The sequence below is a fragment of the Callionymus lyra genome, chromosome 18 (assembly GCF_982586985.1).
Source record: "Callionymus lyra chromosome 18, fCalLyr1.hap1.1, whole genome shotgun sequence".
In the NCBI taxonomy this organism is placed as follows: Eukaryota; Metazoa; Chordata; class Actinopteri; order Syngnathiformes; family Callionymidae; genus Callionymus; species Callionymus lyra.
In genome coordinates, this window is record NC_141835.1 from 21,968,015 (window position 1) to 22,112,193 (window position 144,179).

Consider the following 144,179-nt stretch of genomic DNA (forward strand, 5'->3'; position numbering starts at 1 on the left):
CGTTTTGTTGATGGAGAAGCCATTATAGAAAACGTCCTATTTTGCAAAGCACTGCCAGAAAAATCAACAGGAGAGGAAGTAGTTCGGGTCACGTCGGAATATTTTGACAAAAGTAAACTTACTTGGGAAAACTGCACAAGTGTCTGCACTGATGGAGCAGCAGCCATGTTCGGGCGCATCAAAGGCTTCGTATGTAGGGTCAAAGAAAAAACCCCAGATGTTACTGTTACGGCTGTTTTTTTGCACCGTGAGGCTCTTATGGCAAAGACCTTACCAGCACATCTAGCTCCTGTGTTGGATGATGTTGTGCGCATAGTGAACTTTGAAGACTGAAATGTCGCTTATTTGCGTCTTTGTGTGAGAAAATGGGAGCGGAACATAAAGTCTTATTGCTCCACACGGCGGCCAGGTGGCTGTCGCGCGGCAAAGTGCTGGCCCGAGCGTATGAGCTGTGATCCTGCTTCAATGGAGCGTATATTAAACACTGAGCAGGAGCGCAGATCAGAGGTGACTCAAGAAGGAAGCAATTGAACACAAGTAAAGTAAATGAATCCATGAGATAATTCGGAATCAATCTAACAACTGCGAGAGGAACTTAAGTTTTTTCTTACAAACGGGAGGTCCGATTACTCAAAGAAGCTTGCAAGTGATGAGTGGTGTGCAAAGCTGGCACACCTGGCTGATATTCCATCATCTGAATGATCTTAACACACGGATGCAAGGCCGAAATGAAAACCTGCTTACAAGCACTGATAAAATGAACGGATTCCATTTAAAGTTACAGCTCTGGCAACAACATGTGCAGCGTGGCAGCCTTGAGATGTTCCCACTCACCGTGAAGCTGCATGATGGCAACACTGCTGCAATGTGCGAGGTAATTGGCACACATTTGAAAACTATTGAGGAGAAGTTGTCATTTTATTTCCATTCAGCCTTCACTGGGTTAGGGACCCATACAGCTCAGCATCCGTTGCTGGAAAGGGCATGACTTTAAAGGAGCAAGAGGAACTCATTGAACTGAAACAGTAGTTTCAAGCTAAAATTTGCTGATCTTCCTTTGGAAAGTTTTTGTTTATCTGTTGCCAAGGAGTTCCCCATTCTGGTCAACAAAGCTATTTTGACATTGCTCCCATTTTCAACCAAATATCTGTGTGAGCTGGGCTTCTCAAGCTTGACTGCGATAAAAAAATAAAAACAGAGAGAGACTGACAGCTGTTGAGCAAGAGCTTTGTGTGTGTCTTTTTACCATTCCTGCCAGGATATCCATTTTGTGTTCATCGAAACAGGCCCAGGTTTCAGACTAAGGCTCGATTCTAACTCTAAGAGGTAGTGATGTCGGAGGCACACTTCGCAACCGAGTGTTGAAGCAGACGGAAGAATGGCGAGCAACACAGTACATAAATGTGAGTATTCTTGCTTTAAAACTAGTGTTTCTTCATAAAATTGATGTGAAAGCATTGTTTTTGCTGATATTCCATGTTGATTAAATATAAATACACGATGAAGATGCTACCGTTAGCAATTGTTTGTACGTAAACTTGAGTATGCATTATTTCGACGATATTCCATGCTAATAAACTTTTTTTTTTTTTTTTATTATTTCGTAACTCGAATGATTTTTATTTCATTGTACAGTTGCTGTATTATTAGTAAAACAGCTTCAGCCAATCAGCGGCTTCGTCACATGTAGGCCGCAAAGGAGGAAAGAAGGCACGAAAAGCAAGAGGCCCACAATATCAGATTTGGGGACCTTCTTGAGAAGACAGTGGACAAGATGTAATCCTGAGTGTTGTGCGCTGTGTGGTATTGTTTTTTTTAATATATATTTAATTTAAGCATTGGGGTTCCTTGCACTTTTTGATTTTGCGTGTGTTTTAATGAAGATTTTGTTTAACAATTTCTAGTTGTGTCATTCTTAAATACATATTTACATTCTATTAAATATTTATATTTATATATTAGTACAATTAATGCAAATACAGATGTTAAAATATGAACATTTTAATGAGAAACACTTGAAAACTCACAAAATTTTACACTCAAAGGAAATTTTGCACAAAAAGGGACAATTTTACTCAGGAAGATTGTCAAACATTTGGGCAGCCAGTCTGTCTCTGGTAGCTGACCCAGATGTTTCTTTGAGTGCAATGTCTTCAGGTTGAGGTTCGGGGAGGACATCTACAATGTCAACCTCTGGCTCAAGTGTGTCCCCATTGTCCAGGCAGATGTTGTGCAAAAAGGCACATGATGCAATTACCTTGCAAGCAAATGTAGTTTCTACCTCCAGTGCCCTAAACAGAGTTGATCGCCACCTTGTCTTTATCATACCAAATGCCCTCTCTATAATGATGAAAGTTGAACCGCCGCTGGACTGGCCCATTCACCGGCTCCTTGTAGGGTGGAAGCAGACGGATGGGGCTCTCCAAACAAGGATACCCACCATCACCCAAAATGACGAGCCATGTGGGGGATAGCATCTTGTCCTATAAAATGGGCTGTTTTTCAAGATTCTAGCATCATGAACAGACACAGGGTAACCAACAAAAATGTCCAGAAACCTGCCACGTGAATCACAAATTGCCTGCATGTTCAGGGAATAAAACCCTTTATAGTTCAAGTAGTCCAATCGGTGCTTCTCTGGTGGTTTGATCCATATGTGGCTACAATCAATTGCTCCAACCACATTGTTGAATGCAGGACATCTGGACAATTCAGCAAAACCCTGACCAACTGATTGCAGTTCTTCCTGTAGTGGAAAGGAAATTATTCTGGTTAAGTTTTCCAAGATGTCCTGTGCCACTCTGTGGATGATCCGATGGACGGTCGTTTTCGGAATACCAAAGATCCTGCACACCACTTTATAGGACAGTCCATGAGCCAGCCAGTAGACGTATACGAGAACCTCTAGATCAGGGGTCTCAGACACGCGGCCCGCGGGCCAATTGCGGCCTGCGAGACATTATTTTGCGGCCCCCACCTTAATATAAAAGTTTAATGTTAGTGCGGCCCGCGAGTTGTATATGAATGGCGCTTGACAGCGTTGTGTGCGGAGCTGAAGAAATCTACCAATCACGGTGTGGTATATGGCTCTCGGGGGCCGGACATTGACGTCACTTGTGTGATGCAAGCAGAGAAACTTTTGAAAAATGTACAATTTGAAACGCCATTACACACCTAGACATGCTGAGGAGTATGAAAAATACCAGGGAGATGAGAGAGTGAACCGAGTTGCAAATTTTAAAAAGAGTCTGCTGAGGCAACAAGATTTCTTCAAGAAAGCGACCAAAAAGAGCGATGCAGCAGTCAAAGCTAGCTACATGCTGAGTGAGATGGTTGCTAGGGTGGGAAAGCCACTCAAAGAAGGTGAATTCGTTAAAAAGTGCATGTTATAGGCTGTAGTTTGTCCGGAAAAGATGGATCAGTTTAGCAACATCAGCCTTTCTGCCAATACCGTGGCAGAGCGCATTTCTGGCTTGTCAACTAACATTTATGATCAACTGTGCGAGAAAGCCAAATATTTTAGTTCATACTCAGTCGCTCTTGATGAGACCACAGACATCACAGACACTGCCCAGCTCGCAATACATGTCCGTGGTATTGATGACAATTTTGAAGTGATAGAGGAGTTGCTTACAGTAGCTCCAATGCATGGCCAGACCACCTCTCAGGAGATATTTCACCAGCTGTGTGATGCCATTGAGAATGCCGGTTTGCCATGGAAGAGGTTAGTTGGAATAACAACCGATGGAGCGCGATCAATGACTGGGAGGAAAAATGGAATAGTGACACTTGTTCAAAAAAAACTGAAAGAGGAGGGTGCAGAGGAGGCCATTGCTTTGCACTTCATTATCCATCAGCAGGCCCTTTGCAGCAAATGCCTGAAGTTTTACCATGTGATGTCTGTTGTTGTCAAATGCATAAACCAAATCAGATCCAGGGGCTTAAAGCACCGAAGTTTCCGTGCTTTTTTAGAGGAAATGGAGTCTGAATATGGGGATGTGATCTACTTCACTGAGGTACGTTGGCTCAGCAGGGGAAACTCGTTGAAGAGATTTTTGGAGTTGAGAGCAGAGGTGAAAGCCTTCATGGAGAAGGTTGGGGTGGATGTTCCTTTGCTAAGTGATCCCAAATGGCTCATGGACTTAGCTTTTCTTGTTGACATCACACATGAGCTTAATGTACTGAACAAGAAATTACAAGGCCAGGGGCAACTCATCAGTGCTGCCTATGACAACGTGAGAGCATTCTCCACAAAATGTCTGTTATGGAAAGCCAAGCTCTCTCAGACAAACCTTTGCCATTTCCCAGCAAGCAAGGCACTCGTGGATGCAGGCACACCATTCAGAGGCAAGATGTATGTTGATGCCATTTTGAAGCTAGGGGAGGAATTGATCACAGATTTGCAGACTTCAAGACACACAGAGCCACATTTCAAATTTTTGCAGACCCCTTCTCCATTGATGTGCGAGATGCCAAATGTAGCTAAACTATGCGAGAGGAAGCGCTGCCAGGTGTCTAGCAGCAAGAAGTAGGCAAGAGAAGCCATGTTCAAGCCATGTTCAGGTTCATGGATTTATTTATCATTAATTCTCACATAGTAATTATGTGTATACATTGTTGCTGACTGGAGAAATCTAATTATTATTTTTATTAATTATGACTGATTTATTTACTTAATTCCCATTTTGTTCATTTATATTTTGATTTTATTTTGTGTTGAAAATAAAAATAAAGACATTTAAAAATATTTTTTTTAAGAAATATTTTCTTGCGGCCCAGCCTCACCCAGAATCTGCATCCAGTGGCCCCCAGGTAAATTGAGTTTAAGACCCCTGCTCTAGATCTTTTCCCCAGCCATGTGACTGTTCTATTTGTAGAAGCCTCTGCAGACTGGTCATTGCCCTTCTGGTTAGGCGGAAATCATACCATAGCTCAGCTTCCATGTTGAACCATAACCGTAGTATGGGCAAGTTGAAGTTGGTTCTGCAGTACACTGAGAGAGAACTAGTCTGAGGAGGAAAATTACACACCATTAGAAATGTGCATCCAAATAAAATAGTTTGAGTAAAAGCTACTCAAAATATGTTCAAATAACTTCAGGTTTATGTAAGAGGGATGGTAAACCTATTAACGATTGATAAATACAGCTACAATACGCTCTAAACATAGTTTAGTACTGTTTTCATTCTTTTAGAAAAACCAACGGGTAAATGGAGGGCTTATATTGACCATTGTTAGCTTGTAAATGAGGTCTTAAAAAATGCATACACATTAATTTACATAAAACGCTCCAAACTTTATTTCTCTACCGTTTGCATTTTTTTTTTACAAAACAACAACAAAGAAACACATAAATAGATCGCTTGTATTGTCCATTGATAGCATGTATAGCATTCTGCTTACAATTGTTGTCGTAAAAAGTCCAAAAACCCCGGCATGCATCGATCAACACAATCACAGCAAGCTCCAAACTTTAGTTCACTACCGTTTGCGTAATTCTATAAAACAACAACAAAGAAACACGTAAATAGATCGCTTGTATTTACCATTGCTAGCACGTTTAGCATTCCGCTTACAATTTTGGTCGTAAAAAAAGGGCATTAACCGCAACATACATTGACCAACACAGCTACAATGAAAACCTCAACTCAAAACTTTTTGGTTCACAACCGTTCGCATAATTTAAGAAAACAACAACGAAGAAACATATACATCGCTTGTATTGTTAGCGTGTGGTGATCTGTTAAACAAAACTTATTTTCAAGCAAATACATACCGTGAAAATTGCCAAAAGCGCTTGGATGTCTTGATGATATCTACTTCTTTGAAAAGGTCGGCATCGTCGTCTTGTTTAAGAAAAACGTAGATATACAGTCAGGAGCAAAGCTAGTGTTTGCGAAGGGCCTACTGGGTGGCGAAGTGGTAGTGGTATTGTTAGGGCTCAAACTGAGAATCTAAGTGTAAAAATACATTAAAAACATATTAACTATATGTATAACTGTGTTCGAGTGTCATTTTGTGTCGTTTTGGTTGGTGGTGTGCCCCAGGATTTTGTAAATGTACAAAATGATCGGATTTTATAATATTTGAATGAGTTAATTAGGTTTTGGTTCTTAATTTAGATTCTTCCTCTTTTATATTTTCCTTTAATTGTTTATTTTGGTAATTGCTTCATTACCTATTATTATTACTATTATTATTTTTTAGCATTATTATTAATATTATAAATATTATTAATTTGTTCTATTCGTTTATTGACCTCCTCTTTTTAAGACAAAAGTAACTATTACTACAGGTGACAAGTTAATGCTCCTGACAGGGAAGAAAAATAAGAAACGTTACTCTGTTTTTTTTAAATTTAATGGTAAATCTTATGAGTAGGTTACTCACATCAATGATTTCTGAGAATTCATAATAAATAGAATAATTAAACAAAATGCTCTTATTGAGCTCCAGATACAGCTTATTAGGATTCAACTTAAAGACTTGAAAGAGCTTCTCTAAAAAGAGAAAGATGATAGTTGGTGATAGTTCTAGGGTCGTATCATAGCTCCCTATTGGCCACTGGCTGGAGTGCATGGGTGTGGCAGGAGAAGAGGACGAGGGTATGGAAACAAACAAAGAATTTTGGTCAACAATGGCGCATTTTTGGCTTTTAGTCCAGGAACTTTGGTCCAGTTCCCTATTGGTGACACCTACAATTGAAGCAATTTTTCTGAGTTGAACAAACAAGAACTCAACCTCGCCCAACTCTCCATCAAGAATGAACTTCTGCTCCAGAGAGGGAGGCAGCTGTACTGGTTCAACGTGATTGAACATCTGATTTCCCTGATCTTGAAAAGACTTTTGAGACCTCATTCCTATGATCCATCTTTGGACCCCCCACACTGCACTATGAACCATGTCTGGGATGATGATGAACGTGATGATGACGACAAATGGCACTATCTGGTCGCAAACATGAACTTGACTCTTGTCTGCGGTGACATTTTTGTGGGTCCTGATGTTGTGGCTGCTGAACTAACAACTGAACAAGGTTCTCTATGCTCTCTCTGACACTTCTGTCCCTCGTGTTGCTCCTGCTGTGGTTGCTGGTGGAGAAGCTAGGGCCCTGAGACACATGATTAAGAAATGCAAAGTTGTTTGCGATTTGACGGAAAAAAAAAAAAGAATACAAATATAGCCTGTTAGAAACATGATATCTTCCTGAGTCTAAAATGTAACAGTAAACAGTTAATCCCAGAATAACATACTCTGATTGTTCCACTCAGAGCTATGATGAAAGCAGCCTTAAGAACACTAAACAAAAACTTGTGTGGTCAACTGATGCAGAATTGTATATTTTAACTAATTATAAGTGACTCTGTCTAGAGCTGCTGACTTGTCACCTCCAGAAACTAGACTATAGAGACTAGACAATAAAGAATATACTATAGAGACTAGACTATACTATACTAAACCATTCCATCTTGATGCGAGTGAAATTTATGATATTTTTCTTTGCGAATTAGACTAAAATAGTGAAAATGGTAAAAAAGGAGACTAAAATACTGTAAGAGGGAAGGTCAAAGAAAAAATAATAGATTAAGAGATAAATTAAAAGAAACACTGAGAAATATAAATATGACATTCTTCTCTCTTGTTGAATAAACCAAACACATACTGTATAGACCAAGAGGAAATCTCTTGATGTGAATATTAATTAAAGAGAACTAGTTAAGAATAAGCAAAATAGTAATCTAGACTAGATACTGTATTTCTGTTGTGGGTAAATAATTAAAGAGCTCTGACTGACACCTGATCTAATTAACTATAACATTCATAAAACACATTTGAACTCACACAACACTCTCAGACATTCACATAGATATTACAAATAACACAGTGATCTCAGAGATAAACAAACAAACACATGATGTTTTCAATTTAAATTGAATAAGATAAAAAAGTGTCTCTGCTACAACCTGCTCCCTGTGTGTGTGTGAGAGAATGAAAGAATTCCCTCGAACCCGCCTCTCTCTTCGCCATGTATCAAAACATACTGATAATTTGAACTCACTGCTAACTTCAAGGCTTATTCAAATAAAACACATGACAATCTTTAACTGACATCCACCGATCAAAGTTTGGAATACACAACTCATGACACACACACAATATCCTCATCATCACCTGAATAGATGCATAACTGACCTTCTCATAACTTCTGATCATTCTTATCCTGTTAGAGGTGGTGTTGAGAAGCTCCAGTGAGGGAGAAATAAGAAGCCACTGTCCACTGCAGACTTTTAAATATATCAAAAGATCTCCCTGTTAGAAGGTGAACAAGAAACATGAGCCAACATGAGTAAAGATAAAAACTTGACTAGCAGACATTTAAATATATGTATGAACAAATGTAGTTTTAGGAAACTACTCTTTGGACATGTGGTGAAATAGTTAAGATGTGTAAATTACCAAACACAAGAAATCATGATTTGAGATAAATACAACTTCCCTCAAACTAATAAGACTTTACTTATTGCTAAAAGAAGGAACATATTGGTATTATATATTTATATATATATATTTAAAAGGACAATCAAATGGGCTGGAAATTGTCCAAACATTAGAGAATTTCAAAAAACAAGGGAAAGAAAATATCTTGTTATGATTAAAACATATTTTCAGAATTAATCATTTTAAGAACATGTATTTTTTAATAAATTAAAATAGAATACTTTTATATACATCAATGGCAGCCAATAATACAATACACAAATATGAAAAGTGAAACTTGGAATTAAAAACTGAATAGAAAAATATGTTTCTAAAGCTGCTTCTAACATATATAAGGCAACTATAAACATTAACAAAAAATATAAAGCAGGGAAAAGAAATTGACTCTGGAAAATGTAAGAATAAATTAATAAATTAATAAATTAATAAATGATGCCTTCAGGTAAGAAAATAGTAAATAATATATTTAGAAACTACGGAATAATATCAACCTTTAAATTACCTTTGTTAAAGATAGAGAATACCTTAAATCTAAGTTGATCAAAAAATAAGAACTAGAGCAAGAGATTGATGGAAAATAAACAAGTTGAGTTCTAAATGACATATTGACTTGCAAGTGTAATTTATTGAAACCTAAAATAAATACCAAATTAATACTGAGTTTAACAGTTCTTTGGGGAACTTTAATATAAAGATAATACATTGGTTAATAATGGAAAATAAGGTTCTCAAAATTTTAGTGGAGTTCTTTATCTAACAAAGGACAAGAAAATAAAATAAAAGAATGTATCATTATAATTATAATTGAAAAAATATTTTATAGAGTATATTTTTACTTTTTAAGTTTTTTTCTTACTATTCATAAATGAAGTCTTAGTTAGACTTTTATTAATTGGCTAAACTAAGGTCCAGAAATCCAACAATAGAAATGCTAATATAGAAAAAACAAAATTGAATAAATAAACGACTGCAGAATAGTTTGCACATAGTCACTTTTTTCTATTTGATATTATCCATTTACTTTAGCAATAGACTTTCAAACCAAATCTAAGAGGAATAATAATGATTAAACAAAGCTTTTTAGCTAATAATGTCATATAATTGAATACATTTATTCATTAATAAATTTAGGAGAGTTAATACAAAGAGTATTATGATTAATTAAATGATTTGACAATAGATTTGGATATAAAGTTATTCAAGAAAACATTTTTTAAATACAAATAAATTAGGTTGTTTATTTGTCCCTCAGGGGGAGGACTTAGATAGATACTTAGCTGGATAATAGGTTTGTTACGTGATGGTGATTCTTGTTGCACGGTTCTGCCGATCAACACTGCTGAAGGGAGCTCTGTCCAGAATGCATTCAATTAGTTTAAATTTTTGGTGTAGAAAACAGCTCGAGAATAAGGTACGACTGTGTTTTACTATCTCTCTGACTTAGGTAGTAAATAGGAAGGGGTTAATTTTGTCTGCATGAAGTAGTATGAGTAAATTATAAAAAAAAAAGCATGATTTAAAGATGTATTGTTTCTCATTTGTCCAAAGAATGCGATGCTGTTCATTTCTTTCCTATGTTGCAGGACGAGCTCAATGATGCACTGTTGACGGGGGAGTACGTCAACAACACCTCACACGAGCCCACATCCAAGTCGCCGACAACGGGGCTGCTGCTTTCTTTTTACCTCGTTAAAGAGGTTTTTCAAGGCAGTGGATAATGGCTCCATATCAATATATATTTTATCAAAATCTCTACTTCAAAATAGACTTATTAGATTTGAGTTACTTAGTGTGAATATGTTTTTTTTGATGATTTGGCATTCAATTACTTCAGTTTTAATTCATAGCATAATTTGGAATTATTATTATTATTAAATTTTTTTTGGATTTTTTCTTTTTTTTTGTGATTTGAGAGAAATGCTCATAATGTATAATTGTTCTCATGAATCTGTGTTTCTTCTGTTGCTTTCTCACCATATGTAATCTTTGTGTGGCACGTCATAGCTCAGATGGTAGAGTGGTTGCCTGCAGTCCAAAAGGTTGCAGGTTCAATCCCAGCTCCAGACAAGCTTGTGTCGTTGTGTCCCTGAGCAAGACACTTTACCCTGATTGCTCCTGATGGTAGGCTTGGCGCAGGTGTGCAGTCTACTCCCATCAGTATTTGTGAATGGCTGTCAAAAGCACTACCGAATTTCCCCTCGCGGGACTAATAAGGGATTCTAAAAAAAAAAAAAATACGCATGATAGTTTAGCATGTTTAGTTTATAATCAGATTCGCAATTATTTTGAAATCAGACTTGTCTTTGTTTTATTGCATCATTAGTTCATGATGCAATCAGGGGGAATGTAAGGAAATGACAACTTTACTGTAATCAATCATCTAGATTTAATACACATTTCAAATAGTCACTTGATTAACTGATAATCTTTCATATTTAATTCATATTAAATAATCCTATTCTTGCATTGGATTCACTGACTGCAACACAAGGCCGAGGTCAGAAAGCCTCACACACACAGAAAGACTAAACAATCCCAGATTCCAAGAAGTCAGTGTGAACCTGTTTGAGAACTCACACTGAAGGACACAAGTCGCTGGGAAGAGACAGATTCTAGAAAACAACAACCTTCAGTAAGTTTCCACTACGATCACGTGCGACGGCCATCTTAGAATAAAGTGTTTACAGTTACTGACCAATCCTACATTCACATTTGACTAGAGGCGTTAACCTGAATATTCTACTATAAAGATCCACCATTTTGTCTGATCTTTGCGTTCTGGCATGCGAAGACGTCTGCGATAGATCTCTCTGCTTGCTAGCAGCTAGCCCGTGTTCACGTAAGTTTGTCTCTGACTTTTGCATAATTCACTAAACGAGCATTTTTCTTAAACTCATCCATGTGTCTGTCCTTCATTCCAGCACCACGTACAAGGCTGGGGAGGGGTCGGTTCATCGGAACAGAGAAACCCCTAACATTTGTTTATTGAACATTTTGTGGAAGTGTATACCTGCCCTTCTGCTCCAGGTATATTTTTGTTTATAATTGTTTAGAATAGGAGACAGTAAATAGTTATTTTCACTACTATGTGTGAGGTGGATGAATGTTCTTCTGTCCATAATTATTTTGTTTACTGGACAGATAGTACACTGCTATCAACCCTAAATGTTCCATATTGGTTAAAGAATCACTAGCTGCGAACGATTGGGCAATCAAGGAGCGAAGCTGAAAGTTCTGACGTTCCGTGAATGCATCGCCAGAAGATCGCTTCTCGACACACAGTAAACGTTTGTTCCAGATCGTTACTCGTCGCTACCTTGATCATGATAGTTATTCTTGGACTCTCCGCTTGCTACAAGCCGAGGGCCGGACTGGTTCAATGTTTATTAAAACATATCGAAATGATTGCACATAGCCTATTGAACCAAGACCTAACACAGTGTACATTATTTAATGATTAAATGAATATGGCAATATTTTGTTATGGCTCTGTCAGTAACTTCAAGGGAAAACATTTTCAACAGCCAAACAGCAAAAAATTAAATTGTTTTTAAAAACAAAATGTGTTTCTTAATATCAAGATAAATGCATAAATAAAAGTGCATGCATTATAAACTGAAAATGTATTATTGTGCTGCTCTATGATCTACCGATCACTGCTTTCAAATAGTAAAATAAAAAAAAAAAATCAAATCAGTTGTATTCTTTCTCATGGCTCTTATCTGCAATTTTCCCTGAGTCCATTCAACTGAAAAATAAATATAAATAAAATACAAAAATTTATGGCACACAGAAAAAACAATACTTCCTTCAAAGAAAAATCACGTCTTGTAGAAACAAATGTAAACATGTAACTGAATTAAAAAACTGAAAATACGTTACTGCTCTGTGATGCTCACTTGTCTGAGGCTGAGCCTGATACTTGGAGGTGTCTCATCTTTTGTACAAGTTCATCAATGTTCGGGGTTAGGCTCTGAGCTGAGGAAATCCTCAGGATTGAGTGAAGGTGATTATCAGTAAGACGACTCCTCTGTGATGTTTTGTTTAGCTTCATCAAAGAGAACAGTTGTTCACACAGGTATGTGCTGCCGAACATGGAGAGCGTCTGAGCGGCTTGGATGCACAACTGGGGCATTGTGTCGGGGATAGAACGTGAAAACTCGGCAGCACCCACTCTCTCATATTTTTCCTTCAGTGTGTCATTGCACTGGAGCTCAATCAACTCCATTTGTAGATTTGGTGGTGCGCTTTCTACATCAACTGCAAAAGGATTGCTGAGCAGTTCAAACCTGTTTTTTTGGGCTTCAAAGTCAGCAAATCGGCGTCGGAAGTCGGCGGCAAGTATGCTGAGTTTATCGGCAAACTGTGCACACGGGAACATAGCGGTAGAGAGCTTCTCTTTCATGGTCTGGCAGCTGGAAAAGTGGCTTAAGTTTTCTTTCCGCATCTGCGTCTCCCACAGACTCAGCTTGGTTTTAAAGGCCTTCACTGTACTGTACATATCAGAGATGACACGTCCCCGTCCCTGCAGCTGCAGATTCATCACATTCAGATGGCTCGTGATGTCGCAGAGAAATTCCATTTCACACAGGAAAGTTTCATCTCGGAGCTCTGTTGTGTCTTTCCCCTTGCTTTCCATGAACAGATAGATCTCCTCACGCAGCTCAAAACATCTTTGAAGCACCTTTCCCCGGCTTAGCCATCGCACCTCTGTGTGATACGGCAAATCACCATACTCTGTATCTAACTCCTCCAGAAATGCCTTGAACTGGCGGTGATTTAAACCTTTGGCTCTGATGAAGTTAACTGCTCGCGTTATGGTGCTCATTACATGCTCCATTTTCAAGGCTTTGCCACACAACGACTCCTGGTGTATGATGCAGTGATACGCTGTTAGCTCATCTGTGACGTTTTCCTCCCGCATCCTCTCCCGCATCCTTGCCACCAAACCACTCCTGTGCCCACACATTGCGGGTGCTCCGTCTGTGGTTAATCCCACGAGTTTTTCCCAAGGCAGCCCCATCTCATTTACACATCTGGATACCTCTTCATACAGATCTTGTCCTGTAGTTGTGCCATGCATAGGACGTAATGCCAAAAACTCTTCTGTTATGCTCAGACTGACGGACAAAAATTGACAACTGGGCAATGTCTGATGTGTCCGTGCTCTCATCCACAGCAAGAGAATATGCGATGAAATCTTTTCCCTTTCTCACAAGCTGTTCTTTTATGTTGGTGGAAAGCTGGTCTACGCGCTCAGCAACGGTATTTCTGCTCAGGCTCACGTTTGCGAATAGTTGTCTTTTGTCTGGGCACACTGCGTCACAAACTTCAAGCATACAGTTTTTGATAAACTCTCCTTCTGCAAAGGGCCGGGCTGATGTTGCGACCTCTTTTGCCACAATAAAGCTAGCCTTGACAGCAGCCTCACTTTGTGATTTAGCATATGTGAACATAGCCTGTCTGGACTTAAGGCCTCGTTTTAATTCTTCCACCTTCTGTAGCTTTTGTTCATATTCCATATTCTTGTCTTTGTCTGTGTGTTTCTTAGACGTTTGATAGTGCCTTCTTAAATTGAATTATTTCATTACAGCCACACTTTCTCCACACAGAAGACACACAGGTTTGCCTTTTACCTCCGTAAACATGTACTCTGCCTCCCACCTGTCCTGAAACCCCCTGTTCTCAGCGTCCACCTTCCGTTTAGCCATTTTTGAGGAGGGGGGTATCAGAAAGTTGACCTCTGCTCTGACTACTGATGAATAATGAAGCCGCTTGTGCGCGCTGCAGTGACTTCGCGGGCTACCGTTGCATTGTGGGAAATGTAGTGTTGGTGCGTGCAAAACACCAGCGGACGGCTGTGGCCTGCGGGCCGGTTCTAATAGTAATTAAATATCATCCAGGGGGCCATAGATAATCAATTAGTGGGCCAGATCTGGCCCGTGGGCCTTCACTTTGACATATGTGCTCTAACCGCTTCGCTATTGGTTTACCCCTGAGGCACCGACTCGTCTCTGTGAAAGCTTAATGAACTCGCCACCAGGCTGGGTGCAGTCCAATTCCTATAAAGGCGGAAATTACCCCCGCACTTCCTCCTTTACAACTCAGCGAGTTGAAGGATCATGGAATTGGCAGACGTAAGAGTTATGAGCATTGACGTGGACAAAGCTGTGTGCCTGACGTGCGACACCCCCCTGGGGAGGGGACACAAACCTGTTTTTTGTTTTCTCTGCCTAGTCCCCAATCACGCCGCGTCCTTCAGCAAAGTCATGGACCGACTACGATGACCGACCGTGTTACAAGGCGGATCCAAGCACCCAAGGTGGCTCGGCTCTGGCCAGGTCAACCTGCCGAAGACAGGTTAACGGCTATGTTGTTCAACAGAACTTATATGGGGTGCAGGTGGTCTCCCTCGTGAACAACATTGCTCTCCTGTGTGGTGTGCTCGACAGGCTCACCGTTGATCGAGATCTAGACTTGGAGAAGGATCGGAAGGCACTCCTGGAATGGACCCATAATGGAGGAGTCTCTGTTTGGTCCGGAGCTCCGAAACATCATGGCCCACCAGGAGGCGGTGCAACAGGAGTCGGTCACCTGCATGGGCTTGATGAGGAGGCGCGAAGGGGATATGCGATCGAAGACCGAGGTACCGTTCGTCGGCCTCATCATCTGGTGCGGGAAGGAAACGCCACCAGAGCCCGCCAACACAGCGGCGGGCGATGAGTGAGTGTCGGCAAAATCCGCAGCAGAATCGGCGGCCAATGGGTCAGCAGCGGCGACCACGCAGCAGATGCGGCGAGGAATTTTCTCGGGGGGGCCCTCCTTCTCCAAGGGCGTTTATGGAAATAAAAATAAAAAGTAATGATGTTTCTGTGGTTCGTTCTGGAAGAAATGTTAGTAATGTGCATGCGTTTCCGCCTGTGACGTATTGACAGGCGTCATGAGAAACTTTCGCCGCTAATGCTAAGCTTGAGAATGTACTGGACGCAATGAGATGGCAAGCCGGACTACTTTTCGCCTTCCCTCCTCTGCGGCGAGGCGGGAGCGGCTTGGGTTAATACTGGTAGCGCCAGATTCCCCGGGGGCGCTCTGGTTCCCAGAGCTGGTGCCCATGGCAGTCGGGGGCCTGTGGACCATCCCTTGGGCCCCCACTGCTCTGTGTCAGGGAAAGGGGACTCTGAAACCCCCCCCCCCCCCCCTTGGGCTGGGCCTTTCTCTTAAAGTGTTGCTCCTGCACGGGACGAGCTGAGTGGGACTTTGGCCCCGGGCGTTCTCCACACGCTCCTGTTTGGTCTCTGCTGTCCTGTCTTTCCTGTAACGTTTGCTGAATAGCGGATGGACAGGATGTGGTGACAGAGTGTTCGCATCAGCCATAGCGACGGGACATGTTGGTTTCAAGGTGCTTCGGCTCGTGCCCACCTTCTGGTGGCGCGTTTCTTACGGGGTGCCCGTAGGCTTCGACTTCCTGCAAGGCCTTCCAGCCCTCAGTGGGATCTTCAGCTGGTACTGGACTCTCTAACAGGCCCGACCTTCGAGCCTCTTGTGCTCTCTCCACTAGCCCTGAGTGTCTTTCCTTCGGGTTCAAGGAGTCTTTGTTGTCATTGCGTCCTAACCTAGCATTCCGCCCGAAAGTTCTGAGTTGCTCCTTCCGGGCGACAACCCTCATGCTGCGGGCCTTTCATCCAGCGCCCCACTTTGACCCAGGTAAGTAACGTCTGCACCTGTGTTCAGTGAGGGCTATGGCCTGTTACTTGCAGCATTTGGCTGTGTTTAGACTCTGATGCCCCATTCATCTGCCACGGTAGATCTCCTCCCAGAGGTTTTCTCATGAAACACATTTCTTGTGGTAGGGCTTGGATGTTTCGATGATATCTACTTCGGATAGGTCGGCGGCATCGTCTTGTTGAAAGTAAACACAGCTATACCACCAGGAGCAAAGCCAGCGTTGCTGTTATAGGCATGTTCTCAGTCTATTCAGCTGACTTTATATTCAGTCACTGGCAACGATTGATGATGTAGGGTAGGCCGTGCCCAAATCTCACACTTAATTGTAGGTGGTAGGGCTCAAACTAAGAATGTGAACCTGACCTTACTTCTTCACGAGCGAAATCAGATCCAACCGTCCAACATTAACTGAAGGAAGACTGTAAAACCTTTTTCACTGTTGTAACACAAGTAACAGTCTGACCGGAAACATGCAAATAGGTTCCTACCGAAAGCAATAATGTATAATAATAATAAAATATAAAAATAGACTATATAACTTTAATGTGCAAAACGAGAGCTAATATTAATAATAAAACAACTAAGATGCTCATCTTCTAAGCGTTGAATTCACTCTTCAGGCTCCGCTGCTTTATAAAAAGTCCGGTGCTTAGACGGATATGATGTACATCAGCAGAAATGTTTAACTACTTTATTAATGCTAATTAATATTATCATTAAATAACGTGGTCATATCAAAAATAAAAATCCAAACATTTGTATTAAACTGCCGAAGATTACGCAATGATTTAACTTTATTTTGAAGTTCCTTGTAATTTAGGATGGCTTCCTGTGTAATCAAGTTCTCTCACACTCACTATCAAGTGCTCATGCACTTATATACAAGATGTCTTACACTAACTAGTAAATACTCATATACGTACAAGTACTTATACACGTACTATTAAGTGTAAATAAAGAGTTTGATAGTAGATGTGAGCAATTTGATAAAAGGTGTGTGAGAGTTTGATAGTAAGTTTGAGAGGGTTTGATAAGTGTGAGAGAAAAACTGAATTTTGTCTCAAACGGCTTCTCATAGATCTAACACATCTTGCGCCTTAGTGATGTAATAACCACACCTTCACTCTGGAAATATTGGTGTCTCGGGAGGCCTTAATATTTTGTGGGATTCCTGAAATTACCGAAGTTCAGCCACACATTTAGAACCGTTTTTAAAATATCCATAAATGTCTTTGCACTGGCGAAGAAGCTGCTTGCACGCCTCACCAGCACACAGGTGAAGGGAGTGATGGATGGAGCGATGTATGGTGATACCTGGCAAATTGTTTCTTAGACGACTGGAGACAGAGTTGTGTCGTCTCATCATGGTATTGCACCCATCTGATCCAAACCCCACAATGTGTTCTGCTGTCTTTACTGCAGTTTCCAGCTTTTCCTTTTCTGGTGTTCTTCTTTTTTTGCAGGCATTGTGTTATAGATTTTTCTGTTGGCAAAAGATTTCTCTTTCTCTGTGTGTTTTTTTTTTTAATCTGCTTTGGTTTTTAATTACCGTTGATTTGGCCACCAGATCACATGTTCTATGCTGTGGTTTGTTGGGGTGGAAATGTGTCCAAGAGGAGTGTCAACAGGTTGGACAGGTTGATCAGGAGGGCTGGCTCTGTGGTTGGAATGAAGCTGGACTCACTGGTGACAGTTGCTGAGAGGAGATCATTGAAGAAACTACTCTCCATCATGGATGATGACAGTCATCCTCTGAGCACTGTCATCAGTGAGCAGAGAAGCAGAATGAGTGCACGAATGCTCCTACCCAGGTGCAAAACAAATAGACTCAGGGACTCATTCATCCCTCGGGCTATTAAATTGTACAATTCTGAGTTCGGGGGCAGGAGTGGAGTGAGAGTATCTGGATGTTCTGTTCCATGTTAGTCTTTGTATCCTTTGTCTTTGTTGTTTTTCTTTGACCTATGTTCTTTGTCTTTATCTTTAGACTTAGATTGTGTCATCTTGTTCTTCCTCTTTATGTTCTTCTTCTTATTTTATTTTTTATGTATTCTTTTTTATTGTTTATGAAAAATTGCTGGCAATTGGTAAAAAACAATTTCCCGAATGAGACCTCCTGAGGGATCAATAAAGTTTTACCTTACCTTACCTTAGATCCGTGTTGCAGCACCGGCAGAAAGCTTTGCTCTCCGAGCCTGCAACAGGTCTCAAGCACGGGAATTGACTTTCCCACTCTTTGATAATTTTGTAGACTGTGCTGCTTCTTCTTAACCTTCTCACCTCCTCCTTCTTCCCCTTCCATTAATTTTCAGTGCTTTTTAATTTTTTTCTCACTCAAGGGGCAGGTGTAGCAGACTATGCAGCCAATAATGGCAGTTGTTCTTAGGCAATAACGTCACTTGTAGCTCACATTTGGAAAAGGCTTTATGGTGCCTTCAGGGTAGCTCCTTTTGTTCACTCTCTTCAGCCTCTTGGTCCCCTAGCAGTGGAGTTGGTTGGCTCGATCTTGCTGTTGCTGCAGTTATTCTCTTCTCTTAGACTGTGACATGGCTGAAAAAGAATAAAGAACAAGTTTCAAAATAGCTTTTTTTTTAAAATTCAGCATTATATTATTTGTGGTGATTTTGTGTGCCAAACATATGTGGTGGGTCCATTTCAGGATTTTAATTGCTTTTGTTGTTAGCTGCATTGTCGGTAACACAGCAAACCACTTTGTTTTCTACACTTCTGCAGCTCTCAGAAGTGTGTCTGTTGCTGAACTCTAAACAATCCAGCAGAAAGGACACCATTATATAATTTTCAAGAAAGTGACATGTAATTGTGACACAGGAATTCACTTATTTTGAGTCCCAGATGATCTTGGTTGGTTCTACAAGACCTTTCTATTGTCTTTCAGTCTACCGGCCGCCAGGACCTGCACCAGTGTTCTTGAAGGACTTTAATAACTTTTTGGGATCCGTTTTTATTCTTGGAGACTTCAATCTTCATGTTGACAATATCACATCTTGTTCTGCTAAAGAACTTTTAACTTTAACTGAAGCCTTTAATTTTTAAGTCTCTGAACCTACTCACTAAAAAGGTCACATTTTAGACTTAGTTTTTACTCTTGGCCTTTACTTTCTAATTCATCTGTACATGATGTCCAATTGAGTGATCGTTTTGTTTAACCTATGCTGTGTCTCAAATCGCATACTAGCGTACTCAAAGTTAGTATTTTTAATGCGCAAGTGCGTCTCAATTCTTAGTATGCGAAATTTGGTGTGCCATGCACACTAAATTGGCGTACTAAAACGCCCACAAAACTAAATATGGTTCGATGGACACTAACCACCCTAAACGGCCGCCATCTTAATGAAGGTGACATTGTGAACGGAAGTTACGTCACTATTAGTCAAATGGAGGCGGCAAGATAAAACGTTGAGAGTGACACCCCCTTGGTTAATTTTTCGACTTTATACCGATGTAAGTTTTTCATTTCATATTTTTGCACTAGTGTTGTTGTACAACGTCCGTTACTTTTGTTTGTGTATTTTGGACGAAAATGAAGACACAAGGGACCTTATTGAGTGGCGAACTGCTAACGCCTCCCTTTTTACAGAGAGGCGTAATGCAGCCATCACTGGCTATGAGCAAGTGAATGAACAATGTATTTTATCATGCAACATGAATGACACCTTTCATAACTTACATGTTTGTAGAAATTAATGTTACTGTAAGGAGTATCATTGCATAGTTATGTCAACTTCTATTTCAATCAGGGTGTTCATTAATGCCCAGGAGCTGGGGGGGAAGGTAACCCCAGCTTACGTCAAAAAGAAGTGGGAAAACCTTAAGCATTAGCATGGAATATCGTCGAAAGAATGCATACTCAAGTTTACGAACAAACAATTGCTAACGTAGCATCTTCACCGTGTGTTTATATTTATCAACCTGGAATATCAGCAAAAACAATGCTTTCACATTAATTTTTATGAAGAAACACTAGTTTTAAAGCAAGAATACTCACATGTATGCACAATGTTGCTCGCCATTCTTCCTTCTGCTTCAACACTCGGTTGCGAAGTGTGCCTCCAACATCACTACCTCTTGTAGGGAGACCTGGCACTACCTTGAACACTATCACTACGCCGAAAGTAGAATTGGGAATCCACTACACCTCGTGGGCACGCGCAAACGTATTGTTAGGGCCTAGTGGTAGTGCTTAAACTGAGAATTGGAATCGAGCCTTATTGTGCTTGCTCCTTTCCAACACACCACAGTGGAGTTGTCTGAGGAGAGGCGAGGGTCAGGGTCATCCCGAAGATGAAAATGATCTACGTTGCACTAGAGCAGGGGTGTCAAATTGGTCCAGAAAAGGACCAGGGTGGTGTAGGTTTTTGTTACAACAGTCAAGCACACATGAGTTAACCATCAGGTGTCGGCTTAAACAAGCAACACCTGACTGACTTATTTGATTAATTCAATTCAATTCCAATTCAATTTTAAAGTGTCTTATCATAAAGTCATCTCAGTTGATTAAGGAAAAACAGATTACTGTCTTCAGACACCTGATTGGTTAACTCATTTGTGCTTGACTGGTTGGAACAAAAACCTACACCACCCTGGCCCTTTTCTGGACCAGTTTGATACCCCTGCACTAGAGCATAGTGCTCAACCTTGCACACACAGGCAGCCAAACACCTCCATGAACACCTGAAGCGTTGAGTCACAGACACTGCTTCCAATCTGGAATCATTGAGTGTGTTGATGCTAGCAACACTTCTTGACCCCAGATTTAAATCACTCTGGTTCCGCAGTTCCTCTAAATTGAGAGAGGCCATCATTCGGCTACGTTCCAAATGTGCGTCGGTCATCGGACGCACAAATGAGCCCCTGCCAGGACCATCTGCAGAACAGCTGTCTGCATCCACTTCATGCATTTATTCAGCATTATTTGTTTGTCGTTGTTTGAAATCATGTAATAAAATGCATATTTGTTGTTTTTAAGATGACCTTTGGAAACATCTTGATATGGAAATGGTGAGGCAGACAAAAAAACTCTACTGCAGATGCCATACAAGAGGTCCAACTGTACCTGGCAGAGGGAAATGTTCCTACGTCCCAGGACCCCTTAAAATACTGGGAACAACAAAGGACCACCTTCCCCAACCTCTTCCAGCTAGCACTGCATTTCCTCTGCACTCCCGCCTCTGTGCCCTGTGAGCGGGCCTTTTCCACTGCAGGAGAAACAATCAAAAAGAGTAACTGTCTCAAATTTAGCATCTTGGAAATTATTTTTTTTTTAAATAAAAATGGGTAAAAAAACAAACAAAAAAAAAACAGTCCACAAGCATCCTCATTCACAACACGTTCTCTTAGATGTCCATGTTATGATACATGTTCAGATTATTTATTGACTATCTAAAAAAGATAAAAAGCTATCTTTATTTAAATGAAGATATGAAATAATACTATATGAAATACAATGACTTGGATCATATTATTGTATATAATCAGTGTCAGTTGAGTCGGTTCATAGGTTGCCTGTAGGGATTTTCAATGTCCAGCAGATGTCAGTATTCAGTGACAGTATTGACACAGTATCAATACAGTTCTACGTCATATTGGTGCTCCGCCCTCTAACGGCTTCGCTATTGGTTTACCCCGAGGCACCGCCTCGTCTCTGAGAAAGCTTAATAAACTCGCCACCCAGCAGGGGGCAGTCCACTTCCTATAAAGGCAGGAAACACCCGCCGCACTTCCTCCTTTACAACTCAGCAAGAAAGCTCCTGACAGTGGAATGGAATGATGGCGAATGAATATTGAAGTGAACCATGGGTGCACGAAGACTCCCTGAAGAGGGAGACACACATGTCTGCTTTGTTTGCCTAGGCCCAAATCACACGTGATGATTATGTGGCCTTCCGAGCGCTTCCCACGGCTTTTGACAGTGACGGGAAGCGTTCGAGGCTTGTCCACCCACGCCGCCTCAGATCATGATTGTGATCAACACAGGTTAATGCCATGTTGTTTAAGAAAAACAAACAACATGGCAGTCCTGTGCGGTGCACTCGACAAGCTCACGTGCCAACGTGTTGGACCCTGATGAGTCGAGCTGAGTCGTCCCTCGATCATGAACAGACCGCGACGAGGAGGACGACTGGCTCGCTGCATGGAGTCGACCATGAGGTATGCGAGAGCGATCAGGTAAGTATCTCTTGCAGGCCACATGGCCCTCCTGCAGCACTCGACGGGTTCACCTGAGAGAGATGTTAGTAGTGCGCATGTGTTTCCGCCTGTGAGTGTGACGTATTCACAGGCGTCATTAGAAACTTTTGCCGCTAATGCTAAGCTTACATGCTCCGCCGTTCATAGACGGCGTGAGTTTCCTCTCAGATCACAGTTCGAAGGAGGTTTTAAACCCCTTCGTCCGGGTCATGCCGAGACTGTAATAACGGAGTCTGTCCACACGAATGAGGGGCAGACTCCAACCACATGTGTTTTGTTTACAGAAGCGCAGAGGTCTGCGAGACCTGCTGAGTCAGCTGTGTTTACTTCCGCGTCGACCAGCGCTCGTGCCCGACATAGCTTGACAGCTGAGGTGAGTGGAACTAGTCCGGACATGTCTATGTTGACCGGAGGTTGTTCCTTCGCCCACAGCGCTGTCAACAAGCACTGGCACCGTGGAGGACGTCACATATGGCGGCGGAAAAGAGGAAACGCCATGGAACTGACGCAACATGGTGCTTTTACGCGCAAGTTTTTTCGCCGTTCTGAGACCAGGCGAGGGGCTTCCGCCCCTTCTCGTCGATCAACTGGAGAGGTGCGTGGCGATCGGATATCACGAGTGATGAGCAGGTCAGGACCGCCAGCGGAGCTTGAGAATGTACTGGACTTGGTGAGTGATGCGGTGCCGACGTGCACGCGACCTATTCTGAACTCACATCAGCTCCGGTTTAATTCTCCAGCACATTCCTCCACATCGCGGGTTTTGTCAGCTCGGGTGAAACTAAGAAGTGCTCAGGGAGTTGGGAAGACTTCCGTGGGGGAAAGGGAACACGCACGACACACATCTGAGGTTTCTCACGCGCCCTTACGCGTTTTTCCAACAGAGCCGGATTTTATGTATGTAGATTATGAGAGTGGGGGTTCTAGTGAATCCAACTCGAGTACATGCTCTGTTGATTCAAGAGATAGAGACGCGGCTTGTGTGATGCCCTTTCGTCTACGGCCCGCTCTTGGACGTTCGCGGGGGCGGGCCGGAGGACAACCCAAAGTTTGCCAGGGCTGCGGTTCTGACAGAACATTATTCGGCTTGGAGTCGCCTGGTTTTACTTCATTCCAAATGGCTGGGGGGAGTAATCAGGCGCGTGGCGGAGCAGGAGAAATGATCCTGTTTGAGAAACGAGGTGTTTACTCTGCTGCAGAAGGAGGTCGTAGAACTGGTTCCTGCAGCCGAGATGATGACAGGGTTTTACTCCCGGTACTTCCTTGTGCCTCAGCTATTTGAACAAATTCATAGCTACCCGCCCGTTTCGCATGTTGACGGTCAAGAAACTGCTCTCAGGTGTGAGTCCAGGAGATTGGATGACATCTATCGACCTGACCGACGCGTACTTTCACATACCGTAGTCAAGAGACATCGAAAGTACTTGCGTTTCGCCCTCAAGGATCGTGTGTTTCAATACACTCGACTCCCGTTCGGCTACACTCTGGCACCCAGGACCTTCACCAAGTTGTGGAGATGGCACTGGAGCCATTAAGAGTGAGTGGGGTAAGGATCTTGACCTATCTGGAAGACTGGTTGATCCTTGCCAGGTCAGAGGCAGAAAGTTACGTTCACACACAGAAGGTGTTGAGCCATATTGCCACCCTGGGGTCAGCAAGAGCGCTCTGACTCCAGTTCAACAGTTAGTTTACCTGGGGGTACTGTTGAACTCGGAGGAGGGATACGCGCGCCTCCCGGACGTGCGTATCCAGCCCATTCTCCGACTGACAACACAGTTGCTGGAAGCTCGGTGTCATGTGACAACATCAGGCACTGTTATGTCCATCCTGGGGCTCATGGCAGCAGCTCACACGGTAGTTCGGCTGGGCTTGCTGCATATGAGGGAGCTTCAGAGATGGTTTGGTCGTCTCAAGCTAGGAAGCGAACGGGGAACGAGGTCGGAAAGTGCGCCTTCCCGCTCGGGTTTTGCAGGACATCCAGTTTTGGAACTCTCTAGTCAACCTCAGACGGAGAGTTCCATTGGGTTGCGTCCTTCATTACACTCAGGTGTTCACAGACGCTTCTCTGACAGGTTGGGGAGGCACCTCGGGTCAGGCCTACGCCAGCGGGGTAGACCAGTGTACAGTCACATAAACTGGCTAGAGCTAAAGGCAATTACAACGTCCTGCTTCACCTCTCTCCCCAACTGTCACGGTCCAACGTCCTAGTGCTATCCGACAGCTCCACCACCGTGGCGTACATAAATCGCCAAGGTGGAGCCAGATCCCCAGCCCTTCTGAGTGTGGCAAAGAAGATTTGGCTCTGGGCAGACCGTCACTTGCTTTCTCTCAGAGCTCAGCATGTTCCGGGCGAGATGAACGCAGTAGCGGACAGACTGTCGGGTGGGGGCCGTCCACGACGAATGGGGTCTGTCTGAGGCAGTGGAGAGCCGAGATATGGTCTTGGTTCGGTCACCCGGTGGCAGACCTCTTCGCCAGCAAGGAGAACTTCAGATGTCCTCTCTGGTTCTCCCTCAGGGCATCGGATTGCCCCCATTAGGCTCAGACGCTTCAGCCCACTTGAGTGGCTGGCCGGACTACTGTTCGCCTTCCCTCCTCCACGGCTCCTCCTCCCCTTAGTTCGGAGGACGAGGCGGGAGGCGCTGAGGTTAATACTGTTGATCCGTGGGCCAACCCTTGGGCCCCGCTGCCCTGGACCGGCCTCTCAAAGTGTAGGTCCTGCACGGGACGAGCTGAGCGGGACTTTGGACCTGGGCCACGTCGACACGCAGGCTTATGCCTCGAAGTGGGGGATTTTCTCCCGCTGGTGTGCAGACAAGTCCTTGGACCCCAGCTCCTGTTTGGTCTCTGCTTTCCTGTCTTTCCTGCAACTTTTGCTGGATAGCGGACGGACTTTGGCGACACTGAGAGTGTTCGCATCAGCCTTAGCAACGAGGCATGTCGGGTTGAGGGTGCTTCGGCTCTCGCCCACCCTCTTGTGGCGCGTTTTTTCTTACGGGTTGCCTGCAGGCTTCGACCTCCTGCAAGGCCTTCCAGCCCTCAGTGGGATCTCCAGTTTGAACTGGACTCTCTCACAGGGCCGACCTTCGAGCCTCTTGACCAAGTCCCACTGGATATCTTGTCTTCAAGGTATCGCTCCTTCTGACACTAACAACCACGAAGAGAGCGAGTGAGTTTTGTGCTCTCTCCATTAGCCCTGAGTGTCTTCCTTTGGAGTCGAGGAGTCTTCGGTGTCTTTGCGTCCTAACCCAGCGTTCCGCCCAAAGATTCTGAGTTCCTTGTTCCGGGCGACGACCATCACGCTGCGGGCCTTTCATCCGCCGCCCCACTCGGACCCGGGTCAGGAACGTCTTCACCTGTTGTGTCCAGTGAGGGCGTTGGCCTGTTCCTTGCGGCGGGTGGCTGTGTTTAGGTGCTCTGATGCCCTTTTCGTCTGCCACGTTAGATGCCGACGGGGAGAGGTGATCTCCTCCCAGAGGGTTTCTCATTGGGTGAGATCGGCCATTTTCCGGGCCTACCAAGCAGCGGGTGGATCCACTCCTAACGGTCTGAGGGCATATTTCACCCGTGTTGTGGCAGCCTCAGTGGTTGTTTCACTGGGTGTTGCAGCAGAGGACATCTGCTCAGCTGCTTCTTGGGCGTCCACGTCAACCTTTGCTAACGCCTATCTCCTTGACGTGACGGCAAGATCAGTAGCTCATACGGTTTTGAACACTGCTGTGCCCCCCTCGAGGCCCACGGCTGCTGCTTCAGGAGCGGCGTCCAGCTGGGGGTACATTAATCCCGTCAGGCTTCGCCTTTGGGTTAAACCAATAGCGAAGCCGTTAGAGGGCGGAGCACCAATATGACGTAGAACCCCTGAGTTATCTATAATAACCTCAGGTTCTACGAATTGGTGCGAAGCCCTCTAACCTCGTCGCCCAGCGGCCGCCCTTCTCGCTGAGTTTTCAGTTGGAGGAAGTGCGGCGGGTGTTTCCCGCCTTTATAGGAAGTGGACTGCCCCCTGCTGGGTGGCGAGTTCATTAAGCTTTCTCAGAGACGAGGCGGTGCCTCGGGCTAAACCAATAGCGAAGCCGTTAGAGGGCTTTGCACCAATTCGTAGAACCTGAGGTTATGATAGATAACTCAGGGGTTTTGCAACGTGTCGAAACACTTCAGGACGCCTCATCAACCAATCACTATTGTCTACACCTTGTGGGCCTTCTTTAAGCCTTTAACTATGGCTGAAATTTCAGCACTGGTAAGCAAGATGAAGGTACGTGCGAATAAAGCGAGACAAGGCTACAAATGAACTGGTAACGAGACAAAACTAAGAGGGGGTTTAAGAGCAGTGCTGATTAGTATGTAAGTGCATTCAGGTGCACAGGGACAATCAGGAAGCAGGTGGACACAGACAAGAAGGGGGAAGGTATTGGATTCAAATTATTATACACTTGACGTATACGCCATACTTAAATTAATGCTAAAAGATAATCAAAATATAAAGTATAAATTACTCGCTTCATCTGAGAGTTTAAACGTTTGAATACATATTCACAATCAAAATTTCAGTCCAGACTTATTCACATTGTTTCAAGACAAGCTTGAAACAGAATTATAGATACGACACCGGTTATTTAAAACATTTGTTTATCTGCCAATCACACCTTAAATCTTAGATCAAAGAACGAAGCAAGACACATCCGGGAAAGGGGGGCTAAAAGAAGGAAACCCCCACCCGAGAATATTTGAATGATTAGATTACAAGTAACAAATCAGGATGTCTCTCTACAGGGAATTGGGACACATGGAACTTGAAAGAACCATTTGGCCGGAAAGGATGACCCCCTGGGCGGGAAATTTGCCTAAAATATAGCGATGTTTCTACAGATCGGGAACTTTTCTGCCTGAGTCTATTAACCTGTACAGTCGCCGGGAGAAAGTGTGTCCGATCGATCATAAAGCTAGTATTTTGTTTGACTTGAAGCGGCGAATAAACGACCCGTGACACACTCTGATTGTCCATCTTTCTCAACGAAGCGAAGGATAAGACCCGGAACGGAACGGACTCCGTGTTTTGACCGTTTTACAGGGCAAACAGGAAACAGGAACAGAGAGGGGTGAGTGATCACAAAAATAAAACAGGAAGACTAGACATGAAACATGAAGGAGAAATCAAGACAATAATCATAACATGACAGACAAACCAAATCATGACAGTCTGTTTCAGAGCTCATCGAAAATCTGACTCTCCAGGTTAACCGTCAAAATATCAGACGATTAAAAGTTTGTCTCTCTGAAATCGAGAAGAGTCCATCTGCAGCTAGTAATTTAACACGGAACATTATTCCAGACAGCTAGTTGTTTCAGATGAGTGATTTTTTTAAACAGCAGCATATGTAAATACCTGTTAGCGAGTATGTTTTTTAAAACTAATCTGTAAGACATTCAAATTAATTTTCATATCGAACAACAAAGTAAAATGTTATTAAACAGGGTGTAAGCTTGAACGTTCAATGCGCATTTAGTTTATTTATAATTAGAAACAATACAACTAGTTATTAAACCGCTTTAAAGAAACTTCTGGCAGATAAGGGATGATCTAATGATACCTGCTACGTAATGGTACTTAAATAAAAACAATATACCTTAAATATTGATGATTTATGACACTCGGTCTGTGACATTAGATTAAATTTACTTATTTTTCATTCTCTTTCGTTTAATATCTTCCACTACTTGTAGGTGCAGTTTCTCTGTGTTTCAACAAAAAGTCCACAAACTCACATTTCCATCACCGCCATTGTGGAATAATTCCGCACATTTCCGTTTTGGCTTAATGTCGAAGGTTTTTTGCTTAATGTTGAAATGTTGTCGCTTCGGTGTGTGCATTTGTTGTAAGCTTTGTTGGCCACCGTAGATCTCAACTACTGAGTGATGGATGTGTTTATAGCTCTTGTTATAAACATTCTCAACTCTGAGTCACTACAATAAGTAGTTAATGATTTTCCAAAAGTCGGATAGGTAAACAGGGTATACAGGGTAAACTAATAATAATAAATTTAAGCATTTAAATAATCCTGCCACCGCAAATTTGTTTATTTCACCATGTCATGTCTTCGTAGAGAGGGCTTCCTGGGGGCAGGGCGCTACTATGTGAGCGACTCACGGCGTGTGTCTCTCTGTGAGTTTTGGTAAGTTTTCTTCTGCTGTCTATTAATGTGGAAATGGACCACTTTAAACACTGGACTTTACACTCAAAGTATGGCTGCAACACAAAAACTTCTGGCGTGCCTGGGAATCTTAATCACTCATTCAACCAGCAGCCGCGTTATGGAATAAGCCGGCAGATCACAGACTACCATCAGACAAGCCTCTTCTGATTTACGGTAACATGGTTGTCAGAAGGAATATCGGATAGAGATCTGGAAGGATTTACTATAAAATCTTGATAGAGACACTACACAAACAAAGATGTCATCCGGAGGAGGGCTCTGCATGGCTGTAAATTTCCCAAAGGAGACCTCCTGAGGGATCAATAAAGTTTTACCTTACCTTACCTTACCTTAAATAACAGGTGGGCTACACACTTTACATTGAGAGAGACAGAATGCAGCAGACATCACGATATCATAACTGTGTCATTTAGGCCTTTTCACTCACCACAGGAGTATACACAGATAACGATTATTTTAGCATGTTCCTGGTCCTGACAATGCATTTGCTGCACAACGCCTTGCTGAACATTAGAAATAAGCTCCTAACCACAATAGTGAGCATCCTGTGTTTTTGCTTGGCGATTTTTAACACGTGATGTAACATCACCGTTACCCAATTCAGAACAATATGTTACATCTCCCACAAGAATGGATAGAACTATAGACTTGTGTTTTGGTACCGAAGCTTCTATCTCAAAGCCCCGCCAATCACTCGGTCGCTCTGACCATAATCTCATGCTCCTGCTCCAAAAATACCAACAAAGACTGAAAACTAACAAAACGCAAACACAAACCATTAAGGTCTGAAACAGTGAGTCTGTGGAGACACTGCAGGCCTGCATCGAGACCACAGACTGAAATATTTTCTTTGACAGCTGTGAGGGTGACCCAAGCCTCCTCATAGACTCCATCTCCTCCTACCTGTTCTTAGGTAAGGAGTCTGCCATTCCAACTAAACAGGTTAAGCTGTATCCTAACAACAAGCCTTGGGTCATCAAGGACTGAAGCATTGTTACTTGTGTGACACCAGTGAAAACGGTTTAACACGCTTTAAAAGTTTGTTCCTCCAGTTAATTTTACACGGTTGGATCTGAATTAGTTCGTGAAGAAGTTTCATACAGTACCAGTGTGTGCTTGTAGAATGTTATCGAGGTTTTAATATTTAGACAAGTGTTTGTTTACGTTCGCTCCGGTGCATTAAGTCGAAGATATTTCCAAATGTATCTTTATTTCAACATCCATTTTTGTCTCTGAAGTGTTTCTGATGTTTAACCTCGTCTCTCGTCCCTCGCAGTCTCATCACTTATCATCAATCTAAAATAGCATAAATAATTTAAGTCCTAGTTTGCAAATACAGTATTAAAACGTGACTTTAACACGGAAAACTAACTTCTCATCCTTTTTTCTTTTTTTCAGATTGATGTCATTCGAAAAGACGTCCGGTTCTTAATACTTTGCTTTATGTAGAGAAAAGGTCAAAATGCAGAGTGTACGGGTCGTTTATTCGCCGCTTCAAGTCAAACAAAGATACAACTTTACGATTGAAAGGACTCGCTCTTTGCCGGCAGCTCTACAGGTCAATAGCTCCGGGAAAGACGGTCTCGGGTTATGGGGCTTCTTTCTATTTAAGGGAAAGTTTCCTGTCCAGTGGGTCGCCTATTCCAGGGCAGTGGTTCTTTCATGTTAGCTCCTGTCTCGGGTCACCTGGAGAGTAACTTCCTTCCTTGCCTGTTGTGCGGGCAAGTTCCTTTGTCTTCCAGCTGCCCTTTTTTGGGTGTGTTCCGTTTTGCCCTTTTGTTTCACGCCCACAGGTGTGAACTGAGCAGACAGACAGATGCTTCATTAAGTCGCTGATTAATCTCTACTCTGTTCCAAGCTAGCCTTGAGACAGTGTATATCAGTATGAAGTGAAATGTTGGTTGTGAATGTGTATTCAAACGTTTAAGCTCTTAGATGAGGCTAGTCATTTATACTCTATATTTTTATTATCTTTTTAGCATTAATTTAACTTATGGCGTATACGTATAGTGTATAATAATTTCCAATCTAACAAAAGAAACCAAATCATTCATGAACTAAAGGTTGCCAAAAAAAAAGAAAGTTTAGATCAGTCCATTTCTCGTCAGGTGTGACACATGGTAATGTTGTTGTAAATATTAATACTTCAGTTACTCATCACAGTAGATGATATTAAGATCTGTATGAGAACACTGTGAAAAAAGGAGTGATCCTTTAATATGTGTATTATTTCTCCACAGATGACCAGGACATGTGCCAGGAAGAGCTGCAAAATATTCCTTGTCCTGGGACCACAATGCTGTAACTCATCTGGTGCTGGATCATCTCAAGAGTCTCTCAGGAAACAAGGAACAATTTCAAACACACACAAAGGCAGGTAAAGCAGCAGAACTAATAAACTAGCAGAATTTATAAACCAAATTGACCATTTAAATGTTTAAACATCAGGTGATTATTGTGGTTCTCTCTGTTGTGTTAAGCTGAATCTCAGTGTGTGAAAGAACCGCATTTCCCAGAGTGCACCAGCAGCAGCAAACCAGCTGCTTCAGTCATTGGCACTAATGAGCAGCACCTGTGAACTGTGAAATCATGGAGGTTCTCAGTCAGTCAGTTAGGCAGAGAGAGAAGACGCTCCAAGTTCGCAACAATGTGTTCAGTCCAAAGATGCCAATGGTTGGTGAAATGATTGATTTACTTTGATGTAGTGCTTGTTAATTCATTTAAAATATTTGATTAAGTTGTTTAAATGAATTTAAAATATTTGAATGTTTAATTATTTGAATTTAAAATGTTTCAATGTTCAAGTTAATTTCAAATGAATTTAGAATGTTTAATTTAAATGGATAATTTAAATGATTTGTTTATCTGTCTTTAAAGGTTTACAACCTAATTACTAACAATCCGAAAGAAAATGAAGTGATTGAGTGGAACATTTGAGTTGTCCTTGTGTCCTTTGGAACCTGAACAAGAGTTGGACTTGACAATCTTCAAAGTGTGGTCACTTCCAGAAGCTCATTTGCCTTTATCTAAATATACTGAACAATGAATAACTTTCACTTCATGCACCTTTCACTTTTACAACTTGAATTTTGTTCACAGACCTTTTATACAAAAGAATGTTTGTTGAGTTGTGTCAGACATATATTATGTAAGTTCTGTAGTACTTTTGACAAGACAACTAGCAAACATCACACATAGTACAGACATAGAAAAAACATGACAAAATTGTTGCTGTAAATATTTTCTTCTACACAATGAAACATGAAATGTTTTGGAATTGATTTGTCCCAATAGTTTGAAACACGACCCTTCAGAAGTGCTTCACCAGTGTGACATTATCCAGGTTAGGGTTAGTTATAACCAGTGTGACGTGATCCCGGTAAGTAGGAAAAGCCAGAGAATCATCCAGGAATTCGATGAACCTTGCGTCAATCTGGAGGAAAGAAGTAAATCTTTTTGTAGTATTTTCGTACTTGCTATAGGGGTCAAATAGGCTCAACATTCAAAAGTTCTTATTTGCTTTGATTATTTAGATTTCAAATAGGGAGTCCTGTGTGTATAAAAAGTGAAGCACAATGTGGAATTATCAATAAGATATAATGTTAATGTGCACAACGGGGACTGATTTAATAAACGTAACATGCTCACCTTCCAAGCATTGAATTCATTCTTCAGAAACTTTTGTTAAAAGTCCATCTGTGATTTATCAGGTGTTCATGCTATTTCTACTGAATCTAGACGCACTTCAGGCAGATGTACTTCATCAGAAGTGTAAACTACCTTAAAAAAAATATTGTTTTAACGTGATGTATTAAATGTGATAATATAAGAAATAACGTGATACCAAACATTTGTATTACACTGCTGGCAGCTCTGAAATTCAGTAATGATTAAACAACTTTATATTGAATTTCTTTTGAAAAAGGGGGCGGCTTCCTGTGTAATCAAGATGGCTTTCTGTGTAATCAAGTTCTCTCACACGTACTATCAAGATCTCTCACACATACTATCAAGACCTCTCACTCTTACTACCAAGTTCACTCACACTCACTACCAAGTTTTTAAGTTATTTTAGTTCAACAGTTTTTAACAAATTATGTAAATAAAAAAAAAATCAAATATTTTGTTGAATGAAGAACATTATTTGGTTTAGGATAAAATATCCATGAATTAAGCATATGTTACAATATATTACGATTTATTTAATATGAAACACTGTCATCAGGAAACATTGGGCTTTTACCCTTGTTTTGCTTTTTGTATACATTTCGAGAATGTTTCTTTTATTAAGCCTTTATATCTTTTTGTCATTCTTGCTAGTTTAGAATTTAAATGTTTTTATTCAGACATCAAACTTTTTTGTAACACAAAAATCTTGAATTCTTATCTTATATAATATAATTGTGATTGTGTAAGGAAATGACAACTTTACTGTAATCAATCATCTAGATTTAACACACATTTCAAATAGTCACTTGATTAACTGATAATCTTTCATATTTAATTCATATTAAATAATCCTATTCTTGCATTGGATTCACTGACTGCAACACAAGGCCGAGGTCACAAAGCCTCACACACACAGAAAGACAATCCCAGACTCCCAGCAAATCTGTGGACACCTGTTTGAAAACTCCCACTGAAGGACACAACAGTCCAGTAAGTCGCTGGGAACCGATTCTCTGGAGAAGACAAAAACCTTCAGTAAGTTTCCACTACGATCACGTGCCACCGGCCATTTTAGAATCAAGTGTTTACAGTTACTGACCAATCCTACATTCACATTTGACTAAAGGCGTTAACCTGAATATTCTACTATAAAGATCCACCATTTTGTCTGATCTTTGCGTTCTGGCATGCGAAGACGTCTGCGATAGATCTCTCTGCTTGCTAGCGCCCGTGTTCACGTAAGTTTGTCTCTGACTTTTGCATAATTCACTAAACAAGCATTTTTCTTAAACTCAATGTGTCTGTCCTTCATTCCAGCACCACGTACGAGGCTGGGGAGGGTCGGTTCATCGGAACACAAAAACCCCTAACAACTGCCATCAACATTAGAGATGCTCTAAAATCAAGATGTTTAAATTGTTTGTGCAGTTTTATTTTCTATTTTGCACTATTAACCTTTATTTAAACAGGTTACATTTCTCTTTGAGACCCAGGGTCTCATTTTCAAGAGACCTGTTAATACATATATTCATAAAACACACCCACTTTATTTACAAATGCCAGTTGAACACAGACATCTCTCTGACACACAATCAGCTGAAATACATTCAGCACAACTCCTTGTTATCAAAGACAAACATGAAAGGATCCCTGGCCAGAAGGTTGTCTTTAACGTCCTCATTCAGCAGACCCGTCACAGCATCTTCCTGTTCTCATTAGGCAGTGGCACCAAGGAATCCTCACTTGTGGAAAACACCTGGTTATCATCAATCCATTGTATAGTTTCTGAGTGATCCTACAGTAAACACATTCTAATTATTATCACCCCAAAATTAATATATTAACGGTAAAAGCATAGACCTGAACACCTGAGACACTTCACTCACTTTTGTTGCACAGCGACCCCGCAACAACCCACTTTGTGTCGAGGTCTGTCATCAGAGGTCTCGGAGAGTGCCGATGAGGTCCAAGCCAACCCATCCCAAGCTTTGTTAACCTAGTGGAATATAATTCATTATTATAATTATAGATAATATATCTAAACACCTTTGTTGCATTTGTTCATAAAAAAATATGTACACCACCTTGATTGGATGCAACATTGGTGTCTGGGTCTTAATGGGGTCGTTGAGCTGGCATCAATGACAACTCCTCACCTGGTGAAAAAAAAAAGACAAGAAGCTTTTTAGCCATTACATTTTTTTTTATACAGTTACCGTGTTTAAGTTCTTACCCACTCTTCCACATCAACTATTACTTACCTACTTACTTACTTTTTGAGAGTTGTCCAGTAGTAGCCAGCAACAACATTGTCTCTAGTGGATGTCAATCCTCAATGATTTCCAGTCCCAGGTTGATCATGACACTCATGAAGGACGGAACACTTTTCATCAAGTATTTCTGATGGCTCTCAGTGTAGAACAACCGACCATGGTTAGAAAGAAATACACAAGATCAATAAACAAAAAAATAACAATCGACAAAACTTAAAATAAAAACTAACGAAAATACTGTCACACTATTAGTATACACTAGGAGTTACTATTCATTTAAACAATTCAACGTTTTTGCATGTTAATATTACAGTAGACTCTTAATAGAAACGTATTATTTGAAAAATATTTACAAATATAAATAAAGACGTTATACTATAAGTAATGCTACAGAATGTCATAGGTAACTAGATATACAATTCAAGTTAAAGGAAATTTCGCTGATTTCAATAAAGTTAGCAGATTCAGTTCTTACCTTTTAATAAAAAATTGCGAGCAGACCGACGCATTAGCCCACAGTTAGTCGAATTGGAGGAACTTCACACATGTCTGTGCTCCGTGAATGATCTGTATCAGCGCTCCAGGTCTTTGGAAAGGAGGCAAAACGCATTGTTTACAAGATTACCACCAATTGTGAGAACTGGCCACCCTGGACGGCCTTGATTTGACATCACATCTGAACAAATGGCATATCTATTGTCTCTTGGAATGAGTTGGCAAAGAATCGCAACTTTTTTTGGAATCAACAGGAGAACTTTGTACAGACAGAGTTCAACTTCAAAGGAGACAACCAAATTATGACCCTATGACAGATGTTGAGTTAACCGATATTGTAAGTCGGATCCTTCAAACTACCCCAAATGCCGGAGAAAGATATTATTGGAGGCGTCCAACGTAGGCGAGTGAGACGCTGTCTGCAACAGTTGGATCCAGTTGGTCGGACTTTGCGTCGAAGACGGGCAATCCAAAGGAGAATATACAATGTTCTAACTCCCAATCAACTGTGGTGAGTTTTTTTTTTTCTACTGACATACATTAAGAATACACAAAGCCAGGCAAAAAAAGTGGCTGTCAAATCAAGTTTCTCTTTACAGGCATATTGATGGAAACCATAAGTTGGTTAGATGGAGAATGGTCTTCCATGGATGCGTAGATGGCTTCAGCCGAACAATTATTTGCCTTCACTGCCTCGACAACAGAGCCTCCAGTGTGTTGGAACTTTTTTCGATTGTCCAGAACTATGGTCTTTGAGAGTTCGATGTGATCATGGAATGGAGAACACATGGGTCGCCCAATATATGCTTGAGAGAAGAGGACTAAACAGAGGTAGTGTGATAACTGGACGAAGTGTCCACAATCAACGAATTGAAAGGCTGTGGGCTGAACTCAGAGTTGTCTCCTACCACTTCAGCAATCTCTTCACCAACATGGAAAATGAAGGACTACTTGATTCGACTGACGAATGTCATCGGTTTTGTTTGCACTACATTTACTTGCCACGAGTTCAAAGAGCAGCAACCGAATTAAGAGAACAGTGGAATCATCATGGACTTTAAACACAGGGGTACTCCAATTTAATGAGGCAGATGTTATTCAAGACATTTTCGCAGCGAATAACTCTGAAATCGAAGACAATCTGCAAGAACAGGAGCCAGAGAACATTGTTGTACCAGAAAATGATTATATTGTCAATATAAAATTATTCAGACTGTTGACCCATTGAGTGATGATGGAAATGAAGGGGTTCAATTGTTTTTATACATTATTAATATGCTGTCACAATAAACGGTACCTATTTGAAAAATGTTGGACCTGTAATGCAAAAACACACACTAACTCAAACACAACAGCATTTAACTATTATTCCCTACCAAAGCAGTGCGTATTTGCAAGTGCAAAATCCATGTTTTCCTTAAAATCGGCATACTTTGAAAGCAGTGGCAATTTTAGGCAGTTGATGCAGGTGTTGGAGATTGGAAGATGCCTTCTGGAGTCTTCACCATGGTCGTGCAGAAATTCTATTGAAGGATCCGGGTAAAAGCCAATCGGTGGGATGGCATTTGCCCCTGTGGCAAAAGCCAGGATTTCTCCCAACTTTTCTGGCCCATCTTCGGTTAAATAAAACAAATTAAGTACATTTCAAACAAGAATATTAAGCTCACAGTTGTGTTTCCAATTAAACAATAATATAAACTACCTTCCACATCCTGCAGGTAATCCCTCCAAAAAGGCACAACATGTTCCTCTGCTGCTTCCAATTTCAGAGAGTTTGATCCTGAAGAGCTAGTCAATATGGCTAGCAGTAAGTGGGGATGGCACGTTGCACAACAATGGAAAGAAACTGTCTGAGTGCATTTCCATGGCATCAAGCAGCCCAAGTGTTTTCAGTCCTTACTTAAATCTTAACACAAAAATAGAGATCAGCAAAAGAACTTGTCCCATACAAAAAAGTCATGACAATGTTGTATATGAAGACATTTTTTATATATGTAACCGATTCGAAACACTTGCCCGGGGAGTAACGGTGGACTGGTGTTAATCGGTACCCAACAACACCACTTTAGGCCTTGCACCTAAAGATGTAAACCCACGACCCTACGTGTAGAAACCTCCAGCAAATGAATACAGGCACAAACAAGTACCAGAAAATTTATTGATTAGCCAGACAATGCAGCGAATCACTTACAACTGACGTAGTCTATAAATAATCATAATTTAAATCGACAAAACAGTTAGTAATTATAACAGTAATTATATATAGGGAAAACAAACACATTAGTACTCAACAAAACCACACATTGACTTGACAGAAATGACAGTTATAAACACTACTTCAGTTGAAAACAAAATCGCTGCTGTGAAAAACTAAAACAAAGTGCTGAACCTAAACAAAAGAACCAAAGGAAATAAACAATATTAACACAATATACAAGTCTCACCAAAGTTGAACCAAACCAAAACTACCTAAATAACTTTATGGCGAACAGAATCACTAAACCAAACTAAACGCAGAGGCAAGGCAGGGCATAGTTTCTGCACATTCCTAAAACAAAATAAAGAACCAAATTGTGAAGAAAAGAGAAAACAATAACTAATTTAGGTCGCTGTGCCTGACTTTATGAGTCAATGGAATAACATACCAAATAGCAGGGAACAGGACCGCGCACGTCCCAGAACACCGTCCACCCGACTTAGGCACCAGACCAGCTGACCGTCACGACACAGGAGAGGGGAAGACTGAGTGACACATCCCTTTATAGTCTCCACTCCATAAGCAGGTGAGGCCAATTAGTTAATGAGAGGGCGTGCTTTAACCAAGAGAATGTAAACAATCATCTCAATAACAAACTAAAAATAACCATCCGGTTACAATCACAAACATGATTCATTTTAAATCATTTAAACCCAGGTAGACTTATTTTATTTTTTACACAGTTTACAGAAGAGTTAAGTAAAACGCTCAACAGAGAATAAGTCGTTAATGATGGCATTACAATGACATAATCGAGCCTCGCTTCTTCACTAAAATAATTTGGAACTTTCTCGTAGATTGAAATGTTTTCATCTCAAGTCTTCAACCGTTTTTAAGGTGACATTGTCAGTGTCTGATTGCAGTGTAGTTTTCTCAATGGTTGTTTATGTAGTTTTAATTAAATATGATATAAATGGACCAAAACTATTGTTAAACTGAATCTCAGAACAGGTCTCAGAAATGACACTTCCAGATCTAAAAATCCCAGACAAAAAAAAAATTGTTCCCTCATTTTTATATCTTTTATCAATTATTAAATTACACAATTCTCCCTATGCATTCATGATAATCAATATACAATAGAATTAAATTTAAATTAAAAAAAAAAATCAATGAATATCGTAATGTAGTGATAAAAACATAATTGTACCATTAACCCTAATCGGATCATTCCTGTTAAAAGGTAAAGCTTGTATTACAGAAATTGCCATATAGTGTCCTATAAAAAAATGTTTTAGCGCAGTTTCAGTAAAACTTCCATCGCTTGTTTCACACTTTAACACACACATGGGACTATGATTCTTGCAAGTTAGTTCACAACATCAACCCATTCCACAAATGTGCTGCCCTAGTTTGGTAGTCATACCTTTGAAATGGTCCAGACACCCGGTGGATCACTTGAAACATCAATATATCTTCCACAAGAACATCTTTGTCTTCAACAGATCTCAGTGGCCTGAGACATCCTGATGTGACCAAGTAGTCTTGTAGAGAAGCTGTTGCTATCTGAACCTCTTCCAAAGACTTGCATTCTGAAAGCTAGAGAAACAAAACTTTGAAGGAGACACTAAGTACAGTACTAGATATACAGTCTCTCTGCTTATTCGGCTTAGCGCTGCTCGTAAGTCACATGACGACATGAAGGCTTGAAAATGAAATGAACTTAAAGGAAATTGCAACCCTTGCAACATAGTAATCACATTTTTTTTATAAAATTATTTGTAATAATATATGCGATTAATCGTTCAGTCCTATTTTAGATTCATATGAAGAAAATAAATAGATGAAATCCAATTGTGGCTAATTTGAGTAATTTAAATGGTTATTTTTCATTTTTTCCTTGATACAATTCCCATACATCTTTTGCTTTAAGCCCAAGTATAAATTGAAAAGGGTAAAAGCAATGAGTAAGGAAGGTGCCTAATGTTTTGAATAGAAGTGTGTTTTCAAGTGCGTCTCTGTTACCTTTTTAACCTTCACACAAAGATCTGCGTCTGCAATATCCTCCAACACGGGCCTTACCAATTTTCTGCCAACCAAGCGGAAGTACAGCAAAGGGGCAAGAAATCCAGGAGGTGGGCCACCATGTACGAGATCAACAGCAATGGCTTGACCAGAAAAATAATAGCGATCGTCTCTCAATGCTATGACAAAATATACGAGACATAGGAAAATATCAGAAGTGGATTAAATTAAAAAAAGATAACCTGGGATTAAACCACCCAGGCAAAGGGAGAATATGGAGACAATACAAGATTACTAGAAATTGGTTCAACAAATTATCACTGACAATGAATGCTGACCATAAATATTGTAGATTATGTAAAAATATACCTGCGAAGTTAAGATGTCCATCACTTCCTTCAAACATTGGAGATGATGCCAATGCTTCCATTAACAACCTTAAAAACTCTCTTCGGGGGCCTCCAAGATCTATTGCCTCCTCCCAAGTTCCAGTATCATCAGAAAATTTGATGGACATCTGGTGTGTTGGTCTGTATGACACACGCCTGAAGCCACGCAAAGCACCGTCTATGACACATTGTCTATTAATGTTGAACCTGCATTTTTCATTTGTGTCAATTTGGGATGCCAAATTGACCAACAGCTCGTTAGCTGGAATAACAGATTTGTCTGGTGTCCTGTTGAATAAAAGGTTAAAAAATTGTATTGTAAATCAAAAATGGTTAGGTACTAGGTTGACAACAGCACTTACGCTTGATCTTCCAGGCTGGCTTTTATTGCTTGGGCCAAGTCATCATCAGATGACTCTTCAGATGGTGCACCCATGATGGTTAGGTATCTGCTGTAGCCATCACTGCCATACTGGCTACTAGCATTTGTTGTTTGGACGACCGGAATTTCGTCGATTGGCTGTGACACAGTAGGCTGGTTGGATTCGTTGGTTTCAGACGCTGGCATTTCTTCAGGAATGGTTACTGGTAGGATGGATGGCTCAGCATCACGTACCTGTTACATTTCCATCTGGTTCCGGTGAGATCTTGTCATATATGATTGTCTTGCAGGTTTTCTTTCGGCATTGACATTTTCCAATTCTGCATCTGAATCCGTGTCACTTTAAGCATTGAGGAACAAATAAATTGTTAGCAGAAAGAAATAAAAAAGTAATATTTCACCATTCAATCAAATAAAGTCTGAGAACTTGGTTGTACGTCTTGTCCTGTCCATGTAATCAATTAATCTAAATATTGAAAAAAAAAGAAAATCTTACCTGCAAGGGTAGGACTCATGATGGTCTGATATAGATGGCTTTGTAATGAAAAATCTTTTGTATTAGAGTTGCATTTAAATCTTGGCCTTCCCGAAGCGTTGGTTTAACCAAACGGTTTCCACATGGCATCAAGAGTTCCAAGCTGCAAAAAAAAAAGAAATTATACAGTTTTATATACTATAAATTTAATATACTAAATTTAAGTTTAGTTTAAGATTTGTAATTATAGTTAAAACCCATCAATAGCATTGACCCAAAAACATAAAAAATGATATTCTGATTTAGTTGTATTTCGGTGTCGTTTGATTTCTACCATAATGCCTTCATCACATGCGCAACAGAGTTTAATGTGGCTGGATTAAGGTGGCCATACAACTTGATTGAGGCCAGATTTTTTTAAATGCCTTGTCCAGTTTTTAGTGCAGCCTCAAATCACTCACTAATTTGTTTTTTAGCTTGCTTTTCTTTAGTTTTTTGAGCAACTTTAAGAGAAACAATTGGGCGCTTTGGGCTGTGATGTGGAAGTTAGCACACACAGAGTCTTTTCAATGATGTTATGTTCATGGAAAAATTAGAGGAACGTGTAAACTTCACCTTTCTCTGCACTTGTGGATGCAGATAAAAGGACAGAATCTTACAGATAAAAGTTAAAATATTTGGAGAGTACAATATGATTTGATTTAGTTCTTTATATATGCACATTACTTAATTAAATTAATATGCAGTCAATACTTAAGACTTGATTGTAGTTAAACAATCTGATTCCATGCATGACCTTATGACGTTAATATTCACTAGGTGTAAAACTATTCAGATTTTTAGACAATACAGATCCGAGGGAATGGATAATCTACATTGTGGTGTATTTATTGAATAAATACAATAATGTGACGAAAACCTTCTATGGACGACTTTCTGAATATACATTATATATTATTGTATCAAGATTTAAAGTTTCTGTGATCAAAATGAACAAAGTATAGACGAATCACTGCATCATGATACCGTAGTTATGCTGTTGTCAAGGTGCGGAAGGAAACCCAGGCGCAGAAAGTGTCTGATTGTCAAACTGACAGATTTATTGACAGCAGGCAGAGGGAGGGATCTTCACAGGTAGTCGAGGCAATATACAGTACATCCGACAGGTACGATATCCAGAAAACAGGTCAAGGGCACAGGTAGGCAGAAAAACGAGAAGACGTACCAGGGGTCAAAACCGGGAAGGCGAAACAAACTCGAATAGGGAGTCTAAAACGTGAAACACGAACGAGGAACAACAAGTGTGACGTACTGACAAAGACAGAGAGACAAAGGCAGAAAGAAGTGATGAGCATTCAAGTCTTTTTTTCCAACTCAATCCCAACTTCAAAATTTGTTTGCTGTACAATGCTGTGAAAAAAGTTAATAAAAAACAAATTGAATACAGTTTTACGGTTACTCGGATGTTGAAGCCACGTCTAATCGCTGTTTGCAATAAAGTAATGCTCAACGACTTTAGAATAAGGGAGAGTAATTTGCATGAAAAGAAAATAAATAACTCACCTCCTCGATCTTGGACGCCACTGACCAAAACACTGTCGGGATGTATTTCGAGGTCCCGCTAATCCTGGGGGTATGGTGTAATGAATTAATTATATTGCTTAAAAGTCCTATTGCTTCGTTGATTCGCTCTCTATCCGCCATTATCTCTGTCCTAATGAAGACCACCTTCTTTGGGCACGACGATAGAATCCCGCCTAGAAACTAGAGCAGGGTTGCCAGATCTGACAACGTGCCTTAGGGTTGCCAGCTTGGATGAACTGTAATATATCTTACCTTCGTATGTCAAATGTTACCTAGGATCAACATTTTTAGCCAAACATGTTAAGAAATAACGTCACATTGACGACGTTGTGAACTGAAATAAAGTCAAAGGGAATGGAATGTTAAATTGCTAAATTAAAATAAATGATTGTAATGTTTATTAATTAAATATATTTGGAATAATTAAAGTGGTCATAATTATCCTCAACCCAAGTCTTCCCTTGAACAGTGCTTCAGTGTGATCAAATAATTGTGAAAACTTGGTAGTAAGTGTGAGAGAACTTGATAGTAAGTGTGAGAGAACTTGATAGTAAGTGTGAGAGAACTTGGTAGTGAGTGTGAGAGAAGTTGATAGTAAGTGTGAGAGAAGTTGATAGTAAGTGTGAGAGGTCTTGGTAGTAAGTGTGAGAGGTCTTGGTAGTAAGTGTGAGAGAACTTGGTAGTAAGTGTGAGAGGTCTTGATAGTACGTGTGAGAGAACTTGGTAGTAAGTGTGAAAGGTCTTGATAGTATGTGTGAGAGAACTTGGAAGTAAGTGTGAGAGATCTTGGTAGTAAGTGTGAGAGAACTTGGTTGTAAGTGTGAGAGGTCTTGATAGTACGTGTGAGAGGTCTTGGTAGTAAGTGTGAGAGAACTTGGTTGTAAGTGTGAAAGGTCTTGATAGTACGTGTGAGAGAACTTGGTAGTAAGTGTGAGAGATCTTGGTAGTAAGTGTGAGAGGTCTTGATAGTACGTGTGAGAGAACTTGGTAGTAAGTGTGAAAGGTCTTGATAGTATGTGTGAGAGAACTTGGAAGTAAGTGTGAGAGATCTTGGTAGTAAGTGTGAGAGAACTTGGTTGTAAGTGTGAGAGGTCTTGATAGTACGTGTGAGAGGTCTTGGTAGTAAGTGTGAGAGAACTTGGTTGTAAGTGTGAAAGGTCTTGATAGTACGTGTGAGAGAACTTGGTAGTAAGTGTGAGAGATCTTGGTAGTAAGTGTGAGAGAACTTGGTTGTAAGTGTGAGAGATCTTGGTAGTGAGTGTGAGGGAACTTGATTACACAGGAAGCCGCCCCCTTTTTCAAGCGATGTTTAAACATTTAAATGGTCAACTTAGTTTATAAACTCTGTTAGTTTATTAGTTCTGCTGCTTCATCTGCCTTCGTGTGTGTTTGAAATTGTTCATTGTTTCCTGAGAGACTCTTGAGATGATCCAGCACTATATGAGTTACATTGTGGTCCCAGGATAAGGAATATTTTGCAGCTCTTCCTGTCGCATGTCCTGGTCATCTGTGGAGAAATAATACACATTTTAAAGGATCCCTTTTTCACAGTGTTCTCATACAGATCCTAATATCATCTACTGTGATGAGTAACTAAGTATTAATATTTACAACAACATTACCATGTGTCACACCTGAGGAGAAATGGACTGATCTAAACTTTCTACATTTTTCAACCTTTAGTTCATGAATGATTTGGTTTCTTTCTTTTTGAATGACATCCATCTGAAAAAAAAGAAAAAAGGATGAGAAGTTAGTTTTCAGTGTTGAAGTCACGTTTTAATACTGTATTTGCAAACTAGGACTTAAAATTATTTATACTATTTTATACTCATGATAAATGATGAGACTGCGATGGACGAGAGACGAGGTTAAACATCAGAAACACTTCAGAGACAAACATGGATGTTGAAATAAAGATACATTTGGAAATATCTTCGACTTAATGCGCTGGAGCGAACGTAAACAAACACTTGTCTAAATATTAAACAAACGTAAACAAACACTCGTCTAAATATTAAAACCTCGATAACATTCTACAAGCACACACTGGTACTGTATGACACTTCTTCACGAACAAATTCAGATCCAACCGTGTAAAATTAACTGGAGGAACAAACTTTTAAAGCGTGTTAAACTGTTTTCACTGGTGTCACACAAGTAACGGTCCTACCGGACCATGCAAAAAGGTTCCTAGCGAAAGCAATAATATTGCTGCAATAGTATATTAAAAAGAGACAATATAACGTTGATGTGCACAACGAGAGCTGATCATAATAAAACAACTTACACGCTCATCTTCCAAGCGTTGAATTCACTCTTCAGGCTCCACTGGTTTATAAAAAGTCAGGCGCTTAGACGGACTTCAGGAGGAAATGATGTACATCAGCAGAAAGTTTAATAATTGTGTTATAAATGCTGCGATATCATTAAATAAAGTGTTCATGTCAAAAATAACATGATAACAACCCAAACATTTGTATTAAACTGCCGGAGATTAAGAATTGATTTAACAACTTTATTTTGAAGTTGCTTAAAAAAGGGGCGGCATCCGGTGTAATCAAGATTGCATCCTGTAATCAAGTTCTCTCACACGCACTACTAAGACCTCTCACACGTACTATCAAGTCCTCATGCACTTATGTACAAGATCTCTTACACTCACTATCAAATACTCATGTACGTATAATCAAGTACTCATACACGTACTATTAAGTGCTGATAAAGAGTTTGAAAGTAGATGTGAGCAAGTTTGATAGAAGGTGTGAGAGGGTTAAATAGTAAGTGTGAGAGGTCTTGATAGTACATGTGAGAGGTCTGGGTAGTAAGTGTGAGAGGTCTTGATAGTACGTGTGAGAGAAAAACTGAATTTTGTCATAAACGGCCCCTCATAGCTTGCCGTTGCTCCTGCTTTTTGCATTCCTTTTCCAATTGTCTGAAGTACTCACTTTTCAATCCTAGCAAAAATAATTAACCGGAACTGGATCTAGTTGGTTTCCCAACAGAGGACAAGTTCAGCATCGCTTTCACTCCTGGACCAACCTGAGTATTCCAAGCTTGACACTCCATTATACAAACATCCAATATAATAGAGATCTATTAACTTGTGTTATGCTTGCCAGCACGAACAAACAAACAGGATTATTTTTATTTTCACAGACATTGGATGATCCAAGCCAGACAGATATTTCGTTTTGTTTATTGATCATTTTAGATATGTTATTTTTATGTCAAATAGGAGAAAATATGTATGTATTTTTCTTTTATGATTGTGAGGTGGATGAATGTTCTTCTGTCCGTAATTATTTTGTTAATTGGACTGATAGTTCCAAAGTCTATAAAGATGCAATAAAGGAGAAGAAAACGGCAGCCACTCGGAAAATATGTTGTTTTTCTGAGCTGAGAGTAGCCTATATTATAAATGCAAACACTTTTTATCCTATTTTTGTCTCTAAGTTGGGACCCAATTTTTTTCGCCCCGCCTTGCGTACCTCTGAAAAAATATCTTTACCCCGGAGTCACGCCCTTCCACCGCCGTGAAGCGTTTGGATTGATGTATATTGCCATGTCTGCTGCCGTGAGCTGGCTTTGATCCGGCGATCAGCTGAACGAGAGGTAACCAGAGTAGCGGGGCGCCATCCAGTGTTGAAAAGGTGTATTGCTTAATATTATTTTTCTACTAAATATATTGTAAGTAAGTAAGTTATTTTTATTTCTATAGCGCTTTTCCAGTTTTAGATGTATTATCCTTAATATAACATATTGTTCAATGCTTGTTTTATACTGTCAGTACAGTTGCTTGACAAGATGGCGCCGCACGAGCAGCAGCTGGTTACAACAGCTCCCTCTTTCTTCTTACTTTTTATTACACTTTTTCCTTTTTTTTGGCGTCTTTTTAATTTTTTCTTTAGAGTGGTCGGATCTTGTTGCCGTTGTGCACAAAACGAGACCACTTTTACAACTTTTGCATACGGTTTTCTGCTATTTTCGTCACTTTTGGGAACTCCGTCGGCAGACACGCTCAGCGGGTCTATTGTTTACACAAGGGATCAGCTGTTGGGGTTGCGCAACACCGCTCTCTCTCTCAGCGCGGAATGGACGATTCCCGTGGAAATCAAGAGAAAAAGACGCGGATGCAGAGCAGGTCGGATGAAACAAGAGAAGAAACGTAGGTTCCGTCCCTTTATTCCATCGATCATCATGGGAAATGTACGTTCGATTGTGAATAAAACGGACGAGCTTGCTGCGCTGACCCGGCATCAGAGAGACTTCCGGGAGAGCAGCCTTCTATGTTTCACGGAGACCTGGCTGACGGAGAAGATCCCAGACTCTGTTGTTTCCCTGGAGGGGTTCAAGATGGTGCGTGCGGACCGGGACATGGATGGAAAGAGGAGAGGAGGAGGAGTGGCGGTGTTTATTAATGAGAGATGGAGCGATCCCGCGCATGTCTCCATTAAAGAACAAGTGTGCACTAAGGACATAGAGTTCGTTGCGGTGGGCATCCGCCCGTATTACATCCCGAGGGAGTTCTCACATGTGATTGTGTTCACTGTTTACATTCCTCCCTCTGCGGACGCAGCCGCAGCGAGCGAGAGGCTGAGCGCCTCAGTGTCGGACCTGCAGCTCAAACACCCGAACTCTCTCCTGCTCATTAACGGAGATTTCAACCATGCCTCACTTTCCTCCATTCTTCCCACTTTCACACAATACGTGAAGTGCCACACCCGGGAGGACAAGACTCTGGACCTTTTATATGCAAATGTAAAAGGTGCCTACACCTCCACCGCCCTGCCCCCCCTCGGCCGCTCTGATCACAACCTGATACGTCTGCGACCTGAATACACTCCCATGGTGAGGAGACAGCCTGCACAGAAAAGAACTGTTAAGATGTGGAATGATGAAGCCAAGGAGAGGCTGAGAGACTGCTTTGAGTCTACAGACTGGAGCGTGTTCTCTCATGGTGATGACATCGACACCTTCAATGACCATTCCACAGATTACATAAAGTTCTGTGAGGGCAACGTCACACCGACCCGCAAGGTGCGGTGCTTTGCCAACACCAAGCCATGGGTGACCCCTCAACTTCAAGTTCTGCTGAACAAGAAGAAGAGGGTGTTTGCTTCAGGGAGCAGAGAGGAGCTTAAGGAGGTCCAGCGTGAACTCAAGAAGGCGATCAGGATGGCCAAGGACGAATACAAGGGGAAACTGGAGGAGCAACTGGCGCAGGGCAACACTAGGGATGTGTGGAAAGGCCTGAAGAACATCTCAGGTCATGGCCAGAGTGGAGCCAGAGCCACAGCAGGGGGAGACCAAAGATGGGCCACTGAACTGAACCAGTATTTCAACCGGTTTGATCAGGGCCCCCCTCCCCCCTCCACCTCTGCCCCTCACTCTTCACAAAGCTGTTTTTCCCCTGCTTCAGCCCCCTCCCCCCAACTGTTCTCACCTCCAAGCCACCTTTCTCCCCCCCAACAAGCCCTACTGCCTCAGCTGCCCAACCCCCCACAGCCACCTCTCTCTGTTACATCGGAACAGGTGAGGAGAGAATTAAGGCGACTGAAGATCAGGAAAGCTGCTGGACCAGATGGACTCAGCCCCAGACTGCTCAGGGATTGTGCTGATCAACTTTGTGAGTTGGTCACACACATCTTCAACCTGAGCCTCAAACTGGAGAAGGTCCCGGTCCAGTGGAAGACCTCCTGTGTGGTTCCGGTTCCCAAGGCGGTACATGCGAAGGAGCCGAGCCACTTCAGACCAGTCGCCCTGACCTCCCATCTGATGAAGACCTTGGAGAGGCTGGTACTCCGCGAGCTACGCACGACGGTGAGCTCTGCGTTGGATCCGCTGCAGTTCGCCTACAGGCCAAAGATGGGGGTGGACGACGCCGTCATCTACCTGCAGCACCGGGCACTGACTCACCTGGAAGCCGCCGGTAGCACTGTGAGAGTCATGTTCTTTGACTTCTCAAGTGCTTTCAACACCATCCAGCCGGCGCTGCTAAGGAAGAAGATGGAGGACGCAGGAGTTGGGACACAGCTGGCAGCATGGACGATGGACTACCTCACCAACAGGCCGCAGTATGTGAGGCTGCAGGACTGCAGGTCTGAGGTGACCATCTGCAGCACCGGGGTGCCTCAAGGGACAGTGCTGTCACCTTTCCTTTTTTCCCTCTACACGGCGGACTTTACCTATGACTCCAGCAGCTGTCACCTCCAGAAGTTTTCTGACGACTCGGCCATTGTGGGCTGCGTGTCTGGGGGGGGTGAGCTGGAGTACAGGTCAGTCATCAAGGACTTTGTTGACTGGTGTGAGAGCAACTACCTTTGCTTAAACACCGGGAAGACAAGGGAGATGGTGATTGACTTCAGGAAAAAGTCCCCACCACATCAACCGGTGAGCATCCAGGGCTCGGACATTGAGCTGGTGGACAGCTTCAAATACCTGGGTGTTCACCTCAACAATAAACTGAACTGGTCCACACACATCAACGCCGTGTACAAGAAGGGCCGAAGTCGCCTCCACCTCCTGGGGAGACTGAGGTCCTTCGGAGTGTGCAGACCACTTTTAAGGACCTTTTATGACTCTGTGGTAGCCTCTGCTATCCACTACGCTGTGGTCTGCTGGGGAGCAGGCAGCACGGACCGGGACAGGAAGAGACTGAACAGGCTGGTCACGAGGGCCGGCTCTGTCCTGGGCCGCTCGCTGGACTCGGTGGAGGAGGTGGGAGAGAGGAGGACACTCTCCAGACTCTCCTCCATCAGGGACAACGCTCTCCACCCACTGCACCTGACCGTGGAGGAGCTGGCCAGCTCCTTCAGTGGCAGGCTCAGGCACCCCCAGTGTAGGACGGAGCGTTATAGAAGGTCCTTCATCCCAACTGGTGTCAGGATATTTAACTCTCTACTTTAAATATCCTGGTGCTAATCCGTAGCGTGGTTTTCTTCTTGTGTGCTTTTTATTTTATTTTTTTTCCCGTTTTTATTTCTATTTTATTTTATTTTTTATTCTATTTTATTTTGTTAATAGTGTCAATTTCTAATTTTGTAAATAATTTGTATATTTTTAAGATCTTTTTTTATTTTATTTTGTATTATCTCTTGTACTATTTCTTTCTCCTTGCACTTTATTTTCTTCCAACTGCGCTGTTGTGAAAGTGTGTTTCCCCTCTGGGGATGAATAAAGCCTTTCTATTCTATTCTATTCTATTAACAGTATTTTAGACAAAACATGATTTTTTTTTGACAAAACAAAGAGTCTAAATATTTACACAATTCTGTTTAATTGGTGTGTTTATATAAAATAAATAAAATATTAATAAAAAAACAAACACATTAAATAAATTATCTCACATATGAAAATAAAAAAAGATGTAAATGTCCTGACAGGCTATTAAATTTTGTGTTTTCTTTTCTTTTCTTGTAGCCACTCCACAAATGTCTTGACATTGGTGTCTGTGTTCAAAGTCTTTAGTGCTTTACTTCCTTTTTTGGACACCACTATCCTCCTCCATGGACTGCCTGTTTTTGAGGACAGAGAGAATCCAGGTTCAGACAATGGCTGAGGTTGATGTTGATATACCAGAGGTCTTAAACATCATGGTTACAGTTCTATAATACATCAGTGATGCTTTTTAGGAGAATCTGTCTGACTTGGCCCTGGACGCTTGGTCTCTCTTACAAAGGTGATGGTGCTCAACGGTGGCGGGGGTATTCCCAACCATCTCCGAACAGTGCTTTTTGGAACTTTCCCTCCATCCCTTCAACTGATGTAAATAGGGAGAAGCCATATAAATCTTTGGAGTAGGCCATGTTGGTAGATCCAACACTTCTATTTCCCAGGCAGGCCAGACTTCTTAATTCTACTTAACCATTCTTCAACTTGTTTTTCGGTGCTGGAGATGGAATCATTATACTATTTGCCAAGGCGCTTAATACGGTTCCCCTGAATGATCACCTCCCTTTAAACAAGCAGCTTGAACCTCTCTGTTGTATCACTAGACTTGAAAATCATCTTTGCCCTTGTGGCCACACGATCCAGCTCTGCCAGGACCCATCTTGCCTGCACATGGGTTATGATGGTAAGGTCATAAATAAGATAATCCATGAATTCCCTGATTACTGGCTGTTGACTCCCTGCAGCAGTTCTCGGTCCTCTTGACTTTGTACTCGCTGCGGTTATGTTCAGGTTAATTCCTATGGCGAACAAGATGGGAGAGATGGTACAACCCGTTACTATTCCCTTCTCCATTGGTTGCCACTTTGTTGTGAACATGGCTGACTGGAATTGTAGCTTGATGTCTTACAAGTAATCTGTGATCATACCCTGGATGTGAAGTGGGATGTGATAATGGTCCAGAGCCACTCAAGTTATGGGTAATAGACCTTTATGTGTTAGCAAAGTCCAGCCACTGTTACTGTTATCTTGCCTTTCCTCTCCTTTGCCTCTTGGAGTAGGCTGATGACCCCTGTGTGCTCCAAGCACCCAGAGAACCCCTTGATCGCACCCTTCTGGATAGAGCTGTTAATGTATCCATTCTGGGTCATGTAGGTCCTCATTCTTCTGGCAAGCACGGAAAAAAGGGTCTTGTATAATAAATTGAACTGTTTGTGTGGGCTGCTGTACAACAACTGCTGCTGTGAAGGTGGGTATGTGAATGGCAAATCTCTGACACTTAATTGGGCAAACATCTGAAGTCACTAGTGAGATCACTGAACACTGTATCACTTCAATTAAAAAAGTAACACACAGAACACACAGTTTGTCTGACCTTTCCTTTTAGACTTTAGACTTTCTTTATTGTCATTGCACAGAAGAACACAGCAGTGAAAAACTGGCAACGGAATTTTGTTGCTTGGCAACCGTTTAAAAATTGGATGCCTGTATGAAAGAAGGTAAGTCAGTATATCAGAGGATAACACAATATTACAACCTTCTAATAAATCAATACACTTTTTCTTTCTTTACTTCAGTGTGCCAAAAGTGTAACATAAAGGAACGAAGAAGCATATAAGATATCAAACAGGGGATAGTTGCTTAAACCCAAGTTAAGTTTTAGTACCAGTATTACATTATTTAATCTCAGCTGAGAGTCAATACACATACATTTGTGTACTATATTCTGTTTATATATTTTATTTTATTTATTATTTTATATATTTTATCTTAGTTTAAAAAAAAGTTCAAGCGGACAGACAGACATTCGTCCCTTTGGGATCAATCCTTCAGAAAAATCAGATTCAGTCCTTTATTGTCATTGTAGCAAGTACAACAAGATTGAATAATTAAATAAAATACTTACTAACGTAGATAGATTGAGGCATCAAATAAAAAATGCTCAAGCGCCGTCACAGCCAACTTTGCGCTCGTCAACCGTCTGTCGGCCTGTGAGATTGGTTACTAAATATTCGTGTTTAATGTTTGGTTGTAGGCTGGAACCAGTGTACAGCAGCATCTCAACAACAATAGTCACGAGCAGGAGCAGCGCCTATGAGAATCAGAATCCATCCTTCTTCATTGTCATTGGTAAATATGCATTACCAAGTATTGTGTTTTAAATTAAAGAGATTGTTCAAGATATCTAGCAGCAGGTTAAAGAAACGGTTGTTAATGATGAATTTATTCATGAAAGGCACGCCCTTTCTCATTACCGATGTTGTCACCTGTTGATGGAGTGGAGAATTTAAAAGAGCTGCGTCATTCAGGCTGCCCCTCTCCTCTGTATCATGACGGTCAGCTGATCTGGTTCTGGGTTCAGTAAGCGGTCCTGCTTGTGTGTTCCCTGCTATTCACGCTGTAATATATCCTGACTCGTGAAAGATGCCCTGCCTCTTTATTTAAATTGTCTTTGTTTACCTTGCCTCTTTATGTTTCGTTTGGTTCGCCTCACAGCTTAATTTATATATTCGTTATTCTTAAGTTGTTTAGGTAGTTTTGTTTTATTTATTCCACTTTTGTAGGTGTGAGCTACAGTGCCAATTAAATCTTGTGTTATTTGTTAATATTTCCTATGGTTCTTTTGGACGTGCTTAACACTTATTTTTTCACAGGAGTTATTTTGTTTTTGATTGAAGTAGTGCCCATAATGGTTATATCTGTCACGTCAATGTGTGGTTTTGTTCCGACTACTGATATGTTGTTTTCCATTTTTTCTGTATTATAATTACTAACTGTGGGCTTTGAGTTTAATTCATTTGTGTGCAGTCCTTAGTTTATAAGATCGTTGTCAATCTGTCGTATTTAATTCACTGCTTGTTTTAATCTCACTGTTTTGATAACCCAATAAACACAAATATATTTTTCTGGTACTTACTATTAAGTACTGGTACTTTTTAACCGTTGGAGGGTCCGCTGGCAAGCTGCTGCCGCGCCTCCCCTGGTCTTCGTTATTTTCGCTATTTTGACGTTTCATATTGATTTATCAAGCTTAGTCTTTTATGAATGTTGGTCCTCGAACCCATCTGCTTGATTTGGCCCGCTCGATCTTCCACTCTGCGACACTGAAACAGCAGTTTTAGTCTCTGCCTGCCTGACTCGCTTGCCAGAAGCTAGCTCCGCTAGCCAGAAGCTAACTCCGCCGACACAGGGCTCCTCTCCGCACTCTGTGGCTGGATAGCCTGCGCCGGTATGCCCCACGAAGCACGCCAGTTCGGACCGGTCCGCCGCCACCTTGCCCGGACGTTTACCTGCGCCCGCGGATTGCTGTCAACGCGGAGGACGCCGCCTCCCTGCTACACCGCTACAAGCTACCGCTACCGCTACAAGCTACAACCAGCACGCTCCACTCCTCTGCCTCCGCTGTGCTGGTTCTGTGGCTTCACCATCACCACCTGGATCATCATCTAGCGCTGGATTACGTCGCCGCCGACTTCTCATCATGTGGAGTTTCAACCTGTTCCTCTGGCTCGCGCTGCTCGGCTCTCACGAGCGCATCTCTGCCGCTCCGTTACTCGGCAACGGAGATGTTACGTCTCCGGATCTTCTCAAGGAGCCCCCCCACCTGAGCTTGCATCCCACCACTACATCCTGAAACGACCAAGATACATCCACCGAGGCTCTGGACGGAACTTTCAGGTCACTCACAACAGCAACACAAACATCCGCTCTTTCTGGTCCACTGGGCCCCGCCCCCCTCCTCGTACAGCCCGCCCTGTCAGTCCTGTCAATCACAATGTGCTGTCCCCTGTGCTCAAAGCAACCTGTTACACTCCACTCACCTGTCTGAAACTCTGTCTACTCAACACCAGATCCCTCAGTAATAAGGCCCTGCTGATAGCTGACTTTATTGTTGACCAGAGCCTAGACATTCTCTGCCTCACCGAGACCTGGCAGCAACCAAACGACTTCTCCCATCTTAATGAGGCTGTCCCATCAGGTTTCTCTTTTATTAGTAAACCCCGTGCCACTGGGAGGGGGGGTGGCCTCGCTCTCCTCCACCGTGAAAACATCAAAGTCACTGCTGTCACAGTCCCCCATCACTCCTCCTTTGAATGTCTAGCTGTAAAACTCACAGGCCCCAAACCCACTATCATTGTCACCATATACAGACCACCAAAACCCTCTGCCGTTTTCCTCAATGAATTTTCATCACTATTAACATCTGTATGTGCAATGTCCCCCACTGTTATTCTCCTTGGTGACTTCAACATCCATATTGACAACCCATCCTGTACGCTTGCTAACGACTTCACATCACTCCTGGACTGTCTTGGCATCACACAACATGTCAACCTCCCAACCCATAACAAAGGTCACATACTGGACTTAATCTGCTGCACTCCCACTAACCTTGATGTCATTGATTTCCCCATTTCCGACCACAAAGCCGTACTTTTTGACATTTACAACCAACTACACCAAGCCAAGGAGCAACGGACCATCTCCTTCAGGAACATCAAACATATCAACACCACAGATCTCTCCTCCCTGATCAGCTCCTACCCCAGCCCCCCCTCAGCATCCTCCCTGACTGACCTGGTGACTCACTACAACAACTGCCTCTCCTCCTCCCTCACCACCCTGGCCCCCCTGAAAACCCGCTCAGTCTCATTCACCCACACTGCTCCCTGGTTCACCCCTGAGCTCCGCCAGCTCAAAGCCACTGGCCGTCGACTGGAGCGACTCTACAAAAAGACTGGACTCACTGTACACCGCCAGATGTACTCGGACCACCTCCATCACTACAAGAACGCCCTCACCACTGCCAAATCCTCATACTACTCCAACCTCATCAACACCGGTACAGGTAACAGCAGAGACCTTTTCTCAACAATCAGCCACTTACTTCAGCCTCCTAAAACCCTCCCTCCTGAAATTTCCGCCAATCAGTGCACTGCCTTCCTGGACTTCTTCAGCTCCAAGATCAACACCATTCACCAACTACTGGCCACATCTCGCACTCCCTCTGACGACCCACCCTGGATGATCACTGACCAACCTCCCATCAGCTCCCTCTCTGACTTCACTCCAGTAACAGAACTGACCGTCTCAGAACTCATCCGCAAGGCCAAAACCACCACCTGTCAGCTCGACCCTCTTCCCACCTCCCTTGTCAAAGCATGTCTTCCATTCATTTCCCCCATGATCACCAACATAATTAACTCCTCCCTCACTACAGGTACCGTACCCCCCTCCCTAAAACTGGCTGCCATCACACCAATCCTGAAAAAACCCAGTGCTGATCCTGCTGACCTCAACCACTACCGGCCCATCTCCAACCTCCCCTTCATTTCCAAAACCCTTGAAAGGGTGGTTGCCGCACAATTACAGTCCCACCTTGACACAAACAATCTCCAAGAACCCTTCCAATCCGGCTTCCGTCCTAAACACAGCACTGAAACAGCCCTAGTCAAAATCACCAACGACCTCCTCCGTGCAGCTGACTCCGGATTGCTCACCATTCTCATCCTCCTCGACCTCAGCGCAGCATTCGACACCATCTCCCACCGTCTGCTCTTGGACCGCCTGGCTGGCATTGGGATCACCGGTGCTGCACTCTCCTGGTTCACTTCCTACCTCACCGACCGTCAACAATTTGTCCAACTAAGCCACCACAAGTCTGGGCGTTCGGGTGTTTCACTGGGTGTCCCCCAGGGGTCAGTCTTGGGTCCACTCCTGTTCACCATCTACCTCCTCCCCCTGGGCAAACTCCTCCGTCACCATGGGGTCCATTTCCACTGTTACGCTGACGACACACAGGTCTACATCTCCACCAAACCCACCGTGGCCATCCCTCCCACCTCCCTCATCACCTGCCTAGAAGACATCCGGAGCTGGATGAGCAGGAACTTTTTAAAACTCAACGGCAACAAGACCGAGGCCCTGCTCATCGGCTCCAAATCCACCCTCGCCAAATCACAACACACCCCAGCCACACCCATCATCATCGACGGATTCCCTGTACCCTTCTCCCACCAAGTCAAGAGCCTCGGCGTCATACTGGACAACACCCTCTCATTTGCACCCCATATTCAAAACATCACCCGGACCGCATTCTTCCACCTCCGCAACATCTCCAGACTCCGCCCATCACTGACCCAATCTAGCACTGAAATCCTGGTCCACTCATTTGTCACATCACGCATCGACTACTGCAACGCCCTTCTCACCGGACTCCCCACCAAACTCATCAACAGACTGCAGATCATTCAGAACTCAGCCGCCCGGATCATCACCCGCACCAAATCATCTGACCACATCACCCCTGTTCTCATCCAACTCCACTGGCTCCCGGTTCAATACCGCATCCACTACAAAAATCTTCTCCTCACCTACAAAGCTCTCCACAACCTAGCCCCCACTTACCTCCGCGACCTTCTCCATGACTACACTCCCTCCCGTTCCCTCCGCTCCTCCTCTGCTGGACTGTTAATCACCCCCACGTCACGCCTCAGCACGATGGGTGCCCGAGCCTTCAGCTGCTCGGCACCAAAACTCTGGAACTCCCTCCCACCACACATAAGACAGTCAGACTCCATCACAACATTCACATCTCGACTTAAAACCCACCTGTTCAAACTGGCACATTCCCTATGAACCAGACACTCTGCACTGCACTTTTATCTCGATCTTTGTCTGTTTTTATTGATGCTATGAGTATGTATAAGGCGCCGCCATGCAAATAAAATGTATTATTATTATTATTATTATTACTTCTTTTGGGGCTTGTATTCATTTGCCAGATGTTCCTACGCGGAGGGTTGTTGTAGTAAATCTTGATGTGCAAGTCCTAAGTTGGCGTTGTTGGACACCGATCTATGTTGTTTAAAACCAGCCACTAGTGGGAAGTGAAGTCCACCCCATTTACTCCCTGGCCAGTGACTAGGAACGGTTACACATGCAGGAAAGTTGAAGCATGTTTTGATAGATTGTAGAATTGTAATTTTTTACAATTATTAATTCAGAATACAAGCGATCCAACTTTTTTTCTAGCAAGACGGAAACTATAGAACGTGATTTGACACAAAACTAAATAAAGAGACTGGGACATATGATCAGATAGTTGTTCAAAATACATTTATATATACTCCAATTTGATCTCTATTGGAGTTGATATTTAAAAGTAAGTATGTTTCCGAAATTAGATGCTAATAGCTCTAGTATAAGAGATATCTCTGATGGATCTTTGTTCAATATTCACCCTCTATTTTTGATGAAAAAGCAACACTGGCTGGAAGACCTACACCAACCCTGACCTGGCCTTCGCAATAAGCTGCAGCAACGACCCAAAACCTGAAAGACGTGTCTCGGACATATGCCCACGTAACATCACCAGCCTTCCATCATGAAAGTAACTTTGCTGGTATTGTCTTCATTAGAAAAACAATGCCCCGCATGTGTCCAGTGACAGCAGATGCCATTGCTTCTCAGTTTAGAAATAACTTTCACTTTCCATATGCAGACAACAATTTCACAAGACCTACCTCATGTGAAGTTTCCTCTCGCTCCAGGGCAGCTAGCGCCAATGCCAACCTTTCAGGGGATTTCATAGCAGCCAAGCTAGGTGCAACAATAAGAAGACATCAGGCAGAGACAGTATTCACCCAGAGTTTGTTGTACACCAAAGCAAACGAACACCTCACTGGCTACGCTCTTTTTCTCAAGAATACAAAGACCTTGCACCATGCTTTCGTCATTGCCTAGCCAAAGCTGAACACATGCGCCAAAGATCTGAAGTCCTTCAGGCTCATCTGGATGAGATGAAGGCCAAGGTCACATCTAGGGTCTCACTCATAAGCCGCCTGCCAGGTATGTCTTCGGGGGCTTCCCCCAGACCCTAAACATTAGACGATTCAGTAGATATGTACAGTACATACCACCTAGATGGAATGACATGTATAAATAAAACTGTGCAGAAATTAAAATGAAATATTTTATATTATAAACTAATTTAAATAACTGAATTTGGAGTCAAATTCAAAATTGCATTGTTCATTTTGACAGTTGAGAAAATGAACTTAATTTGACACTGACCATAGAATAAATAGTAATAAATATTTTTGGGAAGTACGAACAAATGGAATTTAATTGAAACTTGATTTTTTTTTTCTTTACTGTGCAGTTGTTGCTTTTGAGGTTCGTAAAACAATTATTATGTTTAGGGGGCAATAACGTACTCACACACACTTGTCGTTGACTACTACTTCATTTTTTAGGTGATCTGAAACATTTAAGCGTGACAGAAATGTAAAAAAATAAATGTTCTATTCAACTGTATTTTCTTCCTATTGAAAGGGATTGAAATGAATGTTTACTAAAGTAAAAATAAGTGAAACATTTTTCGGTCAACAACACAGTATCACAAAATTATGTCAGAAAAGGAAACATGAACACATTATAAAATAAACAAAAACGAATAGAAGGAATGAAGACCTCTTTTCTTCTTTTAATGCATGCTGAGCATGTTGTCATACATTTTGTTTATAACTGAATTAGGAATATTCTATTAATCTAAAGACCTTATCATAAAAATAGCAGACCAATGTGTAGTGAGTGTGGACACAAGAATATTTCAAACAATATTTTCTTACGTTGATGCAACTGATTTCTAATGCATGTTTTATTTCTTTTAACATTTCTTTTCTATCTTATTTCTCTTCCTAGAGATTGTTTTCTTTAGGATAATAAAGAAACTACCATAGCTGTACTTGGAGTTATTTAATGAAAAAGTAATTGTTGCTCTTTATAAAACTAACATAGAACAGAATGTCAAAATGGTCAAAAACATGATGTTTGACAACCTGGCATTTTGCTCTTTTAACAAAGCAAATCATCTTTGTTTTACTTGTGTGATTAATGGTTGTCTGTATTAACCTTTTGTTTTATTTTTTTCAAGGCAATGCCTCTCTTTTCTGGAAGGATGTTGAATATTCATGATGAAGCCCTCCTAATAAAGCTCAGCGCCAGTCCTCCGAAGAATTGAATAATTAATGTGAGAATGAATTATGCATTTCATTGACCAGGAGTTTTCTGACACAAACCATTATGTGCTATTGTTGTTGTCAGAACCTCTGGTTGCTCTTGTGGTAAACAATATTGGACAGATGTGACTAGCAACAGATAAATTCTGCTCAAAGCCTGCAAAGAAGAGATAAGAGTTGTCCGTGAGAGTAAGAAACAACACTAACTGTATTTGAAATAGAGAATAATAGAATAGAATATTTTCTACCTGATAAACGTCAAATGAGTATTAAAATGTAATAAACTTTATTTATAGAGCACTAAATCTTTATTGAATAAACTTTATTAATCAGCATGCATTCACACAGATGCTTAAACACATCAGCAGCAACTTCATGTTTCTTTAAGTTCATCTGAGGTAAAGTATATTGTTACACTGTCACTTCCCTTTGTGACAATGAAATGTGCTTATTTATGCATTATTTAAAAGGAAACCTATTTCTTTCTCCAATTTAAGCATTTTCAAGAATATTAATACATGCAACTTATTTCTGTTTGGGACAGTAAAATTCTAACTTTACTGTCTGAAATTAGGCTAATACCTTGCAGTTGCAAGTGCCACTCATTGCTTCTCTCCTCATGCAATAACTGGTTTCAATATCAGATGCCTTCTCCAGTTACCAGTCCGAAACACCTGAGAGTCACTTTTCACACCATTGTTGTTAGTGTTAATGACCTGTTAGCACTAATATGCCGGGGTTGTCGAGAAGAAGAGAACTTAAGCCGACAAAAACAATAACAGTTTTTAAGAACGGAGACTTGTTTTCTCCTGGGAGGAAAGTCGTAGTCAATCCACGGCAGGTGTTCACATTCGACAGTCTTCTGAGCGCTCTGACCAGAGAGATTGATGCTTCGTTTGGTGCGGTGAGGAAGTTATACTCCCCCGATACTGGCCACAGGGTTGGCCTACTGGAGGAGCTGATCCATGGGAGCGTGTATGTCGCTGCTGGGAATGAACACTTGAAAAAGCTCAAGTAAGTGCCATGTTTGATTGAATTTGATTGGTACATATTTTTGAAAAAATGTGACAAGTTAAATGATGCATGCTTTTTTACTTAAAATGTATGGACAGTTTAAAATTCATATTTTACATAAACGCTGAGGCAACAAAGTTCCTTTAGTACAACTCAAAATCTTAATCACTTGCATTGTACAGGCCCTTCAGATGGTCTTCTTAAAAAACTAAGTTATTTTTTATGAACTGAGCATTGGACACAACATTTTCAGTATTGCCATCTGTATACAGAACTTTGGACATGTTGGTGTACTTTTTTGATTCTTGATTTATTGTCATTTTGTTTTAGGGTTGCTAAAGCTGATTGCCTGGGTCTTGCCCACCCAGACTTCTATTGTTCTGTCTATATTGGTCTGATTGTAATATATTTTCACTCTTCGATGCTTAATTCTTTTTTAACAGTCCCTATGTTTGTTCTCCTTCAATACATCAACTATACTTATATTAGAAGTCTCTTTTATCTTAAACAGTGGTATTTTTAAAGGTCATTGCATTTTTCTTAATCACTGTAGACTGTTCACGCAATACTTTTAACTGTATTATAATATTATCACATACAAAGGGCTGCATTAATAAACAGTGTAAAAGGAAATATTACAGTTTAAAAAGAGAATCACACCAGGGACACTAGACTCAATCAAAAGACCAATTATACCATTAGGTTTCTTTTTTTAAATATATTTTTTTTCCAACAATGATTCATTGATCCATTCATGTTTCAGATATGGTCAAGGAGCTGATACAAATACGCAAACAAAGAAAACACAGAACGTAAGTTAGCACCAAAACAAACCATTTTTTTAGGTTCTGATGCTTTGGCCTTTTAATCAGGTACGTCCAGTTGTTCACAGCAGGATTTTGGTTTCTGCTCGCTGGCAAAAGACTGATGAGCCCTGCAACATCCAGTCAGTACAGAATCATATTTGTGAAAGAATGACATTAAAATAAGGTGTTTTTTTAGGCTTCTTGATTCATGTCTATCATCACAGTGTCTTTACCAATGGAAAAATCCTGGTTCCTCCTGCCCGTGTCCGCATTCCGAAGTTTACTCTTCGGAGCTGGGACAGAGTTCTATCGATGGTTGCTGAGAAAGTTAATCTTCGCACTGGTGCAGTAACCAGGTAAAAAAATCAAATTTAATTTTTAGTTGTTTTTGTTTGATAACAAAAAAAATAACATTTTGTATTTACTATATGTGACCAATAAATAGCGCCCTGCATCATCTTCTGAACTAAAATCCATCTTTTGATAGATTTTAGGAACCTTTATCAAATACTTCACATTCCAATAATATCCTGGATATTTAAAGTCAGAGAAACTGAGCAAAATAAAACATTATTTAAGCTTAAATCCAGCCCAAATGATTGAATGCATATACAGACTGAAGAAGTGATCAATAAAGTTCCAGTTTAAGGCACGCACTTTTTTCGTTAATACGTATTCATGCTGGCACAGGTTTCACTAAAATGTCGTTTTGTTCAAATTTCTGGGTCTTTTAAGGTAATATAATTTTACATTTTAAAATTATGTTAATGGGAGCACAGAAGTTTGGACTTTTATTGGGGTAAAAATCTGAAGGTACTGGCATTCCGAATATTTTACAACGAACCAGAAAAATTGGCTTTTTTTACAAACTTTTGAAATTAATCCCAAATCTGTAAAAGTTTGTCCCATGACAGTTATTTTAATTAATATTTTCGGTCAAACAAATCACCTCTCTTCGTCATTTTATCATTAAATACAAGTAAGACAAATGTAGCAATTAAATTGAATTTTTTAAGGTTAAGGCTGAAAACTTTTAGCAGACCGAGTCGCTGACAAGATGTATATTCGACCTAACAAGAAGTATAAGTTTGATTTTAATATTGTCTTTTTATTCTAAAAGGCTCAATATATCCCAGTGTTCTAAACTAAACAAATCCCTTTTATCCTTTTCTTTAAATAGCACTTTTCAGACATAAATCTTATTGGGAACACTTGCATCTTTATAGGTGAACCATATGAACACCCTACTTTGATTTTGAGACTACCATACGGTGGGCCACATTAATTTACATGGAGGGCCAGATTTTGCCCCCAAGTCTTGAGTTTGACACATCTGAACCTCACAAATGCACACCCTCTTATATTTGTGATTGTAGGCTCTGCACACTCGATGGATACACAATATGTGGTTCTAGTGAGCTGCAGAAAAACCACTTCTATGTTGCTGTAGGAGCAGAAAAGTTTAAAGCCCTTCCATACAGCCAGTGTCTTCCTGCTAGAGACGTAATGAGGAGAAACATGATAGAACAGTAAGTTTTATGTCATCATTTTCTGATCACTGTTCTCTAAGTTTGTTCCTCTCCTGCAGCGGTGACATCCATCCAGCCGCAGGCGAGAACAGACGTTTTAAGACTGTGGTAAGTATCACTCCAGAATCTGTTAACCGTCTCGTAAAATGCAAAATTCCACTTTTCCCATGCTCCCACTAGTTCATCACTTTGCCGTCTTGGTGGTATCACAGCCGAGAAGCGTATCTTTGCACACACAGCATTTCAATTAACATTTCCCACGTGCGACGTGTGGGGGTGCAATTCGTTATGAAATGGTGGGATCATCAATCACTGTCTGCGCCAGGCATTGAGTTACTGTTGCTCTACACTTTGATGGGTAATCCCTACAGAGTCAGGTTGGCCTAGTTGATCAAGTGCACGGAGCCTCATAGACGGATCATATGCACCTCGGGGCCTTCACTGACTGAAAACAAAAAAAAACAAGATTTCTTATTCAAACACGGCATCCGGACAATTTCTATTGTGATTAAGTAGACAGTGAACACTTTGAATCCATTGGAGAATTGTGCTGCTGTGGATCTGAGACCGAATAACAGAGTGAAAATGAGAACATGCCCACTCAGCAGGTTCAGGTGTAGATGGGGTCCCATGTGAGAGATCTGTGTGACATTTGATTGGTCTAACCATGAAAGATGACAATGCTCTGGCAGATGACACTTTTCTATGCATGAAGAAACGACTGCATCTGTCAACGACCAGCACTGTCGCATCAAGACTGTAGATGTTTTTATTCAAATGTGCACATCTGTGTAAATGACTGAAGAGATAGAAGGTCATAAATAATACTTATATTGTTTTTTAGAGTAAATATTTTGTACCTATCTATTTTTCTTTCAATGAATGTCATAAAAATGAACTTTCCTCGTATCAATAAAGTACAAGATTCAAACATTTGGACACCAAACAGACCATTAGACCATTATTTGCTGCTGAATGCTAAACTCTGGGTACATGAGTTTATAACCATTAAAAACAAATGTCTTATATTAATACAAAACAATATATATATAGTTTTATGTTTGTGCATGTTTCTGTCTGAGTTGAAATGTAAAACCGCAATATGTGAAATTTAAAGTATTGCCTCTTGCTCCCCCTGGTGACAGACCAGGGTGTTGCAATGTTCTGTGTTTTTTTTGTTGTTCAAAGATGAGAAAGGCTTTTGTTGTCGTTGTTTAAATATATCATTGCACAAAAAGTCCATGACTAAATAAAACATTAAGAAAACTTAATAAATAACTTTATTTTTAAATTTTAATTTATTCTATCTCCCTCAGGTTTTAAAAAGTGTGTTGCGTCTATATCATGCTTCAATGACAGTAAGCATCAAAGACACAATTCCTCAATCCACCTCAATTGTTTAAAAAAAGACTGTATTTATTTTCAGTAAACTTTTAATTCGACCCTCTAGAATTGAAAATCATGTCTTAAACTGCTTCTTTTTTTTTTACGTGAAATGCGATGTTTCATTGATTTAACCAATATCCTGGTTTAAAATATTATCTAGATATTTATTGTTTTAACCACGTGGCTCTATGTCATCAATGTTGTAAAGGTCACACGAAATAAAATTCATTATTATTATTATTTTTATTTTTGACAACCACATTTTTGGTCAAACCTATTTTTCCTACCGTTGAAAGACAACCTTTATTAAAATTGCTTGATATAAAATAAAAAATATGTTTTTCCTACTGTGTATACGTTTGTTTATATTTGTGTTGTTTTTAAGTTTCAATGAAAGACTGATGCTGATGGGATATGACTAGTTTCTTGCTGTTTAATGAATGGTGAAATAAGATGCTCTTTTCACTTCTTACAGTTCTAAATCTAACTCCGGATGAGTCAGTGCCTCACCAACCATGAACCTCACCGCACATCTCCGGAATTTGCTTAAGTCAGGAATTGTCTTAGTTAAAGATGTCGAGAAAATATTCAGATGGTTGACATCAAACATTGATTCTATCTTTAGCCAGGAGATGGCGACAGAGACGGACCTAAGTGTGATTGTCATTCACAGTTTACTAGTTTTGATAGGGAAGCATTTTAACTGCCTGAACTCAATATCTTACCCTCCATGAACCTTTAAACATGTTGCAACCACTTATTAAGAACCCTTCTGGAAAGCATGCTATATAACTTGTCGATGCATTCTTGATCTGTCAGCGGTTTTTCTCACTCATCATTCAACATGCATTTATAGGGTCGTGTCCAATATTAATTCCAGCGTGACCTCACAAAACAACAGCAATCTGGATGAAAATGCCTATTAAAGCATGATTTCAATATGTCCAGAGAGGCAGTCAACTAGATATAACCTTGAAAGATTTTCTTCTTACTGAAATACCATCTGTATTTTAAACTACCCACTGTCCTGTTTAACATGTTTTTTTCTATTAGGAAATAGATCCTAAACCTAGTTAAAATTTTGCTTCATAAAAAAGTACAGTTCCATTTTTAAATATTTCATTTTTATCTTGTCCTTCCTATTGACTTCTATTTGAGGACCGTCAAGTCTTACTCATCTACCTCCGCCTCCTGCTTTGTGTCAGAAACCACACATCATGGCAAGACTTATCTGCATACTTCACCCTGCCTGCTTTCTCTTCTACACCTCCATTGATCTCTGTCCATCACTCTTTATAATTGATAACAAAAACATGAACCTTTTTTTCAACCTCAGCTTAAAGATACACAAATACAGGACACGGCGGTATAACTAAGTCAGCATAAACATCAATAGTCATTTAGATTTATCTTAAACCAAAATCAAAGAACACCAAGAAATCTCAGTTATTCTGTAAGAACTGAAAGTATAGCAAGGCTGCTGTGTGCTAGTGATGATCTTATGAAGCTTCATGAAGTAGTGTCATCATTTTCAGAGCTCAACAACATCAATTTTTGTTATGAAATATCACATGACTTTTAAACTGATGCTACCACCTACTAACCTCTCAACAACGTGACACTGGTTCATGAAGCTTCATCAGCACATAACTAGTGTGTGCTAATACATGCTTTACTTTATTTAGAAAGCAAGTTTCTGGTTTATTTAATGTTTTTTTGTTTTTTTGAAGTGTAACTTAAGGTACAGTAGAGATGCATTCTATGTGGACTGGTAATATCTTAGCAATGTCTCATGGTGAGATGGCTGGAGGGGTTCGGAAAGAGCAAGACTGTAAGCATAAAATAGATGTTTTTGTAAGTAAAGAGTTAAATGTATGTAAAGTGCTGGAATACAATACTCAAAGGAGAAGTTAAAAATGGCTGACTATGCGAAAGATTTGTTCTGAACCATGTTTCTTTCAATTGAAAACTAAATGTGTGACTTCTGCCAGGCTGACTGCTCTCAGAAGGCCTGACCAGTCGTTGGAATTCTATGATACCACAGCTCTTCTGACAGCTTGAAGGTCCAATTGGAAGAGCCCTCACTTTCCCCTAGCTATCCAATCTCCCTGTCCTCTTGTTGACTCCTGTTTTCTGCCACTTGAGAGGGCCACAGATTACTTGCTACTCCGTCCCCCCTAAGCTCCTCCACACTCTGCGCTCTCCAGCTCTTTCTCCGGGGCCCCCCGATATACACAGCTGTCTACGCCCTCTCGACACTCTACTGTAGATATGTAACACAGAACGAGAGGCGAGATGACCTCAGCTTTTCCACTGCTGGGAGCGAGCAGCACAAACTGTACTCTGTTCTTCCCTCAGTGCCCTTCTCAGCAGCCTCCCCGAGTGACAGCCTTGACTTAACTTTGTTGATTTAAATGAGATCTGTTTACATTTCCCCATCAGGCTCTAGACAGGGAAAACAAACAGTTTAATTTTTGATGGCACAGATGTACACGAAAATTCATCACTTTTATTTCCACTCGCTGCTATCAAGGATCCAGAGTTATTAGTGCACGAACAGAAGGCTCATTGTTCTCCCAAACTTGTCAAAAATGATTCAGAGATAATGCAAACAATGACACAGATGCTAGTTTTGGCCAAATCTTCCCACTGCAAACTGTATTCTTTCTTTTGTTGGGCTAAATGTGTTCTCTCAGCAATGCTTGATTCAAACTTGATCCCCTGTTTGTACTAATTTAACCCTTGTGTTATCTCAGGGTCAAGGTGACCCGTAGGGCCGAAAACAAATGTGTCTATGGTTTCTCTTGTGTTGTCTCTGGGTCAAGGTGAATAACCTGCATATGCAACATTGCATAAGTATTTGTGGAAGACAGTGAGGTCGTATACCTTAATAAGGTAAGAAGAGTAACACTAATTCTTAATGTCTAATGGGCACTGTGTTCAAACCAATTTTTAGTCTCAAGCTACTTTTTATCATCTTCGACAAGCCCTTACCAAGGACTTTAGCATGATGTAAGACACATATGAACTGCATATGAAAAAAAGAATCACTAATAATGGTATTTATTTTTTCATTTTTTATGTGACAGAGATATCATTATTCATATAGCAAATTTATTTTCTCCATCTGACATAATTAATGTCATAAAAACGTTCCTAGTTAGATGAAAAATTTGAAAGTAATTGCTCAAAAATCTAAGAAAAACTTGTGGTAATATTTAAAAAAAGCAATAGGCATGAAAACAAAAAAATATAAGCATGCAAATAGAAAAAGATTTGCATGGAAAACAAAACAAAAAATACCCCAAAAAACAAACCAATAAATATAATACTAGGAAAAAAAGTCAGCCAGAATATGTTTTATGGGTTTGAATGTGCTTTTATTTGAATTTTTTTTACTTTTAACAGAAAATAAAAACATTGACGGTGTTATTCCAATGTTAAAATTATTGCAAATGTGTTAAGAAAAAAAGAAAAAGAGAATTTCAAATATGTTCAATGTCTGGCTCTCTGGACAAAGGGGAATTAGGCCAGCCCTGGTTAATATACATATACTCAGTTTGATCTGGAAGTTGACCCTAGCAGACGTCAACAAGGAAAGACATGCACACCTAAAACTAAGGTATATCTTTAATAATGAGATTTTTTACATTCAAGTTTCAATCTTCTCACAGCTGTTTCTCCTTAACCATTGTGTTATCTCAGGGTCAAGGTGACCCAAAGGCCCAAAAACAAATCTAATTGTTTTATTTCTTGTGTTACCTCTGGGTCAAGGTGAATGACTTCCCTGGCTTCCAGAAATACGTATGCAGTGGTGGAGGTAATTAAATATGTTTCATGAGAAACTCAATTTAATTGAAATAGTTAAATAACAATATTTTTACTGAATGCATGTCAAAGTTGTTGTCGACCACATATAAGTAAATAAAGTGTGGAAGAGAATAAAAAGCCTTCAGCTGTGAGTGTGAGCAGCTCATCTTCACTCTTTGATCTTGTACGCTCCAGGACATAACTGCAATATGAACCCTATTTCAACTGTTCTTCATGCCGAGCAAACATTACTCTTTTATTGTTTACACTTCCCTCCCTAAGACTCTGTGTTAAGGAAAGTAAAAAAGCAAACAAACGGAACTTCTGTTCCCCCAGACTCCATGTTAGCGAGTTTGCAAACGCCATAGCTAGAAGTCAATTGTGGTGGATGTTGTAGATCACTACACCATCCCTGGAGCCAATGTGGGATTCAGAACGGTTGTTGCAGTGAGGACCAAAGGGTTGAAATCAAACAAAGCGGACGTCTTGGTACTCTAGTTTATCTTTACTTGAAAAAAAAAATCCTTGTACAACTTTAACTGCATCTAAGTCTTTAATTCATAGTAATATATTTGAAGAACCACATAATGGTACAAATCATACCCTCTTTTTGAACTCAGAGGTGTCTCTATTTATATAAGTACACTGTCTCCTGCTGAGGAATGCTTCAATTTCCTTTTCCTCCCTCAGAGCTTGTTTGGAATTTCATTGTTTGATCTGGCTGGATAAATAAGACAAATGCAGTTAGAAATTCATGGCTGCTCTGTTTCATCAATAAATGATTACTTTGCCACACTCCCTAGTGATTGATAGGTTGTGCCTGGATGTATTGAAAGCAGATGAATTCAATACAGACAGCCATGTGGGAGCTACAAGGCACATCAACTCATGAAAAATTTAGGTCAATGGAAAATAAAGAAAAAAGGTATTACTGGAGGAGAAGAAGAACAAGTTCAGCTAACAAAAGTAGTGAAAAGTCAATGCTAACCAGTGAGGAATGTGAGGAAATGGATTCTAATCTGTGCCACTGCTTCTGCTTTCATCTCTGCATGAAGTTTTCTATCGGCAGCACCGGAGAGGACCTTGAGAGCACAGGCAGGGGCCAGATCAAGAAAGACTTGGCCCAGTCAGAGAGATCCAACCAACAAAGACAGGTTTCCAAAAACTCAGTTTCTCTCTCAACAGGAGGTAAGCCGAGTTAAGGACCCCACATTTGCTTTCTTGTTCCGTCTCATCTTCTTGAGTTTGTTATCTCACACTTATTGTGACCACATGCTGATCTGAACTGGAGTGACTTTTACAACTCTCAGCTCTTAACTCTTTTTTTCTACTTGGTATTGTCTTTTTAATGCTCCTTACAACACCATCAAGACAAGACTAGTCCTCAAATATGTTTTCATTATTTCAGATATGTCCTAATGTCCATATTGTATGTTGCTGATGGCTGATGACAACTAAGCTTTCATACCAGCAACATACCAGTACAACCATCATTTACATCTTTTACACCATATTAGCCATTTAACTCCAACACCTAAAGATATTTCTCTTTGAAAACGGGAAAGAAACTTGAGTTAAGATGCCACAAAAGACACAGATTAAGCCAACAACCTTTATATCATGACAATGAAAAATAATGTTGCATATATAGGATCTCTTCTTCATCTTATTTCATTTGACTTTTTCAATCGTGACTTACCAAATACATAATTTAAAGTGCGAGAAGCAGGGAGTTTAAAGTGGTAAATATAACGTTTAACCAAATGAATGAAATATCAAGGTGTTTTTATTCTAATTGCAATAATCATCAATCTTTCGTAATAATTAATCAATCTCAGATTTTTAGCTCAACAGTCAACATGAGTTTTTTATCTCCAAGTGCAGCTGTACAACACTTATCTAGCAGACTATCTGGATCAAGTACTGCCCAAAAACACCCAACTTCAACAAAATGCCTAATAGCAGAAATATCACTGTTTGATGACTCTGATACAAATGATGTCAAGAAAATGTGTGATTTGTTAATAGAGATTATTTAAACCCACAAAAAAAGCAGAGATAGCAGGAGGCTTTATTGAACATTAAGTTTTTAAGTTTAGTTTAAGGAGCGTGGACAGCTTTAATCTCCTCCCGAAACCGAGAAGCTGGTTATTTATTCTTTCATTAGATAAAACAAGGATTTGATGGACAATTATTTAAATCTATTTATGACTCATGAAAGAGTTTGAGGAGCACTCTCACTTCAGTGATGTGCTGATTCACGTGCAGCGCTGCTGCTGTCAAATATTAGAAGTCTGAGAGGATATACAGTATCTCAGATCTCATCAGCTGTTTCATGTGTTGTCTGTGTAAGAGGTCTGTTACCGCTATCATTTCCACTGAATTAACGTCTGCGGAAATCCCTACTTAAAATCTGCTTTAATATCCTCCTGAAGCAAATTAAAATGCTCTCTGCTCATTTCACTATGTGTTAAGGGGTATTTTAGTGGAGAAGTTGTTTATTTTCTCTGTTTATTGGCTGTTGTGTTTCATATTTTCAAATGACATGATGGATTACAGCTTTATGCTAAAAGCTCTGGGAGAATATCTGACTCTGACTTGTGATTAAACATTTTTTACCAGCATATTTTTATTTAAAAATGATCTAGTTGACAATAATGTCAATGGAATATGAAAATAGTGTGAGCCAGAGCAAATAAAGTGATGGCAGAGAACTTAAAATTAAACTAAACTAAACTTAAACGTATTAAAACAGATCTAAATGTGATACCTCTTGAGTAACTGTTAACAATTCCAAAACAATCATTTATGATGACTACAAAACATCCATTTCTGCTTCAGAGTCAGTCAGGATTACTTCAGGATTCTTATTTTTAAAAGGTTGATTTCAGTTGAGCTGCAGATATCTACGGTCATCATCACTGTTTGTTTCATCATCCTTAACTCATATAAAGTAAAGATAATTTATCTTATTTTGCTGTATTTTCATCCCATTGTCAGACCAGATTGCACGTCTTTTAAAATTAACCAAATTTCAATTACAACTTACAGTATATTTCCATAAACTGTCCAAAACTATATTTATTACTATTTTGAAGAAAAAAATGGTAAAAAAGTAGTTCTTAAAAGATTACTTCACCCATACTTACCAGTAAAGTTAATTAGTATATTATTTCTCTTTCCCTGCGTTGGGCTGAGCAGCTACAGAGGAAAAGCAGAACAAACAGACTTGTAAATCAGATATTTCTGCATCAAAAGGAACCCGACAACATGTAACTCCGGACGCAGAGTTCACATCGGCTTGCCTCGTTTGTGGCATTCTGGTCATGGCCTTTCTTGTCCCCGGGCGCACGCTTAATAAATACATCTCTTGATAGAAACATTGATCTGTTGTAAGCCGAAAAGGAAAAAAGAATGGACAGAAGTGCAGTGAGGGATGTAGAGATTGTGTAGAAGAATGGAGCAGTGGCTGCCAGCCAATGAGGTAATTGTGATTAATCACTTTTCTCAGAGGGCAGCGTGTTCAATGCACAAAACAAAAGAAGTGAGATATTGGGAGCGGCAGAAGTGCAGGAAGACCGGCAGTTGAAAGTGGACCTGCCCATTGATCAGGTAAAACTGATGACTCATACTTATGCTCTTGAAGATCTTTGACATGCCAGGAGGGTTTGCTTTTCCTCCATTTATTGATTTATTTCCAGCTAAAAGTTTTTTGCTGTATTGATGGCATCTTCAGATTTTACTCATTTACGCTTTGACTCAGTGTTCTGTGACCTAAATCGCAACTAACTTACTCACATGTTTCTAATTTTGAAGTCCTCCTCTCCAAGAAGCAGTAGGTCCCTCATCATGACCATGTTTTGAAGCTGTTACTTTATTAAGTTCACCACCATCTGAAATCTCAGCGAACAAGAGGTTATGAGAGTGAAGCCCATTATGACATAATAATGGTCTTCCCTCTTCCTCCAGCCAGCGGTACCCGTGCCCCCCTTTGTTTATACAAACTTGGAGTTGGAGACTTGAGGATTGATGACATAAACATTTTTGGTGGGCGGTGCTAAAGAACATTTTCTAATGTAAATATTAAAAGTCAGGGGTGTCAAACTCAATTACATACGTCAGGACAGAAAATGTAATATTGATTGTGATATTGTTAGCTTGTGAAAATTGTATTCTCTGTTTGTTCTCCCAATCAAATTTCTTTCCTTTGATGTCAGTTCTACCCTAATAGGAAGTCTCTGTATGATTGTTGACATCCATTATGTATCTTCTGTTTCTTATCTTAAACACTGTAATCTTTAAATGAGCCAATATTAATGATGATCATTAACCTGCTTTGATGTGAGCCATCATTCGACTCACAATAAATTACTCCACGGGCCAGATCTGGCCAAGCTTTTCCCACACTGTACTTTTATTCAAGTCCCAAAGAGAAAACATCTATTTTACAACAATACATCTCAAACAAAGGTCTGTTAAAGATATCTTCCTCTATTTTTATGTCATGTTTTTGTAAGGATGAAACATAATATTAAATCCTTTTTTTTAACCATGAGTGTTATTCAGCACAGTGGAATTATCAAATTTGAAATATAAAAGAAAGTCTATATTCCCGATGGTTTCAGAGTTTGGGATCAGAGTGACTAAAAGGAGGTAAGTAGTTTGTTTTAATCTGAACTCTTACTGCTGCCCTCTAATATCAATGTCCAGATGAAATAAAAATTATTTTACTCATGTCCAAACTACCACAGTATTCTAAATTTGCTGGAAGAGTCTCTTGACACTGACTGTATAATGTTCTGCACAAAAACACTACTGTGCATCTCTCACTGCCAACTGTATATCTTCATGAATCAATACAGCAGCAGTGCACACAGCCAGCTTTAGGGAATATGTGTTCTGGCCTCTCTGCAGGTGGAGGCCAAGACTGTTGACGAGGACAAGAACAGTAGTTGTTCCAAGAATCCCAGTGTGGTACCTCACCATGACTCAGAATGCTCAACCCTGCAAAACTCTCCTGCTGCTGGTTCAACAGAAAACGTAAGTCTGAGTTAGTAAGTTTAATGCTGAGGAATCAATTCATTTCTAGAAGAATGCCTGGGCGAACATGCATTTTTTTTTTTTTAGAATCCCTTATTAGTCCCGCGAGGGGAAATTCGGTAGTGCTTTTGACAGCCATTCACACATACTGATGGGAGTAGGCTGCACACCTGCACCAAGTCTACCATCAGGAGCAATCAGGGTAAAGTGTCTTGCTCAGGGACACAACGACACAAGCTTGTCTGGAGCTGGGATTGAACCTGCAACCTTTTGGACTGCAGGCAACCACTCTACCATCTGAGCTATGACGCCCTCATTTACACATGTCATACCTCACAGAGGAAACTTCCAAGAGCATACTTAATATAATAACCTAATAATTTTAATAATTAAATAATGTGATTTCCTTTTTTTGCATTTGTTACTGTTTCTGCTTTTGGTTAGTGATGGTCTGATAAAGCTTAATGAAGCAGTGTCATTATTGTTTACTAGATGACAGTCTATGCACCATGTTCCTTTGTTTTGAACAACTGATTTAATCAAACATCACATCATTTGTAAACTGATAGCACCACCTACTGACCTCTATACAACATGACACTGCTTCATGAAGCTTACTAAGCCTGTCCCTACTTTTGGGTCCTCTTATGCTCCCCCCATGACATTAACCATCCAACCAAGATGAGTTCTATATAAAGAGATGTACGTAAACACATTAAAAAGAAAGTTTTACAGGATTCCCCAGAGCAATTATTGTCCACTTTAGTGTGTGAAAGAACAACAAGACAACCAACACACACAAAGATCGCCTGCAAACACAAACAGTAGAGTTAGAGATTTAAAATGTGATCAACAAAACAACATAAAAGTTCAGCTTATGAATGTAATTAATGAATCACGATTATTGGCAACGCCCCTAATTTCAATGCACACAGTTAAACAGTGGGTACAAATAACCTTTAGTTACTTACTTACTTTTAATTAAAACATTTCGTAATCATACATGTGGTAAAAGTCCAGGGTGTTCTCGCCTCTCACCTTCAACTACTTGGAAAGGTAGAACAGAAGTTCAAGAAAAGTACACTCTATTCTTCCTTTGTTTAAAAAAACCCTTGTCCATTTTTTTTCTTTATTATTTAAAATTATCATTTCGAAAGAGCTTAAAGACATGAAATGAAGAAAGTGGATCTAAAAGACTGATGATAAAGTCTCAGAACTGGGTTTACACTTAAGGTAATGCATTTCACTGTAGCTACGGATAAGCAAACAGCCTGTGAGGCCACATGATCAATTTAGAGGGAACATAAAAATGTGTCTTTGTGATTAGAGTCGACCTCCATAACAGTGTATTTGTGTTTAAGGTCTTTCTTTCTCTGTACACTCACGGTGATGAAGTGCCACTGAACTGTATGTACAGATGTTTTTGCATGGAACTGTGCCTTCTTGAAATTACACTCATTTAAATACACTTATTTCTCTCTAATAATCCTCGAGGGACAGAGATATGAAGCCGTGTAACCGTGATGAATGCACATAACAGTTGGCTGATATTACAATCCCGGGCAATTTCATTGGGCTTTGAAATGAGAAGATATTGAGTCTTATTTAAGCAATCAATAACCTTGAACATTTGGTTTTAATGAAACTATAATTTCAAGCCGTGGCAATTACACCATCGGGGAATGTTTTGGTGTGGCGATGATTTCACTGCCAGTATGCACTTTTGTAATAAAGATATTCTTATCTGGATAATTATTGACTTCTTGGGGCCAGTTATGATCTGGTTAAAGACCTCATCAATAGCTGGATCCATTTCTTATTGCTGATGGTCAAACTTTGTTGCAGAACTGGATTGGATATCGGATTGCACAGACCACTATTAGGTAATGATGAGAATAATAATTATCTTTTGCCGAATTGGAAGGGTTTTATTACGATTCCTGTCTGGGATCTGTGTTTGAGGCTAATTATGTAACAGTGCTGCGGGTGACATCTGACTTTATGACCTCCATATCTCATATCTAAAAGTACTTTTTGTTTTCCTATCTCTCACCTACTCACTTTCCCCCCCCTATTTGTCTCTCCACTCGCTGTCTCTCTTCTCTGAGCAGAACGTGGTTCAAATTGAGTCTCGTTCAGCTCGAGATTTCTGCCTGTAATGAGTATGTTTTTCCTCGCCAATGTTGCTCATTGTAATTCCCTGGGTCCTGTTCTTCTCTTCTCTTATTTAGTGTTACTTAAACTTCAAAGTGTCTTGAGAAAACTGTAATATATTGAAAAATACAAGTAAATTAAAGGGGGAAATGTGTCGATGGTTCAATGATTTATTTATTTACCACCTGTTTTGAGCTTCTAACTGCTGTTTCTATTAACCTCTTATATATTTTCACTTCTCCCAACTAACAGTGAATTAAACCTGGGGAAATGTAACTTTCAATATAAATTTGCACATCTGCTAAAGCTATAGAAGACAAGTTAACTATTTTTATTTTTATGTGAATCTATACAAAAATGAGATGTACAACCAGACACAGTATATATTATGCTTAGATTTGAGGGCAAGCATCATTGAGAGGGTCGTGAATAGCAATGAGGAATAACTGCAGTGCAATGACTCATACTCTGACCTCAGTTTGAAGCGTTCCTCCCACCCTGCTGCTCGATGTGCTTGTAAAACTATGTGTGTATATCTGAGCACATAGAGAAGATATTGATGATAAAATTCAATTACATGATTACATTTTCAGCTGAAGCTTTAAATGATTTATGGCATTAAATTTAAATGGTGAATATGTTTGCAGGAAGGTCTCTGGAGTGCACGTGTGCTTGTGAGATATTGACCTGTGTGGTCCTGGCCAAATAAAGAATAAAGCGATTCAGCATCTCTGCCAAGTGGAGATGTCTGCTGGGAGTGAGTGCAGGCATCTCTGTGTTGGGGAAGTGAACAGTGCGACTTGAAGCTGAGGCACATATATCAAAGCTTTTCTAATAATCACTCGAGTGACTTTTGTAAGACTTTCTGATTTTTTTTTGTAAAAGAGCTAAATGATTACAAAAGGTGCAAGGGCGGGGCCACCTGTGATGTCATACGATTGAAGGAAGGGCAGACGAGGGTGCATTGGTACTCACTGGTGTGCTGTTGCGTTTACAGCTATCATTTGTTTAGATTTAACAATATTGGCCGATTTATCAAGCAGTCAGCTAAGCATTTTTTCTTAATTAATATTGTTAGAAATGTCAATGTGGCGGGAGAGCTTTGATCAATCGTCTTCCTTTTCCTTGGAATTTTGTGATAAAAAATCCAATCGCTATTGACCAACGTATTGATCCTTTACTTTCCTTTTCCAATGCAGGTCCATTTGTCTCTTAGTTGTTCTCTGTGCGCCTATTCCCCAAAGCATATGTGGACCATCGCGATGGTCTTATTCCCCCCCTGCAAGGTCAACTATAATCAACTGCAGTCAATGTCACTGCCCAGTGTTCAGAGAGTCAGACAAAAAAAAGACTCCTTTGGGCTTTGAAGGAGCGAGTGCATGATACCATTCAATTACTGTTCATTAGACAGTGTGCAGCCATTAATCAGCCCGAGATGTTCTGCTAGTTTTCAGCAGGGACAATGGACTGAAGACATGTATCCACCTGTCTAAGCTACTCTTTTTGAATGCACTGAGGCTTTCAGTTCATCCTGTTGTAGTTGAACTTCCCTTCTGTACTAATCCTTTTAAGAGGCGTTGTATCGGTCAGAGATTTACTGCCTTCGCTGGAGACTATCATGAGTCTGATAGATCTCTTAAAAAAGATGAAGCTGGCAGATTTACAGATAAGAGCTGCATATTCATTGAATGTGACTTCACGATGATATGAGAATCTGATTTATGTTTTCCAGGGGACCCGGGAGAGAGCGGCGACTTCTCGGCTGGTTGGACCACGGTCACGGATGTCCCCCTTTCTCAAGGGTAGGTTCATCAATGCATAAAGCTGCTAGTAGCTCATTGGCTTCGGCCCAGGCATGCTCCTCCACAACATCCATCGCACCCGTAAAGAGACCACTAATACACTCTGCATAACCAGTTCCTCCCTCACACGGCATGTCACCACATCGACGAGCACCCCTCAACATCTGGGAGAGCTCCATCCTGTGCCTATGGACACCATCTGGTTGAATGCGTACTGCACCTCCCCAATCTCAGATGACTAATTCTGCATAGAATGGTAGTTGTACATCAGCATATGTCAGCCAAGAAACCTGAATATTTCATTACTGTATATAAACTGTATGTATCATCTCTTTTAAAACAGGTAAGTTATGCAGCAGATCCTTCTTTCCTGTTATGTTTTACTCTAACTCAACCTGTAAGAACGCAAATGCAATTTGTAAAGGACAACGCAGGATGGTAAATAACAGTATACAAATGCATTTCTGTTGGTACATTTTTTTTGACACATCTGACAAACTCAAGACCCAGGATCGAGTTCTGGCACGCAATTTGTTCGACTTGCAACCAAGAGCGCTAAAAGATTTTTGGCATCTTTTGCGATTGTGTTGATACCTTCTTATTATTATTAAAACTTTTTTTTTTTTTATGCATGCTATTTGAAAAAAAAAATCCTTTTTGTTCCAATTTTACAGAATCCAATATGGCGGAGGACAAACTTAAAGCATTAAGACAGTTAAGGTTATTGAATCGACAAGTACAGGATATGTATGTGTCTATGTGAGTGGCATAGTCCATTGAAGTCACTAGAAATAGACAAGATCGAAGATGGGTACATCAGAGTGAAATCTCATGTGGAGAAATTAAAAAGTTCTGTTCGTTTGGACATGTGGAGAGGAGAGATGGGACATGTTGGTGCGAAGTGTTAGTAGTCAAGTTGCCATGTAAAAATCAGGAATTGTACATTAGGGTTAGCAAACCCAAAGAGCTGATACTTATCAGCGTTTTTTCAATGATTACAAATAAAAACTTGAATCCTAAAGCTGCTCAGTCTCCCACAGTGTGAAATTAGAAATGTCAATTTAAATCTGCATTTCATTGACTCTACTGTAAATGTAAACAGTGATACATTGACGCTCTCGTATGGCCAGAACGTGTCTCCGCTGCCGCTTGACCAATTTTCTTCTGATTGGCGACAAAACACAGGCTTTTGCCTCAGAGGCCCATTCAGCGGTCGCCCAGCATCGTTTATTGTCTGAAGTGGAAATTCCAAAGGGGACTAAATGAAACAGGATGTGAATCACTGCAGGTGGTCATCCATCTGAGGCTGTCTTTGTCTACGAGCTGTTTGTAAAATCACTGCATCCTGTCTGAACAGCAGGAATCCCACCTCACCCACGTGCCATCCATGCAGATACATATATGATTGTACAACCAGCACAACCTGTGTGATTTCTCTCATAACACAAGCATAAGTATGTCTGTTTTATTCCTCAATAATTACTTTATCGAGGGTTTTAGTGCTAGTTCTGACTGTACATCAGTGTGTTGAATGTAAATAGATGCATATCACTGTAAATGTATTTTTCTGTATTTTTTAGCATTCACTTATTATTGTGTCAATTGAAGCTGACTTTCCATTCTCTCACACTTGAATGTAGACGACCGAGATACAAGTTTTCGGTAGGAGGCTGATGAAGATGAGTAGAGATTCTGGGCCTCCCTGCAGAAGATGCTTCCCCAACTACCCGACCGCGGTGAAGTGGAAGAAGACAAAGATTTCGATTAAATGACCTCAAACCTGTCTGAAATCTTCATTGCTTTAAGATTTGTCGTGGTGTTCTAGTTTAATAATTCAACTAAGAAAAAGCCCCTGAAATGCATTTAGACTACTGTTTACCAACAATTGTAAATCTTCTGAAGATAATCTGGGTTGCAATTTGGCCTTCTCCTTCAAAAGTTAATGGCACCGTGTTCAATGGCTTAGCAATTTACGAGAACTGTTAGTGTATATGACAGAAGTTGTAAAGCATCTTGACTGATTGGGTTGATATGAGATGTGTGCATTCATGGACATTGTCGCCTGTATCTGCTCACTTCAGGAAGAGAGTTTCACGGCTGGCTCTGTCACAGATAGATGACTCCACACAGTCAAATTAAGTTGTTGTAAATCATCTCACCGACCCAAGACTGTTTCTGAGTGATGACCTTTACGCCTATTTGACTTTAACTTATTCATGTTAATCACATCTCCTTCACTCTGACAGTAAATTCCTGGCATATCTAGAAAGGTCATTGTTTTGCAGCGCAGCGTATGCAAGTAAAATATACTGTTTTTATGGCATAGGGGAATGAATGGTGAGAGAAAAGTTTCAGACCATTGTTAAATACAAAAAGTCATATGTCATCCTTAAAAATAATACGAAAAAACATTATTATGCAGCAAGTTTATACATGCAAAGGAACATGGTATTGGATGGATAAAGGGAACAATTAAAGAAGTAAAACTAGTCAAGAGAGTGGAGCTAATTTGTACCTATATTATTTAACATTCTATAGAAAATAGCATAAAATGCACAGCACAAGCAAAGTGGAAAATGCAGCTGCTTTTTTCTTTCTTACTATCAACATTTTACTGAAAATGTCACTGAAACATGTTTTTCATTTATTTTACGAACAGACACAGATGCATGTAAATGATCACAAGACTACAAGACAACAATGTTTGGTGGGGAGTACATGATACATGATTAACAAATGGAGGAATTATTAAACAGCTTGAGTCTAAACATGAATATGAGCTATCAAATAGAAAGAAAAACAACATTTTACTTGGTTGTAAAAAATATACTGTGACTGCAGTTAGTTTCAGATTCAGAGTGATACACTTTTGAGTGACAGCAGAAAGAAAGCTTTTCCCTTTTCTATTGACAGATAGAAATAATAAGCACCGCAGGCCATGTGTTGAAAACATTTGTGATGAAGAGATGCATCTGCATGTAATCTGCGCTGCACTCCAGACGACATCCTCTCTGAAGTTCACCACTGCCCAGTTCCACTGCGGCTTTGATTGTCAGTTTGTTCTGAGCGCAGCCTCGTAGCTTTGAACCACATCTGGAGATGAAAGCTCCACCAATGTGTATCAACTGTCAGCCACTGCTCTCGCTTATTTGCTCAAGGCACAATAAGAGGCTTGCATACTTTCTCTATAGTTCTTTACCATGCTGTTCTGAGAATGATGTATAATGTATCACTGTATCTCGCCTACATTTTGATGCATCTTGTGTAACTATTCTGAGGTCTGTGTATATGCTGCGGCTCCCATCGTCGTCCAGAAAACAAGACTCTGATTCTAACAGCTGAAAACATCATTTCTGCATCCTGCAACACCCAATCTCTTCTCCAAGAAGCGTTGAACACACTGGAGTTCTGCTGGGAGCCAGACGTCCTCTCGTGGCTCCAGAAGCCAGCTGCTCATGTATAAGATGAAACAGTGTTAGAAGCCAAATAAAAATGTCTTGCTTCTTGACAGCCCCACCACCGCATACATCCTCTTCTTCAATTTACTATATTGCATAATTAGGAACGTTCATGAATTTTACATGGAGCCCCACACTGAGCGTGGTAACATGTCTAATTGCAGACCTTAATTATTAAGAAGGTCCCTCGCAGGTTCCGAGAGAAGCACTTTTTGATGAATGTATTTTTGGCAATTTTCGGTGAAATTACTTTGGAGGGGGAATATTTCTAATCAGCATTCCGAGTGGACATGCTAACTGCTCTTGAAAGAGACTTGTGTTTGTGCGAGGATGATTTACCAGAGCTTATTAAATCGGCTGAAATGGACTAACAACTTAATGATATTGGAGTGGATGAAAAAAATATGAATCAGTGCCTCTCAGAGTTGCAGTTATGGAGAACACAAGAGCTTTGCCATTGAACTTGTGGCACTACCCTGGTGCTTTAGTGAAACACCAAGAAAATATGAACATTCTTGTTATTCTCATGCTTAATTTTTCACCAGAGTGGAAAAATGTCCCTCTCAAGAGTTTTCTGTGATAGTATGAAAAGAGGGCTAAGCCAAAAGCAAAGCTCTCTGTATACCAGTCAATATGTGTCCCTCTCCTATGGTTGTGAACAGAAGAGACTTAAAGTTCACAGGTACAAGAGGCTAACATGAGTTATCTAAATGTGGCTGGACTCTCCCTTAGACATAGGGTGAGAAGCAAGGTCATCAGGGAGAGGCTTCAAGTACACAGGGACACGCTTGATAGACTATAACTCTCAGTTGGTCTTGGATCGGTTCCCCCAGGAAAAGCTAGATGGCCTAGCTGGGGAGAGGGAAGTCTGGGCCTCCCTGCTGAAGCTTTTGGTTCCAACCTTTTCCCACTCATTGCCAATTTGTAAAGGGTTACTGATGTGAAAACCCAACTCTCCTGACTTACTTCCACGTTTCAAATATTGAAGTCTTCCTCTCCAAGATGCAGTAAGTCCTTCATCATGATGATGTTTTGAAGTTAATCATTTATAAAGTTCTCCCCTGTCTGAAATCTCGTTGAATGACAGGTTACGAGAGCGAAGTCCATTATGACGTTATAATGGTCGTCACTCCTGCTTCTTTCTTTGAGGTCTTCCTGCATTGTCATCAATCCAGGAAGTCTCCACCTCCAAGGGACATGTATAGTGAGCCGGGCTAAAGCACATTTTCTAATCTAAATATTTCAATTAAAAGAGAGTTTTGTAAAAACAGACACAAACTGATGAGTTCATTAGAGGTCCTAGATCTATTTAACACATTAGTTCCCGCTTCTCACAAAAGTTCACAGCACACGTGTGACCCGGTAAATACAGAGGCCGATGAATCTTAAATACACAACTTTTATGTGTGAAGTGTGTTTTTTCAAAAACAAGTAGCTGCAATACATACAGTCTGAATGGCTGACCCACTTAATCCTGTTCTGTGGTACCATCACAGAGCCGAAGCTTACTGCGGCTGTCGGCTCAAACTCGGGTTAATAGTTTCTTTCCTCTCGTACAAAATGCATGGTGGTCTCGCAGCCAAGCTGCTTTTTGCAAGCCAGTGCAAATATGTGAATAATTGATTAATATTGATGGAGGATCACCTTCGTGTATCCACTCGTTGTTTGCTTTAGAAGTCTCTTGTGGGGGGCAAGAGCTTGGCCATCTGTCAATAACACGTCACATAGCAGTCGTCTCACATGGCGGGCACTCTGACCAGCTAACACGCTTCACCGAGCAGCTGAACAATTGCTCTCAACGTGACATTAAATCAGCTATTCTGCTCCCACTGCAGGCGAGAGGCTTAAGTGCTTCAGGTCTGTTTCTTCAAAGTCCCGCCATGAATAATGAACGCACAATAACTCTGCTATTTCTTTCACATTACTTCACTGAAGTCCACTTTATAACTGATATTAGTGTTCATGTTTTAACTTATTCAACTCTAACAATGACATGTAACAGGACTCGTGCAAAGTCTGCACCGGGATCTCTGCTGTACCCATTGCCTGTATTTGTGCGGCCCACATAAATTGGTAAAACACTGATAGATACTAAGATTACGTCCATTTTTTGTTTAATCCACTTTTTTCATTGACGTTCCGGCTTTCCCAAAAATAATAAAAAAAAGGTCCACTGATTTAGCAAAATGTAAATGCAAAATACGCAGCATTTTTTTCAAGGAGGAAGGGAAAGATTGAAGACTTGAAAAGTGTGGATAAGACCATACGGTGAGTACCATTGAGCATCACTGACCTAAAAACTTCATATAATTAATTGATTAAATAGGTAGGGATAACAAATATTAGTCTAAATACCTGGAATATGGCAAAGGTATTAACGGAAATATGAATAGTATTCAAGAAAGAAACATTTCTTCATATTATATAATTCATATAATCCAATTTCACAACATTGTTAAAAAATGTGCCTTTGATGTTTTTAAGTGATAATCAGTTGTAAGTGCTACACTCCCTCACTTCCATTTTTGTTTCCCTGGAAATTGCTGCCCTTTGTAAGATTGATGTGCTAGTTCCTCGGCCAGATGGCCTTGTTGTTACTCTCTGTATCCAACTCGTACTTTAAGAGCCGACCCACTTGTCTGAGCTGATGGGTAGTTTCGTTAAGAGAGAGTGCTACTTCAACAAGGTGCAGCAAACATTTGCCTGCTGCTTCAAACCACATGGCACCAACCATTTTTTACTAAACTCTTTCCAGATTCTGTGCCACATAAACAGACGGAACCTCTTCTTCTTCATGTAGTAACTTTGTGAGATTGTACAAGTTAACTTTGATCTTCCAGTTGTCGGATACTGATAGTGACTTACCTGCATGGTAAACGGGTAGAGGGGGCAGCAGACGGAGCAAGGAGTCCTAGAATTCCTCCTATCATAGAACCTCATCCTTCTCTTGGACAAGACATTTCATCCCCACTGTTAATATTTATATTTATTCTAAACGACAAAATATTAACAAAAGTTTTATTTCCATATTTTATCTTTCATTCTTTTTAATACAGCTTGAACTTTTGCCAAGTTTAGAGATTAGTTTGGCCTTTCAAACATGTTTATACGGCCCCCTCGAAACAAGACACGGTGTGTGCTTTGTGAGGACAAATGTATCTTACTTTTTTAGGGGGGTTTCCTTCGAGCACTACTCTGACTGCGTTCAACTTGTGTTCATCAGGTCAGTTTTAACAATTCTTTATAGATAAGATCATATTATGACAACATTAACATTCACATATTTAAAACTGCTATTGTTATGGTCAGGTCGCAGGGCAGAAGCCAAGCAAAGTCACCCAGACTTCCCTATACAGGTACAGGAGGCTGCTCTTCGCACCCTAACAAATATCATCCCACAATGCTCCTACCATTATCGTTCTGCCCCAAAGGTGAAAAGCATAATTGATTAAAAACTATGTTTTTTCAGTTTAGGTGCTGATGGGGACTGATGTGTACGTGTGTGTGTGACTGTGTATCTGGGACAGGGCATCAAAGTTGTCCTCTGTGCTGCGGCTCTATTAAATCCCGCTTAATGAAGAAGCTGCGAGGGTTCTTCGAGGTCAGCTTGTGAAAGAGCACTGCAAGGTCACTTCAAAGGCATTGGATTAAGTCCAAATCACGGCCATGCTTGAGTCACTTTGCATTTTATTAGCAAATCAACGCCATATGAGCTGCATTCATTTTTGTCGTCCATCTTACACACAAATCATCTCCTGTTCGATTAGTGGATCATCACAGGCCTTTTTTTGATTCTTGATGATGATGCAATGTTTACAAGCTTCGCATTCTACAAATAATCATGCAGTGATGCACTTTTAATCACAAGTTTATATTTCAACATAACATTTAATTAACATTGAAGTAAACTCAAGATGCTTCTGTAGAGAATGACTGACTGAGCTCCTGATCTCAACTGACCTATACTCTGAGCAGTTTCCAGGACAGTCAGAGTGAAATAATAAAACTAACTACAAGCACAATTTGTTATTTTTTATCGCATCAATCTAATTTTTATTTCTAATGTAACTCTTACTTTTTGTTAGTTGTTTTCTTTTTGTAGAATCTTTTTGGTCACTCACACCCTGAATCAAGTCGCTGTGATTGGTCGGTTAAAATCGTAGAATACTTGTTTTTTGATCATTTAACTTACTGCACTTTATGTAAATATGTTTACATATTTTTTCCTTTTTGCAACTATGTTTTCCGTCAAATTAATTGAAAACCCCACGATGATTGTTATTATATTTGTATGTTCTGTTCAAATTTATTTTAGGATTTATAAACTCAAATTTCTTTTTATAACATGAGAAATATGCAATAAAAGTATTTTCATAATATCTACCTCTTTTTTTGTGGTCATATTTGTTTTATTGAGTATTTTTTCTCGTTTTTAAGTTTTTAACTTTTTGACTTTGTAAAACCTTGAGGTCTTGTTTGAGGAAACTGCATTACAAATTAAAAGTATAATTATAGTTATTATTTTAGTTCATATTTTTCAGTCACAATCATTTCAACAATAAATGGGACAAGGTGACCTGAAGGGTTGAAAACAAATGTGTTTATGGCATCCCTTGTGGCAACCAGAGAGGTTGTTCACTTTGACCCAGAAGCAACACAAGGGATATAACAATTACATTTGTTATTGGGCCAGAGCAGAGACAATGAGTTAACACGTGAGTTTAATCAGTGGCAATCCTGTCAGTGTCTAGAGAGGGAATAACCAGAGATCATCATTAATTGACGGCTGCCTGACAGCTCCCAGGTTCACCCTGGTTTAATTCTCCTCATTATGTGATTATTTCAGCAAATGTATCTGTCACCTTTGAGGCAAAGCTTTGAAGGGTGGTGGAGCTCAAGCCTTCCTAAAGTCACTCCATATCAACCAGCATCTAGAAACGGTAAGCTTGTTTTTCCATCGTATGGACCTTGATTGTAGAGCTATAATTTGAGGATCTATGTATCATCCGACTTTGTTACCAGGTCTCGTTCTTGTATTCTATTTGGTTTCATCACAGTACAAAAGCATATAGTCTATTTATATGTGTTGCTCATAACTCGACCAAGGACTTAATGAACTTCCAAAACATTGTAATATAACTAATCTTAAAAAAAACCTGACGTCTATATCCAAGCATATGCTTAATATGTTTAGTTGACAACTTCTCTAAAGTAATAGAAGACAGTCTCATCGACCGCTTGTTTAAATTGAAGACAGTTTAAAGGCTAAATACGTGTTAAAACAGTGTAACTGGGACGATGAAGAATCTAAGATTTTGAAAACAACTGTGCTTCTTTATGCAAAAAAAACTGTCTGTGACCCACTGCTGTAAAGCATTTTGGTGGTCACATGACAATCACAGACTCTCCGGCACATTGTTCAGACAGAGAAGATATAGTTAAATGAATAGCTAGAGAGTTCTACAGAGCCATGGCTGATTATTAAACCACATTAAACCATCATTTCAGACAACATGAACAAATAACAATAACATTAAAATGGTATGTATTGTTGATTTATTAAGAGCAGTTAATGTTACATTATATGGTATCAACGCTCCTACGTTTCAACTCATAGGCTCCATAGTAGTTGAATATATATTTGATTAATATCACTAGATTATCCTTTCATTTACCATATTCTCCCCAATAAAGTGTAACAAGGAAACCTCTCTGCTGGTCAGTAAAGTGACAATTTTACCAGACCACTTGCTTTTTGCCAACTAAGTCATACATTTGCTTCCTTCTACAATAACTGTGACAGAGAATATGATGAAGGGAAAGTCGACCATGCGCATATGTCTGTGTGGAAGACAGGAGGGGTAGCATGGTGGAGGAGAAGTTTACAAATGGGATCCATCATTTTTCATGCACAGGGGTGACATCCCTCCGTCAGCCAATTTCGCTCCGATAGCCTAGTCCCCTGGTTCATTGATATCTGCATTAGGGACCTTTGTTAAAGGTCTCATCTAAATGCATTGAAAAATGCCTCGCTCCCCGAGTGTGGCTCCTACAGTTAAAAGTGTGCATGCATCCGTGTTGCAGCATGCAAAGATGTGCCGACTTGGCTTTGTCTACATTAAGGTTAGTCTATGTGTCAGAGCAGTGTGCATCCAGTGAACCTGTGCAGAGAAATAAAGAGAGCGAGGGATAACCATCAATCAGGATTCTGCGAGTGAGTCTAGTTCTTTTGTATTCTCTGGATCTTTTGCATTTTTCCAATAAAATGAAAAGAATGGTACAATCAAAATGAAGAAAGTAGAATAGTGATCCAATGAAAAGGCCAATTCATGCTGGTATTAAGTTGCTATCAGTGCATGTTGCCTCGTCTGAACCAGTTTTCACTTCTGCTGACGTTGCCTGCAAGAACTCTTGTTTCATGTACTTGCAGAAACTTGAATATGGCTTTTATATCTTAATTCATGTCCTTTCCTGTCTGATAAGATTTTTCAAATAGATTCAAATAATAACTGCTTATCCATAAAAAGAAGTAAAACTAAAAAAAAATCAAGATAATTAAAGGCAGGTGTGATTAATCATGAATAGTCCAACAAACAATACGATTTACTGCATTGTTTAAATAAAATGATTCATTGTTGGCATGGATTATCAAATTCTTATTAAATAATTTTCCTTCAATCTCAGTTTTACCTTCATTTAACTTTGCTGGTGATGGCTGCCTTATACAAAAAGAAAACATGTCATTAATAAGTGAAAAGTGTTATAATAAACTTAAATAATCCAAACAAATCAAATAAACATTAGCATCATGCTTCTTTTGCAAAAAGAGGTCCATTGTTATGGCTGTCTTCTTCGGACAGCAGGTATATCATTTTAAATACTGTTTGAGTAACGTTTGATGGTCTGATGAGCCATAGTGCATTTTTAATAACTTTTTTGGGAGGTTGATCAACAGAGGTATACGCCACAGCCAACGCTGAAACAACAAACATATGCTCCTGTCTTGCATGATTCAACAACCGTCTCTCTTTACCTTTCCTTTAGCCTACCTCTAACACAGCCGATCATAGCCGAGTGATAGCTTTAATGGCCTGAACTTAAACTGAACACAACTACAAACCACAATTTTATAAAGCTTTTGTCACACATGATGTAAAGCTCTCCTTTAACGCCAAAATATTTTTATACAATGTAAATTCAAGCCTCAATGATTCTTCAATAGTACGACATGTTTTTGCTTGAAAAGTTTGTGCATCACATACGGGCTTCCATGATCTGACAAAGCCAAGATCGTAGCTGTTGTAAGGGTCGCACATTTTTATAAACTGTAATGAAGTAATTGTAATGAAGTGAGATGATTCAGTCTACTTCAAAAACAACAACAACGTCGACTAATCTTTGTAGCCCCACTCGCTATCGACTAAGATTAAGTCTCTTCTCTACCAGTCCCCTGTCCTAGATTAATCACTTGCATCTTTATAGGTCACCATATTATCATGAAAATTACATAGGATTTGATTTTAAGCATCGTGTGGGACACATAAAATGACTTGGCTGGCCAGATTTGAAAAGTGAGCTACAGGCAAAAGTACTGTCAAGGAACCAAAGAAGTCATATGTGTGACTTTAAGGCATTTTTCAGTGCTATAAATAGTTAACTTACACTTGAAATGGATCGATATATAGGCGATGCAAGGGACGAGTAGAACTTAAGCAAAGGTTATGGGGAGCTAAGAAAGCAAAGTGAGCGTTCACTTAATCACTGAAAGAATCTGTCAGAAGCACCAAACATTACTAATGGAAGCTCCAATTTGAACAGTCTCGGAATCAGAGAGATGTTATATTGAGGGATCTGAGTTAGTCGGTCTCTCATGTGTGGAGTTGCTTATGGTATGCCCATTAAACCAAACACTCCAGCACCACTTGAATCCACTGAAACCCTCTTCTGTCTTGCAACTGAACAGTCCCAGTTCAAACATGCCTGACCACACATCCCTTGCTACTATTAAGGAGATTTCATTTGCCATTCCTGTCCATCTATTTTACAGAGCAATAGTGTGATAGAGCCGAGGTGCTGCGGGGCTAATGTCACTGTCAATCCACCAGCCCCGCGGCTACAATCTCATGGCTTAATTTCCATACTGATCCAAGTACCCTTGAGCCTCAAGAGGTGTCGCTCACATGCTTGAATCGAAATTGCCCTGAATTCTCTTGTCTCCATTAATTTTCTCGACACTTTAGTTTCAGATAATATTGCACTTGGATGGAGTATTAACACTTTTACGCAGGCACACAGTATTACTGCTTAATAAACCAGCATGTCTCACATACGTGTGCTTCCATCTCTATCATTGTTTAGACATGCAAAATACAGTTTAATTTTAGTACAGTTATGTAAAAATGTCAGTTGTTTCCACATAACCATCTCAGAAAAAAAGGTTTGGGTTTTTAAATGTTTTTGTTTATATATTTATTAATTTATACTGCTGATTTATGGGGCTCAAAAATGCTTTATAGATTTTAGAAATGTAAATGTCTAAGTGTATCTGTACCTTGATCTGCAAATGTGTTACTTACTTTACAAGAGTATGTTTTTGGATAATTATGCACAAACCTCGAAACAAAGACGATGTCAAATATCCAAAAAAAGGTCTCTATTTACACACATGACATTTGTGACTGTCCTTTCACGGTTGCAACTTACATGTGAGTAAAAAAAATGACTTTTTAAGCTAAATTTAGCTGAATTGACTTACATATGAACGCCCATGGCAAGAGATCAGACCCCAGAGCGACATAGGTAGGTCAAGTGTCATTATAGATCAAGGGAGAGAATTCCATCAAAGATGTATTATAGTTTTTTTTTTGGAGTATGTTGAAAAGCTTCACATATGATTCTTTCTCATAATACTGTCTAGCTGAGCCGATACCAACTGCTGGCCGGACTAGGTCATCACAACTATTATCATCGAATTATATATTTACATAAAAATCTATTATAACCTAAACTCTTATATACACACATGAAAGCTGTTAAATTAAAAGTTTTGGGATGTTGTGTGTGTGTTTTAGACCCACCTGTCACACTGTGTTTTAAGATATGTGCATGTTTTTTTCAAATTAAAACCAATAGAAATCAAGTTATGAGTTTGCAGATCATAGTACAGTTTCACTTAAACATTTGTAAAACCTTTTATGCATTTGCTACAGTTTTAAGTAATTGCCCTATACTGACCACTTTTTCAGAGTCGCAAGTGGCTGGATCCTTCTGCGGCCAAAGGCAGAAGACACCCTGAAAATTTCACCAGCTTCTTAAAGGGCACATAGAGACATACACAAATTCACTCACACCTATGGACAATTTACAATTTTGGTTCCTGAATGCAGTTCAGTCATCAGTCAGAAAGCATGTTGTTTTCTGTTTTTAGAAAACTAGTCCACCTGAGCGATATACTGTAGTTCCCATTAAACTTGTATGAATTTGGTCTGGTTTGATAATAACTACTAAAGATCTGAGAATCCAGAACCAGCGTTTTGTTCACAATTTAATGTCAACAGTGATTATGTTACAAAAATGGAGACTGATGTCTATTGTAGATCATATGTTCAGGCTCACTGCAATGTTTCGCATCCACAAGGACATTTATTGAATCTATTAAAGTAAAAGGCCTCTGTTATGTTCCATACTAAAATTTCTTTACTTTAAATTGAATGATATAATTTCATTTTAAACATTGCCTTCATGATATAAAGTGAGATAATCTTGGATAAATTGTTTCATTAATGGTTTCAAAGTAGATCAGTTTAATCTCCTCAAAGATATTTTAAGAATAATTAATTAATAGTGTATTATACACAACTCATAATTTTGTTCTGCGAGACATTCCTAAAGTGTAATCGCATCCTGTTAAGATTGTGACACTTTTTTTTTTTCAAAATATTTCCCTTGCAGCTGCCTAGAAACCCACTGTCAAAAAACTCTGGATGATTTGTGTTTGTTTGATAGACCTTGAGCTACGTCACAATAACAGCACCTACTGTACATGTGTTCGAGGGTGTCCCAGAATATTTACCAATGGAATTGCACTGGGAGCGTCTGTCACTGCTTGTCAGCAGCTTGAAAAGGAAATGTGAGTATTTGACACATGCTATTAGGTTTTGTTGTCACTTTGTCACCTAGAGCTGCTGCGAGATAACACAAGTTGCAAAGTCGTTCTCTCTTTCTTACCATGAATTAAGGAAGGATTAGCAGGAGGATGGCTAAGATGTTGGATCAAAATATGGGTCCCCTGTTCAATGCTGTGCGTATTGAACTAACCTTGCTGGTTGTGTCGGAGACCAACTCAAACACTCCAGACGGTTCCTTCCAATCACATTGAGATTGAATGCGAAGTCGGTGCAAGGGTCACTGTCAAAAGAAATTGGGTTTTATGCAGAGCGTGTCTCAATACACAACACTCCCAAACCAACAGTTAGAGAGAAGCCCTCACCGGCTATTTCCAACCATCATTATTCCTCATAAATCCCAAACTAGCCAATGCCAGTGCTCTTGACAGCATGACTGATGAGTTTGCTGTCGTGAATGTCAAGAGAAATGCTCTCCCGCACCTTATCTCCCCTATTTCTCATTGTGACTGAGACTTGGGGCTTCATGGAGAAAAGCCACGGTCATTGTGATGAGCATTACCTGGTGATAATGAAGGGCACATTGGCGTACTGTCAGCCCCGACAGAAAGACAGGCCTGAAAGTAGACAGGCAGACGAGAGATGCATCGTCTACTGAGAAATGTTGTCTATTCATGCGTTTCTCTGCCCTCATGTCTTCATCTCCGAGGATAAATAGGCAGATTCATATATTTACACTTTGTCTGTGGTATGAAGGCACATCGCAAATCAGCCTTCAGTGATGGTTGGAAATGCCAAGAGGTAATAAAGTCAAAGCCTCTTTGGCCATAGATCCCATATTACACATTACAGTGATGCTTATGGTTCTCTTGATGTTTCTAAGCTATTTGATTATTCATATAATCCACCTTTAAACCACATATGGAGACATACATAATGGACAGAAAGTACCATCTATACTTAATGTTTGGGTTTTTACTCTCAAAGTCTTGCTGCTCGGTGAACAATTCTAGTTTGATTGAGTGGATAGGAAATTGCATCAAACCACACTCGTTGAGAATATATGTTTGCAGCATTAAGGGTGTTTTTTTGTGATGCTACCTTAAACATGGCATGCAAACCTTTCAAAATGATTGTACAGGTCTGACTGAGGTCAAAACAGACAAGTTATAACATCTTGTATTGAGTACCGAGACATTCAGCACAATCCATTTATTCCATGACATATTTCTAGTACACTTTTCTGGTACAAGTCAAGATCATCATCTTGTATTCATAATTTTTTACCCTGATCTTTAAAACTAGCAGTAGCACCACATTTCCATCAATACCTTTTTTTAACCTCAGTAAAGAAAGTGTAACAAACAACACAGAAGCAGAATCATTTTACATGACATTACTTTAAATGTATGCTGCTTTCTACTGTTTCAAGTCGATTGTTTCATAAACAAATAAACATGAAATATACGCAGTTATTCGGTTCTGACAGTAACCAGAAACATTATCTTCAACCTTAAGTTGGCAATTTTTTTAATGTCAATTCTGTTTTGATTTGTTGGTCATCTTTAAGGTTTCTTGTGTGGCTTAGATGATTGCGTGCAGGTTTTTCACCAGCTTTAGTTGCTCCTGACTAGGTGTCTGCACTGTATCCTGCTTTCTCCTTTGTTCACCGATACTCTGGATATTAACTTAAACAGTTTTCTCATGTTGTCAGCTTTTTTCTGCCAGTGTGAGTCCCGTCTCCAGCCGTACCAATGCCTTCTCTTTTTTTGATTGTGGATCTCTTTTGCCCTTTGTGGAACACATTTTCGATTTTTTTTATTCATGTGGATTTTTTAAAGACATTGACTTTCAACTGCTCTTCTTTTCAAGAATGTTTCCGATTTTGGGTTTGCTAAATAACAGCACTGTGACATGTATATTGCCGCTTTAACAAAGCTAGCCAGCAGCAGTGAGAAGTCATACAAAAAAAAAAATGAACAAAATGAACAAAATCACGTTTAACTACGAACCACAACCAAAATATAACCACCTATGCCTTGTATTGTTATCAACATTCTTCTTTTGCTCTATATTAGAAAGCAACTAACAGAGAGATGCACAACAATTGCATATCTTTGTACCTCAATTTAAGAGAAAGAAAAAAAAACATATTAAGCTGTTACCTAAACATTATTTTTTATTATATGAAAATTGTATTGTATTGAAATGATGTGTCCTCCCCCTGAACTATTACATATCCTATGATCTGAGGAAAGTTGTGTGAGCATGTGCTTCAACAGTAAAATAGGAAGGACATGCCTTTGCTTTAGCATCAGTTTCCCTCAGTTCCTGTGCATTCCTGTCACATTTTGCACCCTGCTGACCAATTCTCTCGCCCTTCTCTGGCTGCCCTTTCCCTCCCATGTCTTTATCTGGCTTGTCCTTATAACCCCTTTAACATTCAACCTTCGCTGTCAGACTTTTCCACCCGTCTCACATTTTTTTCTGCAGTTCATGTCACCAGGTGTACTCTGGTTACACAGATTCAAATCAGGGTTAAAGCATTTGTTTATGCTGATGATCGGAGCAGGAGAGAGAAATGTGCGTCTAAATGTCAAGGATGATGAAGTTGGTCAGGCCTGAAGTGATGCTGCTATTAATGCTGTCAACACACAGCATCTTCAGAAGCTCTGACAGCCGCACAGACACTGTCTTCTCACATCTTCTGAAGAAGATTCGCAAAATAAACCTCTGTGGTAGAAATCAACTTATGACTGAAACCTTAAAACATTCTAAAATAATCAGTGTTTCAGGTAGATTTTGTCACCCTGTGAGATGTTTGTGTATCTCGGAGCGTCATTCAACGTGTCTTTTCGTGAGTTCACCACTCAGTTGAACAAGTCTTTGCTGGCAAAGCAAGAAAATGTGTTACGATAAGCCTCGACTGTGTTTGTCGCACCTTCACTATGAGCTATTTGACTCGTGTGGCTGCTGGCCTCTCATTGAGCACTTGATCAATACCTGTCATCTTGAACTCATCCTCTGAAGTGTGCTCCTGTTTTTTGTCCGTCCATAATCCATCAGCATATGGCCATTTCAATTTTTATTACAGCAGAAGAGGCCAGCATCTACTCCCAGAAGACTTAACAGATTGTTTAAGGGCCCTCAATATGTATCTTCAAAAGCACAACGCCCACTTTAGAGAATCTATATGAGGGTTGCATGACCTGGTGCTCTGTGTTGAGTATGAGCGTGAGAAGAATTTTTCATTAAGGGGATTGCAATTTTTGGTGTTGGGTTTTTTTCAAAGCTAAATTACTCCTCTAAGAAACCATCTGAAATGACACTTTTAAAGTCACCTGGCTGTTAGGATGGGAAGCAGAAAGGGGCTTCAGATACCAAATGTGTGTATTAGTTTCTAATTCAGAGACAGCTTCTGGACTGGATTTTTCTTTTCTTACTCTATTTGCTGTAAATGCCCAGGGCTTTAAGCACCACAGCAAAGTTGATTTAACACGAGCATGGATAATATTGAAGCCTTTGTCAGTGAAGAATATCCCGTTTATCACTAATCTAGTTATTTAAATCAACTGGGATATTCTGAGAGTGGCACATCTTTAAATCAGCGATGCACGAAGCAGCAAACTGAAAGGGCTTTTATAATAATAACTAGAATTGGTCTGCTTTTTTAACCCTTGTATTATTGCTGGGCCAAGGTTACATTTGTTTTTGTGACAGTGGGTAACCTTGACCCAGAGATAACACGGCTTAAAGATGGGATGTAACATTGTTGTTTTACATGTTTTGGTACTCTGGTTGCAGTTTACAATGACATTTAATTTATTTGAAGAATAATAATCATGGGTATTAAGGGTGCTCACCTTGTAAAACAAAGTAATAATACATAAGTAATAAATAATAGAATAAAGACAAAACACTTGATTACCTCAAAAAACAACACTTTATTTATTTTTTATTAACACGTTTTGCTCCTGCTGGCTGAGAGCAGGAATGCAATGCAAGAAAAAGACAACAGTCTCTGAGAGAGTTAATGAAGGAAATGGGATATTTTTTATCTTTTATTTATTTTAAATTTAATATATATACTGTATATACACACTTTGGTTTGTGTTTTTATTCTCAGATACTGGCTTGACGTGATATAAACTGTGATGTGATTTGCCAGACACACACACATGCATCGATCCATGTTCTAAGCACAGTTGGGGAAATAGTTTGTGAAAATTGGACCTTGAAGAATACAGAGTGAGTGAATAATTGGAGGTCAATGGAAAGCAATGCTCCACGACATAGGCTGAATCCGCAGAGAGACGGAGCTAGCGAGAAAGAAAGAGGAAAGAGGCAGCGGTGTCAATCAACCAGCGTTCTGCCCGCATTGCCCCTTAATTTAATCACTGTTTAATTACTGCTGTCCCTTGAGGGTCGCTCAGCTGGGTTCAGTCACAGAGCCTTTCCACTTTCTCTGGTACACATTTAGCCCTCGGACACTCTCGCTAAAGCCGGCCACTCTCTTAGAAGCTTCAGCAGTATTTCAGCCTCAGCTCTGGGCCCCTGTTAAGAATTTGCTGATGATAATGTCAAGGGCAAACACACAAACATATGTGTTATGAAAGCTGTCTGGAGGAGCTGATACACCACTAACTTTCTCCAGCAAGCAAGAGAAGATCCTCCAGCAGCAAACATTCATTTCAGAACAGCTCTCCAGTAAACATGACTCTAGCTCATTTTTGACCCACTATAACAGCAACTAAAACAATAATAATTACTATCCGGATCACGAATATTATTCAATTCAATTAACGGTTTTTCTTTTATTTTATTCTTCATTTATGTGTCATTTTATTTTGACAGCCGAAAAATATCCTGTGTTGAATTCACAACACTAGCAATAAAGGTTTTCTGTTTCTGAACCTAGAAATAGAAATTACATCTGTTTGGAATTATATTATCTATCACCGGTTCAACTCTTAAAACAAATTCATCGTTCTAGAACTAACCTATTGTTTGCTTCTTAAAAAAAAAATGTATGTTTATTTAAAAATATCTTGATTTAAAAAGAAAAATACTAATAAAATGTACATTTTAATATTAATTGTATGGTTAAATAATGGCCCACTACAACTTAGACTACACTTTATGCAAACAGAGTACAACCTAATCAATAAACAAATGAGCTAAGATGAGCTGTAAATGTACTGTCACTACCTGTAATTCTAAGGTGTGGCGTTGCATCTCATGAGTGCACTCCTGGATCCGAAAAAGGAACAATTACTGTCATTGGAATTTGAATTATTTTGCAGAGTAGATGATCTTATAGCCTCCCTAGTCATAATGTAAAGGGCTATGAAAGTTAATCATAAAATGGCCATTAGATCATGTATAAGTATAAGTGAGCATTAAGAATAATTTGACTATTTATAGGACAAAAATGATATTCATTGTAAATTATTTTGAGTAAACTGAAACTCAGGTGATCTGTCGTTCAAACAAGAAATGCTTAATCGAGGTTGTGCTAAATCCTCTCAATGATGTGTTGGCTCATATCTTCAGACACATGTTGAGGTTTCTCTGGATTACTGTTAACTCACCACCACAATCCTGCACGGTGACTGCGTCTGGGGAATGACTCACACTCTTAAGCCACAGCAATCTATATAAATTTAGCATGGTAATGATCAGGTGCAAGGGTTGTAAGTCTCAGTTGCCTCTCTCATTTTGTTCTGCTTCAAATCATGGCATGCCAGGTCCCAGAGGCCTGTGGGTAACAGAGCTAGGGCTGCCCTCAGCACGTCAGACCTCGGCTGAGGATTACTGTGAGTAGGGCGAAAAAAGAAAACAAGTCTTGGCGACAGAGGTATGCAGTTGTTGTGTCTGGAAACACTTATAGACAAACACCTGCTCTATTTAGACTGTGTCTGGGACATAATGGGGCAAATATAGATGGTTGTGTGTTTGTGCGACTGACTGATGGATAAGATGCTGCCTCTCAGGAGACACTTGTGATGATCACAGGAGGAGACAGTAGAGGAATTCAGATCCAAGTGTTGACAGGTTTATTGGTGAACTTTTTCTTTTATGGGGCAGCTAGTGTCTCTGGTAGTTTTCTCGGTGACAGACAATAACAGGTGTTGTGCCAATCCTGTGTCTCTGTAAACACTAGTAAAAAAGAATAAATAATAATTTTTGGATAAGCTAGTATGTTCCATGATTGAAGCTAAGAAGACAACTATTTGAAATTTGGCCGAAGGTGGATCGCGATCATAATCCCCTGTAAACCTACCCCATTTGTGTCAACCAGGAGCTGGAGTTCCAAGACCTGTAATGCAATTGACCACTTGCTGCCTGTGACATTAATAAAGATGGAACATGTACAGGAAATTAAACTCTCACTTTCCTGCGGTAATGAGATCGTATCCATCATCATACTGTTTACCTCACAATCAGATAAAATGATCAAATTGTAGCTCAATCAAGGCGTCAATACAACGCTATTGCTGGGACCTGCTAGCATCAGTCTTGGAAATGGATGGGAAAGTGAATGGGATTTAAATAAAGACTCTATATGTTAATGGGAATGGTGGAGCCCTCCCAGTGATCCACATTCTGCACAGATGGGGGAGACAAGGAGGAGGAAGAGCTGAGCGGCGCTGAAGATGAATGTCAGTGCTGTTGCTGTGTTGTACACATTTCTAATCTTCTCATAGCTGCTCAAAATGCAGGAGGGTAAATGAACACGTTGACCTCAGGAATTGCAGAGCGGCTGCGTTTTCATTTGGCCACAAGAGGGAAGTATCTATCCAGTGATCAACACAACCACTGAGCGGCTGATACTATATTTTGGGTGCCTTTTTTCCCGGATCTGATATTTGATATAGAGTCGGGAATACCAATATCAGGCAGGAAATGAGATGTAAATCTAACAATATTGAGATTGAATTAGCAATCATCAAAGGTTGTGCCACAATGCTCAGAAGCATCCAGGTTCCACCGGTAAGAGAACCATAGTGCTTCTCCAGCTGGGCACAGAAAATGCTGGATCAGGTCATAAGAATTCAACGGCAGGATGTGAGTTATGAGTTATCAGACACTAATTGAAGATACATTTTAAGGGCATTCATCTGGTTATTAATAGCATCTTTTGACCTCCCTAGTAGTGGATATTCATCAGTTTAGTAATGTGGAGGGTCCTTCAGATGAACTTTCAATCTCACTGAGTGAAGACACCCAGAGCTCCAGCAGACACTTTTTGGTTCTCTCGGGCATGTTGAGGGCAATATTGGATGAGCCAGGTACTTGGGAGGCAGTGCATGTTGGATGTTAAAAGCCGTGTTCAACATGGCTATATGAGCCAATTACAGCGCAAGCTCTCGTCCTCCTCTGTACATGATCCAGAGGTTTACATCTGAAAATGTGTGTAGAATATTAAATTATGTTTGGGAATTTACTGCATATTTTGAACATGACTGTGCGTGGAAGTGTTTGTGTACCTATTTAACCTGTTCTTTATGATCGGAAAATCTCTTTTCCAGCCTGCTGACCGAACTTGAACCCTTCACACTCACACTTAAGCCAGGTTGTCCATCCCAATCACAATATTTTAATTATAGGTTGCTTTTCTGGCCGAACAAGTCTTATGTATCAGAACCCAATATAGATTTATTTCTGTTGACCATCCAAAAAATCCACTTTCATTAAACATTATTCCATTATAACTGGATCAAAATGTTTTCCATAAAAACAGTTTCGATTCAAGATGCTCAGTAGTTAGACTTGTAGTTTAAAACAATTCAGAGCAAGACAGTTCGTGATCAAAACCGAGACCAGAAATAAGTTGTCACTGTTTTATTTGCACTTTAATAGCAGTTTGTATTTGGTTCGTAGAATTATTGCATGTTTAAAATTTTAACAGCTGGGATGTTACATATTTTCCTAATACCATTTTAACTTATTATTCTTTCATTTTCTAACACTTCTTCCGTTGGTGAACTGATTAATTAATTTAATTGATTAAAAAATTATTCATTATTTAATTTAAACTGAAAAAAAGATATTTGGTTTTTATAGGCCAGACATAAGTCAACTTGAATTGTTCTATGAAAAACCTCACATAGTAATAGATAATCGACTCCATGACCCAAATCACCTGAACTCAAATAAATCAAAGCCAAACAAGCGCTAATATAAAGCAGCTAAATATATTCCAAACGTCTCCTGGTCTTAAATAATTCATGCCTCCAGTTCAATATTAGGGTCCGTGACCCTGTGACAATTTTCTCCACTGTGCTTCACACTGTCTCCTGTTCACAGAGTGCAAACACTGCTGCACGGAAGCGTTGTCAATATGGCTTCCACACCTGCTCTTATTTCCCACAGGACTTACTATCACACATTTAAAACAGTTCTCGTGGGACGAATTTAGACTCTGGAGCGATCCACCTGATGGTAACTGACTGTCTGCTGTTTCAGTCTTTACAAAGGGAAATACGAGCCTCTTCTGAGAGCCGACAATGATACGTTGTTAATTGGCAAAAAGCTTAAAACAAAGAGAAGTCCTCCCCAAGCTACTGAAAGAGAATGTGAGAGCCACAGAACTTGTTACTTTTGTCTATTTGTTTTGATCTTATCTTGTGCTTTACATCAGTTTCAGTAAATATGTAAGATAACAATCTTACACTTTTTGTGTAGTGGAGCTTTTTAATCACTATTTATTATTCAAACTAAAAATATATAAAAAGAGCAGTTTTGGATTTTATAAAAAACAAAAAATGTAATGTTTGTATCCAAAGCCTTTTCACTGTAAAGTGGTGAACAGATAAAGGAATATGTTTGTTGTTAAATAAAGGTAGATGACTTTACATTAGCTCCCTAAACATTTAGGGGGGCACAGTATAATTTCCGCTCAAAATAAGTATTAATTCAACATGAAAATAAAACATTTGATCAGCTTTTTTAATTCAATTTTCAAGCTAATATACTTTGTGCATTTGTGCCCGGCTCATCTTGTTGCTGATAAATGTATTTGAAGCACTGTAAAATCAAATATTTATCTCGAATTCAAATAAAATATCGTTATCTATAGAGATAAATGAAATCTTATGTTAATACCTGTTGAAGCCCTTTTTTAATCCCTCTTTCATCCAAATATTTGATTTCTATGCACCAATTTCAGACAAGTTCAAACCTTTTTTTTCCCAGAATATTTTTGTACTGTATTTAACAACATCCTCCGCTATTGTAAAATATTTCCCCACATGTTTAAAATGATCATCTATACCATTGTCATAATTATGTTATTATAAATAGTTCAAACAATTGAAATTGATCCGTTCATCTGCTTTTGTATAATGCTTTTCAATATTTCAATTAAAGTGGTTTGATCAAGTTTAGCATTACTACGTTTTGTATTGTTACTTCACGTTGTCTACTACTGTTAGTAACTTATTATTTTTAGCTTAAAGAGCTGGCTGGGAACTTTTGAGAGATTTTTTTGCCAAAGTAAAGTAACCTCCACTGAAAGGCTCTCATCCTTTATGTATGGTTACTGCCACATATGTCAGCGATGATGAGGCAACAAAAGTTATATTAGTCCCCAACGTCTGTAAACTGTAATACCGTCCCTACTTTACAGGCTCCACAAAAAGCGATTTCCACTTCACTGCTTTGATATGCCTGATTGCACTGTGGCCGCTATAGAGAGAAGAAAAAGTGCCGACAGGTGTCTGATTCCTATTCTCACAGAAAACACATGCCACAGCGAGATGCAGATTGCCTGTGGAGATCACAATTTCTGCCAAATAACAGTGTGTGTGGAAATACTGGCCCTAACTGGGACTCTGTTCGTGGCGTCAGATAATATGTTTCGGAGGAAGAATGATTCAGCTGTTGTAATGATAGATTCCAAAGCAGACATTTTTCATAAATGGAAACTTGGTGAAAGAATATGGACGGTGACCTGGAAGGCAATTTGAGAAAACGTTTTTTTTTTGGCAGCAATAAATTGCTACATTGGTGCTGAGATCATGTAATAGGGTTCTCTTAGATTGACTATAAAGTTTTTCAAGCTTCCAAAGACATCGAAATCCACAGGTTTTATAGTTTAGCTCGACAAATTAATAATATTTGTAAACATACTCATCTTCCAATCCCCTACGATTCACAGTATACACAACAAAACAATCCTGTTTAGCATCTCAAATAAGATAACAGAGATGTTTGTGACAAAAACTACTAGTATTGCAGTACTTGTTTGCTACTTCCGGGGGCAACCCAGAGTGAGACCTCACCAAAAAGCAGTCGAATAAGAAGCATAAATTGATGCATAATTGAGTATCCCAAACCCAAACGCATAAATCGGGTATGAACCAAAAAGTAAAATCAACTAGGTAACCCTATACATTACAAAGGCTTGCTGTTTTCAGGTAAACATTTCACTTAGATCAATTTGATTTATTGAAGCTTATGTTCATGTAAAACTATGTGTCAATGTGACTAGCATGAACAGCCGTCTCTCCTCACTGACACTGTGATGAAATATAGCAAAGTGATTACGGGAAGAGAAAGCTATGCTTCATCTATATTTGATATGATATGAAAAAGTAATCTGACCTACAGACACTGCTTCAGTCAGGAGGGGGGACTTAAAAAAAACCTACATCTGCCTAATTTCGACCGAATGAAATATATTATTTACGTCATTAAAAAAACAGAGCACTATACGTTCATGTTTCTGGGGATGAATGCATTAATGTGAAGTTGGAGATGAAGTGACAGCTTTATAAATATAATCTTATAGCTGCTTGATCTGCTTGGCATATATGATGATTAAACTTTGAATTCATGAAAGAAATGGCTACATGGTACAGGATGAAATACAGAAGTTCAGCAAAGTTTGATTCTTCTTTTTTATAAAAACTGAAGCGCGTATAAAAACGTATCACATTAGGAGCATGTTTGTATGCACTAAAATGTACTTATGGTCTGATGAAGCTTCATGAAGCAGTGTCATTATTTTCAGAGTCCACTAGGTGGCGATCTCTGCATTATTTTCCTTTGTTTTGAACAACTGTTGTAATGAAAAAAATCAGATCGTTTATAAACTTATGGCGCCACCAAATGACCTCTAAGCAACATGACACTGCTTCATGAAGCTTCATCAGACCATCACTGCCTGCCATCCCCACACATGTTAGTATTGCGCAAGTTTGTGTGCATGTTGCATGCTTTATTGACTTGAAATGGAAGATTTTTTGTTTCCTTTTTCACTTGTAGATTTTTCGTTCACTGTTGCTGATATGCACTTGGATTATATGCTCTTTTTTCACTGCTCCCCAGAGAGCCACAGTCACGGACTTTACCAGGTTATAATGGATCAGTCACAGTGATAGAGTGATGCCAGCATGCATGCATAGTGAAAGAAGCACGTCCAATATAAATGATCAGATTATCGAGGTTCATTTATTTAAAAAAAAAATACCGTTAAAACACAACTCCTTCACCAAGACATTTTAAACATGTATTTGGCTGAAAAAAAAAACTTTCATTATGTTAATTATTTGGTTCTGATATATAATATGCAAAAATCTGACTATAATTAAAATGTTGTGTTTTAATTTATTTTAATAAATGATATACAGCCTGTGAATCCATCTGCCTACATATTCAAACACACAATTATTTGTCACTAGTGGGCCTTTGACACTTCAGTCGTTCACCTGAGTGAGGCGTTGATCAAGTGTGTTTGCCATCTTCGATTTTGTCAACATCATCTTTGAGATTTTGGAAGAGTGTTACTGTGTTGGCCCCATTAGGCCAAACTGACAGTGTCTGTCTTGCCTCACGGTTCAGCTGAGGTTTAATTGTCAGCTTTAATATTCATAGACGTATTGAGTGGATAAATGAAGGCATGAGCACACTGTAAAATTTTCAATAGGCCAAATGTCACAGACTTCACCAGATACAATTTACTGTGGAATCTGGCCTTCTCCGTGAGGCCATTTGAAATGTTAAGAGCATAAAAAGAAGTGCTAATGGCTTTTACTGTCGGTGCCTTATGAGCTGACACATAGGTGATGAAAGAGTAAAGGTGCGCGGGCGATTAACAAGGTGCACTGAGGTTGTTTTATATAGGTATAAATCTATGTAATTTAAACATAAACTTTCACCTTTGATGGCTTCACTCATTACTTTTTACCTGAGCACACACTCTCTCTTGATAACCTCAGCTGTTGGTCAAATCATTTCACACTAAATCTTCTTGGAGGGGAAGGAAATAGCAGACTTCACATGTACAAATATTGTTTTAATTTATTAATAAATTTATTAATAAAGAAGGAGCAAAACAAAATGCTCCCAAGCTTCTGGTCTAAGTGGCGTCACTCATTCTTTCATGACTTTGGCCAAGTTTTCATACATTTGACCAATGATGTCAATCAGGGGTTTTAAACTCGATCAGGTAAGAGACTAACATTCAAAACTCAATCCAAGTCTCAAGGTGGAAAGTATTTTTACCATGTAAACAAGGGTATAAAAGTTTGAATAGACTGGTTCTCAGTTTTTGTTTCTATTATTAGAGGCTTAATAAGACAAATGAATTGTAAAAGTTGAAAAAAGTTAGTTTATATGTTCTCTGAAGTTGTACTCTTTCACCATAAGACACTGAAAAGGATCATCAATTTTCTTTCAACAATCTAAGTTTAACTTTTGCAGGCCGACATGGAGTAACCTTGAGTTTGACACTGATCTTAACTATGAAAGCACTCAGTGATTGTAGACCTCCAACAACCTTCTTCCATTTCAATTTTTTCCAAATATTATTGCTTTACATTTTTTAATTTTTTTTATTTGTCAATGTCCAGAACTAGCTAACACAACACACACAGGAGCTCAGAGTGAGCGAAAAGCTATGCTGCAGCTCTCACTCCACCACAGAGAGTGATGGATCCTTCAAAAGATTGCTGGATGCGGATATGTATTCAGATCAACATCGTGTTTAATCAGTTTTTTATCAATTATGCCAGAAGACGATGATCACATCAACTCCTCTTGGAGTAAAGATGCAGTACAAAAACACACATTAACAAATGTTACACATGTACAGTACATCAGTCTCAGTGCATAATGTGCTCCTCGCCTGATTGTGTTGTCAGGGTCTCCAACAGAGATGATGAGATGACGCCTAAATGATATTTCCTCCTTCCCCCTGACAAAGTCTGTAACTTAGCAACTGCCAAGTTAACCATACTCAACAACCCAGCTGTCCCCTCCTGCCAAGGTTAGTATCTCCTCATCCTCTGCGCCTCCATCTCTCTACTTAATGGCTTATTTGACGATAATTAACCCTGAATTCTACAGAGACGAGCCAGTGAGAGATTGATGGCCTCGTCGGCCCACAACACCTGCTCTGCCACAGGGCTCATAGTTACCAAGCCAAGGCCAAATATGAGCGCCCCGAAGCCCTCAACGTTAGTGTCAAAGACAAACATTTCCCCTCTTTTGGCTTCCATCTCTGCGTGGGACGACCTCATGACTCATTATATCAGCACCTAACTTCTCTAAGTCGGACTTCAAAGTCTTAAACAAAGCTTGTATGAATCTGAATTAAACTTTTCTGAAACAAGAATATGATCCAAACTACCAAATTACAACATTTTTTCACACTAATGGTAAAAGGCTTTGACGCCATCAGAACAACTTCTTCGGCCACAAGCAAACCACTCTATCTGAGCTACGTTGGCCTATAAGATAAGACCATCCTAAAGAATGACGTATACTACAATTACTGGATGTATAGTATAACACTACATACTAGAGAAATATAAATCAATAAATACAATTATAATGATAACAATAGGACATTATAACATTATGCAGGAGTTTGCACAAGTAAGTGTAGTGATGAAATATTTTATGATCCAGAATATCAGACAACAACACAGCTCATATCAGGGGCTTTTGAAATTATCTTTCTTCACATTCTGCAGTGAAGCGGGTCTTTTTTTTACCCTCCCTTGGTCTTAAGTGCACATAAAGCAAGAGTCTGAGATGAAAAGTGATCTCCTTTGAAGTAGCCAGGACTGTCCATGGACTGAGATGCAAAATAATATTATTCACAATACAAATGTATTTGTGTAATTGATGCTTTAATGAATCTCCTTTACATACCAGTATAAGTATTAAAGTGCTTTTCCTTTTCATTCATAAAAGTTTAGGGCTATGATTTAACAAAAAACAAAACACCTTATCACGTGGTACTTGCACATCATACAGAACATTTAAAGGATAGGTACAGGATTGTAGTGTAGTTTAATCCAAAAACCTTCTGCATCTGTGGAGCAGGCAGGTGCACATGAGCTCAGAAAAAACTTTATTTTGTTTTATGTGTGCAGCATGTGGCCAATCCACAAACTTCTACACATGTGGTTCTTATCATATCATCACTAGCAGATGTTAATTATTTTCCTTTTCTTCCTCTCGACTTGACTGAGATGTTGTCTACTCCCGTAGGTAAAGGCCCGGGTCCTTTCAGCGTGTTGGGGCCTCTGCCATGTTTGCTGCGGAGGGGCTTTTGGGAGTTATCTAATGCAGCACAGTGTTTAATTTTTCATAAACAGAGGAACCACCGAATGCACACAACTAACAATGTACCCCAAAGCAGATGTAGAGTGTTTTTTAATTTATGGAGAATCGAGCGAAATGGGCAGATGGAGCAAGTGGAGGTGGAGGCATGCTGAGGGACTCCACTTTTCTCTCTTCTCACCTCACAAACAAGAGACGCCTGTAAGCGTGTGCAATGCTCATACATAAGCACGTACCACCCCCACAATTTACACACATACTTCCCACTGTCGCTTTCACCACACACACATAAACAAACGCGTCCCTCGTCTCCCAACACAATCTACCCCACTTCCCACAAAATAATAATACAAGGCGCATCATCAGGCAACCTGAGCTAATGCTTCACGATAGCAGTCCTCGGCTGTGACTTGACTGGACATGGAGAGCACACTAATAAACCTCTTTTGTTGTACAGTAGCAAGTAGACAGGCTTCATTCTGGCGGGCCATATGCAAGTATGAATATGCATGCAAATCTGTCACACAGGCAGCAAGAACTATGTCTGTATGAAGCCAAAGGTCACCTGTGTGAGGCGTGAAATCCTCTCTCTGTTGGGCATTTGGAGGCATGTAAGACTGTGTTCTGAGGGTGTGGGCGGACTGTGAATCGTACTAATGTGTGAATGTAGTCCTTGGCTCATGTTAGAGGACGACAGGCACTGATTTAGAAGTTTTCTACTTTTGCATTAATTCTGTAGTGGTTGAAACACTTACACAAACAGTGAAACGGTGGTGCTCTGTAAACTATTAATAAGGAAAATTTGGAAATGTATTTATTAAGATTTCATCCTAAATCACCTTAACACGAAGCAACCTTTTTATTTAATTTAAATACGATGACTCCTATGAACGCCACGTCTATTAAAAGCTGCTATAGGAATGTTATATGGTCATCTGAAGAATAGAACTATGAACCCTGACTGTGGGTTAAACTCAACTGTGTCATGGAGTTTAGTCCAACCTAGCACCAATGTAGCAATGTAAAATTAGTTTTAAGTCCCTAGCAACGTTGCAAAGCAACCCTAAGAAAAAAGTCTGATAAACAATAACACAGTCTCTATAGTCAACTGAACGTTGAGTTATTTAAGTGGTTGGTGTTTTTTTGAACTCATATTTTCTGCAAGGTTTGATAGTTCCGAAAGTAACGTGCTAATCCAGTGAACTAAAATCAGATTATGTTTGGGCACAGTTGCAGGTTTATTTACAATTATCACGAGACAGGCCAAATTTAAAAAAATTGCTTTGTCTACTTTTATTTAAAGATTTTGATAAGAAAATAATAATAATAATAAATAAACATTTGCTAGATCAGTGATCCCCAAAGCCACCGTGAACCAGTTTAATGTCGGTATTACTTTCTTGGACTCACCTTGGACCAAATGGCACAGATTGTAAATAAAAATAAATTAATCTTGCCGTAACGTTGAATCAGCAGGAGCCCTGCCTGGTCTGTTGTTTTTATTAAAACGTTTTTTGTTTTTATTTTAAAATTTAAAAAACATTTTTTTTCTAAAAACTAAGAGTGAAATGGAAGATAGCTAGTACAGACTTCAACTTATTTTTCATTGAAAAAAGCCTTTTACTCTCAAAACTTGAAATGGCCATAAATGAAACAGTTACAGGCAGGAGTATTAATCATTCCAGCCTCAATATATCACCATCCTGTGAATAATAAAATGCCAATTACGTTTTTTGTTCATTACATGCCACCATAATCAACTTTCTTGTGCAATAATGCCCAGATAATTATGTCACAGGTTTTCATTCAGTATCTGGAGACTTTGGACTGTGACAGAAAATGTAAAAGGAATTTTGAATTCAATCATCTTCTGAATTTAGTTAAATGTTTGAGCAACAGCAGATGAAAATGTGTGCGGCAGTAGTGGCTCAGTGACCTCAGGTGCCTCGCTGTAACGTCGACAATTTTCCTCTAAATTGTTCAATATCTATGCTGCCTCACTGTGATTCACGGCGAGAGGCAGGGTTTCATATCAGCGTTTCTTCAGGTTTTCTTTTCATTGGCATTTGATTGAACAACTTGTCTCGCTGCCTCGCTCTTGCTCAGAGATCCATAAGAGTAATATTTGTATTTGTTCTCTCTCCCCACTGAGTTCTTTAAACTTCGGACTGGGACTAAACTAAACATGGTTTTATAATACAGCTTTCATAGGCACTGCAGCACCAGTGAGCTGCTATCTATGGCTTGTTAACTTTTTATTGGAGATGACGTTGGACCAGCATCATGTTTCACCAAAACACATGTGTCCCTAGGCTTTGCCCAGACTGCTCCAGTGTCCCACTGTCTCCACGCTGTAAATTTGCCACTTAAAATTTCATGATCTCCGCTCGGCAGGATACCACTTCCATCATGGCCGACTTCTCAAACCTAATAACCGTTACTACTCTTGCGGAGCCATCAAAAACCTATTTGTTTCAACAAAAGCTCTCTCCCCCGTGCCATGCTGCGGGGTAATAATGCCAGATAGGTTTAAGGGCAATGAATTGTGGAATTACCATTTTCTCCTCTCTCTCTCTTCCTGTTCCCCCCATTTCTTCTTCTTCCCCCTCTCTCTAGATCATTATATTAAACACTTAATTATTCATTGGTAATGCCTGTCATGGTGAAATATTGTTCTCTGCCAATCCAAATGCATCATAGTGGATGGACCTGCCTCTCTTCTGAGGTTAATGGGACAGCCCTCTCTTGCATTAGCCCGGCTAAATGCAGTGCACCCCATAAGTCAAAGTTCTCTCAGTGAGTGGAGAAGTCGTCACCTCGAGCTCTCTCTTCTCTTCCTCCTTCACCAAGCGGTTCAGTGAGATCATACTTACACAGAAACGATATGTTTCATGCATGCGTGCATATCCACATCAAATCTTGATTGTTTTCTCTAACGGCAGCTTCCGGCTTGAGGGAGTAGTTGCCATGAATGGGTTTTGCTGTGAGACCTTTTAACATGACGGGTGGATGCATCTCCAGTCAGAAGAGGCCTGTATATAGATTGTTATGACCAATTCTTCAGAGCGTGACATTAGTCATTTTTCACCATAAACTGCATTAAAAAGATTACATAAGCCACCGCTGACAAGAATCTTCCAGGTTTGACGTGTGCACAGCGCCGTTGTGTTAATACACTCTGACACGCAATTTTTCTAAAGTTCCGTACACTTAAGCAAATTGAATGTTGAAGACATCTACCCGATATTGCTGAAATAAAACTCATTTTATAGCTTGTTAACAGAGTGTTATACTTAATAAGACCCGATAAAAAAAAAGAACAAGTTCTGTGCCAATAACAGAAAACGCTGACTTATGTGAGCAAACATTTACCAGCCTTGCATCTTTTTCTCTTGTTCAAATACTGAATAGCAAAAACAATTAATTTTATTTGAAGGGAGGTCAGTCTCTCTTAACCCCTGCAGGGTGAAGTGGTTGGGGAAAATGCAGGAGATTAATGCAATGTATAAAAGCCGATATAGATCATTATTTTATAGCTTCTTATTACCTGGCTAAACATGTATGACTTCATGTCAGCACATTATTAAAGTTGTCAGCAGAAAAAAAAAATCCTCTGTTCCGTTGTTACCTTGCTCACTTCTGTTAGCCCTTTCATGATAACACGGATGCAATTGGGATTGGATGGGAATCAATGGTGATATAGTCAATCTCTTTATGTTGCGAGTTTGGACAAGTTTACATGTTGATTTGGGCGTCAGTGGGGGCTGGAACCTATCCCCGCTGCTCAGGGTGAGTGGAGGGGAGGTCACCAGCCTGTCACAGGTAGGGCTGGGTATCCAACTTTTATAATTATTTTAATAGCACCGAGTATCTAAAACATCCTTTGTCTTTATGTGACAAGTTTTGATACACATATGTGACCAAACTTAGATAACGAGGATTTGCCTGAATAAAAACTAGTGACAAAGTTGAACGTCTAATTTATTTGTAAATTGTTCTTTTGCACTGGAAATGATTTGTTATTTATATTTTCTGTAGTGGAAATTTAGCGCGACTAAGAAAATGTAACTCAAGATTTGTACTTTGTGTAATCTCATTTTTCTTCTTTTAGAATTAATCATAACACTTCTATAGAAAATGTATCATCCAGAAACCATCATCGGAGTGAATGTGTCGAAGATTTTCAATCAAGCCGTTGTCACAGGACACATGGATGCAAACAACTCACATACACCTAAAATTCTCAGGGAGGGCCAGAGGGCCCAGAGTAAACCCAGGGGAGCACAAGGAGAACATACCAACTCTAAAGTTGTCTCCTGCTGTAGGCAAACCTGAAATCCTCCGACCATGAGGCGGTAGAACTAACAAATACAATCCTAAAATGATCGACACTTCTAAATTCCATACTAAGGCTGAGCCTGAGTCAAGAACGTGAATGTCCACAATTTACGAAAACTAGCCTGCAAGAGTGACAACTTTAAGCAGACGATGTTCAAAGATACTACACAGTTTCTCTTTCACTTTCGACAATTGCCAACATAGTGATATGAAACTGATTAATCCGGTGTATAGTACCTTCATTTTAGGGCTGGTTAGCTCACAACAAAACAAACACAACAAAATATAAAAACACCTTCTAGTAAAGAACATGGATGACATTCTCTTATTATGTGGTATGTAACTCAAATTAAGCAGCCGGTAAAGTGACATACATACATATGAATGGTTAAAATTAACCTAACAGTTTAAAAAAAAAAAAAAAAAAAAACTTCTGAAGTTCGGTAATAAACCTGAGTTATTAAACATTGCATTTTATACCTCGTACAAATCTCTCACACAATGTGTCCCAAATCACTGTATTTACCCTTAATATTTGGCACGACTGCCATCTTAATTAGAATGACGCTAAATGGAAGATACAACACTGACGACACACCTTCAGAGAAGATACTTATTTTACCACAAAACAACACGACAACAATAAGAACAAAATGAAACAACTTAATAACTTGTTTTTCGAATAACATAAAGCGCTGCCAAGTGATAGCGATGGGGTTCCAACAGCTGTTTTTAATGAGCGTTAAAAAGTAGTAAAAGAAGAAGCTGTGTGGCGTAGAAGTGTGTAGCGGCAGTGTTTGATTTGAAACAGCGCTACCCTCTCAAAATTTGCAAACTGCGCAAGTAAGAAATGAAATCAGTACTGAAAGTACTGTAAAGCAGTGCACTTAGTGAAGTGCACAATTTGAGACGTAGCAACAGTGATGGAGAGAGTGTCACAGCACGACTGGGTTCCTCCCAATCATTTGTTTGTTATTAGTTAATGACTTCTGAAATCCAACAGCACATCAGAGTGATGACATTTTTGACCTTGACTTCACAGTTGACTCTCCTGACTGTAGAGCTCATTAGTAAACCATCTAATCTCATTAGACAATCCTGGGCGAAGATGGCACCTTGACAAAGTAGCCAGCCTCCCCCCACCCACTCACTCTCCCCATCCCTCACCCAGACCAGGTGGGGGAACAGGTGGGGGAGCAGGCGTGTGCGACTGGGACAGGCAGAGTCCTCGCTAACCTCGCTCTTCTAATTGCCGGGAATGCCAGTATGCTTGCTCTCCTCTGCCTTTCATAACAGTTGGTGTTTGGCAAAAGTCTTTTATGTTCATTTTAGCTGATGCTTTGCTTCTCATTGTGTCTGTCAAAGGAATACGTTCGACATCCACAGCGACGCTGAAATCCACCTCCCTCGTGCACGAGGCATCCAACTGTTTCAAAACACATAACAGGGAAGCAGCCAATTATGAAACTTTTAGCACCAACCGGAGGTTGATTTGATATTCTCTTACCAAACACAAGAAACTTAGAGAGTTGGAGGGACTATGGTGCAGCTGCAGAGATTCATCGATGATGCAGCAATGTTTATTTCTCAACTCTAAGTATATACTGCAGGTAATTTCAGCACTGGCACGAGCAGAAACAGCTCATAATTGATACATACAAATTTGTGAATGTTATACTCAAGCATGTATAGATGACAATGAACTGCTGACAAGTTTACCCCCCAAAAAATGTGAATTACAAACATTCACAAGCTTTTGAAAACGCAGTACAAGCAGAACTTTCAATATTAAAGTTTAAACTCATATTTCAGTAACACAGCATAGAAAAAAAATAAAAAAAATAATTTAATAAATCAAGTTATTTCAACCCTGTTGTGGGTTTGACACCTTCATTCTATCATGAAATTTGCTATGACATGATCAAGCCAACAACCATTACCAGTCACACACGTTTCACTCATCAGCAGTCCTGAACCTGAGCTTTATTTAGCATGCAGCAGCATCATATAACCATAACGGTCCAGAAAGGTTGTGGCAGAAACATTGTCGTCGCTTTCTAACTCCTGCCTTACTGCATACTTCTGCTCTAAGGCTTGTAAATCATACGCAGTCGTATTTATTGTTGCAGCTTATTTAAATAATCACCGCCATGTCAGCCAACCTTATTGCTCTCTATCAAGGTAATAACACGTCGTCACTGCTGTTGGGAAGCAAATATTAAACCATAGATCACCTTTAACAATGCATAATGGACTTGATCTGCATGTTTCCATTTCAGTTGGCCTTGGGCAATACCAGAATAATTTAATGCTTGAAATAATGTGAGGAAACCTTCATTATTATTGCTTTTTTTTGATAAATAGTTTAAGGAATGGCTGTTGCTTTTGTATTGCATGTATGATGAAGAGTGGGTGCTCATGTAGGGCAAAGATGTTGACGCCTTTGTGTGCTTTAAACTGTGATTATTTAGGAAGTTTTTGTAATAATTACAAAACATAAGATGTTAAATGTGGTTTTATTTATTTTTATTCTCAGACTTTAGGTTAGACATCAAGAGTGGTTTGTCCACAAAGAAGTCTCATAGCTACAAACAGCCTGACAGAACAGTTTTGTTCCTCTCAAAATATTAAAACTCAACAGAAAATGTTTGTGTATTTAAAAATCAAAAGGGGGCTTTTCATTTAATCAGATTCTCAATTGATTTCATAGTGTGTAGGTTATTTTCCTTATCACAATATCCATTGAGAACTCAAAATGAATTATACATCCTTCTTTGAATACCCTATTCTTGAATAAAATGCTTGATTATTATTTAAAAAAAATTATATTCATCGTGTTTGTTATTAAGATAACTCTTATTTGCTCAAGGTTGTCTAAGAGTACTGTTAGTAAAAGTTCCCTTTTCTGTAATCTCCTTTCTGGAGATACTGTGCACTACTATATTGTAATGGCTGCAGGGCAAAATTAAAGTCTTTAATTTCTCAAAATTGACAGTTTGCGTTATAATCCGACAAGCCCTATGTATTTATTTTGATCGTGCTTCATTAAATTGAATTGATTTTAAGCTGTACAAAGCGCTAAAAATGTGTACTATTCTATATCTTCTCGTCTGGACTATTGTAACAGTTTGTTTTCATGTCTTAACAAGAAGTATCTGTCTCGTCTGCAGTTGATTCAGAACTCTGCAGCGAGAATTCTAACCCGCTCAAGTAGAAGAACTCACAATTCTCTGATCCTTAAAACTCTTCACTGATTTCCAGTTTCTTTCAGGATCAACTTTAAAATTCTGGTTCTTACTTTCAGAGCTATTCATGGTCAGGCTCCTCCTTACATCACTGATCTGATCCAGCCTTACACCCCAGCTCGGGCTCTGAGGTCTGTGGATCAGAATCTACTTATGGTACCTCGCACACGGTTCAGGACCAGAGGAGAGAAATCCTTCCAGGCTGTTGCTCCTAAGCTTTGGAACGATCTTCCTCTCTCTTTGCGCTTGATGGAGTCTACTGACTCCTTTAAGAAACATCTTAAGACGTTTCTATTTGTTCAGTCTTTTCCTTGATTTTCTGGAACTCCTGTGTTGTTCTCAGTATTATCTTTATCTTTAAAGTATGTACTTTTTTGAATATTGTTTTGATTGTTTAAGCGCTTTGTGACCCTGGTCTCGAAAAGCGCTATATAAATAAATATTACTTACTTACTTACTTACTTACTATGAGGATACACTGCGAGGTCCTGTGGTAATACTTCAGTTAACCTTACGGAAGTAATACTAAGCAGCTGAATCGCCTTATATTTTAAAAGAATATAGTACCAAGCTTCAAACTATATACAGTGGATATAAAAAAAATCTACACATGCTAGTTCAAATGCAAAGTTTTTGTGATGTGAAGAAAAAGCAACACAAATAATTTCATAACTTTTTCCACCTTTAATGTAACCATTTTCATAATTCCCTCAAATCTACCACCACCATGCTTCACTGTAGGTATAGGGTTCTTTTGGTGATAAGCAGTCTAGTTTTTAAGCGAAATATTCCCTTTTGTAATAATGTCCAAAAAAGTTAACCTTGGTTTCATCAGACCATAACTTTGGTAACGATGACGATATATTTAATATTTTGTAGCCTTTATCTGACTGATATCATTTAATGATGAGATCCCTTTGAGGCTTTGGAAGCTCTCTGTGGACCATGACTTGAGCTGGGAGATGAGGCTACAATAATGTCAGGAAAAGTCGAACAGCTGAAATAAATTGAATTTGGGTTAACGAGAGGTACTTCAATTGGTGACAGGTGTGTGTTGACTCCACTTTAACAAGAGTTTCATGTAATTGGTTAAATATGAACATATTATCTAAGTTGTTTATTTTCACTTCAGCTCACTGAAAGAATTATGTTTATTTTACAATTACGTTACAGGTTATAGGTCACATAAAAGTTAGAAAAATCTGTGAAATTTTTTATCTTGATGTACATGATTAAAACCTTGAATTTGTACAGGTGTATGTGGACTCATATTTACTGTATACTGTCTACACTATGTGTAGAAAGTAAAAGAATGTTTAAAAAAAAAGAACTTTCATGAAATGCTGTTAATTAGAAGAGATGGTTAAAAATTGATTGCATCCCATAACATCATCTGGAGCCAATAATCGTTTGAAGGTTTCGACTACTGTGGGCATGATTTCAGGAACATTTTTAAAACCAGAATGAGCTTTACATTTCTGACGACAAGATTAGAGTGAAAAAAAATTAAATTATAGGTGGAAACTATAGCTGCGTGGTTGAGGTATTCACTCTTTATATTCTTTAATTTAGTCTATTGTCGCTGACAGACAAAGGAAGGTTTTTAAAACACCACAATCAAGAAAACAGACTGATAGAGGGATTAGGGCTTCACAATAAAACCAGGAAGTGAGACAAGAACGCACAGATGACTGTCTTGCCATCGTTGTTTTGTTTGTAATAAATATAAAAATGTATTCTTATTTGTATTATTTATATTAATAATACATAGTAATAATCCCTTCTTATTTTCCCTTCGGCTGCCCCCTTCAGGGGTTGCCACAGCGAATCAACCTCCTCCATCTGACCCTGTTCTCTGAATCCCCCTCTCTCACAGCGACCAACTTCATGTCCTCTTTCACCACATCCCTAAACCTTATCTTTGGTCTTCCTTTAGACCTCCTGCCTGGCAGTTCCAACCCCAGCATCATTCTACCAATATATCCACTATCCCTCCTCTGTACATGACCAAACCATCTCATTTTGGCCTCCCTGACCTTATCTTCAAAACATCTAACATGTGCTGTTCCTCTGATTGACTCATTCCTGATCCTATCCATCTTCGACACTCCCAATGCCTACTCACATCAGTATGTGTGAATGGTTGAATTTCCCCTCGCGGGACTAATAAGGGATTCTAAAAAATAAATAAAGAGAACCTCAAAATCTTCATCTCTGCTACCTCCAGCTCTGCTTCCTGCCTTTTCCTCAGTGCCAGGTATGGTTTCTAGACCATACAGAAATCGCAGTTCTAACCACTGTCTTGTATATTTTTGTTTTTCATTTTGGCTGACACTCTTTTATCATACATTACCTCTGACATTTTTCTCCACCCAGCTTGAACACATTTCTTCACCTATTTTCCACAATCTCCACTGCTCTGGACTGTTGACCCTAAAATACTGACTTCTGCTCTCAGTCTAGTTTCCACTACTCTTTCCCATAACTTCATCGTACTTTATTCCTGTATAGTTAGTGCAATTCTGAACATCTCCCTTATTCTTGAAAATGGGCACCATCGTACATATAATATTTCACGGTCAAATTCTTTTTTAGAGGTTATTGTAAAAAATACTCATGACTGTATGTACTTATGTTAGACATAAATCATACATGGCCATGTAGTGCACAAGCAAACGCAAACACACACACACTGGTTGTGCCCAACTGAAGTGTGAGCTGAGCCAGCAGATAAAACTCTCAAAGGCTCCAGGTGCTTTTGATTAGCTTGTCTGAGAAGTTCTCCAAGAAAAGGGGGTCAAGGGAAAGCAGATTTTCTCTTCCACAGGAGGGGGCGGCGACTGGAAAGAGGGGGTCATTGGTGTGTGACAGATAGGTTCAGTTGTGGTTATAGGGCAGTGAGTTGGGGAGGCAGACACAGAGGTCTCAATTTCCTGGCAATCAGCACGACACCTGGTCCTGTCTTAATTGGTCAGGATACCTCACCTAATCCTCGGCCCCGTCCTCCTCGTGTCTGGAGCCCTTTAAGCTCGGCAGTGAATGGACAAAAGCTGGATATGAGGAATGGGGCCTCTCTTTGAGGCCTAATCCAATTAGATAACTGTTAGAAAACCCTGAGTGGAGTTTCATATCCCTTAAAAGTCGACACGAACTCCTGTGACCTTTGTGACCTTGGAGAATGCCATCTTGTTAAGAGACGCAGCAGGGTCCCTGATCCTCATCTCTTGATCTCTCTGACCGGAGGGTATGTGTGTGTGTTTGAGCAACAGTGACACCGTGCAGCACGTCTCTGCTTGATTTGCATCTCTCTAGACAGTATTATGGCGCTCGTGTTTGTATTTTATTTTGTGATTTCATTAACTCTTAAATACGCTTATGTAAACACAACAAAACAGAATGAAACAAAATGCAAGGCACTTTAGCATTTGACAGTGGTGAACGGCACTACAGGGAGCAATCTGATTTATTCATATTTACAGAATCTGGATCGCCTCAGGTGATATCTTTGCCAGTAAATACATGAATATGTAACTTTACTTTCTAAGACATGTTCTGACTCTTAAATGCTCACCACAAAAAAATGTTTCAAAACAAAAGCTTTTTAGCGCACAAGTGAAAGTGGTTCATTCCGAAAGGCTGCATCTAAATGTTTGCTAACAGGGGGCAACGGGTGGCGCTGATAATACCCTATAATGTCTCTGCATAGTGATCAAACAATGAAATTTAATCAGTAGCCTCAAGTCCTCCTCCCATAAAAATGTGTTCCCTAATATAAAGTTCATTTCTATGAATATTAAAGCACCACATCATCTGTTGAATATTTCATTGGATTTCCACCTTTAATAATGCAAAATTAGGAATAGAAAATTCTCCGCTTGCCCACAGATGATGACTCTGTCCATGTGTGAATAGATCACTGTCTCGATCTGCATTAGCCGTTATTTATAGGTGCAATTAAACCTGCAGTTCAAGGAGGGTGAGAGTTTTGTCAGTCCTAGAGCTGAGCTAACATATAATTGTTTGGAGTTACTTCTCCACATTTTTGTTTTTCATGAGCAAACTTAAGAGATGTGAAATAGAGCAAACTCAACTCTCTAGATGACAGCACAGTGGTTTGAAAAGCTTTTAAATCAGAGATTACTGCACACTTTCACGACTCATAGGGATGATAACAGTCGAAGGTTACAAATGCAACGTCGTCTCAACGTTTCCTCTACACAAGTCGAGACGCAGGGAGCTGCCGGGAATTCAAACGTACTATTTTGTGTGACTGTTAACTCTACCTATCTTGTCTGGACATTGATAAGAACTGCTCAACACAAATAGTCATCCTTGTTGTTCAATCCATGTATCAGGGGCCTCATCTACTAAGGGGTCGTATGTAAAAAAAAACGTGCGGACCTACTTTTCCACGTAAAAGTCCATATGTATCAATGAGGAAAAGAGTTTGTAGGTCGAGTATGTATCAGCTGCTCAGATGCATATCAGCCTCACTAGTCACGTTGAGATGTTCACAGCAGGGTTCCATGAACGATCAATATTGATTAAAAAATTACACACACTACAAGTGTTTGTAGTTAAACATGTGTGTATTAATATAATATAACGAACAAAATGATCAGCTTCTGATCGACTCAGATCTTTCTCTATGAGAGTCAACGACATTCTTGTGAAACAACATCATGTCAGATTGATCAAAGTAAAGCTGCAGAATGAAAGCTGCTTGTTTACCCATCATGTAATTGGAGCGATCTCCTTCAAAAATACACTTACTGTATATGAAGACAACGTCACATGATTTTTTAATTTATCAATTGTGACCACAATTTCATCGATGCTGTATGTCTTGAAACGTGTAAATTTGACAATAAAAGAACTTGAATTTTTTATTTTTAAAATTCAGTAAGAATTAGCGTGTGTTTTGCAGCTGCGCCACACATTAGTATGAAGCTCTAACTATCATACCATCTTCACAAAATCATCAATACTAAGAACTTTAAGTTACTGTTACAGTTTTATTCTTGTAAAACTCAATTTTAAGATGTTTCAAATAAGCACCTGTTCGTCCCTGTAAATAAAGTATTTGCGTTAATAACTGTGTATGTAAAATATAAACATTTACACCGGAGCTCGTCTGCACTAATTTAAATTTAAATGTGATCTATGTCAGAAATATTGAAATATGATTTAAATATGCAAAAGAGGGCATGGAAAGGGACGATCAAGGCTGCGATTAATTCTACCTTGATTGGGATGTACAAAGGAAAAAAGTGCTTTTATTTGTGTGTACGTACAGATTCATACATCTGAATATTTTTGTGCATGCCCGATTTTCTAGATTTGAGTGTCCGACGGTATTTAAACAAACATCTTTGTACATGAGGCCCCAGGTGTTTGATGACATTAGATCCCAATACGAGCTGATCATGCTGACCTGGCACAACCAATGTCGCTACAGCGGATGCGTAAAACAATTAACTGAAAAGCCTGAAGCTTTTGACAACCTTGCATGAGTATTTGTATTGTCGTCTGCACCACCACCATGGTTGAGTGCTCAACAGCTCCACACACTCGGCATTTTCTTTGAAATGAGCGTGTAGTTGTCAGTTGATCATGAACGGTAACCAGTCTCTGAGTTTGTGTCACAAGTCTGTCTTACAAACTCACCAGACTCTTCCTACATTTAAACATTTTAAGCATCTGTTCGGCAACCAGCCAAAGGTGCGTGACACCGGGAGTGAATCTTGAGTAATCTAGTTGGTCTTTCATGAGACTTAGCAGCTGCAACCCAAGACTTGACCTTCTGTACATGTTCATCTAGTCTCTCTTGAATCTCACAAGCTGACCATTTTTCTGCGACCAAAACATTTGACAACTGCTGGTCAGGGAAGTGTTGACAAACATCATGGTGAACCCCTTTCTGCAGCCTCGATACAAACTGAGGAGTTGAGCCATGCGTGAGGAGCTGCAACTAAATTATTACGCAGATTATATTTTTCTCAGATTTTCCTAAATAGTCGATCCACGACATTCAGCATAATTTTCAAGTCTTTAACTGTTATTTAATGAATTTGAATGTTATTTAACAAATCTCCAAACGATAACTGTATTTTTTTAAGAATAAAAAACAAAAAATGCACTGTTCCAAATTATTGTGCACAAGATAGTTTTATAACATGTAATAGGTTGTAATAGGTTAAAACTGAAAATGCTCATTTTTTAAATTTGCAGCATAAGGAGGTCATAGTCACTGAAATCAAATGCTATTTCAATCAAAATCATCTTAACAGGTCGAGTAACATTTGAACATAGGACCCCTTATGTTATAGCAGCTTCACCATTCTTGCATCAATTGACCTTGAGTTTTTGGACATTTTCTACTTGAATTTCTTTGCAGGATGTCAAAATAGCCTCCCAGAGCTGCTGTTTGGATGTGGGCTGCCTCCAACCCTCATAGATCTTTTGATTGAGGATACTCTAAAGGTTCTCAATAGGGTTGAGGTCAGGGGAGGATGGGGGCCACACCATGAGGTTCTCTCCTTTTAAGCCCACAGCAGCCAATGATGCAGAGGTATTCCATGCAGCATGAGATGGTGCATTGTCATGCATGAAGATGATTTTGTTACGGTTCTTTCTTTTGTACCATGGAAGAAAGTGGTCAGTCAGAAACTCCACATACTTATTTTCACACCTTCAGGGACCTTAAAGAGGCCGACCAGCTCTCTCCCCATGATTCTGGCCCAAAACGTGACTCCGCCACCTCCTTGATGACGTTGTCCTTGTTGGGACATGGTGGCTGTCCACCAACCATGTTGTGGTCACAGCAGTCTGCTGTGTTCTCCTCCCCCTGGTCTGCCACTCCTCCTGTCGTCTCACCTCACACCTGGTCCTCATCATCAATCATGCTCACCTGGTCTTGATCCCCAATCAACCCCCTTCATAAACCCTTGGATTCCCCGCGGTCGGCACCAGATCGTACTACGCACAACCGTGGTAACTATACGTGACTGGCTCAATGTTATTTGCTACCTCGCTCCCTAACTCTAGTCTCTTGTTGTTTTTTGGACCACATCTAACCTTTTGTTCCTCTACTTGCAGTTACCCGGATCACTCACTCCAGCTCGCCCACCTCGCTCTCCCTCCGGCTTCCTCATCCACTACCTGCTCCCCTCCTATTCAATAAACCCCTTTTTGTATTCCCTGGAACATCGCCTCTGTCTGCTCTTGGGTTCAGCATCGTGAAACATAACAAACCATCCATTACTCCGTCCATCTGGACCAACCATGGTTGCACAGCCCTCATCAGTGAACAAGACTGTTTGAAAATTAGTCTTCATGTATTTCTGGGCCCATTGCAGCCGTTTCTGCTTATGAACATTGTTAATGGGTGACTGAATGGAAGGTTTACGCACAACTGCAAACCTCAGGAGGATCCCACACCTTTACGTTTGTGGGACTCCAGAGGCACCAGCAGCTTCAAATATCTCTACTTTTTAATGGTGTTTTAGCAACTGCTCTCTTAACTCGATGTTTTGTCTGGAAGAAACCTTCCTCATTGTGCCTTTATCTGCAGGAACCTGTGTGTGCTCTGAATCAGCCCCAAATCTCTTAACAGTATGATGATCCTGCTTAAGTTTTCGGGGAAATGTTAGGTTTTCATACCTCAAACAATGCATTAAGCTATTTCACGCTTTTCAGCAGCAGAGAGATCGTTTTTCTTTCCCATAATGCTTTTAAATGTTCATCTGCTTAATACTGTGGAACTCCCTTCATAACTAGTTTTTCCTTAATTGGGATCACCTGGCAAACTAATTGGTCACAGGTGTGTGACATTGATTTCAGTGATCCAAAGAGATCCTGGGACACAAAACGGTCCATGTTTAATTGAAAAACCAAAAATATAATCTTATCACTTAAATACAATTTGCGTAATCATTTGGAACACGGTGTACAGTATGTTGTATGTTTGAATTGAACAGATGCTAAAAACAACCGGTTGAAAACCGCTACTTCCTTGAATTGCCAAAGTCCGAACACTAAGAACACAACGCAGATAAGTCTTCGGGCATGAAGAGCAGGCCTGTTAAAATGGCCCCGTGACCTCTTTTGGATTGACTGTTTGATATCGACTCGTTCGCCGATTGGAGCCGCACGACACTAGCCCACACGGTCACCAGGTATCTTGAGAAGTGTTGTTCCCACTGATAGACTAACATTGTCAAGAGGACTGTGTCAATCTGAAATATACTTCAAATTTATTTTATGACTGTGAAATACAGTGATATCTAGTTTATTTATTTTTTTAGTTTGTTTTGACCGAGGCAGCTTTCTCAGATGTTACAACAGTGTGTGTGTGTTGTCGACCTCATCTTTGCCTCATACAGGAACTTGTCCTGAACCCCCATTCTGCCTCACGTAAATGTGGAGCCTGTTGTGACGACCTGACAGTCTCAAAGTTACTGTGAAGCACCCACACCTGACTCCAACGGTATGACTGTTCCCCTTCGACTCTTTGTCCACTAAAAGAGGAGGAACTGACATATGTAAGATCTCGTATAATTGTGCCACATTATAAGCATGCAAATGAAGTGTGTAGACATGGCAACCCTGTCGAAGAAATCCTTGATGCTGTTTCCTCTTTGTTTCTTCCCTTCAAAGCCATATTCTACTTGTATTATCCCCATCATTTTAGCGTTCGCTGCTCTCTCTTGCTGTCTCCCTCTTTTCAATGTCTTTGTACGCCACAGTCATCAAGGTGATAATTGTGTCGCCAGTTTGCCGGGATGAGACATTCTTAATTATTTCAGTATCGGGCCATGGTTTTACAGGCAATTAATGCTTGACTTCACAATTATATACTTTGTTTGACTGCCTTTTATCAGCAGGATACAATGGGCTTATTTGTGGATGACAAGAGGAGCAATGGAGTTTCATCGAGAAGATAAGTGATGTGACATTTCCCTGTATGGCTTCCATTCACATGCAAACATAGTAAGCTGCACGGTGCTGCTTTTAATCCAGCGTGGTCTGCACACACGGCTGCTTAGAAATGTCTCGCCGCCGAATTAGCTGTCAAGTCATGAAAAGCAGTTTGGGTCAGTTAGCCCTTCTTAAAGGGCTGATGTCGACTTCATCAGACTTCTGCCTTTGAAGACCAAGAAAGTCATTATCCAGAGTTGTCCACACCTTCCCTGGACTTTCTTAGGTGTTTAATAGCTTTTCTTCAGCCTTTACACTCACCAGATGATTCCTGAGTATCATCAGCAACAGTGACATGCATAAATGATGTGGCTAATAAGAGGCATAATGTTTTATATGTTGCTTTAGAATTTAATTCTGGCTTAATTATGCCAGTGAAATACACCTGGCGCTCACTCCCACTTCCACATTTCCCTGTGTTTAAATTCTTGGCCACAACATCAAAGCCACCTGCTTCTGATGATATTTTGGCACAAGTCAGTGCTGGCTGCAGTTTAAATGGGATTACAATGTTGCATGTAAAAAGGCTTCTGCACTTCATCTCAGTATAACAGGATATTGTAAGTATTTTTTTAATGTCAGAAGGAAACCTGGTACATTAGAGAACACTTCAATAGTGCAGAATGAACAAGATGGTCCAGTAATATAGTGTTTTTAAGGCAAAATGGAGTTTTCGGTTTGGATTCATAGTAGAAATTCTATTTTATTTATATCACCAGATAAAAGGCCCATTGAGATCAAGATCTCTTTCACAAGGGCGACCTAGCCAAGAAAGGCAGCAGCACTTAAGTTAACTGAGCATTTTTTTATCAAGACTTTCCAAAAACAATGAAACATTTTTTGTCTTTAGAAGTTATCTAAAGTTGGCTGCTTCAAAGCTTGGCAGCAAAAATGATTGTTTCTTCAGCTGACATCATTTGTGTTGACAAGATTTAATATACTGTATATATGGCATTTTTGCGCGCATTAAATCTAATAATTTTCATATTTACTCCACTGTCACTGAACACATTCCAATTAATTTGTCTTTTAATCTTTTTTAATCAGTATTCTATTCACTATTTCACTGTTTACATGAACTGAAAATATTTGCCAAATAAAATATCATATAAGGTCATATAAACTACGTGACTAGCCTTTAAAAAAGGGTTTCATTGTCAAACATCTTTTTAACCCTTCTGTCGCCTCTGGTAGAAGGTGAGCGACCTCCTTGGCTTCCAGAAATACATATGCAGTGGTGGAGGTCCCTCATCTCGACCCAGAGTCTATATAAGTGTTAAAGTAAAGTCCAGTGTTCTGGTCTGGTCTGTGCAAACAGCAACCTGGAACTGATCATAAATGCTTCAAAGTGAACCAACATTGTAACATAAATCACTTTAACATCTAAATAACAATAAAATAAGAATATAATCGTCCTTCAATGATGCAATAAGCTAGCTCTCCTTGCATTGCCTCATGATTTTATGCTAAATTACATTCAGATATTAAAGTCAGTTGCCAGATGTCTAACTCTACAATAAAATTTAATTTCACGTACGCAAAGAACAAATGCCTCAAGAGCAGAAGCCAATATTTAAATGTAAGCTAATTCTCTGCACACAGATGTGCGATTATACAGTTTTGCTAACTGCCAATTCATTACTAACTCTGCTTTTAATTATTCTTCAGTTACAGCCAGACTGAGCTTGTTTGGGCGATGATTTTGATCAATGTTAAGGCTTAAACAACAGCTGTCTCATTATGTAGGACCGGCCTCAACTCCTCTTGGTTCATCACAGGAGTTTTCGTTTTCAGATCGGCTAACCCCCGATGACTCAGTCAAATCAAATCATGATTGTTGTTGTTTCACGCTGCATGTCACCGCCACGCCGTACAAACCAAAGTCTCTACAGAGCTCAAGGTACCGAACAACAACCAAGCAACAAATGCAATTTATGGTGGTGCTATATATGCTATGTTAATGCAGAAATGAGCTTGAAAGCAACTAGAATGATTCCCAGGAAACTATTATGAATAAGTAAAAGAAAACTAGAGATGCAACAGCATTATAAAAGGGATGAATAGTAGATTAGTTTCTGCCCTTTCAATTAAAAAAACATCAGTTTACATTTAATTTTTGAGGTGTTTGTAGTCATTGTTTGTGCTAGAGGATTGACTGGAAGAAGTTATACTTCACTGCACAAGGATTTCATGAATCCATAACCTGTAGTTCATGTTTCAACAGTATTATCTTTTATTGATGCATAGGAAAAACTTAACATTTATTATTGTACACAGATAAGAGGGAAAATAACTGCTAATCTGTCACTTTCTTATTTATTATTTACTCTAAATTGACGCATCAACAGGGACTTGAGTTGTTATATATGCTAACCAGAACTGATCTAAATGTGTTTAATTTAAAATTAATGATTTATTCATCACATGAAACATGTTCCTGGAAGGTAATGGTACGCTTGAATTATTTGTTGGGTTAATATTTGATAGTATTTTTTATTTTTACTCTACCACATTCATCCATTACTTTCTACCACTTATTCCCTAATCCCGGGCGAGGGAGGACGGTTTCCCAGTAATTCATGTGTAGAGATGTGGGACAGCTTGAACAGGTGGTCAGCCTTTCAAAGGGCAAACAGGAGTGTGTGAGTAATATAACGTTTGGAGTCTACAGCCTGTTACTTTATGTACCTTGTGATAGACTCCAGATCCTGTCCAACCTGGATAAGGAATAAAGAGTCTTACAGATCGTTGAATCAATTATACCTTTTAATTAAGTGTTTAATGATAAAAAATAATAGGTTTCTTAATATGTGGCACACATGTTGTTATGTTTTGTAGTAAGTTGTTAAAGGCACAACGTCCACTGTGTTCTAATCTCAACACAAGTCTGACACATGCTGGCATCAACCCACTCAAGCAGCAGTCAGTGCCCATGCAGCAGAACATACATCAGGACAGCATGCGGACATCAAAGATCAAATTACACCTCCCAGCATGAGACGCATTGATAACCCTGGTGTCAGTAGGAATCTAATCAAAATCTGAATTGTGCCCTACTAAAACAGCCGCCTTGATTAGTTCTCCAATAAAATCCATTTCCTGCACTGGTGCCTATTTCGGGGTGTTTATTTCCCCTGTGGTCTCAAGCAATAGCCCCCCATCTCAGGACCTGAGGCTCGGACCGCTTGGTGTGACGTGTGTCTGTCTGGAGCACTTTGCAACAGTTTGATGCTTCTGTCCACTCCGCTCTGTCCACTGATGATACAAGACCAGATATTTGCTTTGCCAATTCCCTCCCCATCGTCCAACCCCCGTAAAATGACCCTGGTCTCTCTGAACCAAGGACGTGCGGTCAGTGTAGGCTCAATGCGCAATCCATCACAAACTACGTTGATATGCAATGCATGCAATTGACGCGCGCCAGTTGCCATATCTCTGAATGTCGCCAATATAATGCTCATAGATACGTTTATTTTCCTTGATTTTCCACAATCTGGCTGATGTCTTTAACCTTTAAAGTGTTTGTAAGTGTCTTATTTAGTTTTGCTTATTGGAAATACAACTGCGGTGAAAAGGCAAAGTTGGAGGCACGCACTAATGAGCCTCTTTAAACTACATCACATCACTTTTGAGGAGGAGAGACTTTTAAAGCTAATGGAAATAATGTGGACTTTTACAACAAAGTAACAAGGGTTTGTGGACTTTATCTACAGATAAAGGAAGGACAAGAAAACAGTTTTAATTTCAATCGTATAAAAAAGAGATAAGAATAAATAAATAGAATATTTTAAAACTACATTTCGGACTTAAATTAAATATTCTTTGTTTTTCTCACGCTTATATTGACCCATTTAATACTCAATATTTATATTTTCATGACAATAAACTTTAGTCCTTTCGCGCAACATAAGGCAGGTCTACCTTTCATTACTAGTTAACACTGACAACAACGTGTGATCGAGTCATTGTAACTTTTTAATACAAATACAGCTCTAACATCATAATGCTGTCAAGCTATCTATCACTCGGGATACTTCACTCTTGAACCAAACTTAAATCTGGAGAGTTCTCGCTAAACTTTACGGTAAATTCCCCTCAGAAGGAGGAAAAAAACGTTTCGCTTTCAAGTTAAGAGCATTGAATCAGCTGCATCTTCCTTCTATTCCTTTATTATCACAGTCATACTCTATACTGTTTGAAATACATGTTTGCTAGTCCTTTTTTAAACATTATTAATCAGTTAATTCATTTTCATCTATTCATTGTTTAAAACAAATTTACGAATAGATTTTCAGCCAATTGAAAGGTCTCAGATCATTAAATATGGCAGGTTTAACATTTTGAATATATAATTTTAAATAAATTGATAACTAAAAAAGATATTTCAGCTGTCAATGTATTATTTATCAAAATAAAGAGAAATTATGTTTTCTTACCATTTAGCTATCATTAAACCAAATTTAGACCCATTGAGATAAAGATTTCACAAGGGTGTCCTGGCAAAGAAAGGAGCAGCACACATCATAGTTGAACAAGAAGGAAGGCAACAACTAATACTGACCTTGACCTGACCGTGTGGCATTCACTATGACATAGTTTCCTATGATAAACATTTCAAATAGTGGACATATGGTAAAAAAAAGACATTCAGTAATGACCAGGAGCACTCAAGAGTTAACCTCTGATCTCCACCAACTGAATCTGTGTTGTGTTGCAGATGCAGTGGAGCTGACCTGATTCTTGTGTAATCAACGGGTTTCTTTCCACCAACTAGAGGATATGTCTGTCAGTATGTGCCTCGGTTGTGGAGATTCAGATGTACTTTGTAGTGACACAAGGCTTCTAATTTCAACTAAGTAAAAAAGCATTCATTCAGCTTAAGGCAGCTCCAGCAGAAGAAGAAATCATTCATAGCAACAACAAAAAATGTCCAGTTACTTTTTACTGCAAAAACCTACATTATATTTTTAATTTGTCATTATGGTAACAATACTTGTTAAATCTTGTTTCAAGAATCAGTTTCAGGACTTCAGCTGACACAAGACAGACGGATATTGTTGGTGTTGATGGACAGTTGAGCATGATCTTGGTTGCAATAATTAAAAAAATCAGGTCAAATTAGAATTTTGTTGTTTTTTTTAAATCAAAATAAAACTGACCTTCTAGGGATCAGTTTCTATACAGATAATTATATTATTTTATGTCAGTGGAGAGTGACAAGCGAAAAAACGCACCTTTGGTTTCTACGCCTCACGGAGTAGTACTCTGCGGCAATTGTGATTGACTGGGATTGACAGACTGACACACATTAGCGGGAATGCAGAGAAGGTGAAAAGCTGCTATTCATGACAGTAGTCTTGCAGCCCACCTCTCTGGATGTTTGCTATACCTCAATAACCAAAGACTTTGAGTTAAGGTTAAGGGGGTTATGCATTGTTTAAACTCGGGCAGTTAAACTACTATTATGTTTTTCCCATTATCTCATATTAAAATCTAGTTTTCTTTGATGTATTTTAAGCCAGAAAAACAAAACAATGATATACTAAAGATCCTAAAGATGCCTGATCTACTGACCTGATCCCAACAGAAACCGGCTAGTAAAGGGTTAACTGCCACTAATCCCTCTATCGAGCAATGATTTCTTATTGAACTGGACAAAAGGTGATTTGTTTACTCATACAGCTGCCCCTTCAGATATAAAGCCGGCCACCCTTGACCAGACGCAATCTCTCTGTCCAATCAAAGTGTGTGACAGCTTGACATCTTGACATGTGGCCGTAATTATGTGTCACGCACATAAAGTTTACTAAAATGGAAATTGACCATCCTTGGATGTTTTACAGCAAAACTACCTAATTTATTGTATTGACATTATTGACCCTTCACAGGCCATAGAAGGGATTGTGGTGACCTCAGCCTGTAAAGACATTGGACCGGATCAATACTACAAAGTCAGAGTTCATTCGGCCGCCTCTTCCAGGTTGATTGCAGAGCTGACTCCATTAAAAGTTTCCACTGCCCAAAAGTCAAACATCATTTGGCTCAGATGTCAGAAAATGCTTGTGGGGAGGGTTTGCACTCGTGTCTGCTTTCAAGAGAATGCTGTTGAGGTATTAGTGAGAACAACTGAGTCTGAGATTAACGTCAAATATGTCAGAACACTAGGGTGATGTCTGTTTGTTTGTTTCAATAATGGACCAGGCTGTAGCTCAAGCATGAATTCAGGCTTATCAGCCATGTTAAAAACAAACTAGTTTTCCTTCCTTTTATTTAAATTAATGGGGATGATGATGATGAAGATCAATAGATATTTGTTGCTATATATTTTTAACATTATTCCTCCTTTATGGTGGAATATCAGCTCTAGAGAAACCAGCTTTGTTGAGTTTAAAGGTTTTGGGAAGGATATCGAAGAAATAGTTTATAGATATGGATCAAAAACAGCAAGAGCAAGATATTTAATGATCTTTGTGAAAAAATATGGACATGATAAATGAAAGAAAATAAAAAATACTTAAATTGCTAATTTCATCAATATTAATTATATGATTATAAATTCATTTGTTATTTAATAAAAAATATTTTGAGATTCATTCATGGGAAAATCACAAGGTACACAAACAAATATAACACTGTCACATATTTCCTGACAAAATAAGAATTTTGTAAGTCTCTGCAAGATTCTGCATCTTTGTTGAGGACTACAGATGTAAAGTAGCATTGTGCTAAATCTGGTGCAGCCATCTTTTTAATGTAACTGCCATTGTCCTTTTAAATAAACTGAACTGAACTGAACTGAATTTATTGTTCTGACCAAATCAACAGAGGCCTTAATTTCCACGTAAAGGTGGATTATAATTTCAACACAGGTTTTTTGGTCAATCCATTAGTGTTAGTCCATGTTAGTCTGGCTGACATCTTCTCTTGTCGAAAGCAACATATAGGGGTTCACCGCTCCACTACTGTCACAATTATTTCCTTTTTTCTTCCTCCAGCCACAGTTCCACAAGTTCCTCATCAGTCACTTCTCTCACTTCCTCCCCTTTCCTGTTTCTTCTATCCAATTCTTCCGTTATTCCTTCCTCCCGCTGTCGACAGACTTTAACCTTCTATTTACAAAGATAAAGGCTTAATGGCTCCTTTTGTGCCACTGATGGCCTCTCAGCCTCGGCAGCTCACTCAACAAATATTTCTTTTTCCCTTCCCTTCCATTTTCTTTTATTTTCGGCGGGCTTCAATTAGCAGGAGCTACATTGTTTGGCAAGTGACCTTTTGCTCTGTGCACCTCCCTTTATTAATTGACTCATTTAACTGTCTGAAAGATTTGCTCTGCTACATCTGCGTGTGTGGTTTGAGCTGGTGGGAGTCAGGATGGGCGGGCATGACAGTGTTTTGTTTGCTGACTGATAAATGTAATGCTAGCAGATAAAAGTTTGCAAAGGAGCCGTGGTTAGGAGAGGAAGAGGTGCATCTATACACCCACTCACCCTACCCCCTTTTTCTACCCCATCAAGCTATCCAGAGCTGAGACATGTTGGCTGACACTGTCCCTCTCATCACCTCTCTCCTTCCATCCTTCCTTCTCATCCTGTAGATGGATATTTTTATTCTTTGGCACCTCGGTGCAGATAGGCTGTTGGGCTCCGTGTCTGCTAGGGCAGCTGGCTGGGGGTTGGAAAGGGATGAAGGATAAGTAGATTCAATCGGGCGTTGCAAATCAACTTTTCCACCAGCATCCTGGAGAGACCTGATAATACAGGTTTCTAATATCTGACCTGTCTGGCTGAAAGAAGGTGAGAGAGTGAAGGATGGGAGGGAGCGATGGAGGAAAGAGAGAGCAGTGAACACATTGATTTGAGGAGGCTACTAGTTGTGCAGTTGATAAGCACGCTGGCAGCAGTCACAAGAATGAAAGGCTTACAACAGAGGGAAATAAATTGGGTCCAGCTTCTTATATTTTTGTCTCAGCCCCTTCAGAGCTTGGACACATATCAGAGACAAGGCATCGGCAAGCTTTCCTGTTTGTGACTCTCCACCTAAATATTCAAAGTTTCCTCTTTGATTTGAGTCAGAACAACCACTGTAAAATGTGAACCGTGTCTGGGACAGTCAAGATTAAAGATAGATTACTGATAATACAGAAACAAAGTGTATTTTAGTATACAAACTGTTTACATGAGTCCTGTAAAATGTCAGTAATGCATGTGTGTTCTTGTCTTTTTTTGTCTTTGTGTGATTCACTTCCTCTATGAGATAAATAAGATGACCATCGCCAGAGAGATTACGTCTTCGTCTATGATCAGCTGTGTCAGGGGGACTAATAAATAGATTAAAGTATTTTGAAATATTGAAAATCAACATGTTTAAAATAATAAAATAAAGAAACAGGAATGGATTTCATTGAACCAGGATATAATGATTAAACAAAGGAAAATTTTTTTTATATTGGCTCGATACATAATGCCGATGAACCCTGTGTGATATATTTTTGTTATCTGTCAGTGCAGCATTATTGTGCAACAAGTTTAGAGTAAAATATGAAATTATTATATTAGAAATATATTAGTAAGAACAAAAAAAGACAAACTAATGCACTACATTTACCCACCAAAACACCTGGAACAGGGCCAGACATTAGCCACCCATCCTCAGAAATAAAGAATCGTCCAGAGATTTTTGTGATTTTATTTGATGTCTCTCCGCACGTGTAGTTCTCTACGCTGGCTTCATTAATGAATAGATTCACAAATTTTGATGTAACTTTTTCATGAAAAAGCATGATGTGAATATGTGCACAAATGTTTTGTCATGTGTTAAAGAGATATCAAATTCAATTCAATGTAACAACAGAACCCATGGCCTAAATAATTTGTCCTTTTTGTGTGTTGACGAAAATTTATTTGATTTTTTTGTCTGCATGTTGCTTCTTTCTAAGACATCTAAAGGGGCATAAATTGTATGAAGCGTCAAAGTAACAATTATTGCTGGTTAACAATATGTTTAGAAACACTCTATTTAATTTAATTTAGTGCAGTTTTCATAGCAAATATTTCTTATATTTTAGACCACGGGTCCCCAACCTTTTTTGCACTGCAGAATGGTTTCATGTCTGCATTATTTTCACAGACCAACAACCTGCAGATCAACAACCATAACATTTCACAACCTGGAAAAAAACGTACGTTAGGCCATAATGCTGAAACGGCAAAAGACGCTTTGCTGGTTTCTCTGAAACAATATAGTCTCTTATAGATTTTGTTGAACTTGATGCCTTATGCGTGTATCATGTCTTCTTTTCAAAATAAAACACATTTCAGAAAGTAATAATTAGAGCTTTTAGAAAATATTATTACAACAAAATATATCGCAATATTACTTTTTTTTTTAACTCTACTTTATTTTCTGGGACTGTTGTGTTTGTCTTATGTGTCTTTAACACATATTTTTTAATTGTGTATTTTTTTTTGTGATTGTTCAAGTGCTTTGTGACTGACCCTGGTCTAGAAAGGTGTTTTACAAATAACCTTTACTTACTTACTTACTTACTTTCCCAACATTCAAGATATGTTTTATAGAGTTGTGGGACTTCCTTAATGCCTCTTTCAAATAGGACCAAAAGCACTTCTACATCCACTTTATCAATCTATGTTAATGGCAGAGTTCAGACAGCCTTGAGAAAACTGTTTGTGAGATTGCTCTTCCTACCAGAAGAAGATAGTTTACCCAAAATAATGGTAAGGATTATTTCCAAAGCAAGCTGTCCCTTTTTAGAGTTACAGGCAAAAATGTACATCCATTTTAATGTAGTAACTGAAATGATGACACATTTAAAACATCCTCCGCAGTGCTCGTCTGTAATGTCCATTTGTGTACATTTTGCAAGCGATTCCAGTGTAGACAGTAGACTGGAAGCTCTTGCTCTTGTGTTGCATGTTAGCCTTTAAACTTCTGCTACAAACAAGCTTAAAATAGACTTGTTTAAGGAGGTATTTGGTTGTTTTTAAGTGTCTTTTTGGACGACAGTGAAGACAAACACAATTTTAGCCCTAAACTCTGAAAATAATCCCAACCGTAAATTGACATGAGAGTGAGTAGAAATCAGTTAAATTTGGGTGAATTAACCGTTTTAGTGTACAAGTAAAGGAAGTAGTATTGCTCAACAGGTGAACAAGGTCCTTTTCTTTCCTGTTTTTATCTTTCCTCTTATGACCTGGTCACACACCAAACAAATCTCAGGGCCGAGGTGTCTGTCCAATCCCAGCACAGTGACAGTGCAGACACTGCCACCGTGACCTTTCCCTGATGCTAGCAGCTACGACAGAGCCAATACCTGTGCTAACGAGACGCTGACATGTCCTGACAGCCAGTGGTGGCACGTAATGATTCTACTGAAGAAAAGTCTTTGTGGATGCTGGTTTCAGGTGTAGGTGAAGTGTTGTGAACAGCTCAAAGACAATGTGTCACCATCTCCTTTAGGTCCCTACAAAGCTTACTTCTTATTAATGATTGATGTGTGGAGATCTCAGAAGGACTGCACTGTCAGATCTGTACACAGGTGACTTCCATCAACACAAATTCACTCACCTAGAATGCCATGTGTTCAGTCATGGGTTCTGATCTCAGAATAGCTCCCAGAGTTGCCTGATATGACCCAGTTATTGACTTCACTGTCAGTCGGGCTATTGAAGTGAGTTCATGCCCTTAAGCAATTTATTTTTCACACTCTACTTCGATTTCCAGGATGTTGGTTGTAAAAGATGATGAGTAATTTAACATCTTCTGATACAGCAAACCATCCATATATTTCCACAACAGCACTGGATTACATGAATCCCTATCCCATTAACTACGATTAACTAGCTGCATCACTCCGTGCTGCACACTTCATCTATTGGAACGTTCAAGATGAGGTGACTTTGAGAATTGTCACTAAATCAATGAAGTCCCAATCAATGAATTAAAGCGGCAGGAGATAATAAGATAGATCGTACAAACTGTTGAATTTGACTTTGACAAATTGATTTGCTGATTGAATTTGTTCAGGCACTTTTTTGTTTTCCATTTGTTTGTGTTATCAAGGTTTGATTTTTCACCATTTGAATGCTATTTTAAACCACAAACATGAAGCTTGAAGTATTTAATCTCAAGACAAACTGTTTCCAGGGGGCGGGGCTTAAGTGTGTTTTTCTAATCTAAATATTTCAATTAATAGATTTGTTTTAACAGACACATACTGATAAGTACAATATAGGTCAATGATCAATTTAATAGTGATGGGCTGATGAAGCTTCATGAAGCAGTGTCACGTTGTTTAGAGGTCAGTAGGTGGCGCCATCAGTTTAAAAATGATGTGAAGTTTCAGTTGTTCAAACCAAAATAAAAAAGTGCAAAGACAGACATCTATGACACTGCTTCATGAAGCTTCATCAGACAATCACTGCCATTTAGGAGACACTCAAATCAACACATTAGTTGCCCTTTTATTTTTTGGAGGGGAGCGTGAATCGTTTTAACTTTCATGATTTAAGAATTATTTTGGTGCCTTTGGTTCACGGCAAAAAAAGGAAGTACCCTGACTGGGAATTGAGGCAATTATTTTAGGGATTTTATTTTAGCTGCCTTGGTGTTTGGTTCTGTTTTTCTATTGCTTACTTTTTTATCTAATTTCATTATTTTATCATGTACTGCCACAACAAAAAATCCCATGTCTTTACACTGGCAATAAAAGTTTCTGATTCCGAGCAAATTACAATGTAAAATTGTTGATTTCCCAATCAGAAAATGAGGCTTTGGAGTAATATAAAATTATAAATATAATAAATCAAGTAAGTTTTAAGGTGATCAACAAGCAATGATGTGTGACACCTGTGCATGGTAAGGCTTGGATGTGGGAGACCTTCCAAAGAGAATAATTATGCAAAGAAAACAGTTCAATCTTTGACTCAGTCAACACAGGCCCGGACATCACTATCTGCCGTGCATTCACAAGACTCACAATCAAATGGCCAATAATCTCATCACTGGAGCATGTCTCACACACTTTGATCTGTAACTCATGTGAATTAAGGATAACAATTTTGCTTAACATCAAGCACTTCCATCAGATAGTTAGACAGTCTTTTGTGGGAATATGTGCCAACTTCCAAGGGCAGGAATCAAAGGAATAAGAGCGAGTTGCGATTCCTTTGTTTCAAAGGCCACTTGGCTCAGAGACATCAGTGGCTGAACTTACTGCAACGCCTCAGAGGACTCCATGCTTGGCGTTTGCTATTGATCTGTCTGTGTAAAGTTTCTGTCGAGTGATTCTGTGTATAAAGAGGCTATGCATTTTTAAAGCCGAGCCGCAGCTCTGACTGGACATGTAGCATTTATCCAGAGTTTAGAGTCCATTTAGAACAAGCACATGTTCAAGATATTGATGTTTTCGCTCGTGCTTACCTGGGCTTTGTGTTTCTTTCAAGTGTCCGAGTCTTGATTCACCTAATTTGTACTCGAACGTGTGTGACTGATGGAAATTTCAGCTTGCGAAATGGGATGAAGGCGCAGGATTGATGAGAGTTAAGGGTCACTCTCCTCGTGGATTGTTTTTTCAAATATATGTTGCCATACTTATTGTCCCTCTCCCATCCCTCCTATCTGCAGGTTTTTAACACTCAACCATTGTGGAGCCTTGACAGGAAAATAATGTATTTCTACCACAGTCTATCAGAGATGACTGAGAGGTAGTGGAAAAAGGTGCAAGATCAATATATTTCAGGCAGCATGAGTGTTTTTGAGACTGAATTCCCACCTTCCTTTGAGTTGTTTTGACCTTGATCTCTGAGAAGATGTGTCTCTGTCTCCTGAAGCTTTCAGCGCTCTGTGATTATCCTGTACGGCGTGAAGGATAACCAGCGCGGTGAGCTCTACTTTTCTTAGCTCCCCCAATAGCAGGCGTCATCATTATCTTGCCAATTTGAAAAGGGAACAAAAGTAGCACACGGCCATCGCACACCTTCACCCTCATTACCATCATCATCACTGTTATTAGCCAGTAGCTGTCGAACCATTCGGTGCAGAGAAGGATTTTATAAAAACACAGTTAAAGTTAAAATGCTGCATTTACATGAGAAGATAGAAAACATTGTCAAAATGTCTAGTTTTGTCTCCATTGAGTTTATTATCGACTAGTTCCTATGGACAAATAGGAGATAAGAAATTACAATTCTTGAAATTATACTAAATTGAATGCATTCTTATTAGGGGTGTGGCGATACGGGTAACCGCCATTAGATACTTTGACGATATTTGGCCCAAGATAATGTTAATATCATGATACACGAGATATGCAATATATATTTACGATATCTCCGGATTTATGTGACTGAAATACATAAATAGATTAAGTAAGTAAGTAATGGTTATTTCTAGACCTGGGTCACCATGCGCTTTAACAATCAACAAAGAATTAAGGGCATGTCTTTGTTTTTTTTTGTATTTTCCAACATTCTTGGATGTTTTTTTCTCCTATAGTTCTTCTTTTGTTGGTAGCAAGGGCTCTAACAAACAACTATTTTAATACTCAACTACTCATCCACTAGTTAAATTATCGCAACTAGTCTGATAACCTTTTCCTTCTGAGATTTAGCAAGGGATTTGTATAATAATGTCCAATTGTTAATAAACGAGAAAAAGATCGGTACTTCAATGAAAAATGCATCTTTATTCAAGTTCAGTTTATTAGGAAAGTTGTTGTTTTTTAGGGAAATTTGTTATGAAAAAAATAAAAGAAACATTCCATTGTTATTGCTCCATTTGTCAGAGTGCATTCAATGAATTTTAAATAGTGATTTCAGACATAATGTTAAAGCTCTCTTTTAAAGCCGAAATACACTTCATGTACAAACAAGCCAACATTTGTAACGACTAAGTATTAGACTACCAGACAGTGATGTGTTTTCTCTGTGCAAGTTCTGTTTTGCAAACCTTGCAAGTAATTATTTTATTGTTAAACGTAAAATGCATAGAGCATAGCTGCTGTATGGGATGCCGCTATACTTGCATAGTACACTACTGCTCAGAAGAGATTTTCATCGATTGCAGCTCTACTCTTTAAATGTCTTCTTCACCGGCTGCTGTTTGTGCCTACTTTACCCTCATTTAAGGATTAGCGCCTCCACAAACAGTACAGACTACGTACAGACATGACAGTGACAATTGGGTAAATCCATAATGTGTGTTGCAATAAAATATTGATATTTGCCATCAGTATTTTAAATATTTATTGCAACAGAGAGCAAAACCATTTTTTGCAATATCATTTTTTTTCTCCCCACCACTTGTCCAAATGTTTGTTTGTATTTTGGAAAACAGATTGCAGGACAAAAATAAATAAGCATATAAATCAGAGAGGCAAACAGAGCTGCAGATACTATTTGGCTGCAGCAGACATGGTATTCGACCAACTGGTTGCACTGTCCTCTTTAAACCAAATAGTCCAACCTTGAAATGGAGTCTTGTAGGCGGGACCATCTGAGAGGTGCCAGGCAAGGTACGGCCTAGTTTCCAAGCGTCCCCTTTGCTCGCAGCTATCTTGTCCAAATGAACCCTTGTGTTATCAGAGGGTCAAGGTGACAAGGGCTAAGTCAAGGTGGATCTCTGAAAATACATTGTTCTACTTTCCAGTAGAGATAGTTTAGCTGTTCATGATGTTTAAAATTGCTTTTTGTTCAATATACGTTTTTATATACTATATATAGATTTTTTTCCCTCATTTTTGTCCAATTGCTATTAAAGTTCATGTGGTATATTACATAAATGTGTCTCTAAAAAAGAAAAAAAAACAAATTACAAATGTTTACATAACAAAACAAAATGTCATTCTCATTGCTATTGCTTAATAGTGTCACATTGAAATGTTATATATAATGTATATTTCATGTCAGTCCAAACAAGAGCAGCTATAAAGACAGAGAAAATCAACACTCATTATTATTGATAGGTAGGAATTGAATAGTATCATATTTTTTGACATTTGACAGTTCAAATTTTATGAGCTGTCAATCATAATATCATATTACTGAAAAATATTGCTAAATTTGTTGTTGTTATGAATTTGAATAACAAATGTTTCATTGTTGGGAATCGGCTGTCAAGGCTTAATGAAACAGTGTCCTATTCTCAAGTGGTCAGTAGGTGACGCACTTAGCTTAATAATGATGTGAGTAGTTATTGGAAGCAACAGATGATAGGGCAGAGAGTGTCATCTGAAGAGAAGGTTGGTGCTTCATGAAGCTTCATTAGCTATTCACTAGTTGATGAAGCTTCATGAAGCACCAAACGTTTGCTCTATAATTAGTTGCTTCCAACATGTCATGTTGTTTATAGTCCAATAGGTGGCACTATAACTCTAAAAATGATGTGATGTTTCATTAGAACATGTGTTCAAAGTAAATATATTAGTGCAGAGACCGCCATCTAGTGGACTCTGAAAATAATGACACTGCTTCATGAAGCTTCATAAGACCATCACTATCATCATCCCATCACTAGTATGTATCGTCACACTACACTGCTAGTGCTCAATAGTGTTATGAAAACACAGTGAAGAAAGGTCAAAGAGGGTTTAGTCATACTCTTTATTGCCTTTCTGTTGAGTATTCTGTTCACTTTGGCGGTGTTGACAAATAAAAGCAAGTCAGCTCGTGCACTGCAGGAAATCGATATCTGAACATAACAAAGCAGTGTTTTCCCAAGATGATTGCTCAGATAGTTGCTTGTTAAGGTGCTTACAGATAGAAACACGGGTTGTGATGGTTCACATGGTGCAACTCTATGCATGCAAAAGAAAATCAAATGATATGTCACAGCCATGGGCGTCCCTCCTCCCCCTGCCTGCCCATCATGAAACTGAATCAAAGCATTAGCATATTTCAGTTGCGCTTCAATCAAGGTTGTCTGTGGTCTCTGGTTTTCATGTCCCTCAGTGGGATTGAAGACAGACGGAGCAGAACGCAACACTCGTGTGGATATTTGATGGTTTCAATGAGAATCCTCTGCCTCCTGAAACCGGCTCTTTTAAACTGATTGCTTAGGCCAGCAAAAGAAATCATCCACCGGAACATATGGACATCTGACATAGGCACTGAAAAATAGTTACCTCGTACTGCCCTCAAGGTTGAATATCACCCGCTAAAGTGACGTGTTGGACCATATACAGTAGATGATAAGTGAGTGTATTTAGACATACCTTTTTAAATCCTATAATGGTTCCACTTAAATATCCGTGATCCATGTGATTTTGTAGAAGCAACACTTTTCCACTCAGTCTCCAGAATATAACTTAATACATGGTTATTACCATGAGCACAAATAATATTTAAAACTAAACAATACTGTTGGGTATTATGGAAACCTTATTTCTAGGATGTGATATCAATAATACCCTATCATGGTGTATAGTCTTCAAAGTTAATAATTACTTAATTTGGATGTCATTACATTTTAGCTTCTCATGAGATAAACTTAGTTTACTTAGTATGATGGTCTGATGAAGCATCATTATGCAGTGTCACTATTTTCAGAGTCCACTAGATGGTGGTCTCTGCACTATTTTCCTTTGTTTTGAACAACTGTTCTAATGAAACATCACATCATTTTTATACTTGATGGCGCCACCTACTGATATCTAAACAACATGACACTGCTTCATCAGTACATAAATACCCAAAACCTACTGTTGGTTAAAATGATGAAATAGTAAAATTAAGTTTAAATAGCACAGGAATTAGTCATGTTTTTGTTTTTTTGTTGTCATTATGTAAATCAGGGGTTCCAGATCTTGTTTTAGTACCACAGTTAAGTTTAATTTCGGCATTATATTCACAGTCCAACTTTAAGTTAAAAAGGGTAAAATTTAAATAGCTTGACCTCCAAAAAAAAAGAAATGAGTTAATGGAGATAAATTGCAGCATAAATATAAATCAGCAGGATGTATCCCAAAATTAAACACTGTTCAGACGGTTATTATCAATAGAATAGAAAATATATAAATGATGGGCTAATTAAGCTTTATGAAGCAAACTGATTTAATGTTTCATTAGAACAGTTATTCAAAACAAAGGGAATAAGTGCAGAGACCGCCATCTAGTGGGCTATGAAAATAATGACACCGCTTCATGAAGTGATCAGTCACCCCATTAATCTGTCCAACTTAAATTTTAGGATGTCCATGTTCAAACTCAAGTATTGTTGCTGCCTTAAACTAATAAGTTATTATGTAAATGTATATTTGCCACATAATAGACTTTGGATTTGCAGCAGTTAGTTTGTATAAAAGAAAAGACAACAATCCGATCACTAATGTCACAAGGTGATTTCTATAAATATTTATGAGAATAATACTTGAAAAAAACATTTATTGTGTATTTGTGTGTGTTAAAGAAACACATTGAAGGAACTTACACCATTGCTTTTGAAGAAAGATACTTGGCTTTAATGCTGGAGTGATGGTACCTGCAACCCAAAATACATTACATTTTCATTATGATCAGAGAAATGTGGACCACAGGAAGGTGCACTCTTGGTGCACCCCATTTATTCTGAATGAAGAGGTAGCCGCTGCAGTTCAATGACCTCTTATCTGATGCTGTGCTGCTGTCATTGGAGCCATCAGAGTGAAAGGATTAAGTCGTGGTTTGTATCGATATGAGTCCTGAATGGAGCCAAACATACACACATCACAGCCACACACACACACATCACAGCCACACACAAGTGCAAAAAACAGTCTGTCCTTCTCAAACACATTAGATGGGAATATTAGGTCAGAGCTTCTGGGTAGGAAGATATGTTTTCATCATGTGAGCAGATGAGGAAAAAGAGAAATTCAATACTCTCAACTAGGATTTAAACAAATCAGCTGCAGATGCTGGCCCATCCCTAAAGTCAATAGTAGGATGACATGAGATTAAATGTACACAGCTTGACATTTACATCATGCTTCTGGAAGAATTTTGCCAGTTCCCGATTCCCTGTGATGATGAAGGTTTAAGGGAATGCTGGTGTGTAAACAAATCAACTATTTCTGCAGATATTTGTGTTCAACATGAATCTCTGACTCTGTAACAGGTATCGAGAAATACCTCCAGAGAGTTGACAAGTGTTCAAGTCTAATGCTTTATTTGCAGCAGCAGCAAAGTTCACCGTTAAAGTTTATTTTGCAATAGAAATGTGTTGTGCTCTCACCAATGATTCAGAGTCCACTAGATAGCAGTCTCTGCACTTTTTTTACTTTGTTTTGAACAACTGTTCTAATGAAACATCACATTAATTTAAAACTGATGGCGCCACCTACTGACCTCTAAACAACATGACACTGCTTCATGGAGCTTCATCAGCTCAACAATAATTGTCAGCCAGACATGCATAAGATTTCTTCACTAAGCATTTGTATATCTCAATATAAATCTATTTTTTGAACTGATTAACCTATAGAGGTTTCTCAATGATAATGTAAAACAAGTTTTCCTATTTCATCTGGTATTGATAGTGGGGTCACGTCTGTAAGGCATTTGATACCGGTCCATAAAGAAAGAAAAAAAAACATATTTTCTATTGATTATTACTGTCTGTTTAGTTGTTTTGTTTTAAGAAAATCCAACCATTCTAAGAAGTAACATTAGCTGGTGACTCTTGACATATCATAAAGCTTGTTTTTACTCAAAATCTACAATGTAAATTAACGACAATTTACTAGTGACTCAAGAACAATCTACGTGGAATAATCTTGATGTTGAGTAAGCGTGTATTAGTATGTATTTTCTTTACCATTGGGCTCATTTATGTATTTATTGTTTTTTATCTGAAGGCCAGACAAATAATGCCAAGATCAAACTAGTCCACGGAGCAAAAAATGTTGGAAACCACTGAGGTACCCGTGTGAACTTCTCATGGAAGAGCTAACCCAAACTTAGTCACTTCCCGAAAATATTATAAATATAGTAAATATTTTGACGAAAATGTAAAAGGTGCTAAGACATTTTGAGATATTAGAAGGAGTTTGGTCACCTTTGAGAGAAGCTAATTTAAGTGGCCGAAGTGTTAAATCATCTTGTTATTATTATTTTTCCTTTATCACAAACGTATGAAATGCGTTACGTGACCGCCCTTAACCAATATCGATTGGCCTATTTTCATAACTGAACACATCTTAAATGTTGTTCAGGTCTAAGAAAAATCATATAAATCGATAGATAGACAGACAAACAGACAGACAGACAGACAGACAGATATTTTAGTGAATATTATTACAAATGTTTTCAAAACTCTGCAGTAATTTACAGTGAAATTAATCAAAAGCGTGTTCAATATTTGATTGTTCTGGTGGTATTGGACCAGGCAACAATTATGTCTGATGACCTTCAGGCAATCATGCTTCTCACACGCATCCCTTTAGCAGCCAATCAAACATTAATGTGTCCTGAAACCCTCCGACGGCCTATACCTCAAATGAGATGGAGGATTTGACTAATCTGTTCAAACTCAGCTTTAATGTTCCACCAGCGTCACCTTGTGACCTAATAACACAAACAGGCTAATGAATAAATGCTCGTCATGCCACAGAGAGTTACGAGAAGCTCTCGCGTCCTTGTTCGTGTCTTTAAGCACACGTGGCCGTAGTTGCGTGAAGACCTGACTTTGAACCTATCTGCTTTAATGTTTGCAAATGCAGGATTTCATCAGATCGGACCAAATTACTTCTCTGACATGCATAATGTATTATTGTGTCTTGGCACATCTAGCTCCAGATCAAGCAACGTACTTCAGACAGAGAGAGAGGAATCGTGCAGCCGATTACCAGAGGATGTACCAGATAAATACAACTTTATAAATGGGTGTATTTTAACTTTTGACGTCATTGCAGAATTTTTTGACCAAAACAAAACCAAGGCTTTCTAGACTGAGATCAAGACAAAAAAACCCCCAAAATGTATTCCTGTGTTTGTAGGAGGCGTGTCATCAAAACAGTTTGGAGATAATGGCTGAAATACAGATTTCTGGGAGACATAAAAGAAAAACTGACATATTTGAATTGTTTAATCACAAGGTTGATGCCGGGTTTGGAAAGTTGCTTATCATAATTAAAGTATTGTTTGATTAAAAACAAGTTTTAGGTTCTTCAGTCTCTTTGTATCATCTAGTAAGTTCTGAACATGTTAAACCTGATTAAACACAGATTTCTTAAACGGACATATGGACTAGAGGAGAACCTTATGGTGTCATAACTAATAACTCAGCATCTTGATTTTAACATCTATAATTCACTCAACTGAGGCACTTACTGTCTTGGAATAAATTGGAATATTTAAGCAAACAGATATATGCCTTGTGGCATCTAAATAAGTAATAAATCGCCCTCCCAAGTGTTTTCTGGAAAAAAGAGTGCAATAGATATACAAGTTTGATGCACCACTCACCAGAATGAGTGTTTTACTTTTTCATGCTCTTGCCGTCCATTAGCTGTGTTTTCATGCAGGTTGACACGCTTTGAAAATGCAGTTATTCAAAATATTGGGATCAAATAGAACATTTATATATGAGGGGCCATAATGCATCTCATCCTCAGAGAGAGTGGGTGCGATGGTGACAACTACCTGGAAACATATACAATATGGTGAAATTATGTTCACTAGAGGAGCCTGAAACTGTCTAAGAATTGTTGTTACTTTGGGACAATGTAGTGTATCTTATGTTTTCTCTCAATGCAGGAGGATGAATGTTAATTCAAGTCTATATCCAAAAGCACTACTCTTTCTCAAAGTTTACCGAAGATGTTTCTCTTGTTTTGCTTTTAATTTGGATTTCCCTGAACCATTATAAATTGACTCTGCTTTAAGAGGAGTTTTAAAGCTATGGATCTTTTACAAGTGTATTAATAGATACATTCTCAGATGATTGTTTAAAACTTTCAAGGCCAAAGGTTTCAAAACAAAACCTTTTAAACACATTTCTCTCATGTGTTTAAAAGGGTCCTCAACGGCAACACTTGAAATGGGAAACACATATTGACTCTTAATAAGCTACTCATTCACATGTGTATTAACTCAAATTAGTGACACCTTGTTTATTCTGATTATATTCTGTCTCTAATAGCATGATAATAGGGATTCAAAGCTAAACAACACCTTAATTTGTGTTTATTAACAGGAAATAAACAAGTTATTAAACAAACTTTGGTGAAAACTATCTTCTCTCTGTTTACCTCTTATTAAGTGTAAGTGCCATGTTTGTGGTTGAGAATGTATATGTTAATTATAACGCTGTTAATACTTCCAGTTCCCCAGTAGATAAAGACTGTTCAGTGTTAAACATTTTTGACGTTATTTCTGTTAAACATCTGTGAATTAGGTATGAATATTCTGCCACTTTAGAATAGGGAACATATTCACAATTACAGATGGTTATTTTTGATTGATAAGGATGTTAATAGTAGTGGTAGTAGATAAATTACTATTAAAAGTGAATAACTTCTATTGTGGTATGTACACATAATAAGGTGTAAATAGAGAGAAGTTAGTTTTCACCAAAGTTAATCTTTAATTAATACTTAATTCCTGAGTGATTAATAAGTGATTGAGGTGTTGTTCAGCTTTAACTCCTTAATATCATGTTATTGGGGGCAGAATATAGTCACAGTGCACAAGGTGTGAGTTAGTACTTCATAATGTTTAGTACATCACACATTTTCTATAAATATACATATAAATAAGTGGCTTATTAATAGTTAATATTTTTAAGCGTATAAGTGTAACCTTTATGAAATACATGTTGTGTAAGAAAAACAAAAAGCAAAGGAAGTACAACATTATTTACTATCTCTTGACAAACCTGATAAACAAAAGTTCCGAAATTTCAGGTACATTTCCAGAGATATCAAAGTTCAACAATCTTTACTGGGACGTGGTATTCAAAAAACTTTATCATTTTATGTTAGGTTAAAGCTATTTTATCCAAGGCAATGAACAATAAGTGAAAGTCTGCACCATGTTTCACTCATCAGCTGAGAGGTGGTTGAAAAGCAAGGCTAGACATGGGAGCCTCCACCTCCTCCGAGCTCTTAAGTCACTCTCCAGCTCTGACTCATGATATTCAATCAACAAACTCCTTCTTTGCTTTTTTTCAAATGCTAATTACAAGCGCTGCTGAAAGCCTCAAATTGGGCCCTGCAATTCAGCCTGTGGTGTTTGGTGAGGCCCCGCTCATGTTGGAGTCCGAGGTCTCTCCCCCGGGCCCCCCTTTTTGGATCTTTTGTGTGCTGCAGTAATAGGCACAGATGTTCCTTCTGCCTCACACAAGACAGACCCTTCAACCCCCCCAATCCTAATCGCCACCTTGTATGTGGACAACTTGCACCTGCCTCTGCAGCTCCCTATTTTCTTTCCTGTTTTCTTTCTAACCCTCTTTCTCTAGGCCTGTTTTTTCTTTTCCTGTCCATCACACATGACCACGCATAGAAAGCCTGTCTCGAGTGACCCCAACATTTCAGACAACCTTGTCTGGCTGCTGATGATTTAAATGTAAAGTCCCAACTCCAGCTGGAGAACATTTGGAACACAATACTCTTGTTGCAGCTCAGTCGAACCTAAATGCTGATGGTGCACTAACGCCACCTTCCACCACTTAACCAGTGGATTGAGGTGTGAAGGGCCAGAGTCGGGACCAGGCTTAAAATATTGGACTGAAGTGCAGTTTTCTTCATTGCTCCTGTGGTGTCGTATGATTTACCGTAATTTTGAAACGGTGCCTTCAAGCTGAGTGTGGAAATGTGTCAAAATTTCTTCTCTGTGGGAATCAAAATGGAAAAAAAGCCCAATTCCTGATGTATTTCCTGAAAAAAGCATTTGATAAGTATCTTAATTGCCTTCAAATGGAACCACAGCAGGTGCCAGCAAAGCCAAATGGCAGGAGCTGGGGATTCAGAGATAGATCAACACAAGTGTAGATCATGAAGTGATGATTTGATTGCCGAAATGTTTCTATATAAGTTTAAACAATAAGATGTGAATTCTATACTTAGTTGTACATCATGTCAGTAAATGTGTTGGGAATGAATGGCAGAGATGTTTCTCAGAAAACACATTATCTAATGCAATATTATTCAATCACCACTAAAATATTTACTGTATTTACTTTTATATGATTTGATGGTTAGTAAGGGTTGGTGCTAAAACATTATCTATGGAAATATCTTTTTTTATATATATTTTTGCCACTTCTTCTATGCTGTAGTTAAAGAGAACCTGCAGTGTCAGTGAAAATCTCTTCGGTGGCCTCGTATAGAAGATCATATTGACTCCAGTCTGCCATTGAAACAATCCAGAGAAACAC

The 144,179-nt window shown here is 39.4% G+C and overlaps 3 protein-coding genes across 4 annotated transcripts; all 3 read left to right on the forward strand.

Annotated features, from left to right (window-relative positions):
- Positions 1-10,139: 10,139 nt before the first annotated feature.
- LOC148060953 (uncharacterized) lies at positions 10,140-21,494 on the forward strand. 2 transcript variants are annotated; one of them, XM_087779909.1, is made up of 5 exons: positions 10,140-11,131; positions 11,220-11,338; positions 11,421-11,526; positions 14,737-14,859; positions 14,952-15,299. In XM_087779909.1, exons 4-5 carry the CDS (start codon positions 14,783-14,785, stop codon positions 15,220-15,222), a joined length of 348 nt encoding a protein of 115 aa, XP_087636035.1. In that variant the 5' UTR covers positions 10,140-11,131; positions 11,220-11,338; positions 11,421-11,526; positions 14,737-14,782; the 3' UTR covers positions 15,223-15,299. The 2 variants fall into 2 exon arrangements, 1 of the variants encoding a protein (XP_087636035.1); XR_015709274.1 differs by lacking the exons at positions 10,140-11,131; positions 14,737-14,859; positions 14,952-15,299 and adding an exon at positions 21,212-21,494 and having other exon boundaries at positions 11,229-11,338.
- Positions 21,495-51,784: 30,290 nt separating this feature from the next.
- Positions 51,785-56,166, forward strand: LOC148060954 (uncharacterized). The gene is made up of 3 exons (XM_087779405.1): positions 51,785-51,888; positions 52,748-53,076; positions 53,120-56,166. Exons 1-3 carry the CDS (start codon positions 51,785-51,787, stop codon positions 56,164-56,166), a joined length of 3,480 nt encoding a protein of 1,159 aa, XP_087635531.1.
- Positions 56,167-59,280: 3,114 nt separating this feature from the next.
- dcdc2c (doublecortin domain containing 2C) lies at positions 59,281-82,360 on the forward strand. Its single transcript, XM_087780365.1, has 10 exons — positions 59,281-59,454; positions 60,437-60,510; positions 60,595-60,726; positions 61,747-61,899; positions 61,959-62,007; positions 68,151-68,283; positions 70,607-70,707; positions 72,010-72,135; positions 76,022-76,091; positions 82,305-82,360. Exons 1-10 carry the CDS (start codon positions 59,281-59,283, stop codon positions 82,358-82,360), a joined length of 1,068 nt encoding a protein of 355 aa, XP_087636491.1.
- The last annotated feature ends 61,819 nt before the right edge of the window (positions 82,361-144,179 follow it).

Excerpts from the sequence above, each read along its gene's own strand:
- LOC148060953 (XM_087779909.1), top strand. The coding sequence starts at position 14,783 with ATGACCGACCGTGTTACAAGGCGGATCCAAGCACCCAAGGTGGCTCGG. Across the intron at positions 14,860-14,951 it reads GGTCAACCTGCCGAAGACAG|GCTCACCGTTGATCGAGATC; the intron begins GTTAACGGCTAT and ends TGTGCTCGACAG.
- LOC148060954 (XM_087779405.1), top strand. The coding sequence starts at position 51,785 with ATGTTGTCACCTGTTGATGGAGTGGAGAATTTAAAAGAGCTGCGTCAT. Across the intron at positions 51,889-52,747 it reads CTGATCTGGTTCTGGGTTCA|CCTGCGCCGGTATGCCCCAC; the intron begins GTAAGCGGTCCT and ends GTGGCTGGATAG. Across the intron at positions 53,077-53,119 it reads GAGCGCATCTCTGCCGCTCC|GAGCCCCCCCACCTGAGCTT; the intron begins GTTACTCGGCAA and ends GATCTTCTCAAG.
- dcdc2c (XM_087780365.1), top strand. The coding sequence starts at position 59,281 with ATGCCGGGGTTGTCGAGAAGAAGAGAACTTAAGCCGACAAAAACAATA. Across the intron at positions 61,900-61,958 it reads AGGAGAAACATGATAGAACA|CGGTGACATCCATCCAGCCG; the intron begins GTAAGTTTTATG and ends CCTCTCCTGCAG. Across the intron at positions 76,092-82,304 it reads GATGTCCCCCTTTCTCAAGG|ATTCTGTGCCACATAAACAG; the intron begins GTAGGTTCATCA and ends AACTCTTTCCAG.